This window comes from Anguilla anguilla, chromosome 18 (assembly GCF_013347855.1).
Source record: "Anguilla anguilla isolate fAngAng1 chromosome 18, fAngAng1.pri, whole genome shotgun sequence".
Taxonomy (NCBI): Eukaryota; Metazoa; Chordata; class Actinopteri; order Anguilliformes; family Anguillidae; genus Anguilla; species Anguilla anguilla.
In genome coordinates, this window is record NC_049218.1 from 22,735,018 (window position 1) to 22,879,196 (window position 144,179).

General features: G+C 42.3%; 1 protein-coding gene and 1 long non-coding RNA gene across 3 annotated transcripts; one reads left to right on the forward strand and one right to left on the reverse strand.

Moving 5' to 3' along the window:
- Positions 1–35,075: 35,075 nt before the first annotated feature.
- LOC118218112 lies at positions 35,076–46,645 on the reverse strand. The gene is made up of 4 exons (XR_004763361.1): positions 46,255–46,645; positions 36,215–36,248; positions 35,856–36,088; positions 35,076–35,643 (listed from the first exon to the last, which is right to left on the reverse strand). It is a non-coding gene; the product is annotated as an uncharacterized LOC118218112 (long non-coding RNA).
- Positions 46,646–48,425: 1,780 nt separating this feature from the next.
- On the forward strand, positions 48,426–117,099 carry LOC118218110 (homeobox protein Meis1). 2 transcript variants are annotated; one of them, XM_035400527.1, is made up of 13 exons: positions 48,426–49,059; positions 50,607–50,824; positions 52,087–52,228; positions 52,542–52,592; positions 53,173–53,223; positions 54,204–54,350; positions 63,138–63,249; positions 82,093–82,238; positions 99,457–99,533; positions 109,833–109,891; positions 110,629–110,718; positions 111,138–111,234; positions 115,454–115,592. In XM_035400527.1, the coding sequence occupies exons 1-12, from the start codon at positions 49,048–49,050 to the stop codon at positions 111,194–111,196; spliced, it is 1,164 nt and encodes a 387-aa protein (XP_035256418.1). In that variant the 5' UTR covers positions 48,426–49,047; the 3' UTR covers positions 111,197–111,234; positions 115,454–115,592. The 2 variants fall into 2 exon arrangements, with proteins under 2 accessions (XP_035256418.1, XP_035256417.1); XM_035400526.1 differs by lacking the exon at positions 111,138–111,234 and having other exon boundaries at positions 115,454–117,099.
- Positions 117,100–144,179: the final 27,080 nt, after the last annotated feature.

A 144,179-nucleotide genomic window follows, 5' to 3' on the forward strand; every position in this document is an offset into this window, starting at 1 on the left:
TAAGAAGTAGTTAAATAGAATAGTGCTGAAATAAAAAAAGTCAGTGCTGAAAGGTTAAGAAGTGCATTACAATTTAATGTTGCCATAGGTTAAAAAAAAAAAAAAAAAAACAGAATGGATGGAATTTCTTTTTAAACAATTGTTTGAATACACAAAGCCAAAATCCATGGTCATGGTCAAACAATACCATTACATATTGGTAATATACACTAACATTACATCTAATCTTTGTTCACTAAAAATGACTTTTATAGCCATGTAAAAAAGAGGCCTAGCTTGTATCTTACTATAATAGTGTTAATATAAGAACTGATCAATTATGTAGAGGAACCTGGGATCAACAGACATTTTTATTGTTGTTTGTATCCTCAGGTGTTTGGACAAGGCTAATGCTAAATATTTTGTCCAGGGCACAAAGGTGTTTCGGGGGTCTTTTATGAACTTGAAGTGCTATAAGAGACTAGATATCACCAACTTTATAATAGGGAGACAATTCAATATATTGAATCACTGAGTAATTTATGCATTCTAACTGTTAAACAAGAACTACTTGCATTCAATTGCACAATGGAAAACAGCTTGACAATCAAATGAAATATGATAAGTACAGTAGATGTGTGGTTATGTTTGGGTTACCATTGGAGCAATGTTCAGCAACAAATATGCAAGACTGTGGACAGTGATTGAGGCAAGAGATATTTTTATTAAAATATTGTGCTCAAACCAACGTCATGTTCCACATCAGCAGACAAAAATTCCAAAATTGTCAAATGTAAACGATCTCTACTTAAAGGTGCAGTATGCACGTTTATTGTAGAAAACCTTGTCACGGTTGTTCCTCCTCTGTGCCTCCTTGGTTCCTGCATTTTTTGTCCTGTCTCGCGTCCCTTAGTCCCTTGGCCTGCCTGCGTATGTCTGGTTATTGTTAATTGTTGTGGTATGGGATAATTGTGGGATCACATTCCACCCATGTCTGTCTCGTTATTCAATTATTGGTGTCTTGTTATTCTGTTGATTGTGTGTTATGTTCTCCTGTGTCTTGTTAGCCCCGGTGTATATAAGTTCTTCGTTTTCCTGAGTTGAGGACTGGATCCTACTGTTTCTGCCCTCATCGTTTTTTACCCTGTTTGAGTTTTTTGGAAGTAAAGTCTTTGTTTGAATCCAACCTTTTGAGCCTCCTGTGTTCTCACTCTGCGCCTGGGTCCTAACCCACCAAACCCTGACAAACCTTTATTCATATTTGGTTAAATTTCCTAAATTTACAAAATCAGCCACTCCAAATTTTGCTGCGTCTGAATTTTAACAACCAATCAGGACTGCTGTATGCCCTGATCCTTTTATCACAGTGCTGCCCAAGCAAGCATGTAAACAAGTACGACTATGCACACGTCCACACCAACACACACTCAGCCCAAAACTGATTATGATTTATTCCATTTACTCACGGTTTTGTTATTTAATTAATTCTTCTCCTTACACTATCCCCTGTCTTCCTATCAACCTGTGTCTTATCTTTGTCTGCCCATGTACAAGACTGTCCATCACCAATACCAATCTGCTGTATTTTTTATTAATTACCATTTTTTTCTGTTTTGTTTCATCAGTTTGTTTGCTTGGTTTGGTTTTTTTTTTTTGCTATACCCTTCCCTCCCCTCTTAGAGGCTTCTGCACGTCATTTTTGCTAATTAAAATTGTCCCAGGTGCTTAATTTGTGGCTTGAGGACAGTAGAGGCTTTCTTTTAGTGAGCCTTCCAAATAGCTTGTTGGCATTGAAGTGCCATCTAACTGTAGTTTGGGAGACTTGACACTAAGAATCAACCAACTTCTGCAATTCTCCAACTTCTTCAGGGGCTCTGAGATGGGGAGGGGGGAATTGAGGGGAGGGGGAGGCGGTGGGGGTAGCGAGGTGTAGGCTTCCTAGCATACAAAAGCTAAGACAAAAACATGTTTGTGTAACACTTCAGTTTTGGTTGCAGAAGTTGCTCGCCTTTTATGTTAATTGCAGACTTTAAGCAGTAACTGTACATGTCATATATTTATACATTTTGATTGACTAAACATTCTAATCCTCTTAGTATCTCCTGCAGCGGTTGCCCATTGAAGTTTGTAAGCCCTGTCTCAGATATGGCACACTGCCTGGGCTCGCTGTCCTCCTGATTGCATCTGTGGTTATCTCCGAAAACTCCCCGCGTTTTGACCCAGAGCACGAGCGACAGTCCCTGCCCTTCATGTTGAGCATGTCCAGTCACGACGCCTGGATTAGCCCAATTATCCCCCCTAAGACTGCAAATATTTGGACGTGTCAGTGCGCCTATTTTCCCCTTTTATCTCCGAGGCATCGTTCCGCGGTGAGTTCACACTTTCCGGGGGCTTCCTCTTTTGTGTCGTTTAACATCTCCCAGCATGCTCCACATCCCCCCTAGCCGCGGTTGGAAAGCATTTGGTTTGTGAAAGTGTATCATGGTCATCTACTGATGTTAGACTTCTGGCATAAAGGCAATTAATTATAAGACCTTTCTGCCAGATTTGAAAAAATTGAAACATTTGTTATGAAATACAGACTTGAGTAAGAAAGGTAATTCAGATTGACTAATTATTCTGTTGGCAGAGGATCAGCGCAGGGTGAAAGCAAATAAGTGGAAACAACTATCAATAGGAAAAAAAAACCCATTGTGGTAGACAAAATAAAACAAAACAAACAAAGAAATTCCCCCCGCGAATTTCTGGTTGACACAAGTTCAACTGAATTATGTTTCTGCATGATTAGAAAACAAGTTAGGACTGAAGATGACCCCAGAAACATTTTGGATCTCCAGTTGTGTTTATATTCCTGAAAAACAAGTTGCCCTGCGATAGATTGGCGGCCTGTCCAAGGGGTATTCCTGCCTCTCGCCCAATGCACGCTGGGATAGGCTCCAGCACCCCCCTGCGACCCTGCTCAGGATAAGCGGGTATAGATAATGGATGGGTGGATGGGATGAAAAACAATTATTGCATATCTTTGATGACACTGGTATTTGTGTGGCTATTTGTGTGCAACAGATTTAAGCAGCATGCAGTGCATTGTTCTTGTATCATTAATCCATTTGTTATTTCAATTCTGTTTTGCCAGTAAAAACAAAAAAAGGGCTATTTTTTCATTTTTCCGTTTCTCACTGGGAATTGAAGAGAAAGAGGAACCAGGTTTAAAAACTTAAAAACGTTTTTAAACTTTTTTTTGTTTTGCAGTGGGTAATCTGGTAACCAGAAAACCAAAACCAGAAAACAATGAAAGTGTTCAATTTTCGTTTTGGGTTTACTCTGTTGGGAACTTGTGGGTGGGCAGTCAGGGTAGGCTACTTGAAGGTGCATGTCCCCTTTTGGGGGAAAACAAAGAGGAATACATACTTTCAACCCAATGGGAGTACGTTGACATACAATAAAAAAACTGTGTATAAATAAGTTAGCTATCTGCCTAGCTATTTCTCTAGCTATGTGTAACGAGGGCAGGTTAAGTGCAATAATTGGGCAATGACCTGGTCTGGACAGTGTGCTGTCGAGTTTCGGGCCACCATTACTGTTCAAAATGATTCATATTGGGTATGAAGATTTTGCAGTTAATAAGCGCTTTCTGCAGACATACAGTAAGTGTGTGGAGATACAGCATCCCATAGCTTTCCGTCCTACTCATCTCTCGTAATAGCCAGTAGCCGTGGGGCTTTCGGGACATTTAATCAGACATGGCAAACGTACAAAGCGCAAATCAGGGTTTTTCAATACGTAGGCTGTGCAGTTCACAACACAATAACTCTTTCAGTGTTGTTTTCAGCAGGAGCAAGTACAGTGTTTTCCCCCAAAACAAGGTGGGGGCATTCTCAATGACGTATGCCATGTTCAGTGATGTATGCCCTCGGTGGTCTGTACTGTTGCATTATCCAAAACCACACTTTGTTTGTCCTGCCCACAAGTTCCCAAGACTGTAAACCCAAAACCGAAACGAACACTTTCCTTGTTTTCTGGTTTTGGGGTTCTGCTTACTAGATTACTATTGTGGCTGCTTTTTTAATTCAAAACTTTTGGATTGCCTCCCTCTACCCATTTTTGTGAACTGTTTTTTTATGGGTGGAAATCTGTCTCTGAACAATGCGTCCTGACACGGTGTCAATGGAGGTGTGAATCAGGGAAGCCTCCGTATTGTTTGGAGGATAATTTAATTGGAAAAGCAAGACAGTGTGCCCCCCCACCATCTTTGACATTCAGTTGCGAGGACATCAACCGTCCCCTCCCGGTCTCTGCTTCTTCATGGGAGATTTATTTTAACATAGCTATTTTTCTCCCCCCCCCCCCCCCCCCCCCCCCCTCCCGGGCCCCTTAAAGGCTCCATTGTGGCTGGGGCCAGCGGGGCAGCATGAGCTCTCCCCCCCCCCCCCCCAACCCCCGCCCGTTTTCACAAGCTGCTGAGCAAAGGGGAGATCTGCACTCCCATTACCTGGGAGACATCCAGGAGAACCGGTGCAATTAGTCATCAGATAATGAAGCTGTAGGTAATTGCGGGGGTGCAGGTGAATCACCTGCAGTCACAGGAGCCTCTCAGGCATGCCGAGCATTCCTTTTGAAGGGCTGCCGACCGTCAAGGAGGGCACTGTCGGACCCAGACTGAAGCCTTGTTCTGGCGGCTTGAAAGATGTACGTATGAGGAGGGCTATGCGCCGTGCACATTCTTTCATGAGCTAATGATCACTGCTGAAGTTAACTGGGCTACAGGAAGACTCATGAAAAGATGACTAGATATAGCACGCATACTGGGAGAAGAAAGGGGCAGGTACCTGCTTCCTGAAGATAAACTTTTATAGCGATGAACATAGTTTTGCATTGTAACGGTTTTCATTTTATTTTGCAGTGACTTATTTCAGGTGAGTGTAAAGCTTGATCAGATTGAATTGCACAGTGTGCAACACAATATTAAATACAAGTACAAATGACAAATATGAGAGACTATGGGAAGGTGAACATCATGAAAGAATTAAGAGTTAATAGTGTGACTTTCAAATACAATAAACAAATAGTTTACTGCATAATTGGCTAATATATTGTAAAAAAAAAAAAAGAAAGAAGAAAAAACGGTTTAAAAGCTCTACTAGCTTCAGACAAAATGAGCGCATATGAATGCATTCTACCTCATGGAATTGTTTTGATGCATATGAACCCTTCCCATGTCTCAGTGTCAGATGAGTGGGGAGCGGCCAAGGACAGGAATGCAGGTGGCACAGCATTGACCGCATCACCCCCAGTGCCAGGACAGCGCTGCAGGACAGGGGTTGTCAGGACAACCCGCCAGCCCGGCTCATGGACAGCCTCCAAAGGCCTGACAAAGCGGGCGTGGAGTGAGACCGGGTCTGCGTGCCCATTGGGGAGGGGGAACCTGCTGGGACCCACAAAAAGCGCAAAAAAGCCCCCACGTCCCGTGGCTCCTTTCAGGATGTCTGGGCACCTTTTTGTGCAGAGCTCCAAGAGCAGGAAGTGTGTTTCATCTCCATTTTAGAGTATTTTCCTCCTTTGTTATGCACCCTGACCTAACAACCCCCCCCCCCCACCTCCCCAGCCAATGCACCCACATCCATCCATTCACATGATGATATTCTGAAACTGTATTTGGTATCTGCCAGAGTGTCTCCATGCCACCTGTATTTGGCAATGCATTCCAGAATGTGGGACCAGTGAATGAGAACATGACCTGTCTCATCTGCTAGTCAACCTCACAGAACTCCTGCATTACAACAATCCTCTGCTGCTGCCGTGAGCCATTCTGTGCAGGAAACGTTCTCCTGACAAACCCACGGAAACAGACTAAGCACCCGGCCTGAAAGAGCATGTTTTTATCCTTTATCATGGCTGTTGTATGCTAAACATGATGGTGAAATGTGGCCCTTCCTTCTGTTCTCATTCACTGGGCTGTGGTTATTGAGCCACACTCAAACCCAACAAGCATAGGGGGAAAAGCAGAAACTCACCCTGGATGGGATCCGAACCCTTCACCTTCTACACATGTACAATACTGAGGCAGTTTGGAGGGCTTGGTTAATGGTCAGTTTGGAGGCCATGATCTTTGGACTGTGTGAAGATTTGAGGACACAAGGAAACCCCACATGTACTCAGGTGGAAGGCACAAGGTTCAGAGTGACAGTGAGTTCAGGTTCAAACCTGAAAGTCATGACTCCAAATATGACACGTATGCTTCAGACTCAAAACCCTTGTCTTAGGCTTTGAACCTAGCTGTTTGGGCAGTAGGTGTTAAGAATGGAATCAAGTGGGAAAAAAACACTATAAAAACCCCCATAAATCATTATATTTCCAAATGACAGTTAGAGTAGAGAGGACAGGGAGGATAAACCTGAGGGAAAAGAGAAAGGCGTATGGTTTCAGGAAGTACAATGTCGCCTGGTGCTCATTTCTCCGCCATTATCCCTCCCTCAAATACATACAGTATTTAATGATTCCAAGAGCTCCAGCGTGTTCCAACTTTAATCAATGAGCTCTACCAACAGGGAGTCTAATCTGCAGGCTCTGTTGCCAAGACCGTCCGCTACAGCTACTCAAGATCACCATGGTGAGGACTACCGTTAGAATAGCTGTTTTCTCAATGTCCAATGTTTGGCTTCAGATGCGTACTGCCATTATATAAATCTCCTTTGAGAATGTCTGTCTTTTTCAGCCAAGGCCTCTAAAAAAAAAAAGAAAAAGAGAGAGCCAGTGCAGAAGTGCTTGGTCCTATGATGGCATCTGCTAAAGTATTAAAATAAGGGAAGAAAAAAAGAGATGTTTTTTTGGGGAAATGGAGATATTTTACTGTCTGTGTGGTTACTATATTTTTGTAATTTCATGTGTGCTTCTGGAAAATGTTGACATTGGCCTTTGGTAATCCCACCAATCATCCATGCATGCTCATCTACTGATGGAAGCTATTGCCTGTTGTCTACTGTTAATAAATAGATTCTTATGGAAATTGAAAATGTGACATGTTTTTAAACGATCATTTTAAATATGGCATTGTGCAAAAAAATGCCTTTTAGCCCACTTTCTGATGCTTTTATTTTTCATCTGTTTGATAATGTATGATCCACTTTTTCAGGATTTGTTTTGATGAAAAGATATTTGACAAAATAATTAGTACAAAGTATGAATAACTCAAGAATTAATTTTAATAATAACTGCACAGTCAGTACTAACCTCTAATTGAATAAGAATCATCTGTTATTACAGGCTGTAGAAGCATTATATCTCTTGCTACTTACTGAAATCTGACCGAAGTGTTCCTGCATATTTTGACACTTGGTCACTCTTTGCAATATTCTACTTATCTACAGTACATCGGTTTCCATCGTGGCATTTTCTGGGACTGAGAAACACGTCTAATTCTCTCCAACTCATTAACCCTAATTAGTGATGACTGCACTTTCAAGCTCTATTATGCCACTGAATCACAGGTCACAGAGGTCAGATATTTCTCCTTCCACAGTATCTTAAAGCTGAACCATAATTCTTTCAGACACAGCACTTAAGGTATGGACTCTCAGTTATAAATCTTCTGTCAGGGCCTGAGACTGATGAAGGGCGGACAGCACTCTTTCTCTTGGTCCTCTGTGGTAAGTGCAGCCTTGCACTGCACTTGTACAGGACACACAGGCTGATGTGACTGTCATGGTTCTCATTTTCAGCCAAATCTTATATTTTCTCTCTCTCAAAGTACTTACAGTACTATCATGGTTTTCATAAAACTGGGCAGTGTTTAAATGTGCTACATAAAGGAACAGCTATGTAATACCTGTTATCTGTGTATCAACCAATATCACTGGAATTGTGCTTTTCAGGTGAACAGGTACACACAACTGGCCTTTTTGTCCTTGTTATTAACCTACTTGTCTAATATCTATTTACACCAAAAACAATAGATATGGGTTAAATAAAATATTAAATTTCAGGGACAGAATAATTTCAGACAGTTTTAACTCTAAAAGTTTAGTTTCCTTCGCAGGAGGGCAAGTGTGATTTCTGTATCAAAAGACACACAAAAGGTGCTGCAAACTGATTTGCATTGAGCGAGTTAGAGTGAATGTGTGTGTGGGTGTGAGTGAGAAACAGAGAGATTGAGAGACGGAGAGACAAAGAGAGGGAGAGAGAGAGAGAGAGAGAGAGATGGAGTACTGAAATGGTTTGCTTGTTCCAAAAATGAAGAGTGCTTATCCTCAAAAGAAGCAAAGAATGGAAGCAATCTTTTCCACTCTTCTACTCATTGGTAAAATGTTTCTTCTTCTTGTTAAATTATTGAAATAATTTTCATTGGAGAACTCCCAGTGGCACCCGGTGAGATTTGCATCCTGATTTACTTGTCATATATCCTTTATGTCCTTAAATTCTTTATGCATTTCCAGTGGCGTCATATATCATTTATGACATCCTCAGCTGTGTTCACTGATGGATCCAAACACATTTCACACATCTTAGTGCCATCTCTACCTTGCTTACCACACACTGAGTGTAAGGGACACATGAAAAGAGAGTCCCACATGATTCTAAAGTGTGAGGGACTCTTTAGAATACCATCCCATCACAGCACATTTTCTTTTTTCAACATGGACCACACAAAAAATGTTTATTGGATGTAATGTGCATTAGTATAAACTATTATTAAAAATGCAATTGTGATAATGATGATTAAATGCACTCCAGACAATCCTAGACAATAATCGATTCTGTGAATATGAAAATGGCAAGCCTAGGCTAAGTTTGAAAAAAAATAAAAATCATTAAAAACAGAATGGAAAAATCTGCCAACACACTCAGTGGTGTTAGGCATCAGGCATTTTTGGAAGATATTATCCTCAGTTTAATTTAGGCAAAGTGACAGACAATGGAAAACATCTTTTGGGATAATACCCTCATCTATTCTTATATGGAGAGAGCTGCAGTGCTGTGGCTGGCATCACTGGGATTTAACCCATAAGTGTTCAGGGAGGGGGGAATCGAGATAAACATGTTGGTCATGGCGCATTTTCCCATCTTCCAGCTTTGGTCAGGAGTTTTATTTCAACGCGCGTGGACACAGAAAGCCTTCCCGTTTGATGTATGATTATTACAATTTCCTTCATTTTTCTGCCTCCATAGATATGTTGTCCTTAAAATAACTGTCCCAGTGATTTTAATTCACTGAAACGGGCACAAGCTAAAGCACCGCATATGCGTAGCAGCGTGTAGGAGAGACGGGCTTTCCTGGGATTTGTTCGTCAGCTCCCGGAGACAGATTGCACTGCCGGAATCTGCTATTGAGCCTTACAGCCCCCATCTGTTCGGGCGACCCGGCGGACTGGGGGGCAGGACGTAGGATGATGGAGTGCATTTTTAAAACCCCGCATACTGTGCGTCACGGCTCGGCGGGCTGTTGTTGCGGGATCGAAGGTTGCACGCGTGCAAGTGACAGCATCGGTGCTGCCTTGTGGTGTTTAGCAGCTCTGGTCCTGCTCAGTGTTAACACTTAACACTTCACTTTGATAAAAAATCCCATAAAAAGAGCAAATGGATTGCTCTTACATGTCTTGCGTGAAGATACATTTGCTTATTGCACAGTGAGCATTATAACGGAGCATTCAGTACTTACAGTCAGTACTTGCCATAGTCAACCCTGTGGATTTAATTTTAGTTTCAATGTGGCTATCTGAGTTTCGCGTTTCATCGCATTTCTTATTGGGGGAGCAAAGAAAGCCTTCTGTCATGAAATGCTGCAGGGAGAACATGGTGTGACTGGAACGCCATGTACCGTTATCTTTAATTCATGTGCTACCACCAGGTTAATGGAGTTTCTGGATGAACCTGGTCTGCCTGTCCAAAACGCAGCTTAAATGATGCGAAGCCTGCGGAGCTCGTTCGGGCAGACGACTCGCAAATCGCTATACGCTCACGATTGCTTACGCCCGCAATTGCTTACGCCGTAATGGGAAGGCTATTTAAATCATCAGCCTTGCTTGCCCACGCCACTGTTCATTCTGCCCTGCTATCTGTGCTGCTGCTGCTAGCCTAGCTTGACTTACCCTGCTTACTCCTGTATTTTATGCCTTTCAGAAAGATTTTGGGCTCCGACCCCCACACCAGCATCCACCTGTGGGCTCTGCTTCTCATCTTTTGGAGGGGGGTGTGTAGTGGTCATTCCCTGTCAGTTTGGCTGGCTTATTAACAGGGAGTCATACGAGGCAGAATCTTCACACCGAAGTTGCATTGATATTAAACATCAGTAAATATTGTTTAACCGGTGTTTACATTTCCTTTTAAGCGTTATTCCATTCATTCATGTGGGCTGAACACAGGAACAGAACTCTTATTATACCGTTTTTGTTCAGAAATAAACTAAATTAAAAATAATTAGTTACTAATCACTGGTGTCTTGTATTCATATCTGTGCAGAAGGCAGCTTGAGAATATAGTTAAGTACAAATTTGCAGTATCTTATGTGCAAAATGCAAAGAGATAAATATGTACAAATCTACAGATAGAAATGCTGGTGGGGTCATAGGGACAGTGTAAATGCTCATAATACAACATCATCCTGATGACTGTGATTACATGAAGACGAGAAAACAAACAGTGGCTGAAAAACAGATAATCTGTAAACTGAAAGAACGGAAGAATTACTAAGAAGGACAGCTCAGAAACTGGGTATACCAAGTACAGCAGTTTGGAACGTCTTGAAAAAGGAACCACTGTAATAAACACCGTACAGGTCAGCCAAGACAACTGCAGTTGATGACAGACTAATCCTACGAGCTGTGAAGAAAAACCCTAAAACAATGGTCAGTGACATCACCAGCAGTCTCTAGAGGGCAAGCCACCATATGCATAAGACTTTGACAGCATAATTATAGAGACTACACTGTATCATACAAACCTCTCATCAGCAGCAAAAATCGAATGGCCAGACTAGAATTCACAAAATAATAGCTAGAAGATTTCCAGAACAAAGTTGTATGGGTAGATGAGACCAAAATAACCAAAGTGGTGAAAAAGCAAAGTGGAGTGTGGAGAAAGGAAGGAACAGCCCAAAGCACCCCCCCCCCCCCCCCGCCCATCTGTGAAATATAAAAGAGGTAGTGCCATGGCTTGGGTATGTACGGCTGCTTCTGGAACAGGTTCACTCATCTTGATTGATAATGCAATGGAGGATGCTGCAGTATGTAGGATGAATTTGGAAGTGTACAGACAGATGTACTAATCCTGCAGCAAGACAGTGACCCCAAACACCCTGCCTATGCAACCAAAACATTCATCAATGGGAAATAAATTGAAAGTTTTGGACTCACAACTAAATGTGTTAGTTTTCACTTGCAGGCCAAAATTAAGACTTAAGTTAACATTTTGACTGTATTTGGGTCAGACAATTGGAAGACATTGAGAAGTGGTCCCATAGACTTCCCCTGGTCCACACCACCATATAATATCAAAAATGTCCTTGGAAGATCAGATAGAATGCAACAGTAGCTGACAGGGAGGGATGCAGCAGACTTCTGCTCTTATGGTGAGTGCCACGAACTTAGTGACAAAACACTGGCCATCAATATGGACCTGTCCAGCTCCAGTTAACTGGAAGGAGAAATATTTCATCTCCAGACAGAGGTTTTTTTTTGAAGGTAAACAATTTTTTTGAAGATAAATGAAAGCAGAGTAATGGGTTCAGTGGGGAGTGGTGATGCTCCGTAGAGTTACAGGAAACATATCTTGTGCTCATTACTCTTTCAGCAGCACAATGAGCTGGACTAATGGTGTTGTTCTACACAAAGCTAAGATAGATTCCATGTATAAGAATGCACACAAATAGTTTTATATTGTTTTCCCAGGAATTATTCATTTATTTGCTTGTGAAAGTTGAAAATAGCAGTCCCCATATTCTTTGAGATTTATGATTATCCAGCCACATTGTTTGACGAGCTGGAAAATCCTAATCCAGGACCAGAGGTTGTGATCTGTTTAAATGTCATGACTTAAAGGGGAATTTTACCCATATTCAAGTTATATTATTAATTTTCAGTTATGTGAATATTTTTTTATATTTAAGACAAAACCACTGATTTATTTATTTTGATTTCCTATTTGGGAATTTCATGAGCAAATCCCAAAGTCATGAGCATAACACGATTCTTAGCAAATTGTCAGGCTTGCAGAGAACAGAGAGCCACAGCGTTGGCAGGGTGATGACACTGCCAGACCAGCCGACTCAGCTGTTTGCTTTCATATGTTATTTAAAGATCAATGCTGTGCTTTCCTGGAAAACTTTCTTCCTTCTTCTGCAGTGTTTGGCTCCAGGGGATGTTTCTTTTCTTATTGGATGTTAAGTGGAAACTGATTACTCACACTGCTGTCATCAAAGCCTTAATAAATCTTAATAAACCTCCTTAATTTTATGAAATAGCAATTTGCACTCCATATCTATATATCTTGAATGTCTACCAGCAAAATAGATTTCTTAGATAAAAGGATGCTGAAACTTCCCGCATCTGTGATGATTCATCTCAATGTAGTGGACTCACTTTGATCCCTATCACATGTGGAACGTGTAATCTACCATTAATGCTGAAGAGAGAGTCCCATAAATACATAGTGATTTTCTTTGGGCCAAATTAATCTTGGTTGAAATATTTTTGTCATTTATTTTTTTAGAGATGGTGATTGAAATGTACACCTGGCTACAAAACAAAATACAAGAAAGTGAAATACAGAAGCTGTGTCTACATAGTATATCTGAAATTAATGATTTGTGAACAGTGGTTTGATGAAAATTAAATTGACTAACGTATTGTTGCTTTATTCTAATGTATCCAATACATTCACATTGTTTATATTATTATATATGCAACTGTATGCCATTGCTGGCAATTATATTTTCATTTCAAAAACCCAGAAACAGGTTAGGCACTGCAGAGTAGCATGGAATTAATTTACCAACACTGATGTTAGAAAATAACTAATTATTATTATTATTATTATTATTATTGTCAGTAAATATGGTATAAATCTGAGGTGTCCAATCTTATCTGAAAATGGCCAGCGTGGGTGAAAGGATTTGTTTTAGCCCAGTATTGAGACACTTGATTCTACTTATTGAGGTCTTGTTTGAAGACCATTATTAGATAATTAGCTGAATCAGGTTTGGGGGTGCTGGGCTAAAACAAAGACAAAACACATCGGTCCTTTTCGGATTGGACACCCCTGGTCTAAACGAATCAGTAGTTTTAATTGTAGGCCCATGAGGGAGTGCTGTCCTTTATTCGTTGAATAACTTTCTCATCTTTAAATAATGTATTGTATTTTACAATCATTTATTTGCTTGATTGCATTGGCACATTATGCTGTTTCCCTAAATAAAGATAATCTGATGGATGTATGTCATTAACAGCACATTCACAGTGTATTGCCATGAACTGCATCAAGCACCTTCTCATGGCTTTCTGTTTGAATCAAAAACATATGTGGACTTCAAAAAAATGTCTCCTCTCCAACAGTAATAAGCCCATTGTTGAAAACAGGAAAACTGGTTAGAAACAGACAAAACAAAAATAATGAAGATGTATCACTGTAGAGCCGAAACAAAAGCTCAGCTCTGTCTCTTTGTATTAGCATAAACAAAAGAAGCATTTATTGCCTGGCACTGAATGGCAGTGGTTTGATTGTGTTGGACAGACCGTGAGTTTCCCATTGTTCGTCCTACAGCCCATACCTTCAGTGTGAGGCTCGGACAAAGACCTATTATCTGCAAACACCTTGCTCTGTCTCTTTGCGATTCAGGATACAACAATGGTTATGCAGTCTGAGCACCATTCTCAAGCACATCATCTAAAGAACAAGAAACACCCCATGAAGAAAGTATCTGCACACACTAGACATGCACAGCACAGAGAGGAACCAAGGTCCTCAGGAAAAGGCAATTTTGGCCTTGTGCTATTGCATGAGTGTTTGCGCTTGTGTGTTTATTTTTTAATCGGGAGGAGAGCTGTCATGGTTTTCAAGAGGCCAGCCATTTTTAGGGCTGTTTTTCTGTCTGTATTTTGGATGCAAGAGCTGAGCCTCACTCCCCAGCCCCAGGGCCTGCTGGTGGAACACACTGCGGCGGAGAGAGGCTCCTCCCTCCCCACCTCCGTCCCGTCAGCTCCACAGATGCAGGAACATCTGGGATGTGCGGCTCCAGCATGGCCTGCTCCATCTGATTTGGCGTCAGGATTCTGACAGGCATGAATAAAGCAAAGAACAATCTGGAGGTTCTGTTGTATCAATTGCCATGGGGACCGGGGAGTTATCAATTATATATCTACAGAAATTATAGCTTTTTTCCTATATGAAAGAAGATGCCCAATGGACTTTAACCCAGTTAAATAAAAGAGGACTGGATAGGTACTCAACAGCCAGGACGGTCAAACTGGAGTAAAAACTCTACCTTACTGTACTATATCTTTTCTCCCTTCTTATTTTTCAGTCTTCAGACACTTGATATTTGAATGTTTCTGAGTCAGTTATTTCTTCCCTGTGGAGCATCACAATGTACTTACTATGACTCTGTGTTCTTTTGTTCCCAGTGCCAGCATCCAAACTGTATTTGTGTTCCTTTCTATATCCCCGTGACCTTTGCTCCAGCTAATACCCATGGTCTGAATGACCTTGGCCAGTAGCTGTCCTGTAAAAGTCACAACCTGTCCCGCATTCTTAGAGTAAGAGTCCAGGTGAGTGAGCAAAACCTGGCTCAGTCTAATGCACACTGAGGCAGAGGAACTGGGAGGAACCTGAGACGCTAATAATGTGTGAAGCTGATAATGATTTCATAATACGTTCATTAGAGAAAAGTGCTTTGTCTGTGGTTTCCCCCCCTGTGGTGTATTACCGTGGAGCTGCGAACGCAGAGAAAGCCTCACTGCTGCTATAGTACCACACCGGGTAATACTGCCATACTGTTATATGTGAGACTCTGTTTCAACATTCTGGAAGGCCACCACATCCTCACTTCATGGTTCTAGACCTGAATAGGTTCAGTGTTAAATTAGCATGGGGCCTTCAGAATTGTTTATGAAAGTTGTTGCCTTTATTATTATAAAACAATTGTCTTGGAAATAGTATCTCGAATAGCAGTAATTGATTACTGATTACTGTATTGGTTTTAAAACCCAATTTTACATCAATGATGTTCTTCTAGGATGTACCTTTGAATGTATGGGACCTACGATTTATCATAGCTAAAAAAAATGAGCACAGAACTGTCTTGCTTTAAACAACCCTGTATCTCAACAAAAACATGCTTACATTTGTATAGTTTAGCTGTGTCTTTTAGAGTTTTTTTAGTCTCTGGTCTTAGGTACAAAAAATTGAAACAACTGATTAGGATCATACCTAAATAACACACTATTCCACCAGCCAATCAGCTGCTCTGAAACATGCAAGGGCCTCAGTTGTGAAGAGTCATTCATTGTAGGTACTGAACCTCAAACTTTTCATTGGGCCTGAAAATTACATGATCTGCAAGAACCATCAAAAGGCTGAGGTTCAGTTCATCACGTTCGTGTAGGAGAAGTGATTAGGCCTTATTTTATTGGTTGTTAAAGGGACAGTTCACCTTTAGTTTTTTATTTATTTACATCCCTTATATTTTATTCTATGTTTTCATTTGGCCCAGAAAGTTTATGTGTGCTATATATTTTAGATATTTATATGACCAGCAGCTTTTACAATGGCGGATAAAGGGACATTCAGGAGTTTATGGTCTAAAGCAAGAAACTATGCTCTAGTAACTCCAAAGCAACTTGTACAGCAATATTATACATCTGGGGATTGCACCAGGAACCTCCAAATGCTCTATGCCTGTCATGGTGAAACTGGCAGGTTGTCAGAACCCTCCTTAAATATCTAAAATACCCTTCACTGTACACAAAAACTGTCCGTTTCGAAAGCTGAAATTGACACTTAAATAAAAGATTTAATTTTCCTCTACTAGAAGTTGAGTACAAAATTTCATGTCCTGGTTGCTTTTCGAGGGCCCTATATTTTGAATTCTACCTACGAAACAGCGCTCTAGTCTTTTTTGCTTTAAAAGATGATTTTAAATCCTGTGGAAAATTACTCTGAAGCTAACGAGTTCTCCTCGACCAGCTCCAGACATCATTAAGGCCTGCCTTTAGCCCGAGGCTGCGCACGAACCTTTTCTTCAAACTGTACACTTTATCTATAATTTAACTATCTTCCTTAAATTATTCAAGCAAATAGTGGTGAAAATAATGGAGTTCACTGAATCTTACTCACACATAAAACAATTTTAATGTTGATTTGAATTTTCGAAGCTTTTTGATTTCTGAAAGGGATAAGAAGCACAGCACTCTCCTCTGACCCGAACATGCCTGACTGCCAGTGCTCATAAACACAATGCCATTGAATGAGCTCTAAATAAATGATCACAGGAAAACAGAACCAACACCATAGACCTTATTAATCTAAAGGACACAATGTCTTTAAAAGAAGCAGAATTATCCTGCTGATTAAATAAAATATTTACAATACAATGCAACCTGATTGTAACGGAATAGCACTTGACCCAAAAGATTGTATTCTTTCATGCAGTATACTCATAGAAGCATTAAAATGAGTGAATTACAATGAGGAGTTAAATTTGTGTAAAGGAAATATGTTTTTAAATTACAAGTATTCTTTATTTGCACTATATCAAAGTCATGCTTGTTTTTAACACAGCTTTTCAGAAAATATAGTAGTTTTTGTAATTAAATATATTTCACACATGGGGGCATGGTCCACTCAACTAAAATAAAAATAATTTTTTACCTTAATAATTTATTCCAACCTCAATTGTTTTGGGAATGAAGGTTATGTTGCTGAATTGCAAACTTATTCTAAATGTTTGTCTAAAAATGCTGCAATAGTCAATATTTTGAATTTTGGAGTAATGTGATTTACTTGCATTTCACATTACATGAGCACTTGTGGGCCAGACAGGACGGGTAGAATAGCAAGGATGGGCAGCAGAAAAATCGATTCTCAAAGGAACAGAGGAGCAATGGACTGGACCTTGCACACTCTGCTTGTCTCCCTCTTCCTTTGCAGCGTGCAGTGCACCACATCAACACATATGTTCTAGAAAGGCTACTAAATTGTGCATCTCAGATTTCAGGGAAGTACAGAGAATCTCTCTGTCTACATTAGAATAATGTTAAAGACATGCTGGTGACAAGTTCTGCACAAAATCAATCTGTATAATGAAAGTTATGCTTCCAAGAGGAGTTAACCATAAAAAAAACTAGTTTTTGAGTGAAGGGGTCTTTAGTATTGTTTTTTTATGATTTTATCAAACCACCCTTGAATTTGTTTTATCTGTCATGCAGATCCGGCCCTAGGGTTCTGGTGGCCCTAAGCAAGAATATTGTTGCGGCCCCGAATTGTTCCAAAAAAAAAACCAAAAAACTGGAATTGTGTGGCCCAGGATGGTTATAGCTCTCCTTCCTCCCCAAAATGAATAGGAATGATTCTGATTTAGTCTGTTCACCCAGGTTATTCTTATATTTAATAAGCTTCCAAGCCAATTTTGTCTCAATTATTACACTACACATTACTGCACTATTGTAAACTGACAACACACTTAGGCGTAGCAGCATATTGCTCCTACTGTATACGTTTGTTTTATCCATGAGATTAATCAAGGACAAGGTCCTGGCAACACTATAAAATTAAAATGGTTTGTAAACATCATGCTTCTTAAAATTCTTTCCAATATACCATTAAAATAACTTGGGGGGAAAAGAAAACAGAAAATAAATAATTGTTTCCCAAACAGCAAATTTGACTTCCTGTGTTCCTAGTTCACAAATTCTAGCTCCGTGAACGTTCTACTTGGTCCTTTTTTGGCAAGCGAGGGGTGTTCAGAGCCATACTGCTAATCAGTTTCCATCATGTCCACTCTGAGCCTCTCTGTGAATAATAAACATGGAGCGGAAGTGGGGAGGCAATTAGGATCCACTCGCAGTATGGATCATTAAAAAAGACCTCCTGGGATGCTTTATACACAGAGATGCACACGTACACATGCGTATGTATAGCCAGACAGAATGAGAAGCACAGAGGCAGATACTCTACTAGATCTCTCTCTCTCTCTCTCTCTCTCTCTCTCTTTAATGCAGTGCTTTGATGATGCCCAGGCCATCGGAGGGGGAAAGGGGGGATGAATAAAGTGATGAAATGAAAGAAGAGCAGGCTGTTATTAAAGGAGGCAGTATCAACATTAATTGCTTACTTTTCCAGAGCCTTCTGTTAAGTCAGTCGATCCCCCGAACAGAGCAGCCATGCTGATGTTAAACAGGATGCTAATCAAAACTCCTGGGTGCGCGGAGAGTTGAAGAAGCACAGGCCGCTTGATTCCTGTGTGTGAAGCGAAGCCACCACTAAGCGGATCTTTCGATGAGAGCAAGCAAACAAGACAAGCCTTTCCTTCTCATCAGAGCTCTCTGACATTGAGAAAGTCACACTGAGCGGGCCTTTTGCTTTTGCGACAGACTTCTAGATGGGACTTGAACCCACATCCTCCAGACCCGACCCCTCCCCCGCTGAGCTGACAGAAGCCGCCCATGCCCGATTGGAGTTAAATCCATCACCTAGCCGCCGCCATCTGTGTGCGCCGCTAATGAAAATCTCACTCATGTATGGCGGTGTGGGCTCATTAGTGGTGCCACCCGGAAATAACAGATGATAGTCTCAAATTAAAGACAGCGAAACTGCTAATTTATTCCTGAAGGACGAAACTCTGCTCCGTCCACACGCTCGCTCCTGGCTATACCTCGTGCATTTTGGTTTGTTTAGAGCAGAAAACACCCAGACCTCCCTCCCCTTGTCATCTTTTTTTAGCAACCACGCAGTTCAACACAGTAGCTTTGCACTGCTTTTAATTCAACAGTGGTCCTGGTAGTGTCACAGTCCCCATTTATACCATAGCTCTCTTGAATCTCCACCATCATGAGGGATGTCAATGTGTACTCTTTCAGGTGTTCCTCCCTTCCCAGTCCTCCTGTATCTTAGGGCAGTGTACTGTAATTGCTGGGAAGTGCCGCCGTCTTATTTTTCAATTTCTTTCAATCTCACCATCACCACGGTTGTGCTCCGCTTTCGTCTTTTTAAGAGATGGAATGGGAAAGCTCTCACCCCAGTGATCCCAGGAAGTGGAAAGGGTGCGGAGGTGGGCCGAGACATAGGCTCGAAGCCCCAAATGCAATGACTTAATTTGACACTTATCTCCAAACCCTTCGCACAGTCTGCCACCATCAACACTTCACTCCTCGCTACCTAGAGATGGGAATAATCCCTCTGAGGTCTAACATACTTCTAACTATCCACGGTGGCTTTTTTTTTCTAATCATAGTGGAGACCTTAAGCTGTCTTCCATTGTTTCACTTTACTGTGGCAGAGGCTGAATTTAGGATACAGTTATTATTTTTTGGGACAGTTTGTCATGTGCTTGGAGAAACTAAAGGCATATGAGAGCCTTGGTCATGACTGAAGATGTCAGGAAGTCCCGCCCTCGTGTACCTGAGCCCCAATTGGCTGACTAGATAAAGGGACTTTGAAATACAGATATCAGAAAATCACGGACTGAAAAACAAAGATGTGATGAGTGAGTTTCCCCATCCCTGGAACACCCTCCTGAAAATGAAATAATATGGCCTTCTCCTCAGCTCATGAGTCCCCTTTATCATTCTCGCCATTAGTTGTGTTTCGAAAGAATGCAACATGGTTTAAACTAACAGAATACATTCTGATAGATTATATTTAGCATTTTATCTTCCTAGGGAGGACACATTCACATGACTTCGTATGTCACAAGACCTTGGATTCTGTCCATACATTTTTTAATGCAAAATGAAGTCTCCCATGGATTGCCTACATTTCTGGAAAATTTCTTTTTAGTGGGTGTAAAAATCTTGTGTGCAGGCAAGCAGGAAAATGAACATGCATCTTATTTCCTAATTATATAGTGTGATAGATGAGATGCAGTATATAGTCTGCAGAACATACAGAACATTTTTTTTGCTAACTTAGAAAATTGGTCGACACTTGACTATGATGAACCTGACCACGATGCTCTCCATGGCAGGTGGCTGCAGGATACGCAGTTCTCCTGCCTCGTGTAATGCGATAAGCGCTGTGAAATGTGAATTACACGCGATGAGCAGAGCTCGCGTTGCTTCCTGAAGCGGCCTCATTTTTCCCCCCCTTTTAATAACAATTACTCAAAGGAGAAAGAGAGCCACAGGAAAATGAGGCTGAGCAGAAACACAACTAAGACAAAGACACACCTGAGACCCAAGGTCCCAGACGCACGGCGCTCAATCGAGTTTCAGCAGCCACAACACTAACTACTAATTTTACAATGCTGTATGTATATACACACAGGCTCACACACATACACACGCACGTACACACACACACACACACACACACACACAGGCAGGCATATACACACACACACACACATGCACACAGACACACACCCACACAAACAGACAGGCATGCACATACACACACACACACACACACACAGACACACACACACGCAGACGTCATGCATTGAAGAGAAGCAACAGTAGACAAATAAATGGTCATTTGCGAATGCGGTGCTGTGCGGGTGTGCAGACTGACAGGTGATTAAGGCCATTTCTACAGTTTGGATGTGTATAAACACGGAGTTATCCAGTCAATCTGGCCCTTGTGCGTTATGAATAACCGTAATTGTCCAGCCTAGCCTCTGCCTTTGTGCTTTTGCCAGCTGGCACCTGCTTGCTCGGTGTCACATGACACTACAGCTGTGTCCACATGTTCTGCTGGTCACCCCATCAGCTCGGATAATGCCCGCTTTTGATCAGGCCTTCCAGCTTTTCCAAATGACCTCATCATATTACCCAAGATTGCTACCTATTACGGCGGATACTTATTTAGCAATTTAGCAAAGAAAAGTGCCCAGCAGCTCAAAGGCTAATTTCAGCGGTGACATTCTACCACACTGCCTCTGGACAGGCAAAGAATGGGCTGGTAGTTAGGCCTAAATGGACCCCAGACCTGTTCCACCAGACAGAACGTGAGAGAGGAGGCTCCTTGTCGGGACTTTCTCTTGCTTTGATCTCCGTTGAGCGGAGTCAAGCTGCTCGCAGGACGTGAAGCTGAGACTTCCGGAAGATTCTGCATCTGTCACTGAGGTAACAACAGGGCAGTGCAAACTAGGCTGGAGTAACTGATATGTGTTACAATATGTGTCACATGTCATGCTTTTATAAACAAAGGCTGTGCTTGCAGTGCGGCAGAAGGCTGTGGATTTGGGGTGTACTTGGGGTGCAGTTTACGAAGTTTGACGCAGTTCTTCCAGGTTTACACAGAGTATTACTGCGATCAAACTCACTCAAGAAAAAAATCATCAACACATGAATTTGGAGAATAATAAGTCTGAGAGACAGTTATCCACAGTGCATTCTGGTAATTTCATTGCTTCTGACTGTAAAATAAATACATACTGTAATTAAGCAAACCAATGAATCACCTTCAAAAATCAGATTTTGTTCAGAATTTTCTCATTGTCAACTAAGACCTTTATTTTGTCAAAGACCTTTTCTTTTCAAATTCAATTATGCTATCAAGGAAAGAAAGCAGGAAAGAAATAGGCAAATGAAATTAGGCGTTTTCTTCCTATTCTTGAATATAACACAACCCCCCTAAAAATGGACAATGAAGCAGTTTTCATGAAAAAAGAATCCTTCAAACATCTGCTATTTCGTCTGTTCGAGATGGCTTTGTAATTAAAGTTTTCAGAAACAAATTAGCAAATAGTTTAAAAATATATATTTCAGATTTAGAAGCCAATCTTGATTTGGACTAGTTGATTTGGGATTTATTGGAAATGAAATCTGGTATTAACAATAGAATTATTACATATAAATATGCAGCCTATTACACATTGAAAAACATGGAACAGAAAATTCAAAAAATAACTTCTCAGCTGTCCAGTGCTCAAATACGATGCTTCGATCGACCTAATGGACACACCTGCATATAATTTTCGGGACGAGGGTAATTGCAATGCCCCGTATGAGAGATAATCCTCTAATATGTCATACGTCCATACGTGTAACTGGATTAAACGAGGTGGTGAAAAGGCTCGCATTTTCCGGCGAATGACGATCAAAAGGGGTACTGGGGCTCTTCACATTCCGCGCACAGGTAAGGGGACTCGGGGCAGAGGTCCCCTGATTAGATATAAGTTCACATTAGTAAATCGAAAACAGATGAATTACTGCCTAATGATGACCAATTTGGAGGCTCTAAAAGGACACAGCTGTGGCCCGGGCTAAGCGTATTCTTCTTTCATGAAGTAAGGCCGGCCCGTTTAAAGGAGGGGGCCACCGCCGCGGAGGCCAGCGGCCCAACAAATATATGCATAATGGAAAAATAATACTATTTATAATAATTTGTTTAGCCTGAGAAAGAAACAGAGGGAATTAGAGGAGCCCATGGCTGCAGCCTCCTCGCTACATGCCCCTGGTCGCCTGCCCCGTAACAAGATTAGGATTGAAGCCGCGGGACGCGAGAGCCTTTTTCTCGGAGCTGTGATGAAATATTAAAATGGGCTGCGGCTCGCCCCGCGCTGAGAGCTTTCTCAGGTGCGCGTGACATTTTCTGCCGCTGACACGTGGCTGCCAATCAAAGTGACTGACAAGAAATTAGGGACAAGCAGGACCAGGCATCGCGCGGGCTTATTTTTTGTTTGGCGTGCCGTTCGCTCTTTGTGGAGAGCTAAAAATAGCACAGGGCCTCTTTTTTATTATTTTTTTTTATAATGAATTATTGTCATTTTCCCTTTCGGTTGCACAGGACACTAGACAGCAGAGGCACCTGATCGGTCTGTCTATGGTGCTCAACTATGTTACCTGTTTCTATGGATCCTGCATGCTCCCTTGAACAATGTACTGTACTTGTGCTTCAAAACTGTTGAAAAAATTAATTGGAAAAAAAAAATAGAAAAAAGGAATTTTTCTTACAGCACTTATGTGCTGTAAAAATTGTGGCAAACGTTGCAAATAAATTCTAATCAAAACTATTATCACTTTCATGCCATTTTATGAGGATACCATAACATTTATTGAAAACATGAAAAATACAATAAACATTTACATACATGTTCAAAATATACCTTTGCACTCATGTATGTGTGTAAGTGTGTACACATGTCTGAGGCACCTGTACTAGGGCATTCTGGGAATGTGGAATGCATTTGTTAAAGACATATGGCACTGTGGTGTGCTACACCTGTCAGTGTGCAGAAAAAATGTAATTAAATCTCAGCATGCAGAGCACCAAATGACCTGCACTGCTGATACTGATTGAGACTATTTTTTTTTTACAATGAGGACTGTAACAAAGTCACAATAATACCAGAGTTATTAAACCCAATGATGTGGCTGCAAATTCAGAATAACAGATAATTGCTGTTGTGGAGTGACCTTTATTGAGCTACAATTAACGATTACCGTATCTATTGTGAACCGGACAGGGTCGTTCCATTGATGAGGTGACAATTGTAGTAAAACAGGATTGGCACAGCAAAGTTGAAGTCCCCAGACCAAGGCACTGGGTGTTTATTATGAGCTGGGGCACATGGTTAACAGAATAGACAAAGAAACTAAACAAACCTAGCTCCTTTGAGCCTTTGAGTCTTCCCAGCGCCCTTGCTATATAGCCAACCAGGCTGTTCAAACCAAACTCTTCCCCACTGTCTACACTTAAACCTGATAGAGGCTCCTTTTATCCTCCTGTGATGATGCAGGAAGAGCCTTCAAGTGAGCTTAAGCAGGGGTGTGGCTGTCAGTTGGGAAGGGGTGGAGCCAACAATGCGGAAAATACAGTACATGGCCACAAGCAAGAGGACACCTTATCCAAAATTATGGGCATTAATATAGAGCTGGCCCATAATTTGCTGCTATAACAACCCCCACTCTTCTGGGAAGGCTTTATACTAGAAGTTGGTGCATTGCTGCAGGGATTTGTTTCCATTCAGCTAGAAGAGCATTAGTGAGGTCAGGTACTGATTGGGCAATTAGGCCTGGCTCACAGTTGGCATTCCAATTGACCCCAAAGGTGTTGGATGGGGTTGAGGTCAGGGCTCTGTGCAGGCCAGTCAAGTTCATCCACACCACTCTCAAAATCATTTCTATATGGACCTTGCTGTGTTCCCGGGGGCATTGTCATGTTGAAACAGGAAAGGGCCTTCCCCAAACTAATGGGGAAGTACAGAATTGTCTAGAATGTGATTTCATGCTGTAGCAATAAGATTTGCCTTCACTGGAACGAAGGGGCACAGCACAAACCATGAAAAACAGCCTCAGACCAAATGAGAACTGGGATTGTGTTCTTGAACAAATCAAGGCACGGTTGGGAAAATGGAAATGGCTCTTAACAAAACTGTCCTTTTGAGGGCGTGCACTAATCACAAACAACTCTGCTGTCAATGCTGTTTCACAGATTCATGTGTGTAGACCCACCACCAATACTAATTAAGCAGATACAACAAGCACTGCTGGAGTTTTTTCATGCAGTGCACTGGGTGACGCAGAGTGTGATATTTCTACTAGTGGGAAAGAGAGAACAGCACCTGAGTGAGGTTGGCAGTAGAATGGCTGCTTTTAAGACCAGTCACGTCAGACAGTTCTCTTTTCCCAAGATCCTTTGGTATGGATGAATTTTGCTTTTAGTCTTCTGTACCAGGTGAGCAGTTTTGGCTTTGATAGACAGCTGTTTTAATACAAACAAGTCAAATAGTCTGGTTTACCACCCTTTTATAGGGGAAGGTTGTTAACTTGGCATGCTGTTGCCCAGAGGGAAAAATATGAAACAAGTGAGCTTAAACAGACTCTTGGAAGAGCTGTTAGTGTGCAGCATTGCTCTGCAGTGCCCAGTGATGCAGATCTTTTCCATTTGCTCATTATTAATAAAAAATGGGTTATCAAACTTTAGCAACTAATTTAAATTAACAACAGGAGATAGAAACGTGCAGAAGCTCTGGGTGCTACACTGGAGGTTTGGTCAGTATGGGGAACGGGCACTCTGTCAGAGCAGCTACAAGCAGCACCGGGGGAAAAGGGAGCAGATTGACAGTTTCTTTCATCTGAAAAGGGATTTGAAAACACAACTATCTGTAATGTGATGTCACAGAAGTGTTCACACGTGTATTGAGTAATGTGATGTCACATGAAGTCAGGGTACAATGTTGGTGCCCAGCTTCATATAAAAAGGGCTTTTCTTTTCTTTTGCTTGAAAAGATTTCTGCATTAGCATGAGCATTCTATCTATCTATCTATCTATCTATCTATCTATCTATCTATCTATCTATCTATCTATCTATCTATCTATCTATCTATCTATCTATCTATCTATCTATCTATCTATCTATCTATCTATCTATCTATCTATCTATCTATCTATCTATCTATCTATCTATCTATCTATTCATCACTTATTAACAGAAAGAAAGAAAGAAAATAAAATGCAAACAGTAAAAATGAAATATTTAATGACAAAAATTTTTTGCCTCATACTTTGTCTCTTGTTAGCAGTAAGGTGTGCACAGAACTTTAGCTTTTTACATAATACTTTTATTTATGCAGAATAAAACTGGCTTGTTTTCCTTGTGGGTACTGTTAGAGTACCAGGGATGTGCTTTCCATTATGGAAAACAACATGTCATGAAATATAAGCATCACTAAGATATATCTCTCATTGGATGGGCTAAACTCATGGTTGCAGAAAAGCAGAAAAGGAGAACATGGAGAAGGACTGCAGATGATCAGATGACAGGATGCTGGTAGTTGAAAGAGATGTTCTGATGTTGACAGACAGCAGTGCTGATTGGGCCAGGACTTCACTCACCTGTCCAGACGGACTCATCATGCTAATCTCACACTGACAGCTCAGCTTCAGACACTGAAGGTCCCTTTTGCAAGATGATTGATAAAAAGATGATGACCAGGCTCCTGGACAATGACCATGCTATTCATATTTGGACAGTTCAGGTCTGCTATGTATAGATTAGATATGCTTTACTGCTGTGACATCTATCTCTGCATGTGCCGATATGAGGTCTGATGATCAACTTAAACCTGTGAATCTTCCATTGTTTCAGGCGTGTGGATCTTTCCTTGTGTTGTCTTTACAAAGTGAGGTACTCCTTTTTGAGATTTACAGACAAAATAGGAAGAACTGATTTCATTTTTTCACCAGCTGCCCCCAGTAAAAACTCATGTCATTTGAATCAATCAGACAAAAAAGGAGGCAAGGCCGCAGTTTAAATGTGGGATAGGAGAGGACCTTTGGAGCAGAGACCAGACACATACAGCCCAGCATACTGTCACTTTTACCCTGCTAGGGCCTAGGGACATCAGCACAATTTCACTGAGTCACTGTCTCACAGATACGCGAATACAGAAAGCCCTCAGAAAATTCATCAAATGTTTTGCATTCAGTGCCAGCAAAAGTTGTACTTATCAACACAATAGAAATGATTCATTTTGTTCCATGAAAGGGCGAGATGACAGGTGGAGAAAACATTCACTGTGCTCTTACTTTGGTTGTGTTGCCACAAGAGGGGGCTACCATGGTAGCACCTGGTGCTGTGGGTAAAGGGAGACGGAGATCAAACTTTTTTACTTTCCTTTTTTTTGGGATTCACCTGGAGACAGAGACAAATCCCTAAGTATGAAGTTTCAACACCTGAAATATGATGGACAGCAGGGGTCCAAAAGAAATTCATAACATATATGGCAGTTTATTTAAGTGTCAAATATGGTTTCATTTTATGTCACAGTTATTCTGTTGAGCAGAATCTACAGAAGGTGATGTCACGCCAGTATAGCTTTGATAGGAGTGAGCTTGCTACTCGGGGGTTTATTCGATCTTTAGGGAAGTGAAATAATTGTTGCTCTTACTGCACAGTGTGGCTGGTGCAGACCAGCAGACCCGCCCTGTTTCCATGGACAAATTAGACATTTGTTGCACCTTATTGATGTACAATTCAATCAATGACAACAGCGCAAAGAACTAATAATAATGAGAGCTGTTTTAGCTGATGGAGCAAAGACTGGGCATTGGGATCAGGCTAGTCTCAACCAGCATGGCAATGACTTAAAATGACCTTAATATATTTAGATCATTAGAACTACTGAACTTTCTGAAAAATGGAAAGGCCATTCATTGTCTGAGATTAAGAACAGCTTAATAGGCCATTGGTCTAGAGGTCTTACAGTTTTTTTCCCACCAGACTTACAGTTTTTCATTGTTTTAACATATTTTGTTGAAACATTGTCAACATTCTCAAAACTGTTTGTGTAACCCCCACATCAGATTATACCGTGCCCACAAAAGGCTCACACTCAGTCGAAATTTAATATTATTATTTTTTAAATATATTTATTTACAGGTTTCTCATTACAGTATGTATCTTTACAGGTTTAGAAAAAACATATAATCAATACAACAAAATTACATAAATTATGAATTACTGTAAAAGAAAGTAATGTAAATTCACTCTCCCACACCTTTATACAGCAAGATAGCTAGGTAGCTAAGTAATGAGAGGGGTATAATAGAGATTGCTAGCTAGCTAGCTAGGTAGCTAGTGAGAGATACACAGAGATCACTAGCTAGCTTGTGAGAAGTAGAGAGATCACTAGGTTGCTAGCTGACTTCCGAGATATATTGCAAGCTAGCTAGCAAGCTAGCAGTAACAAATAATAATTATCAGTGAAATAGCATAGTTATAGAAACTATAGTGTTGGCTATGTGGCAAATATATGTCTTATATGTCTTTGATACACTGTGTAACGACGTTATGTCTTGCACGCACAGATGCACACACCCACACATGCACACATACACATGCGTGCATGCACAGATACACACACACACACATACACACATACATGCACAGACACACATGCACAGGCACACTCACGCACAAGCACACATACACATGCGCGCATGCACAGATGCACACACACAGACACACACACACGGACACACGCACACAGGCACATGGTAGTTCTGCTGCTTTCCTCTGACGATGGCTGCTCCACAGCGGGGTCCCAGGGAGGTGGGAGATGCTAGCCCGGGTCTCCCCAGGGCAGGAGTCAGCTGTCTCACAATGGTTCTCAGCTCATTAAATCAAATCCCATAGACCACGCAAAAGAATTTAAATTATGCCTTGTGTTTGATGTGTGGGTGGACCCCCCCTCCTCCGCTTTGCTCCCTGTGTCTGAGGAACAGCGAGGCTGAGTGGCAGATGGGTTGTTTAAGGCAGCTACGGGCACACGGTCTCGGAAGGCGACCTTGAGGAACTTGGCTGAAACCGTATATGTGTAAATCCAGTGCAAATCCCCCTGGAAACCGGATCACAGGGCTGTTTACAGGACCTCATGATTCATTTCGGATAAAGGGGGCTTGACAGGGCTGCGACCAGGACCTCTGTGTAAAAAGTTGGTAACCTAATCCAGCGCAAATATGCTCAAAGCCACTTAATGGTGTCACGTGAGATAACTGGCATGCAACAATTGACTTTGATCTCTCCTATTTACAATAGAGGATGGACAAAGAAAGTGGTATGTTGCTGCTTTCTATTCTCTGTGAACAAGTAACTTTTAGTGATGTGTATTTATTGCACCAACAACAACAACAACAAAAATGACACCCACAGCATTAAATTAGAACTGTACTATTGCAGTATTGCAAGGTAGTGGCTGTATACTTCTGAGAGAGGTTCTAGTTCGGTTGCAATGATTGTTAAGTGCAAATTCAGCTGCCTGTGGCATGTAGATTAACTGTAGCTTCTTCAGCGCAGACCATCCAATGGTGGACCCTACATATTGTCCAGGTTCCTCAGCCCTTACAGTGGAATAATCAGGAATGAACACACTTACAGTTAAACTATGTGTGATGAAGATGTATCTCTTTCTCATTCATTGGGCTTTATAATAAATGTGGTCTCAGGTCTCCAGAAAGGCGCTGTATGGATGTATTTCATTCACCTTGTTTTCACCCTGTTTTCTGAATCAGCCCCAATGGTTGCTTGACTGTTATTGATGATGCTAAATGATGTGTGCTTACAGTAACTATGTAAATTAAGTCAGAAGTTTTTGGCTACCTGCAGTACAAAACATTTACTACATGTATGAAACATTCAGCTACATATGTGTTAAATGTCTCAGACATTTAGCAAATATTTCATACATTTTTTTTTACACATTTAATTAAGTATTTAGATAAATGTTTCATGCATTTACAATTTCTGAATTTCTGAATATGAAAGAGCAAATAATGAATAGCCTAAATCAGTATGTCAGCGAGGAGCATTCATCAGGGAGAATGTAGATTTAAATCCTTGGCTTGGTACTGTGCCCATGAGCTCGGTACTTAAACAGATAAATATCCAAACAGTATATAATATCTGTATATGAGTGGGGAAATGGCCTTGGATAAGCAGGTAATGATGGCACACAGGTCACAGGGGTGCTGACTGAGAGAAATTACAGTATCTGAATGTGAGTCTGAGCCCAGTGAAGGGGGATGCGTTCCCCAGGCACTGAATGTAAATCTCAGCTTAGTGGAGGGGTAACAGTTCCCCAGGTACAACCTATAGAGGTGAATCCCAGGCAGGTGGATGGTTGTGAGTAACTTTTGATGGGGGCCCCCCCCGCCATTTTAAATGCAGCCAGGATAGAGACAGAGAAAGAACAAAAATGCAGAAAGAACACTCAGACTGACTGACACACAGCCAGACAGATAAACAAGCTAAAAGAAAGAGAGACAGATAGGCAGTCAGACAGACAGGCGGAACCATGTGAAAAAATAGTATACTTAAGCATATTTGTGGCATAATTATATAAACTTTGATTATATGCTCACACATGCTTAAGTACACTATTTTTTTCACATGGGGAGAGCTGCACCGACAGACAAACATAAACACAAGCTGATGTAATGATAAACAGGCAGACACACGTACTGACAGGAAAACAAAGTCAAGTGGACGTGTTTTCTGCTCAGACTGGGTAGCTTCTCTTCTTTTTCTCAACCGGTTGGTTATAGCTGTTCTACGCTTGTTCGTAATACACCCCTGCCAAGTGCTATGTGAAAGTTCCTTTGAGACCATATGAAGTAAAATCTGAAGGACTAATTGGACCTGAATGGCGTTTTTTTCCCATCTGTTGAAGTCCATGTGCCTGCGTTTGCGCTTTTGCTTGCTTGAAATGAGGGCAGCTTGGATTCAAACATGGAAGAAACAGCTGAGTGAAGAACATTGCAGAGTATCTACACAATCTCAATCTCAACAAATTCCCAACAAAAACATTTTCAACATATACAAAAATTGCAAGTTACCCATACAAAATACTGTTTATAAGTCATTCATTAAAGCTTACCAAATCTAAGTCAGCCAGTAAAAGTATTGATATCAAAATGAGACAAAGTTGCAACAAACAGTATTGGTGAGTATCGTATCTCACAGAAATTAAACAGTCTCTATTATTATAAGCAATGCTACTCAGTGTTTCCTAAATTAACTTGGCCCTGTGTTTTTTTTTATATGTCAGAATAAAGTGTGCAATGCCAATCGTTTATAGTGAAAATATGAGATTATTTGATTGACACTCGGTGAAACTGTGAACCTGCCCTTGAATTGGTAAAAGTGGCATTGACAATTTTGACTTTAACCAAACCTGCATGTCTTTGGACTGTGGGAGGAAACCGGAGTACCCAGAGGAAACCCACGTAGACATGGGGAGAACTCCACACAGAAAGGCCAAGGCTGGGATTTGAACCCATGACCTTCTTGGTGTGAGACAACAGTGCACCACCGTCCTACCCCCATTTTATTAGATGAAATACTTAATTTGATTGCATTTTATTCGATTCACCATTTAATTTAATTTGAATTTAATCAAGTGTTTATTTAATAGTTTTTGCTACTTCCACCCCTCATATTATTCAGCTTCCTTCTGCTCACTTGGTCAGGAGGTAATGCACATGCTTTGGTGATATAATAGGTCTGGCCCTCAATAGCAAACATGGGGATGTGTTACTTTTCTGTCCCCCGCACAACCTGTTTTAACATAATTAACAGATCGAATCAAAATAGTGAACATATGGCATATTCTAATTTATATATTCTGCATAATTAAATTATCTTAAAACATCATATTTTCAGCAGAAGTTGACATTCCCTCCTGTAATCCTGGCAGTTTTAGTCCTGAGGGATTAGCCCATTGATGGAAAGGTCTGCAGTTATATGGAATGCTTTACCATAAACAGCTATTATGCTGTTTGTTTCAGCTTTTATTTTTCCCTTTTAATCCCCCCTCACTGAAAAAAAAAACACTGGTGTGAATACAAATGCAAGAGGGCTTTGAGTCACGATACCAAAGCCATTTTATGTTCACAGCAAGGCACTGATATAAAACAAGCCGAACAGGGGATTTTCACACAAGACAAACTTGTGCTCTGTCTGTGGAGCACAGAGACAATGACGGAGAAGTTGATTACCCTCCAGTGCTGCCCAGCCATCTCTCGCCCAAACGTTGCGCTCATATTTCCAGCAGTTTTGTCAACCATGTCCCCAGTCACACATTTCAGAGCTCTTCGTGTCTGAATGGTTTCTGCTTTCGGCCATGCGGTTTTAAACTCTGTTCAGCGAGGGGGCACGAGGATTATCACAGAAGTGATTTCTGTCCCAGCGAATCTCAAACGGTCTCGCTGCAATGCCCCTTACAGTCGTTCTCAAGATGCTAAGAGTCACACAGCTTTTAAACATGAGATGGAATCACTGATGCCGCATGTTACACTATCATCAGAACCTCAGCACTTTACAGCCTTGTGTCAAATCTTACAGATGGCAGGGGCAATATTTTTGCGATTGCCTTCCCTTTTAAAATTGTGCGCCAAGCCCTATCGTGTTTAGAAATGAAAACAGTTTATTTTTTCTCCCTCCTCTGGACATGTTTGAATGCTGATACATTACGCAGATCAGCCACAAACAAAGTTCATCTTCTCCTGGGCAGGTGAATGATGGTGAGCTGCAAGTGACTGTTAGGAGGAGAACTATGGGCCTTATGTAGTGTAATTATGGGCCTACAAATAGCAAAATCCCCTTGCAGTAAACAGGAAGTGCAAATGTGGGCTACCAAGCAGGAGAGGAAGTCCTTAGGAATGGCTGATGTCCTGTGTGAAACCCCCCCCCCCCCCCCCATTTGTTACCCTTTGGTCAAAGAGGACAGGTGAATGCCTCATGCTCTAAAGCCACTGAGGTCTCTGCCAACCTGAAAGCACAGAGAAAGTTGAGCTTCTGTAACCTGTACCGTCACATGTTCAAATAAGAAGCCAGAGCCTCACAAGTTAAATTATGCCATAATTTCAGCATTTTCTCAACCTTTCCCGACAACGCCTGGCAAATTCATTTGTACAGGTGTTACTTTTGAGTTTCAGAATTTCCAACCAAAGTTTGATAGTGCTATCTGCTCAGAAACGATGAGCTCGCCAGGCTTGGTTTCCATGGCAAAAGAAAGTATTCACGGTTTCCTAATTCAGCTTGCACGATTCCACGGTTCGCCACATTTTTCTGCCAAAAGCAAAACCATCTGTCATCCAAGTGCTCTAGAACTGGAAATTATTGCTGCCATTCCACCCATTTTTGCTATCTCATGTGTTATTATTCACATTGGAACTAATGACATTTCATTTCAACAATCTGAAGTACTAAAAGATTTTAAGGGCTCCACCTTGCACCCGGTGCTAAGCGGCAGTAAACCAAATGCAAGTGTCTTGACCAGTTTCAGACCTACACTGCTGTCATTTTCCTATCCATTGCCCATGTTAAATATAAATAGCGGATGAACTTGCACCAATGTGGGGTTTGTCTTAAGATGAGGTGTGGTCAGGTGCATTGTTGCCATATTGCAATTTTGTTTCAGCCGAAACCTGTCACAGTTGTTTCATTGTTATTTCAAGGGTGCAATATTAAGATAGTAATGAGCCTACATAGGCAGGTGCACAACGTGCAGAGGGGGTGTGCACAAACATGCATAAAACTATCAAGATTACAATTAAAATTTTGCTATTTTATCACAATTTTAACCCTATTCTTTTTTCTCCACATTTTTTTAATTACTGTGACGGGGTTTCCATACTTACAGTGATTAAAACCCTGCTGATTTCACCTGCTACTCCATAACTGAACAAAATGATTTTAAAGAGAACGAAAAGCCTAATTAAGAAAAAAAAAAACTTTTTCAAAAAGCCAAAACAGATTTGCACCTCATTACACAATAAGAGAATTTTTATTGACTAGCCCATGAGAAGTTCTGTTTTCAGTTGTCTACGATCATGAAAATGCACTTCTTGTACGTCGCTTTGGATAAAAGCGTCTGCCAAATGAATGTAATGTAATGTAATGTAATGTTAAAGGTAAATCTGCCTTTTCAAAGTCTTACTGAATCCATTATATTAGCAATCTGCCAAGGTGCAAATGCAGGTGGCTTTTAAAGGCAATGGGAGATGACACTGATTAGTTTATTGCATGCTAGACCCACACATATTAATTAAATAAGCCACTAGGTTCAGCCCTTTTGAACCTCTAACCCAAATATTTAAAATCTGAAACCTTCAGCACTGAGGCAGAATTATGGCTGAATTTTAGATTTATTTACCAAGAGATTTATTTCAGTTTTCACACACTGAATTTGTATCCTATTGACTACATCTAATGGCAGCAAATTCTTCCATTTGAAGTTGAATATGGTGCTGTGTGCTTACTGTCTAATATTTAGCATGCTGAAAAGTTAATGGGTTTGCACACACAAACTGCTTATAATAACAATCCTCAAATGAAAAAAAAGAAGCTTTGTTCATTTTTGTTGAATATTTCACACCCAAATGAAGTAAAAATGACTTGGTTAAGTAGTTAATAATTTAAGCTGCTGGCTCAAAATTCATGACAACCAACATGTACAAAGATGCTGTAAAAGGGGATAAACTCTGACATGTGCTTCAGCACTGTTTTATCTCACTGTTGTATCTCTGCCACCGTAAGCGAATACCACAATCACACTCTCACAAAAATCTATTTACCCTCATTATCAACATTTCCTCGAATAAAAACAATAATTAACCGCAAAGCTCAGTTTGTAAGGTGATAAGAGGCGACACAGAAAGCAGAGCTGTTGAAAACAAAGCACGCCATTATGTCCGAGGTATGTCAGAGTACAGGTAGACTCCTCCTGCAGGTGTGCTCTGCCAGGATTTTTTTGCTTAAGCTTCTGTCATATTGTCCAAGTTTCTTCCCAGCTCCCTCTGCCTGCTGTGTGATGTTCCTATTAAACGCTGTCGTTTCCACTGGATACGTTTGCTTATAAAAAAGACAGCTCAGCCGTACGCCTCTCTAAATCAGAATGCACGGTGATTTCTACGTTAAGCACCAGGGAGTGTGTTGCCCTGTCTGTTTAAGTATTTTACACTTTGCTAAATTCACAAGAGGCTCCCAGAATCCTCTTCCACTAAAGCCTTGAGCGTCATCTACCCTTCTCCCAGACGCTTCACGCTTCACACCTTGTTAACAAAATAGAGAAAGAGAGAGAGAGAGAGACCCTAAAATACAACACAAGCAATTCAAGTAAACCAAATTATAACTACACCAAACAGAACGGCAGCACCCTTCGGGATACGTAAATAATAGACTTGAGCATCAAAAAACTATTATATTCTGAAAAGGCTGTGAAACAGAAAGACTTTGATAAAATGCAGAATCGGCCTGTCCATTGACACTGGCTACCCTGACTTCAGCCAACCGAGGAATAACTTCTCACGTTGTCTGACAAATGTAATCACATAAGGGAACATTGCCTCCCACAAATCACTACTTTCATCACAAATTTCAGAAATTTGACTGTCATATGCCATGACAACAAACCCCTTGGAAGACAGCAAAACGCAGGGAAACAAAGTTTGTTCAATTGGTCTTTCAACCTTTTATTACAGTACAGTCCTCCAGGTAGGGGCGGGGAGAATAGAGAGAGCATAGGCATACACCTCCAGAAATAAATGAAATGTATTTTTTCTTTTGCCCTCATGGGTTCCGGTACTGAAACTGAAAACAAAAACAGTTAACTAAAATAACAATGAAAAACAATGCCTTTCGGCAACTTAAGCTTTTCAGCTTCTCTCAGCCTATTTGCTTTATTCCTCTTCGTGTGTCTCCATGTTCCAGGCACCTACTAAGAAATCAGAGCAGTTTATATGATAAATAACTAACGGGACTACTCACCTGTGTGCACTTGTTGTTCAGATACTAGGTGTTAAATAACTAACGAGATTCACCTGTGTGCACTTGCTGCTCAGATGCTAGGTGTGGATTTAATTAGTTGCTAGACAACCGTTTTCCAATGGCTTTTAAGTAACAACAACAGAGTAGTTTCATCACCTGTGATATCAGGTATCAGGAATGACTCTGCTAGAGCGGGGCTCCACACTGCCAGCATTCCTTCCATGGTGTTTCTGATGGGCCTGGGTGACCTGGAACAGGGAGAAAATAAATTTGGATGAAAGGTGGGTTCTAATGGAAAAGGGGTTTGGGACGTGGGATAGGAGAGGTGGGGCCTGTGGTTGAGGTTAAGATGTGGGTTGGGAAGGGATGGGGTTCTAAGGGTAAGGGTGACACAAACACCTCTGGGTCATTGTCCAGTCCCATGTCAGATGGGACTGGTAGGGGAGTGGGGGGAAGGTACCTTTGCCTTCAACAGCTCCACGAGGATGGCTCTGTCTGCTGCTTGCACTTCGAAGACGGAATGCACCATCTGTTGCAGGTGTTCTTGCAGACAAAGCAGAGCCTGATGTTGCACTTCCTGTATTTTGTGAGCTGGCTAACCAGCTGTCTGAAGGGGGAAGCCTCCATGGTGGTCAACTATTGGCTGTCTTCCTGGGTTCTATCCTACGCCATGACAATAAACCTCTGGGAAGCCTTGGGATGAGAGAGGGCCAGGGATGTTAGTAGAGTGGGAGAGGGAGGGAGTGGAGAAGGGTGTTGGTTTGCTGTGTATATGGTCGTATATTTTTTAAATATTCACTGCTTTTTTCCTCTACTTACCTTGTCAATCTTCTGTTGGTGATTTGGTGGCTAACTGTAAAAGAAACCAAAGAAAACCAGATTAATTGGGGTATAATTTGTTGGAATTTGCCACTGACATGAGCTTTTAAGAGAAATGTGCTGAAGGCTTAAAAAATTTATAAAGTCATTAATTAATTTATTTACATTTGAGGGTTCATACATAGTGTGCACCAAGTCATTAAAAGCCATTAACATAAAATTTGTAACCCCAGGTCTTTCTCATAACCTAGAAACAGAGTGAAATATTGGCTGGAGTCAATAATGGAGCTGTAATGACTGTGTTGTTGGGCTCTCACTTTGTATCAATCTACTAAAAACTAATGAGTAATAAAAATATTCAATGTAGTGATAAATAAAATAAACTGTGGAATGATAAACACTAACTGAGGCCAGAAGTGGCTCCTGGAGCTGAGTAGCCCTTCTCAGGAAAAACAGGTGGATTTTCTAATGGCTGCACATCAAGGGTCTTGTCAGAAAGGAATTTCTGGAAGCAGTAATTTTGCACGAAAATACATTCTGATGAAACTGAGAATAATATGTCAGCCATTTCCTCACTCTCTTTTGTTATCTACCCATGTCTCCCTGTCTGTCAGCTACAACTACAACCACATACAAGTCATTCTCAAAGACAATGGTGGCAAACAAAGGTGAACTGGATCTCATTGTGGATTTAATGTGTGTTCTGTTTCAAGACAAGATTATCAAGAGAAAAACTAATTGCATTCTGTAAACGCAGGTATTCTGAGTAATAAACTCAGGCAATCTTTTTTTAAGATCACAAGGCACGGTGACCGAGATTTGAACCACAACAAAATAATTACTCCTGTTTGTTTTGAGCTAATAATCATTCAGTGTCTGACATTTGTGTTGTTTAGCCTATTGATCATATTTACACAGCCACTGCTAGCATTCAAAGAGATTCAAAGAGAAAGTGCTTAATTTGAATAAAAAGTCTAAAATTATTTGTCATGCTCTAGCTAACTTGCTCAACATGAGTAAATTAATGTAGAAATTGCTCATAGGGTTTTTTAATATTATTAGTCTGAGTGGAAAAAAATTTGTTTTGATCAGAATGGCAGAATATTATTTGTGGTTTATTTCATCCTGCTAATACTGCTACTAAATTCCACTTCGGTAATAATAAGAGTCATAATAAAATTATGAATGACATACATTTATTGTGTTTTCATTATGAGCTGGGAAATTATGACAAAATATATATTTTTTTATCAGAACCCAAGGGAATTAGAGATTCTGAAAGTCGTTCCAAAGACACAGCATTCCATGGGCTAGCATGACCGCTGTAATGCTTTGACAAGCCATAAGAATAAACGTTGCTGTACTGAGATCTGCCTTGCTAGCTCACTGTGCAACATGTGTATGTATATGCTACAGCGATTGAGCTCGGTTGTGTGTGTGCGTGGGTGGGGGTGGGGGGTTCTTAATGTGTTGTTGAAGGCCCTGTCTCTGACCTCACGGTCCACTACGGTTGATGTCATGTTATTCAACAATGTCAGGAAGCAAGAATAGGAGAGAGAGAGTGAGAGAGAGAAGAGAGAGAGATGGAAAGAGAAAGAGAAAAGAGAAGTAAAAAAACAGAGTGGAGAGAGCAAGAGAGAAATAGAAGAAAGGGAGGGGGGCATGGCATGGCGGTGCTAATTCTTCCATATCTAAGCCGCTTTACAGAAACTCTCTGTCTTCAAACTCCAAGTCATTAAAGGCTAATCCTATCACTATACCTAATCTGTACCCATGGAGCCACAGCCTGTCCAGCCTTCTTGAGAGGGTCTTTTGTGAGTGTCCGAATGGACATGGCCAGGTTTTGGTCAAGAGAACTAGTGGCCCGCTAGGTAACCCTGACACTCCCCCCCCATTCCTTACAGGTTACTAATGAAGAAAAAAAATGAATTTTTTTTTTTCCAAATTCAGGATTTGTTGGCTCCACTTGGCATAGTGCAGTCCATAACAAAGAACAGTTTCTGTACATTCATTAAAACACTCTCAGGTTTTAATTACAAGGGGCTTTCCTTGACACGATGCAAAATATATATAATAAATGAATAATAAAAAATAGAAGGGATTGCAAGGGATTTTCTTTTTCCAAGAAAGAGAAGAAATTTTGGTGGTGTGGAATGGAAGCATTAGAGTGCCTTGTTAAATAACCCTTGGTATTTTAATTCAGAGACAGGGAGGCAGGCTGCAATTTACTCGCCAAAAATCCGTTTTATCTGCAAAAGTGAAGAGACGACTCCGAGATGCTGGTCTTATAGGCAAAGTTTCAAAGAAAAAGCCACTTCTGAAACTGGCAAACAAGAAGAAAAGTTTAAAACGAACAAAAGAACACAAAGATTGGACGATAGATGATTAAAATATAGAATTATGGACGACATCCCGGAGTTGTATTTAGACTGTTGCAGATGAAAATGATGTTTGGCAAGTAATCAATGAAGTTGCCTGTGAGGCGTCTGCTTCTCAAACTTGAGACTCTGATGTAGTTGTTGATTGAAAAGTTTTCTCTAGAAACTTGCCAATCAGCACATTAACATGAATACTTATGGATGAAGTAGCACAGTGTTATTTTAAAAAGTAATAGTAATTTGTGGCATTATCAATGCCTTGGATGTATCAAATAAGTGTACTAAATTGCATGAAATTATAGTGGCATTCTTGCGTACTTATTACATTTAAAATTACACTTTAATTGAATCCCTGGAAAGGATACTAGTATACTTTCACAAAGTCTACTTAAACTTCACTTACCTAACTTGTAGTACACTTATGAAAAGTGCACTTTATTTTAATCCTGGCTAATTATAATATATATAGTATATTTACTGAAAGCAATTGTAAGTGCACTTTTGTACACTTTTAAAAGTATACTTAAAATATGAAAGTATACTTTCAAAAAGGATACTAAAGTACACTTACAGTTAATGAAATGAAAGTATACTTTCAGTACGTATACTATTAGCACTTTGCTTCCATGAAAATGTACTACCATTACTCTTTTCTAACCTCCATTCAGGCTAAAGGCTATCCACTGTAGAGCCCTGTTGCCGTGTTTGATTGATTTGTTCTTTTTGTTTTAATACTTGTATTGCTATTTTGTCTGTAATAATCAATCATGGTTTTATGTATTTCGTTTTAAGTATATGTCTATAAGTATATAAGTGATAGAAATTATCTGCAGAGTGGTGATAGTTAGTTAGTCCAGGTATAGTCTTCAGACCACGGCGGAAGATGGGCAATGAGGGAGTGGTTCATACAAGGCATGTTTATGACATGTAGGGACACATTGTGTCGTGACACAGAGGCTCAGATGAAATTAAACTGCCGTGCGATTTGTCCTAAACTCAGTGGAAATGTACTTTTGTGTTCATTACAGTGGCTTTGATTCATTTGTGACTGAAATGTAAACATTAATATTATGTGACATTTAAAGGAAACACCCGCTCTAATACGATACTGTAAAGACACAGCTTGCTGTGTTGAGATTGAATCCAGGCCAGAGCCACAAACATGGAATTATACAGAGTGGTCATCCGTTTGTCCTCATGTGGCACTGTTATGAAAAATAAATCAGTTCAAAATGGCTTGTTGGACCCATGCATTGCTCGGCTGAGCATGTGGCACTCTTCACAACGATGCCACTGGTACCCATAACAATAAGTGAAATGGAGGGAGTGAAGAAGCCCTTAGAGAAACAGCAGTGATTTATAGGATCGCTTTGAGCCAGGGCTGGACACCACTTATTCAATAAATCACCCTAAAGAAATGATGCTCTCGCTTGCATAGTTTACAGTTCAATTAGGACAGTGAACAGCTTAACCACCCAAGCAAGTGTAGTCGTGTGAAATTGATGTGTATCATCTTCCAACAACTGCACTAAATGAAATTCTTGCAAATATAATACATTAATACTTTATTATTAATAATAACAATAATAATAATAATAATAATAATAATAATAACAATAATAATAATAACAATAGCGTCACGCAGCGATCAGCAGGGTCTAAAGAGCATTGGGTAAATGCGCACAACTGCACTGACCTCTTTGGATTACAGAAATTCTTCAATAACTTTTCATGAGCATACTCCAAAGGCTCAGAATCCTGTGTTTAGTGAACACTGGTCCACTGGCCCCAAAGGAGTTCATTTCGGCTGTGGAATGCAATATTTTACATTATGGAAAACAACATATGAAAGAAATTAAACAACTATGAAAATCTTATTAAGCCCTCTTTACTGAATGTACAGACACTGCATTTGTTTTCTATGCCAGAGAATTCCAGAGTTATGACAAAGTCAAAAATGCACAAAATGTGCCTGACCTGAAGGTGGCACTATACAGCGTAAACAGATTGTGGTCAGAATGCCTCATGGCCACGAGCCAAACACATTTGTGACAGTTTCATCCCATTCGCATACAGCGTTCAGAATTTGCGACTCACTTCCTGTTCATGTGGATTAGCCACAAACTCCGTGAGAGCAGTTTGGCGAAACACTTCGGAGAAGATAAATATTGTGTGCTAAAAGTTTGTAAAAAATCACTAAATTGTGAAAGACCTGATCTGGCCAAAATTCTAAACAGTGCATTCATTGGATTCTGCATCACTCACGGAATCTGCGATAAGAAGATCAGCAGCGATACACAGGGTCCAAGCACACAGCCAATATTACACCACTTAACAAGTGGCCCTTCAGTGCCAAAATCACGCAGTAGACTAAGGGAGTTACCCTGTACCACTGTGCCGTGTTTCATAGGTCTCACTAATGTGATTAGGTCAAAACTGGGGACTACGGATGGTGCGGAATACAAATACCATATTCGGCAACACTCGGATAATGCGTTCTCTCCAAAAGTTTTCTCCTCCCGAATTTGGCCAATATTATTCGGATTCAGATCTTTTTTTCCCACCTCTTTGATGCGATTTGCTCAGGAGTCAGCACCAAGTTTCTCAATTAGACACACACAAACCTACAGAGACACAGCAGGTCAGAGGTTCCCTTAACACTAGACAGGCCAGAGCGACACCATCGGGCTTTGGAGACATTAAATTAAAGCTAAAATTTTAATTACTCAAATGCTGTAAATACCATATCCTCCTCCGTCCACAACTTTTCTAAATATTTTGGCTTAAAATAACTATCTCTTCACCTGCCTCCAACCCCGCATTTGCAAAATGATTGGATAGACTTATTTGTTTTACTGTAATTAAAGCCAAAGGAGGCTATTTGGAGGAAAGTCGTATCTAAGATTATTTTTAAGCAAAACTCATGTTTTTATGTTATAGCAGGTGTATTTGTTTATTTGTGTCTATTTAATAATCTTTTCAAATGAATGTAAGAGTATTTATATGAAAATCTTTTTTTGGTGCTGAATTTTTCTGTTTGAGAAAGTGGAACACAGGGACCCCCATAAATACAGTACCTAAACATTAGCATGGGCACTGCACAAGGTTCTTCATAAATTGTGTGTGTAAAGAACTGACATGGTTTCAGAACTGACTTCGTATGGAGATATTGTAGTTTGCTAATGGAGTGGGGGACAGGGTTCCTCTGGGGACAGGGCAGTATTTACAGAATCAGATACTATTCTTGTACGGTAGGTCTGTAATCAAAGTGGAAACGGTCTGGGTCAGGAGAACTCTGATTCACTCATGCCCGGGGGAATCAGCCTACATTTCACACCAATGCGCGCACTTTAGCCACGGTCCCTTCTGCTGTTCGTTCAGCACAGCATTGATTAGGGTTAGCATGTCTTTCCAACACCCAAATTAATTATCTGTTGTAAAGCTCTGAACCTTAATATGTGTAAAATAGCAAACTGTATCAATTCAGCGCTGTTTTGTTAATATCACACAATTTGTTTAAGAAAACCCTCTCTGGAAACATGGAGGAATCTTTGGCGAGGACTAAATTCTTATTTCAGCGATCGAACTTGAAAAAGATTCTTTGGCTGCGATAGACAGAGACATTGGAACCTGTGAATCTGTATTAAATCAGTCATCACACCTTCATTCCAGAGCGATGAGGACTTCAGTTAAATCTCTGCCCAGGAAATTCTTGCCCTGGTCTTGGCTAGCTCTTCTGAATCATTGAAACTCAGCTTTATTTAACACACACACTGCCCCCCCCCCTCCCATTCTATGTTGAAGAATACATTTAAAACCTGCTGCAGAAAAACATTTTTCTAACCTTACCGGTCTACCTTCAAACTTGTATTTGATTGAATGAAGAAGAGCATGGGAGAACCCTCTGGTGATAAGGATTCCAGATTTACCTCTGGTCAGGTTGTTTGTTGTCAGAGCAGGTGTAGGGATTACTGTATGCTTGTTCTAGAACCAGCCCACTAATTTGAGAATGCATGACCATGTTCTCCCGCTGAGTGCACAGGTGGAATGTGGAAATGGATGCAGATCCCAGGGGACTGACTCCATGACACCTCCCTGGCGTACCCCGGTGCTTGTAGACAGAATGCCAGAATGCCGCAGAGAAGGGGCTCATTAGGGGATGGCCGCGCTTCTCTGCGGCAGACCGGACCCTTCCTGCCTCCTAGCAGAAAATACGGATCTTCACACCTCCATTCTAGCCCCCTCTTTCACTCCCTCGCTCCTTCTCTCAGGTGCTGATCGATTCACAGTCTCAGAGGGAGGTGTGAGACTCGTCCCAGCACTTCATGATTGGCCCACACGCGGTATCACCCCCATACCCCCCACCCCCCCCCCCCCCCCCCCCCCCCCCCCGCCCCCCTGCTCCCTTGGTGCGGATGGGGCAGTTGCCTTCACTTTTCACCTCTGGGCCTCGCCTGCGCTATGCGGTCGAAATGTGCAGGCAAGGCCCGGGAGATGGGATCACACTAATCCCGGGATTTCTTCGCGCTCCTCTGATCCCATTAGCACACCTGAAATAATAGCCCGAGTGACAAATACTGTCGTGAGGCTTTGTGGTTCTATAAAGAGCGGGAGCGGTTTCTCCACCTAGCGCCTTCCCGTGGATTGAACACAAGCAAAAACAACGTATGCTTCCCATATCCTGATCAAATAACTCACACAACACGGAAATTAAGTTATATCTCTTATCGGAGCGGAATACTAACGACTCTAATTTCAAACGGCTGATTAATTCATCCCCCGTTGAGATTTAGCGTTTAAAGCTCAGGGGAATAATAGTTTTTATAAAAGTACGACGCTGTCCGTTGGTGAAAATAAGCAGCACGATACAACAGTATTAATCTTTGAAAAAGGTAAGGCATATTTTTCTCACTAAAATGTAGGCCTACCATTTATCTATCTAAGACAAACTAAATTGCCTACGTAGCTATGTTTTCATTTATATACATGACTTTCTCCTTGAAATCCACTTTCACGAGATTATAGTCTATTATCCAGTGCCGTTCATACATGGAATCTGCGTTCCCAAGTGATTTAGAAATAACATTATAACATTACCCTCCACTTCAGGGCCAACTACAATAATAATAATAATAATAATAATAATCATAATAATAAATAATAATAATAGTGGACATGCTACACATCATCAAAGCTGTAAACTCCTGTAATACAATTCCCATATGCTAGTTACATCTATTACAAACCAACAATTAGCATTCCTCCGTGGAACAGAAAAAAGAAGTCAGTCTGATCAATTCTGTAAAATCATCAAAAGTTGTGTGTATACTGCATGTAGAACAATAAATGTGCAAAGAAGGCATCTATGAACCGACAGTAGTGTACAAAAATGACAAATAATTCAGCTGATAGACCTATAAAACGACATTCGCTTTTATAGACAGTTATACAAGCTAATTATAAATCGTGGGTTTGGCTAAAAAAAAGAAAAGAAAGAAAAACATGTGGCAGTCTAAGCAAGCCTATGCAAATGTACCCATGCTGTTAATAATGACACTATACTGTCTAAATTTTATCTGAAATCTTTCTCGACATTTTTAGGAAAACTTATACGTAAGTAGGCTGCAACTGAAAGTTTGAGGTATGAAACTGGAGCCCATTCTAGCGCTCCAGATAACTGTAGTTTCTCACATTACCAGTAGACGGCGCAAATGATTAAGCAAAAAAAAAAGTGTTTTCAATGGGAGAACTTTCGATCAGCACTTTTGTCAAATTTATATTTACACACGTGGATAGATAATTTCATAGATTACGAATCCGCTTTGTTGCAAACTATCTAAATCCTAACTATCTGACGCGTTTCAGAAAGTAAATTGACGATAATTTATAATTTATTAAATTGTTGCCTACAGTAGCCTATATATTGGACCATGAAAAAACACAATCTTGGATCCTGCAATGAGCTATTAAGAACTTGAAGTTGTGGGAATAAGAAATACTACTGTTGAAGATAATACGAAGATATACCCTGTATGACGTATAATGTATAATCCCTATTCTGTAGACATTATCTTTATATCGTAATATAATGATATTTAGATAATGAAATGAGAACCTCTAAATTCACCCACGTTATAGTAAATTTTAATGCTTGTAAGTAATTTGAAACTGAAAACAAATGATGTAACACCATTTAATCATGTAATAATGTCACAGTCATCTTGTTGATCTATATGTAAATATCGGAGTTCAGAAAGCGTTTTTCTAAGCATGTATTCGATCGACGAATATTTGGAAAGTTACAAACGTATTTGTGACATTAAACGTCTCAAATAACACATCTGAAGATCACGTACATATTTAACTATCATGACCTTTCAATTTAAATATTAAATTTATTTGCGCAAGAATTACATTTTAGTCAAAAAAGTCATGATGGGTAATGCAATACACTGTGTTACTGTAGGCTAAATTCCGCGTATTTCAACAAGTTTAGTCGCAGATCGCTGCAGGGGCTGTAAAATGCGACCCCGGTTTGACTTCTCTGCCGCACTGCCTGTGGTTTTCAATGGGAGCTAACAAAATGGTGCGAGGATAAGAACGGGTTTGAAAAGCAAACATTTTTAAAAAGTTATTTTGACCGAACAATTAATTGAGCGTTCTTACTAGCAACTAGAATTGTTTATTTCTACTGTAGGCTACAACGTAGTTCTGAAGAAGACACCGGGGGCCCAAGTATTACTGCCTCATATATTTAGGCTACTTATGTTGATGTTGTGCTTTGAAAGTGTTAACGACGTTTTACGTCGTTAGGAAACAACTAGGGTTAAAGCCAAGTAATTGAGTAGGCTATATTTGAATAGGCCTTAACAATAATGAACAATATACGAATACAGATATGACACCACTTAGGAAACTAAATAAAAAATAACTCTTTACATGAAGCAAAATGTCTGTTTATTTATTCAACAATTCTAAAATAATAGGAAAAATTAAAGGTTTTGTTTTATACGTCATGCTGCCTGAATTATACTTCAGATCAACACATATCCAATCTATTTACCGTCATACAATGGATATAATTGCATTGCCAATTGAAGTGATGTCAGCTGAGATTTGATTGTCAGAAAGCATTAGTTACTGATTCAATTACGTGACCTATTACAGGGATGATAAAAGTGAAGTGGGAATATGCGTTATGCCGAAATTATTGAATTTATCATCTCTCGTCGCAAGATAAATTTGCTGAACTCCGTATGAAAGCAACACATTAACTGAAGGAGTCAGCGACAGTCTCTGGTCGTTTTGTGGGGCATTATAAAGTCTTTCTATAAATGCTAATAGAAGAATCTTATTTTATCATTCTGCTCTCGTACAGCGTGTCTTAAACCAGGACTTCGGTGCAATCTCGCATTCCTCACGTTACAAGCAGAGCCTACACAAATAAGAAAACGATAGCAGGCTACCCAAGCTGTGTATGTGGAAATATAAATTATTTAAACACCTAGTCTGTACATTTCAGTGCGACACACAAAACAACACATCTTACTTTTTACATATTCTTTTCAAAATATTACATAACAAATATGTCAAATTAGCTAAAAAAGTTACACAGAATATAGCATAGATTAACTGCAAAAACAGACAATGAATGCCACTTACCCCTCAAATCTTCAAATTAAATGCAACGAGTTATGCCATTTATGTGGAACTGTTACAAATTTAGCACAAGCCTCTCTCTCTCGTTATTTCTCCTGGCTTTGCCGTATGCTCCAGACCAATACGCTGGACATGGTTGCGCGATCCCTCAAGCGCATCGCCTGGCGGTTTGGGGGTTTCATATAGTAATTTCATGCCTGTAAATTTAGACGAAAGATCTCACGGAAACTCCACCACGGGGACCGCCGAACGTGTGAACCTTGCATTATCTGATAGGACACTTTGTGGGACAAAACCGTTCTGATCGATGACAGATGCTCAGCAGATAAGCTTCATAGCCTACACCAAGTCACTGAGTGATTTTAGTAAGCTACATATAAAATGACCTGAACTATATGGACCCCGAAGTCAGACCATTTATTGTTGAGGGTCGAATTAATTCAATCCAACAGTCACAAATGAAACGTTTTGCAAATTTGAAACCATGAGAGAAGTTATACTGACTAAACATGCCAGTGTGCTGCTCGATCTTGCACAACCGTTGCGACATTACCGCTTCAATTAAAAACATTTCAACACTCTTTGGTGATATTTAATACTTTTGCACTATGTTGTTTTGGTGTGTATGTTGTGATCGTTAAATTTAAGAGAGTAGTTTACACTGAATAGGCTAAATGAGAGCCGAACAACGCGTACATTATTCCGTCATAATTACCTGTTATGGTTCATGTATCACGCAAAAAATAGCTTTGCCCCAATCTGTTTGATACAAATATTCTATCAATTGCAGCTACTATGAAAAGAATGTTTCGTTGTATGATTAAATAGAATCTTATTGTCGTGATACACAGGGCAAGTCAGAAATAATAACCCGATAAGTACACGGGTTCAATGCATTCACATAAATATATGGGGGATTTATAATTATAATTATTATATTTGCTCTGTTAGAACATTTTACATTTTGTAAATCATTGTCTGTCTGGGTCTTTGACTAGCAGGTTTTTTTTTCCCATTTAGCCTACTTTTTATTTATTCATTTTTACTATACTCCCACTTAGGGCGCAGGTTAATCGATTACCTGATAATTGATAATATTTGCAACCAATTAAAGTTTTGCCACGATGGAAAGCACTTTTATTAGTCACCGCCTCCATACTCCCGTTGTCTTCGGCGACTTGGGCTATCCCATTTCGCGCTAGTACAGGGGGGTTTCAATTGGTGCACTCAGAAAATTGATAGACTACGCTTTTGTGGGCTCAGCTGACTTCGCGTTTTCGATACAGTACTTCCATGCTCTTAGGCTACATAAGAATAGTGAAATAAAAGGTCCACGATCATCCCCACAAAAACGCGTCCAAGACCAATTTAAAGTGGAAATAAAAAAAAATTAATTGTAGAAAATGTATACAAATGTAGTTTCATGTTCTATGAAAGATTATGACGATGCAATAGGGTAATATACCAGTTATCTTGAAATATGAGGACTAAGACATTCCAGTGTAGCCTGTGTCTTTTAAGATGTAGCCTAAATCACTAAAATCAATTCACATGGTTATTTTGACGCCTCCCTTTATTGGCAGACCTTATACAAATAAATACAATACGTGTCAAGGGCTTCAATAAACGATTCCACTGAAATAACACCTCACATACTGTATTTTTGCATTTTCTGAATTAAAGGTACGGGATTGGATAGGCCTACTAAATTGGAAATTCGGTTGGCTACATATTACATATTGAACAAACAGAAAAATTAGCCCTTACAGCCATTCTCGTTGATAAACTTGAAACAAGATAAATGAGAATGATGTGATTAGAATAAAAATCCCATATGCAGAATCCCTATAAAGAGTACCCCGATAGGGCACTGAAGGAGAATCTCTTTCGAATAGTAGCCTACCTCTTAAACGTAAGCGTGCGGACTGTGCAACTAAAGTCGTATTGCAGAACGCAACTGTATATGATATATAGTCCAACAAAGAGACTTAGAGATAAAACAGACGGTTAAATTAATACAGAATACACTCTCATGTTCAGACTAAACGCTGTCCTTGCTTTCCAAGGTTCTCTCACACAGCCAACCCCCCTCCTATGTGAGCAACTTGATGTAGTCCATTGTATTGTGTAAGACACGACCTGTTATGGCCACCACTACTTCCGGGTTTCCGCATTCTGGTCCAGATCAACTCTTCAGCTCCGTTCCACACACACATACACACACATTGTATACACTCGGGCGAGAAGCTTGTAGCATCGATCGTGGCTCCTTTAAGAAAAAAACTAAGACAGAAATATCACTCCACCTCCTCTTGATCTCATTTAGAGGCTAATGCATAAAAAAAATCGCCCAGGAGCCGAGACTGATCAAAGAAACAAGAGCTTGATTTTTTTTGTGTGCATTTGACTATTAACATTTTAAGGCGCCCCGACCAGTGGAAGCGCACGGCGGATCATCATTCATTCAGTAGCCTACTTTGACAACCTCGCTTTTGATTGACAGCTGGAGTGGCAAAAAGCCATGAGACCTACTAGTTTTGTTTGAGGGTCATTTTCATACTGGTTTGGAAAAGAAGATTCTCCTCTCCCAGTCGCTGTCCAGGGGAAAGCGAGGGAGCTATTTGCTGCGCTGTAGCCGAACTTGAGCCGAAGAGGTCTGGCTTGATCCTCCTCTTGAAGGAAACCTAAGGATTTTTAAAATCTCGCATTTGGAATTTGACTCTTTATTTCGCTTCACCCTGGCCTCATAGGGGATATATTTTAGGTTCAAGGAAGACGAGGGAGTAAGTCAGGCCGATGGCGCAAAGGGTACGTATTAAGAAAAGTTTCAGCAACTCAAATGTAGCTGGCTACAACATTGAAACGTGGCTGATGACAGACGCTCACAACTAAAACTTTTCCCTCATTTGAATGGCATGTGAGCCAGCTTCGTAGTACTTGGGTTTTACACTTCTGTCATGACGGCACACACGCTTGTGTATTTGACAACCTAACGCTAGTGAACTTAAACTTCAAATTGTATGATGTGTTTTCTAAATTAATTAAGCTTTTAAATTGGAACACGGTCCGATAAAACCAATGGATTTACATTGCTTACGCTGAACATTTGACGTCTAACTCGTACTTTTTTGATCTGAACTATTCATAATAACATTTGTTATTCTATATTTTTTGTGTTTACGCAATGAATTAATATTTTTTACACTAAAGGGTAATAATAAATCTCAGCACGTTTCAATATTTAATTATTTGTTGTCAGAATGGTAGCTTGAGCTTTTTTGAAATATTTCAGGCTGTTTTCATAAATAACCGACATTAATATCGTTTTGCTGTTGTAATTAGATTTTTTGTGGGTCTAATATTGGTTTATTATTGTTTGAATTATTTGTTTAAATGAACCTTATGCAAAAGAGAAGTACCCGTTGACTTACTAAAGCTTAACTGAGCCATTTGTTTATGAGGGTAGGGTGACCATTACGGGGTAAGGGCATAGATGTGTTAAGTCCCCTTTTCTCACTTTCACTATAATTGCATTGCCACTCAAATATCATTATGAATAATGAATTGCATACGTCGCATAGAATTTTAAAAGATAGGCCAACAAAATACAATTTTCACTTGATGACAAATTACTGTTTATTTTGAATACTGTATTATAACTAATTTGCCTTTGCAGAGTAAGCCCTCATATAGACTTTCTGTGCAAATATAGATAGCCGTATCAATATATTTTTATTTGCAAATTATTATTTATTAATGGTATGATTAAAATTGTTTAGATAAGACGTTCAGCTATTTAACCACTCGAAGTGGTCAACGACAGCCATAGTTCAAGACTTCAAATATATTCATTATAATAAAAAAACGACCTATAATTACCCTAAATTATTTACAATAACAAAGAATAGAAAACATTTTGTTCAGTTGAATGTTTTGCGTACGCATGAGTATCCACAAGAGTTGAGAGTCTTTAAGATTAAGATTAGATGAGATGGAAAAGTGTTATTGCAAGCTATTCGCTGCCTAGTTTGAAAAACAAAACACGTGATCGGTTATTTCAGAACTTGGACGGGATTTTATCAAATCACTCACTAGTGACGATGAGGACCATCTGACAGAAAAAAATCAAAGAATGGGCCTACAAAAAGTATAATGGCAAAAATATTAAATAGTAATATTTATAATAAAATATAATATTCCATCAAAACATATGCATTAATTTAGCAAATACTTTGGTTAACAACTGGTGCGCACGTCGCCACGATAATTCTCTGCTTTTGTGTTGTCATTAAAAAAACAAATTGTCATAGATAATTATTGTAACTGGGACTATGTCCTCTGTTTGTTGTGTGCAGTACGAAGATATACCCCATTATGGCATGGAAGGAGTAGGAATCCCAACAACGATGTATGGGGACCCTCACGCGGCCAGATCCATGCAGGCAGTGCACCTGAATCACGGTCCCCTTCACTCGCACCAGTACCCGCACACAGCTCATACCAACACCATGCCACCTAGCATGGGCTCCTCCGTCAACGATGCTCTTAAAAGAGATAAAGATTCCATTTACGGGTAGGTTTAGGTGCCCAGAGAAAAATTCTTTGTCCTTTGGGTGCAGATACAATACCAAGGCACTCTTAGCGCTGAGGCGCTTTGTGTGTCACATATTCCGGAGGGAGATCCGGGAGAGAGAAAAGTTATTCAGGAGCCGATGCACTTAAAAGCCGTTAGGCGAAAACAGTACTACTCCAGTTGTCGGTTACTTTTTGATCATCAATTAATTTCGATTCATTATCGGACACCTTTTTCCTCATCGTTATTCATTTATATATTTGTTGGGATGTTTTGAGAATATTGTTGTTTATTGTGTAAAAATGGATTAGGTATAACTGGCTACTGATTGTGGCCTGGGAAGTTTGTACATCTTAGGCCATGTTTCTTTGCTAAACTCTAGAACTGTTCAATTTATGAATGCAACCTATTAACATAGCCTACATTAATGTGTACATGATCGTGCAGAAATAACTTAATATATTGCTTAAACGTGCTTATTTACACATTTAACAAGAAGCCAGTTTACTATTTATATATATTATTTTTCATTATTTAAATCCACGAACGCCAGTCCAGTCAGTTATCTGCCCTACTTAATGTGGTAAATCATATTCCAGCCAACAAGTAAAACACAGTAATTCCAAAGGTTTCCAATTAGTGTGTAAAATGTATTATTTTGAAATTATATCATTTGAAACACAATGTTTGTGCTTTAACCAACGCATTTGGTACAGTTGCAGAAATGTTTGTAATGATGTGCATTGTCCCTGTTATATAAACAAATAATAAATCAAGGCTATATCTGAGAGATTTGAACTGGCTTTTGGATGTGAATCATAAAATCCAAGTCTGGCCGTCATGCGAAGCTAATAGCTGTGACTGCTTAGAGTCGCTCTTCTGGAATTCTATATGCGTGTGTCGACAGTCCTAAACATGACATCTTTTGACGGTTTAGCTTTCTGATTTATTAGCAGGTCTTTCTATGAAGTGCACTAGTTTTTCATGGTATACAATGTCGACGCTTTTCGAATACGAAATGAGAGGGGGTGTGCGGAGGAGAGGAATTGCTGCTAAGTAAAGGCCTCTGACGAAGCAAGTCAACTATTTGTTACAAGGTTCTTCAGCGCTGTGAAAGACCAGTAATGAGCCTTGACCGTGGATTGAACTAGCACCGTAACACAGGACCAAAGACTTATTGATCACAGTGTGCCTCTTCTTTGTGACTTTCAGACTCTTTATCTTGAGCACTCAGTGACGGTTACAATTGTATTTTATTCCAGGCACCCCCTCTTCCCTCTTCTAGCTCTGATTTTTGAGAAATGTGAATTAGCAACTTGCACACCCAGAGAACCCGGGGTTGCGGGAGGCGATGTGTGTTCCTCTGAGTCTTTCAACGAAGATATAGCAGTGTTTGCCAAACAGGTCAGAGAATGTTCTGTTACACATAACAGTCTAGCCATTTGTGCTAATTAAGAATTCTTATTAATATTTATTCATAGTGTATAATTGTTTATATTATAACTGTAATTCACACAGGACGAGTATTACATTCCTTACCGCAAGTTCTTTTGAATGTCTAAACAACAGCAAGAGCTACAACAACAACGCAATAATAACAACAACAGTAAAACAATACAGAGTAGATATACTTTTGAATTAGATGACAGGGATTGTAATAATGGGATTATATTTTTGAGACGTTATTTAACTTCGTGATGATCATTTTCTCCTTCAGATTCGGGCAGAAAAACCTTTATTTTCTTCAAATCCAGAGCTCGATAATCTGGTAAGCGTATGCATTGTTTAAATATACATAAGAATACTGGATTGTGAATGAGTCTATATATAAACCGGACTATATGTATTGCAAGCGTGGCAGATCCAAAAACTGCATGCGGTCTGTCCAAAAGTTTATGCCCGATAAATATTCACGAAGTCGGCTTGAAATAAGATTGTTTACTGTAATGATAGCGCATGTTGTCATCACAGATAACCGTCTATAGTGCTACAATTGGAAAGCTGTCATATGGCTTTTAATACTGCTTTTCCACTCAGTGACATGCCTATATGCAAATCATTGCCATCTTGGTTTGCAAGGCCTCCTCTCTCAGTACAGTGTTGAGCTGGTTTTTCAAACCAGTGGTGGAAGACAGACCCCCTCCCAGGCTGTGTGTAATTAAGCTCACACGGTTATTATATCTCATTTAGGTATTTGAAAAAAAAAGTTAGATAACTGTTACATTTTAGAACCATTTCGTGCAAATTTATGGATGCTGCATGTATAATCATTTGGCTGTAATCAGAATGTGCAGTTTAATATTAATTAATACGTTTCATGCTAATAAATTTAACTTTTAATTTTCCAGATGATACAAGCAATTCAAGTATTAAGATTTCATCTGCTGGAGCTGGAGAAGGTAATTTTTCCTCAGTAATAGTGGCCGGTGTTATAGTTCAGACCTGTAGGGTACATTTGCATAAATGTCTTTTTTTCTGGTCTGTTGTAATTAGTGTCAAAATCAATCTTGGCGCCTATTTCTCTTCCGAGTTTAATTACAATTCAAGCTGCTAAAAACAGGATCAGATACCCCATTACCCAGTAATAATCTCACTTTTAATCCCACAATGTGATTTATTGCGGAGAATTTGCGTTTATTGGAAATAACATGTTCTGTATTGAATAACGTGTGAAATTGATTACTTTTAGTATCTGAATAACTGAATTTATAATTGAGTGACATAATGACTCTCGTCGTATTACATCATTTTATTTAAAATCATTTTATATAGTGATGTTTGAAAATTGAAGTTGGGCAAAGAACGAATCACCTCATCGGTATATAGGCTAACTCTGCAGTTTTGGAAACGGAATGAAAATACTTAAAAGGAAAATAAAACTTAAATTGGTGGTATACTTAAACACCCACACGAATACAGTGACAGTAGCCATTATATATAGCCTATATGTTCATAATTATTAGCAGTTCTGGACATTAAGCGTAGGCTAGGGTGTGGGTAATGTCCAGTTTTCTGAATGGACTCCCCGGAAAGGAAAGTGGTAGTGAAATAACTAGACGAAATTAAACAGTTTACCTTAAATGTCACTCAAGCAGGTCGTCCCTCTAACGGTCACACCCGGGGAGCAGATGCATTTAGCATGGGTGTTGAATATGTTGTAGCCCGTGAGTCGTCTTGTCACTGTCAATTTTCTGCGATATCTCTATTTTGCAAGAAAATGAAGTTATCCCAAATTCCGGATAAGATATAGCTATATCTGGCTTTCGAATTGCATTGCAACGAGAATTCAAATATTTGGAAAACGTTCCATGTCAAAGAGAGATCTTGTAGTGACCTTTTTTCATTTTTGTATGTTTTTCATTTCCCTTCGTCTCTCAAGGTACACGAACTTTGTGACAATTTCTGTCATCGGTACATCAGCTGTTTAAAGGGGAAAATGCCCATCGACTTGGTTATTGATGACAGAGAAGGCGGATCAAAATCAGACAGCGAAGAAATCACAAGATCGTCGGGGAATCTTGATCAGGTGTGTGAAATTTCTCTTTTTTGTATAAAATATCTAGGTTATTGAGATTGTCTTCTGGGTCAGTACTCTACCTCCCTGCTATCTGCATGCGATTAAGGCGGTTTTAAATTCCAGCGGAATGAAACATTTGGAATAATGTGTCCATTATTGCTTCATTAAGGTTTGATCCCGGAACCGACCTGGGAAGATTAGCTTGTGAAAGCATCGCCGTAAACTTGACCTGTTTCTTGTCCATTTTAATTTAGTCTTTTCGTTTTTCGCTTCGCTTTTAATAGAAGCTAAATGTTATCTTGTGACATCATTTTAGATCGCTAAATACTCAGAAGGGAAATTTATCTGTGAGCAAATCTCAGAGATGATCTGAGGGACTTGGGAGGGAGAAAGACCGATGTGGATAAGTGCCTGCCTTCTCTGCTGTTGTTCACGGTTCATTTGCTGTCTTGTCAGTACTTTTCTTTAAACATGAGCGCGCACCAGTGCTTATCCGTGGGTTGTTTTGTTTAAAACAGACCCTTTGATTTTAATTCCTGTTTCATTTTTACGGACGGGATGCATGACGCATTTGAGACACTATGGACGAAATTAGATCTGCTAACCCACAGCACATGCCAGTTATTTTGTCTAAGGATTACAGGGGAAATACTGGTCTCTGTATTTCTTATAATCGGCTTCGCATATGCCGAATAAAATGTACAGGAGTAGGCCTACTCCGCCTTCGTGTAAACATGTTTTCCTTAGGTGTCCTCTGGATATAACGTAGGTTTTGCAAGGGATATTGGACATAACGAGAGGAATTTGCTTCACCTGCACATAAAAGTAATGAAGCGATCAGGGTAAATAATTAAAATTTAAATATGAAGTTCCATATGGTTGAGTGATCAACTGGAGGAGGCGAGACCAACTGTGGGCTAGTGCGCTTTCTCTTTGCGTCGATCGACAGCCTTTAGATGAGTGAAAAGCTTACAGCCCGCGCAGCCCAATTCATTATTGAAATGGGAATAAAGTGCAGCGACCTCACACTGCCAACTGTCTCCGTTGCAGTTTTAGCGACCATTGTGATATTTAGCGAATCAGAAATTAAACAATTCAGTTCAATTCAGAAACATATTAATGGAAATAACAACACATCGGGCATTTTAGTACTTTCTTCATACTTAATTCCCAAGGGCGCAGTTGTCCCGCCTCGCAGCATTTTCAAAATGTTAAACTTGAGATAGCGAACAAGTTAACAGACAGAAATAGAATTTCAGTGGACCCAAGGGTTCTAAGGTATATGGAGCTTTCTGAGCAAATTATGATTTGCTTGGGGGCATGGACTCAGATCTTTAATTGACTTTAAGATGAAGACATGCCCTAATTTTTCCTAATGATAGGACTGCACATAGCCGAAATATTGAGGCCAATATCTAATAGGCTATGTTTACTGGATTAGGCTACCTAAACGAAGCACTTATAGATACGTAAAACATTTGCGGACCTTCTGTTGTCAAGTAGCCTAGATCAGCCTATTCTGACACGTTGTAATGACGATCTTCTACACTGGACAATAGGCCTACTTGGGATTAATTGGTGTATTTTGTGTTCGCTTTATCGATGGATAGCCTACCAGTTAAACTATTTTTTGTATTTTATATTTCTTTTGTGACTTGTGTCTGCTGTTATGTGTCGGTGACATCCCTAACGAATTTGTGTCGTGTGTGCATTATCTCGTTCCATATGTATTTTTAATATGTGCCCTCGGGCATAAAGTTGAATTGGGCTGGAAAAAATGTTCTTTGTGCAAATTCTCAACAATGTTAACAAGAGGGAGAGGGAAGGCTCATTTATTCATAAACCAATTTATTCAAGCAAGGGGACTGTAGCATAAAAATTGCGGGGAAAATATAGTGAATTTATTAAACTCTTAGGCCCGTGTTTCTGCTGTTTTCACCGCCTGCGCACCCGGGCGTCGGAGCAATAATATTTTGGCTCCTTTATCTTATAGTTTTGTTTCCCGAACGTTTTAATAAAAGTCTGTGAGGCTGGGAGTAACGTGCTGGCGAAAGACCCAGGGCGCCTCCCAAAGAAAAGAGCGGAGCAGAGCTGAAAGGTGAAAAAGTCACAGCCTCTCCACTCCGTTGTGAATGCGGCCGAGCCAGTTCTAAATCACGTTGTGTACTTTGGGCCGCTCTGATAAATGCAGAGCCCCCTCAGGTGCTATGTGAGCCGGAGTGACTGGTTAGCTGCTTAACCCTTTCACACCAGTGTCTTCAGTAGGCTACAGGGCCTGCATAATTTTCACTTGAACTAGCCTATCATAGCATTGGTCACTTGCGCGGAAATGGCAAAACGATTGATTTATAAAAGCGTGGCATCGCTCTGCATGCATTTTAGGTAGTTCGCTAACAGTATTAACGATTGAAAATGTTGATCAGACTGTATCATTTACTGTCAAGTCATTCGAGTGACAGCCATTTTAACACTGTCTTTTAAGGCGTTTTGCTTGTATGCAAGCTCATTTTTGACGGTAAAGGCATTATAAGCCACGCTTTGCAAAGTTGTCTTTATGCGCGAGGAGTACAGGGAAGTAATTAGGTCTTAGCCAAAGAAGCAAATGTCTCAATGTCTCACCATTTCAGGTAGCAGTAATGAGTATGATGGGTTGCTACCTGTCTTAAGAGCCGTGCTGATTGTTGCTTACCGTGGTTGCGGAAGTGGGTTTTAAAGTAATTAAATGCTCAGCGGTTGTTTGCTTCTGTCACTGCTGCAGTGCTGCAGTGTGGTAAAACAGGGACGCTGGCTGTTGTTGCCGCTATAAGTCATTTTGTGTTTGCGCGTGCTTTGTTGCGATAGAATTTGAGTTTACTCAAAATGTTTTACAGACACACTGTAAGACATTTCTGTCCTGACAGATGCGACGCGTTCGTCGTCATGTTTTTAACGGGGCCTCATCTTGTTCTCTTCATGGGTTGTTGTCAAATATTACATAAATATAATTTCGTGCTTTTACATACTAAAAGTGCCATCAGGAAGAAAAAAAAAAAATCTATGCCATTATTGGTAACTGCCCTTATTCTCATACATGCTTTGCGTGCGGCTATATTAAACTGTCTTTCGGTTAAATTTCTATATCACACGATGTTCTTAATGCACTCATTATCAATAATTACTCTTTTAAACCGTTACTGTGACATTGTAGCCATGGCCCCCATCTCCAGCGTGGGCAGTTGTGGCTGGCTGCTGCCAAGGGTTCAACAAGTGGCACAAAGGGCTGACCACGTGACAACTCCCTTTTTCTATTCATGACCACAGCAGCGCAAGAAATGTGGTGGCTCTGACGAGTCAAATAAAAGTAGGCCTTTTTCAGAATTTCATTAAAATAATATATGTGACACACCCACCCGTGAAGATAACTTGACCCTAAACATTTGTAATCTGTACAATTTAGAGTGAATAATTTTCTGGGGAAAAAAAATCAGACCAGAAAATAAAATTTGAATTTATAAAGGCCCATACCGTACACATTTGTAATTGCTTGCAATGAATTCACACTTGTCTGTATTTGAAGAGAAGACTTGCCATATGGGCAGACTCAGGCTTTTTTCCATGTGATGCATATTACTGATATATCGTGTGGTGGTTAGAAGGAACTGCACATGGAAATAGTAAAACGTTGAAAATTGTGGAGTTTGTGCAGAGGCTTACTTGGTTTCGATGTTTGAATCGGCAACAGATTACATTACTCAAGTTTGTAGGGTCTACACATGGTAGATTAATTTCTCCTTCTGCAGATGAGCTTATGGACAATAGAAATCAATTACTGCATAAGGAAGCTATATCCCTGTCTCAGTTTTTTAAAGTAATCAGTGAGTTTGTCTATTAGGAACATTTCAAGTAAATCTTATATCAACAGGCCTTTTGTGTGGCTGAAAGGTGTAAGCGTTCATTTCTTTACTTTATTTCGTCAATATGAAAATTTACTTTGTGTTGTAGCTTTCATTTAAGTTTGTGTTTTATTTTATGAAAGACTAGCATAATTTGTTTCTTATATTTCAGAAGAATTTTCAAGTAAGTACCTAAATAGGTAGTGGTTTTAAAACTAAGAACAGCAAGTAAAATGCGCAATTAGCTTTTGATGCCTTTAAATGTGCACTTACAAGTTTCCAAAAAAAAAAAAAAAACCCCCAAAGGGCCTTTCAGACAGTATTTGACTCACTCAAGAGATCTAATCCAGCTGGATCTCTTTTTTCTGTGATCAACAACTATTACATTATTGCTGCATGACTGTTGTGAGATTTGGGAAAGGAAGGCAAACTTGGGAACGGGGTTCTTGGACATACCCTTCTTTTTGAGTAAGGCATGCTATTATCACATCATTACAGCTCTACACTGCTAGTATTCAGTCCTGATATTACAGCCAGCAGTGAAAAGGCAGCCATTTGCCTTCTTATCAGTATGTCTGACTCACATCTTGTCTTCATGTTTGAGAAAAGAATTACACCTAACAGTCACAATGCTAAGGTTTTTCTCTTTATTAATTACATATAATATAGAATTTGGGTGTATGATGGTAGTTGGTGGTTAGAAAATGTGTTTAATTCTTTTTGATCCAAATTCACTGAGGTACATTTTAAAATACTGCCCATTTTTACACATTGATATAAAACATCTTACAAAAACAAAATGATGGGTTTTTATATTTCTGTATCCACACGTGCGCACACACACATGCATACACACACATTTTCTTTTGAATTTTGTCATTAAAAACACACTTGTGTATAATAAGACTCATTTCTATAAGAGACATTTTAAGCAATCCATAACAGAATATACTATTATTATTCTTATTCTTATTATTATTATTATGCATGAATTGGCAAACCAGCATTCTTGCTTGAGTGCTGGTGTACTATGAGGAAGACTGTGAGAAGCAGAGGCTGGTGCATAAGACCCAACACAATGAGCTAGCGGTGAATTGGAATGCCTCACCGATCATAGCGGAATCAGAATTTCCAGCAAGGAAAATCTTTTCACGGCGAATTAAGTGGCGAGGGAGAAAATGGTAATGAAAAAAAGGTAGGCACAAATCACAGACGCTGCTTCCCCCCCCCACCCCCCCCCCCCCCGCTCGCTGCCGCAGATTTAAGAACTTTAGCTTAAGATACACAGAACGGAAGGTGGAAAATTTAATTTACTATACAATTAAGCATTGAATTAATCTGCCTCCTGCACTGTGGAGAGAGAGAGAGAGAGAGAGAGAGAGAGAGAGAGACAGAGTGTGGGGTAAAGAGGGAGAGAGGGAAAGAGAGAGAATGTGATGGGGGAGGGGCAGAAGAGAGGGAGAGAGGCAGAATAAATCTGAGGCAGCTCATTAGAGGGACAGTGAATATATCAAATGTGTTGTTGTCTGCTGCTGGACCCTCTCCCTCCACCAACACTTCCACTGCCTCCCGCAGCTGAACACACTCATCACGCCTGTTTACCTCTCCGCCTGCACCCACTTGTGTTTTCATCTCTCTCTCTCTCTCTCTCTCTTTCTGCCTGTCCTTCTGTCTATATCTCTCTCTTTCACTCTGTCTTTATCTCCCTCTCTCTCTCTTTCACTCTGTCTCTATCACCCTCTCTCTCACTGTTTCTGTCTCTGTCTCTCTTTGTCTTTGTGGGTGTCCCATCCTGTTGGAATCCTCTCCCTGCATTTAGCTTTGCGTGTCGCTGGTGTGTTTTCTATTAATTACCAGTTAGATCAGTGATCGACAGGAGTGTCGGGGGCTTTATAAATAGACTAAGTGTACCCAGGAGATCTCGCTCTCTGGTTCTGAAGGCTCCCTCTCCCACGGGTCCCCGCTCTAGCCTCCCACATGACTCGCTGGTCTTTTGTTAAATTACAGTTAATGCAATAGTTTGCCATTTTCTCCTTCTAATTATATTCTCTAAGTGGGATTTGTTGTGCGTGGAAATAACTTCCCTTTGCGTGCTGAGGTGTTGGGGCTTTGTGCAATGTGGGCCCAGTCCCTGGGGTGCTGTACCATTCTTTTTCACAGAGCTATGAATAAACAAGTTCCCTTCTTTTTCTTCAATAGCTTGAGTTGTAGAAACTGGAAATTGGTGCTTTAACCATTTGCATTCTGAGCATATGTTCTAGATTACCCCTTACAACATTCTTTTGGTATGCTGCTACATAATACACTATTTTTTCTTCCTTTTTTATAAAGCAGACCTTTAGTGGATTTATTTTTAGATGCTGACATGAAAATCTGAATATGCACACATGAGGTGACCATATATATTCCCTCAGAGTTTGAAGTTTGTATTTCAGGAAGTGGAGAGCCACAGGTTGAACTGCAATCATTTATAAAGTCACAAGCTTCATTTACATTCCAGTGTCTGTTGCATTGCTCCATGGGAATTGTAGGAATATGGGCATATGTTGCAAAAAAGCAAACCCAAATTCAACAGTCTTTTAGGGTTTCTTAACTAGTGTGATAAAAATTCATCTAAATAGAAGAAAAAATAATACTGAATAATCCTAGTAACCTTATGAGAATTTTGCAATTACAGGCTGTGTATGCGAATAAACATTTAAGGCACATAGTTAAGCATTTAAGTACAATACAAAATGATTTTATCTTAGTTTGAATAGTTTAATATACAAAATAGTGCTTTGCTGTTGTGTTGTGATTGTAGCAGGGCTGGTTTCAGATTTAGATGATGATACATTCACACACATGCAACACTCATGCTAATGTCTGGTTGTGTTTGTAAGTGAGGGCAGTATGTGGGTGTGTATATTTGTGTGAATGTGTGTTATTGTTTGTGTAAGTGTATGTGTATACAGTATGTGTGTATGAGTGTATATGTATGGCTGTTTGTAAGTGTATGTGTGTGAGTTGTCAGCCTGCATTTGAGAAAATGTGAGTGATTGAGTGTTTCTGTGTGTGTTTGTGTACAAGTCAATGTGTGTCTGTGTAAAGGAGTGTGTGTATGTGTGTGCGTGTATGTGTGCATGTGCGTGTGTGAGTGAGAGAAAGCGAGTGTGTGTGTTAGTGACTGTGTATGTGTGTATCACTGTGTGAATGAGTGTGTATGTGTTAGAGTGTGTGAGTGTGTGTGTGTGTGTGTGTGTGTGTATGTTTGCCTGTGTGTTTCTGCATATGTTTCTGTGTGTGTTTGAGTGAGTGTTTGTGAGTATATCTGTGTATGTGTTTGAGGGAGTGTTTGTAGTATGTATGTATATGTGTTTGAGCGAGCGAGTGTGGGTATATCTGTGTACGTGTACTAATTTCCTAAAAGTAGATGCTGTTTCCCCATTTCCAGACATTCCCCTCCTACACAAATGTTGCTCTTCAGAGGCACGCAGTGATAAGAGGCGACATCTGTTTTGTGTTGCGCAGAACAAGCGGGCCCTGCATGGGACTGAGTGTGCGCACACAAGGCCGGCCCATTGTGCTGTCCACCTCTCATTATTCCCGTGTCTGCTCCATTTGCCACACACCATCCGCCAAACAGCTGACACTTTCCAGCCTTTATGAACCTAAGCTCCATTATCAATAGGATTTCCCCCCCCCCTTTTAAAGCTCCCTCTTATTTGATTTCCATTACAATTTAGGAGGTCTACATATATATATATGTGGGCTCCCCCTCTCAGGCTGTAGCCTCCGAATCCTCTTCTTACCACCTCCAGTCCTCTCTTGTAGGTCATGCTGAGGAGCTGCGAGATTTAACTTCCTAATCCCTAAATACTCCAGTTAGCGTCCAGCCCTTTTACTTATTTTACTTAGACTGGTAGACTTTTTTGAGCTGTGGATGATGGCTTGCTTCTCTCTGGTAATGGTGTTAGTTTTTTACTTGTGTGTGTTTGTGTGTTTGTGTGTGTGTGTGTGTGTGTGTGTGTGCGTGTGTTTGTGTGTGTAGGTGTGAGTGTGTGTGCATGTGTCTGTGTGTGTTTGTGTCCGTGTGTGTGTGCGTGCGTGTGTGCATCCATGTGTCTTCCTGATGTAAGCAACTTGAATGACCGGCATTATGTTTAGTTTTGAGATGTTGTGTTTTTCATACTGACGAATATTAAGGGCCCAGATGACACTCCTTCAGCAGACCTTCGGTGTCTTTGAGAAAGCGCTGTGGCCATACATGCTTTTTCAGACTTGCATTAATGACTGTGGAGTAGTGTAGAGTGTTTGGCAGTCCCTCAGTGGGATGGACAGATTAGAGGGGAGAGAATGTGGAAGGATAGAGGGTTCTTCCTGAAGCATTTATATGGTGAACATGTGATCATCAGTCTCTCTGTGTTTGTGTGTGGGAGCTCTCTGCATTCTTGTGTGTCTATATGTGTGTGTGTGTGTGTGTGTGTGTGTCCTAGTGTTTGTGGGAGCTCTGTGTGTGTGTTTTTGTGTGTGTGACCTCTGTGTGTGTGTGTGTGTGTGTGTGTGTGTCTTTGTGTGTGTGGGACCTCTGTGTGTGTGTGTGTGTGTGTGTGGGAGCTCTGCCTATGTGTGTTTTTGTGTGTGGGACCTCTGTGTGTGTGTGTGTGTATGTGTGTCTTTGTGTGTGTGGGACCTCTGTGTGTGTGTGTGTGTGGGGGGGAGCTCTGTGTGTGTATGTGTGACTGTGTGTGTGTGTGTGGTGGGGGGGAGCTCTGTGTGTGTGTGTATGAGTGACTGTGTGTGTGTGTGTCTTTGTGTGTGTGGGAGCTCTGTATGTGTATGTGTGACTGTGTGTGTGTGTGTATGTGTGAGTGGTGTGTGTGTGTGTGTGTGTGTGGTGGGCCTGCATCCCTCAGTCGCGTGACAGCTGATCTCATCCCTGCAGACCTCGTGGAACAGAGATCACGACGACACGGCCTCCACGCGCTCCGGGGGAACGCCGGGGCCCTCCAGCGGGGGCCACACGTCACACAGCGGGGACAACAGCAGCGAGCAAGGTGAGGACCCGCAGTCCGCGTGGCCAGGCTGACACCCGCCATTTACCTGCTGTCTTTATCGGCCGTATAGGGTGAGGAGCTCTGCTGCTGGAGGAATTTCCTCTTTCTGAAGTGTGTCAGCCCGTTTGGCTTTTGAGAGGAACGTCTGGGTAGGGGAAAGACGTTGTTGTGAAAAACAGGAGGACATTTTGGTTGAGGTCAGTTTGAAGTCTGTGGAATGGCTGTGATAAGTCGCTGTTAGCTGGGGCCCCTCCTCTGAATCCAGGCCTTTTGAGCACCTTCTGTTTCACTGGTTGTGACCGCAGTCTCCATAGTGACAGTGGACAATAAAGTTTCATTTATCAGTTCAGTGCCATTTTTAATACAGGATTTTTTATTGTGAACATTTAACACAGAATGTGTACGTTTACGTAACATGGCATTAGCAGAAAAAAGAAAAATAAATCATTTTGCATATTTGCACTTTTCTGTGTTTTTTGAGTTGGGGATTCAGATTCATTTTGGGTCTGGTCAGGGTTAATTCAGCTGGTCCCTGCTGCAGTCAGAGGTGGCGGATTCCACATCACCTGCGCTCTCGCGCACACGAACGGTGTCAGAATCGGACCGCAGAGATTCGGGCTGTAGTCAGCCGCTGACAGGAGGGACGCGATCGCTCTCAGAGCAACGGCCTCGGTGTTTTCGGTCTGTCGGCTTGAGGGTGCGGGGGGTGGGTTGGGGGGTGGGGGGAGCTTCAAACAAACTGTGGGCAAAAAGCAACTTCATTTATTATTGAAAGGGATGCGAGGGCAGCAGTGTGCCAGCAGAGCCGGCAGACCCGCGTTACGCCTCAGATGACTGAGCAGCCATTTATACACCAGCGCACCGTCTCTGAGGCAGAGCCGTAATGGTGCGGAGTCTGGCCTTCGGGAGGCGGTCAGATGTCTGCTGGCTAACGGGCATGCAGGCAGGCCCCCGCTCTGATTGGCTGCCTTAATGAGCACATTTTCTGCAGTTTGGGCTCCTGCTCACTCTGACCTTTGCTCTTTATTGACCAAACTGACACTTCATTTTTCACATACTTCCAATTATAGGCTTTTAATGTGCTCTCCCCCCCCCCCGCCCCCGCCCCCCGCCCCACTCCCCCCCCCCCCACACCGACCCTGTATGGTGGATTTTGTTTGTTGTTTAAGTTAAGAGGATAAGTCAAAGAGTTGCAGAAAATGGGTTACTGTAGGATGTCATTTTGTGTTTTGTTTTTGTGTGTATTGAGTGTCTGAGTACGTTTGAACATTCAGTCTGATTCAAAATTTTGTCTGTTTGTTTGTGTGTGTGTGTGTATGTGTGTGTATTAAAATAGAAAATGGCATGCTTTTGAATATGAAAGGGAATTTCTTGTATATCTCTGTATTAAAATAGTTATTCTTCACACTTTACGCTCAGCGAATGAGCGTAATGAAAAAACTGTAAAACATATACATGTCATTTCACTCTAGGCCATGTGTGATACATGAAATTAATGTGGGCTAATTGGTGACTGACAGACAGTGTGAAAGGTCTCAAAAAGTGATGTGTTGATATTAGCCTATCATTTCTGATATGCTTATTGTCGTTGCATAGCAAATACACCCTAGCCCTTGTCTGTCACGTGGTTGTTAGCCTCCCATTTTTGGAAAAAAAAACATTTTTACTGATCATACTAACATTTGGACTTCATTACTAATTTTATTTATGTTCGTGATAGGGTTCAATGCATCATTACACTGCCTTATCTTTCTTTTTACATTTTACTATAAGGCTATTAGGCTATGCTATTAGATGATTATCTCATAAGTTGTCAGTTGATGTCAGTACTTTGCATGAGCATTACTTTACACCTCTTCACATGAACATTGCTGTACATACAAGAAGGATGTGAATATGTTGAATATTTGCCCAGAGTGGGAATACCTCAGGCATAATGCTGTATGGAATGTAAACAATGCCATATGAAGTCGCAAAAAGCTGTATGAGAAGGCCAATTTGACCCGGGTTTAAGAGTAAATGTATGCAAACCTAGGAGTTATTGAGTTTGGATCCCCGGTAAGGAAGTTTTGTGGCACTCTTGAGATGGATTACTGGATCTGCTGGAGTAAATATGCATAAATACAAGTTAAATAGAATTGAAGCCATATATGGCATTGGTAATTTCTCAGATTTTTCCCAGTTTGCTGTGCTATGTCTCTCTTTACCAAGCTATTCATTGTTGTTTGCTTTATTGCTTCATTGCTGGAATAAGATTGCATACCCACTGACCTTTATTTTTTTGCCTGGTCTTCCACTTGCAGTCGTTGCATCCACTGGAGCAAGTTCATTTCCTACACCTGACTGTTTGCACCTAATGAACTTTGCTGTCTTCCTCCTCATGTGTGTGCGTGTGTGTGTGTGTGTGTGGGGGGGGGGGGGGGGGGGGGCGGTGTCAAAATTGAAATACCCACAAAGCCTTTCCTGCCCTACAGAGTTGTGTTAAACACAGCACAGTTAATCTCTGCATGGCAAACAGGGTTTCCTAATAGCTGTATGGTTCCAAGCTGTTTGCCCCAGGGCATTGTGGGAGCCAGGAGAGGATTGGGATGTTTATTTTATTCCCCTAAAATGACAAGTGGAGGAATTCTCCCCAGCACTGTAGCTTTGCCTAGCTGTTTTGCTCTCTCATCAAGACACTACGAATTGTGCTCTGCTCAGTTCTCCTCAGCCTAAACAGGCTGTAATCATTATTAGTGATTTGCTGGGTGTTCTTGGAAATGTCTTTCTGTTGAGTTAATTCTATACAATAAAGCGGACATGCAAGCTACAGATGGCAATATTAAGTTTTTGTGTGGACACCCTGCTTCCATTAGAATGGGCGATTGGGATGGTCGCATTTTCTTCGCGAATGTCATTATGTTTTGACTGTGTGCCCCCCCCCTTAAAGATGAAAGAATGCTCGTTCCTCTGCCCAAAAATAACTTCTTCTTTGCTCCACCGCACTGAGTCTTTTACTAGGGGTTTAGCCCGAAAAACAGAACAGTCCCTCTCCCCCCCCGCCCAAGTCTATTAGACGGTCTATTTTGAATGGTTGGTATATACCCTGTGCTGGCTCGCGCCGGGACGTCCCGCGGGACTCCTTGCGGTATTGTGTCTTGGGTCGTACTTTTTTTGCGAGCGGCGCGCCTGAGAGGGCAAAAGAAAACAAATCATTATTATGACCGCGGCATGCTGAGTCCCTGACCGTAGAGGCTCCAGCTCGCCAGCCTCTGTTCCCCCTGGCAAGGGCCCGACCGGCGCAGATTACAGGGCCCGTCCCCGGCCCGAACCGGGAGCCAGGGCAGCGGTCCCGAAAAAAGCGGCGCAAAAAAGAACAAATGTTTTCGGGAAAAGCCTCTGGTCTCTCCTCAGATAAAAAAAACTAAAAAATGAAGCAAACGAAAAAAAAGAGAAGCAAACGAAAGCAGGTGGTGACCAAAGGGCGCGGATATGTGTGTCCAATCGCTGTGACCGTTGGCGAATCGCCGTCTGCATGCCAAGTAAAATAGCCGTTTGGTGTTTTGTGTTACCGTCCGAGTAAGTGTACGGTTTTCGCGCGGTGCTCCCGTTGCCGCGGTGGCGGCGGGGACCAGGGGGAGGGAACTCCGTTCGCCGTATTCTGCGCACCTCCCGAGTCCCGCGTTTTAAAAACAAACCAGCGCGCAAAAAAAAACCGTAATTGCTGCGTGCGAAAATTCCGCAGTGCTGCTCCGTGCTTCCTGCAGGAAAGATAATCCTTTAATGTTTTCTTTGCTCTGCGCAGACATAAGCTTTCTAATTTGGCTGTTAGAAATTGGGTTGAGAGGCATGCAAACCATAATTTAGAAAAAAAAAAAAAAACAAATCCCAAAGCCAAAATATGGGAAAAGCCGTAGAGGAGTCCACTGTTTGTGAATTTTGTTTGTGGCATTTGTGGCCTTGCTCAGAGACTATCTGTAATGGCATGAGTTAAGAGGGTTGAGGCTAACTTGTGAGTGTCTTATGTGATTGTGTTTTACTAACCTGGCCTGGTTGAGTGTGGCTGTCATTGGTCCACGCGGTCATCGGCCCCTTAGAAGAGCTTTTTCAGCCCTGCTCTTTTGCGGGACCTGTGCTGCAGCTGCCGGCTTGCGATTGGCTGACTGTCCGAGAGCACAGACGCGGACCGTAGCGCAGAGCCAAAAAGGCCGGGGCGCGGTCAGCGACGTGGACCGTTCTTCCAGCGCTCCCCGCGTTCGTTCTCCGAAGTGACGGTTTCCCGGGAGCCGTCGCCCGGCCTCTTTCCCACAATGCCGCTCAGCTGGGAAACTTCATATCCACTCTCTCTCTCTCCTTTCAGATTCACGATCGTGAAACGCTCGTTGGCTCTTTCTTTTGATAGCGGCGTAACGCGCTAGCGCTCCCGCGGCTTCTGGCGGGCGCTCTGCCTGCTTTGTGCGCTTAATTGCCGCCGCTACCTGTGTGTAGCGCTTCAAATGGGCTCCTTTCTTCTGAAGTGACACTTGACTGTCGTTTGAATTAAATCGTTTCGTCGGTGCGTCTCTCTCTCTCTCTCTCTCTCCCTGCGCTACCCCGGCTCTCCCCTCTTTGTGTTGACTGCATCAGGCGCGGGCGTGACACCACCTTTGTGTTTTTGCGCCGTTCCTCTCCCGCGGTCTCGGCAATCTGGGTAAATCGAAAACACAATCGCGTAAAATGAGAGGTGCGTGTGCTTTTTATGCGTTGGCATTATGGGTGGAGGCTGTCATTAGCGGCCTAGCGCTAGCTGCCGCTATGTATTGTCTTCCCCATTCACAGTGCGTTTGCATGAAAGCGTGAAGCTTGCATCACATTACCTTAAAAGCAACCTCTATCTAACAAAGGCCGCGAACGCTACAAAACAACCCCACAGCCAATCAGTTTCAAAGCTGGAGTGGTAGAATATTATCATGGAAGTAGTGCCACTTGTCAAGCTCATAATGTTACTATGAACCTGACCAGGTGATGTCTAATGGGAGATAAATCCACAAGTACTTTTCTAATGTACAGTAACTTATGGCAAATCCTGGTCTCATGTAGTTGGGACTCCAGTTAGGACAAATCACTGACTTATAACAACACTGAAATTGAAGTTGCAGGAAACATATTTCACAAACTACAACTTACAGGCATTCTCTTGATTTGGGACAGCCACTGAAGTGATATTGCTGACAGTTGTGTTGGGCATATAACCCCCCCCCCCCTCACACACACTCACTCCTCGTTGTTCGGGATTCCACTGTGGAGTGCTATCCACATACAAACACGAATGACGTCTTGGGAAAGGCCGTAGGTGCAGATGTCAGTGTTTGGAAACGGGGTGGAGGCTGCCCCTGACCTTAACGAGGGCGGGCAGTGTACACACCTGTCATCCATGACATGTCCACGGTGACGTGGATGACTGACACGTGAATGAACTCACTGCCTGTGGAGCTTTAGCTAGAAGAACCTGACAACCCACCTAAAGTGGGTCCATTCATTCCTGCAGCAGTAACTCAGTAGAATAACCACCAGAGAACACAATTCCTGGATTCAGTTGAGCTGTGCATCCACTGCACCTGAGGACTAGCTGGTGCAGGCAGACTGCAGGTGTCTGCTCAGGTGCAGGAGCTGCTATTGAGCATTGAGGTGGGCAGTGCCCTGCTTTCTGGAACTCTCCCCCGCTGGTTCATAAATATTGCCATCGCTTGTGGCTTTTCAGAACTCCCAGCTAACGTTGGCATTGACATGGTCTGAAGTTTTATTGCAGGCTGTGGGGTTTGTCTCTGTAGACTAGGCATTACATTACATTACATTACATTACAGGCATTTAGCAGACACTCTTATCCAGAGCGACGTACAGCAAGGCCTTAACGTTATGCACTTATCCAGAGCGACGTACAACAAGGCCTTAACGTTATGCACCACCTGAAGGGCTCTAGCTTTGATTGTTGATCCAGTCTGCATTTTAGTGCGACTGTAATGTGCTGTAATGGCAAAATGCAGTTAGCTAAAAGAAAAATGTCTTTATCGAGATTCCAATGGACATACCGTTATCTGATATTACAGTTGTTCTGAAATGGCTCTCTTGTTGCATGCGGAATTCCTCTCACCTCTGCTCCCATCTCAGCTGTGTAACTATCCTCATTTATGTAACCAGGTTGAATATCAGTAGCAATGCATCGGGAGGTAATATAACATGTGCATACTTGTTGAACACCGCTTGTTTGGAAAGTCATGGCTGGTGATGGCCCTTATTGCTTCGTTACCGATAAAGGCTTAAGTGTGAGCAGAGGTTTTCCCTTTAAAAAGAGGAAGTGGGGCATATTCCCACACCAGGGGGAAACACTCATTTGTCACCACTCTCAGTTGTGTGGGTAATCAAAAAAGCCAAAGAGGAGAAGGAAAGTGAATGAGTATAAAGTCCAATAAGCCACTGTCTCATATATCAAAACCTGTTCTGCTTTCTCTGTCGGCCTTTTAACTAGGGTTTATAGTTGTGCTCCGGCCCCTTGTCTCTCGGCTGATGAAACAATGATGATAGAGTTTCCCTGTTTGTGTTGGGCTTAATCTGCTGTGAGAGGGCCTTCTGCTTACCTCGCTGATACAATGAAAGGAGGTGTGTGTGTGTGTATGTGTTTATGTGTCAGTCTGTGTGTGCGTGTATGTACGTATGTATGTGTCTGTGTGTGTTTGTGTGTGTGTGTGTGTGGCACATAGAGAGAGAGAGAGAGAGAGAGACAGACAGAGTGACAGAGCGACAGAGAGAGAGGGAAGCTGCAGTACCTCCTCCAAGGCAAGGCTTAAGAAGGTGGGAGTAGTGAGCTGTCCTTCAAGGCATAGTGCTCTCTGCCTCTCTTGTTTCAGCCAGATCCTCTACCTTCTCCAGCTAGACCACTTGACTCTCCTTCAGTGACCTTTAGTTCTTCTGTGAAGAATTTTAATTTGAATGCATGTGTGCTCACGCAAGCTTGTTAGCGTATGCACATGCTTCTCGATGTGTGTATGTGCGTATTTGACTTTGTGTTTTGTTTTTGTGTGTGTGCATGTGCGCATGCATGGCCTTGCCTGTGTGTTTAGGCAAGCATGTATGAGTTCATGCATTTGTATGTGCTTGAGTGTGCATGTGTGTCCATGTCTGTGTTAGAAATGGTTTCCCCTTGCTATCACTTGTAAGATTGGCATGGCACAAGGTGCCAAAAACAGGCTAATCCAGGGTGCTCTTGCTCTTGAATAGCAAGAGCAGTGAGGAGGAGAAAGGGCTTTCCACAGAGTAGTGATCTTCAAAGGTTATAGTGATCTGCTTCTGATCTTCAGAGGCCAAAACTGTATTTACATCAAATGCACATATTTGTGGTGTGCTGGTGATGTAGCAAAGCTCTATCTTTAGGTTCCTATCTAGATATTTGTAGGAAGGCTTTTTCATAAATGTAGTGCCTGTCTATGGAACTGCAAAACTTACTGGTGCTGCCTAATTACTTTCTTCAAAAACGCAGACAAACTCATTTGTGGTAAAATATGGTGAAATACTTTTTTGAAATCAGGTTATTCTGAGACGGCTTGCAACTGCTGGAAGTTTGAATTCAATCACACACACGTTTTTCATTGATAAAAGCTGTTGGTGTCATTTTTTAACATAAATATAAATGTAAGGTGGCAGCGTTCTGTACAAGTAAGAGTTTGAATTTGTCTTATCAAATTCTATCCTTCTGTGACATTCTGTGACTGGTAAGAACAGAGGCTTGCCAGAATGACTGTTTGTGCTTATTGAGGTGTTGATGCTTTGCTACCCTTATCATCAGCAATAGCATAGTGTGGCTGAAACCTACAGGTGCGCTGTGTTCTGAATGGCTTAAGAATAAATGCTTAAATGTTCGGAAGTAATACTAACGCCATGGTAACAGAATATGGAACTGGGACATTTTTGTACACCAGATTCAACAGTGCCCCTTTTGGATCATTTCAAATCGCCAAGGAACTTCTGTCCCAACACTGTGAATACACTGCCTCACCAGCCCCCAATGGTGTACCCCAGCTTATGATGTGAGGAGCAAGAGTTTATGTGGATTTGACAGAAATCAGAGCAACTCAACACTGACATGTCACAGCGGATTACATCTGCCCCTGAAGAACTGAGTGAACATTACTCAACATCCCCCAAGAGACACAGGGACCCACGAGGGCCCCATCAGATACATGCAAACCGACTTTTCTGGAAAAGCCTGAAAGCGCGCTCACAGAGATACGCTATCAGGGGCCTGGCGACTGATAGAGAGGACAGGCATGCCAGGGAAGGAAGGAAGGGCGAGAGAGAAGGACAGAGAGAAGGAGGCAGAGAGAGGTGGAAGGACGTAGAGAGTGCAGGAAGGTAGTTTGCAGCATTGAATACTGTGAGTGACAGGAAATAGGCACGACTTTAACACTTTGCTCATTACCCTTGTGGTCTTATTGGGCTCTGTGTCCCACAGACAGTGTTGGTTTATTTAATTTCAAAATCAGCAAAGGCCAGAGGTCACCCAAGTCCTGGGGCAGTTGTTTGATGTGGATGTCCCCTGCCAGTGGAAAGCTAATAGTCACCAAAACAGGTGAAATAAAAACTGCTTTTAAAAACTTGGAGATTTGAGATCAGGTAGTTTATGGTCGGACACTTGTTGGTTTGAAATATGCAAATGATTTGGCAATATTTTCTCTCACACAATGTTGAGGAAAGACAAATTAAAATGTGCTGGAATTAATTGTATTTACATTGATATCACGCTACACCATTCAACAACAGACACAATCTTTTGATCTCAAGCTGTTTCTATCTCGGGTTGTGAAAAGTACAGTCTGTGAGCGCGTCGCGGGTGCAGCGATCTGTACTGCGTCTCTGAGCTGCGGGTTAGCCTTTATTTTATTAGGAGTATCGCGGTGTGTTTGACTCCCGGCTTAGAGCCGCAAACAGCATCGCGCTATTTTTATCCCTCAAAGCGGATGAGGATAAGGATGCTACCCGACGGTTGGCCATATGGTCTGCCCACTGATGCTATTCAGAGTTAGGAATACTTCCCTCCGCAGATAATAATAATTTCAGCGCAGGACGCAGAATACCACAGCCTTGGTTAAAGATGTCGGAGCAGCTAATGAGAGAAGCCAGGGTGTGGAGGACTTGCGCGCACACTGTAAAACCGTTTCTGAAGAACACCCTGTGCCTTCCAGCTCTCCCCTTCTCTTCTTCCTCTGATCGTGGGTTTATTGACTTTCTCTGGAGCCTCTTAAGCACGGGCACGCAGATAATCTCATTCATTTTCTGTCCGGTGTTTTTTTTTTTTTCAACATGTAAATCTGCCAGGCTGAATTTGAATGAAGCCCCCCCCCCACTCCTGAATTGAAATAATTCAATTTAGATGCGTTAGAACCTCTTTTTCAAAGGCCATTATGCACGGGGGCCCTAACAAAGAGCCGAAGAATTCACCGACCCCGTTTCAAAATGGCATTCCTGAAAGCCTGTTTCATGCAGGCAAATACCAGCCAAGCTCCATATTTGGGGAATGTAGCCTCCTCTACAGTTTCTGCTAAAAGGCGTTTGACCTCTTTGTTTGTGGTCAGGAGCACTTCATAGGGAAGGGATTATTTGTCAGGGCGGAGCTGGGTTGAGGCTCATGTAGACAGTTGTCATTGAAGATGGTGGCTGCGGGCTGCTTTGGGAGGGGTGGGGTGTGTGTGTGTGTGTGTGGGGTGGTGGTGGTGCAGGAGGGGGCAAGTTTTGTGTTAACAACTGGCCAAATGCTTGACCTGTGGCTGACCCCGACCAAACAATCCCCCTCAAGCACAGCCAGTGTCTTTTGACATGGAGACCCTGTTTAGGGGATTTGGGTGGGACAGATAAAGGCCACTTCAAGATTTTTCAGGGAGTTTAGGTTTTCAGGTTTAGTGTGACAGAAAGAAACAAAACAAATAACAAAAAACTTTGGGGGGGGTGGTGGTGTTTGTTGAGGCATTGGATGTGTATGTATACTTTGGGCGTGTGAATGTGTGTTCGAAAGAGAGGAGAGACCTATACATTTTCAGTGGTAACCCGATAACTCTTGCGGTCTGAGCTACAAGACAGTGAAAAGAAGAAATGGAGTGAGACCGCAGATTAAAATGGCTGATAACCTGGAAATAAAGGGCTGCGGCCTGGTGGAGCTGGTGGCCCTATCCCCTTGGGCTTTCACAGAGCCTGGTCTCGGGAGCTTCCGCACGAGCGAAGACGGCCCGGCCGGCGTCAGCGCCGGAGCGCCGTTGGGTCGAATCGCGCGGGCCCACGCGGCCCGGTGCCGCTGCGGGCAGGAAGCGGGGAGGCCGCTCCGATCTATTTCCGTCGCTTCCAGCCCTGCTGTTATCTCCCCCGTGCAACCCGGAGGCCGTAGAACTACAAATCCCCACATCCCCACCACCCCCACTTCCTGTGGTCTACACAGATGTACCACAGCACGCCACGAGATACTGTCCTCCCTGTCCCTGAGTTATTGCAGGATGCCACAGCCAACAGATGCTCGAACACTGCTATTAATCAAGAGAAACGAACATGGTAAAAGAAAACACCGAAAATTTACCCATTGACATATTTGGGAAATTCAGCTCTGGATGTATTGGATGTGTGCTGAACTCAGATGAACCCTCCCTGTTGTAATCGGTTTGGAACCCTTCCATCCCAGCCCTCCTCCCTGTCACACTCACCACTCACCCCGCTGGGCCATGGTAGAATCCTCCCTGGTGTCACCCTCAATTAAACAAAAGCTGGTCCAATGAAGACGTATTATTAGCAGCCAAATGTTCTCATACAATCGACTGTACTTCAGGCCAGCTGCACTGATATCCAGCTATAGGGGGAAATCCCTGCATATGAACCCTGCTTATCTCTCGCCTGTGTCATTTAGAAAACTATCGTGTGGAAAATTATCAGCCAGAGGCTGACAATAAAAGGTGGTTCACTGAGACACCCAATCTAAGGACAGTATTTTCCTCTTCTTTCATTATCAGAATGCAACAAAAAGTAGTGCCATGATACGAGCAGGTAAAGAGAAATTGTTGTGCACAAATTACAGTTGACTGATTGATAGGTTGAATGATTGAATGACTGATTCACAGTTTATTTGATAAATTACAAAACACAGATGCATATGGTATTTAATCTGTCAGGATATCATGATAAGGTCCATGACCTATTTCCATTGTTATTCCCTTGTGGCAAGCTCTGCTGGTGTAATAGTGGCAACAGTTGCCTGTCCTCTGATATAAAATTAAATTTTGTCATCTTTTGTCAACTCTGAAATACGTGGTGTGGACAGTTTTAATGTTCTTTTTATTTTAATTTATTGCTTGATATAGTGCATTGATTGCAACCACTGGCAAAACTCATGATAATGTTTAAGAAACTAAACAAAATAGGCTGCACTGTTTCAGTCAAAAGTTAAGGCGATGAGCTTTGTGGTTAGATTAAGTCCGGACAGTGTCTTCATCTGGGCCAAAATTTCATTCCTTTAAGCTTAAAAATGTTCTTTTCTGGCCTTATGATGCATAGTCCAATCGTGCATTTGTCTATATTCTGCACCCCTGCTGTTTGAGTCATAGGTTCAGATTAAAGTCCCTCTTTTTTGCTCTTTAGCTGAATTTTGGGACCTTTTGGGCTCTGAGTGGCAAAGAGGGCCTCACAGTGCTCTCAGCTTTTGTGGTGGGTATTGGTCCGTTCTTGGCCCGGACCCCTACCCTCAGAACCATCTGTTTCAGATTGATTTCAAGCAAACATGGTCCAAAACTGGGAGCTGGGAACTGGAACTGACGTGGTGTGTGGGTTCCCTGAGCTAAAACGGAACCAGGTTTGTTTGAACCATTGCAGACATTTTCTTTTCTCTTCGCAGCCATGACTTCTTCACATTTAAAAGTGTGGAAAGGGAGTGAAAAATCGATAGCTGCAGTGTGAAACTGCTCAACCGGACAATGCTAGATTCTGGCCCCACAGTTTATTTTAACATTGTTCCCTGCGTCACAGAGACTGCTACAGTGAAGGGAACAGGAAGTGATGTCATGTTGTGCTCTGTCTTTGGCTTCTGTGAGTGTGTCCCATTACTTTTCATTCCTCGCCTCCTTTCCTCGGGCTCAATCCCCTTGGTCCTTGACAGACCCAGGAATTGACTGTCCGCCATCTTTAAGGGCATTCCAACCCATTAAATGCTCCTTGATCCAGCTAGGAGCAAGTAACAAGGAGCTAGGAGGCTCCCGAAGGATGCTTGAGCAAGGAAAGGACTACATCCTTTGTGGAAGTATTTTTGTCCGAACACGTGACATATAAATGATCAACCTATGGATCCACCGCTCCCCATCTGCCATATCTGTTATTGACGTGGCTTCAAACTGTTGCTTGAAAAAGGACGTTCCATTTGCCTAATACACGTTTCCTTTATTCCTTTGTCCTCGTATCCTTTCCTTGTTTTCCTCCATTGGGTGGAGCTAAAGAGTTGTGAAGGAGTTAGAAATGGATGCGAAGAAAGGATGCAAAGTAAAAATAAGCCCCTCCACTCCCCAACTCTCACTCATCTCCTACCTGTGAGTATCTGGAGTGAAGGAGAGAACAAGGAAGAAAAGTGGGACTGCTTATCTGCTTCTCTCTCATCTAAGCTGATGTTGACCATTGATGAAATAGCCCTATCATAAGTGTTATTTTTTTGCCATGCCCTCAAATGGCCTCATAGCCAATCACAGGTTTTACATGTGGTCAGCCCATATGCAGCTGCAAAATAGCTTGTAAGTTTCGAGTACAAGTAGCTGCATGTACTGTAGCCAGTCCAGACATGGTCCTGGCATGATGGTTCATGTCGAGACGCTAGTATATACGTAATTAGCAACATTAGATCAAAGTAAACATCTCACAGTACACGCAAACATTAAAATTTACCGTTATTCCAGAATCCCAATTCACTTCATATTCTGTAGTTATACTGTGACACCCGACATTATATTGCCAGTTCATTGCATCTCACATAGGCTAATTCAGAAACATTTCCGTAGATTAGAAGCAAATATGTTGCTTCATATTATGAGTTACCAATGTGTTCCCATTGAAAAAAGAAGTATTTCCCACTGTAATATCTGAAATCAAATTTGTTGGTAATAAATACGTCCTTTGGAAACAGTTGTATTAATTAATTTGTGCATGCTACTCACATACTGAAATAATGGTAGCTGCCTTACTTATTTATGCTTCGTCATGTTCATTTAAGCAGCATGCATACAAGCGAATAAAAAACCCTGCTTCGCCTATTAAATTGCTGAATTTGTCTGTTGGATTAGACCCACAAAAGCGAAACTGTCTGACATTTTGTTATCCGTTGTTGACAATCTAGCCTTCGGGTAGGATTCTATATGTAATTCAAGTTCTCCGCCATCTCCGCTTTCTAAATTTTGGTTGGTGTCAAATTCTGTGGGATGGTTTTTCAGTCCCCATGATGTCACATAGAAATGTGAACGGACTTCCGTGGTAGCAAACATCGATGTGTCCTTCACCGTGAGGACACGAGGAGCCGAGTCTGAAGCTGCTTCGCTCGTCTCCTCATGCACTGGTGGGAGGGAGGACACAGCGCTCGGATTCTGGGGCATGGAGGAGGCGAGGTGGTAGTGGAGCAAAGGAGGATACATGGGTACTGGGACACACAGGGTCAGACAGATGAGCAGCACCATATCTTTCTATTCACCTGTGGGTGAGTGAGTGGGAATATTTGGCATTCAATAACTATCAATATTCAATCAGGCCCTGACATATCAAGTCATTGTTTTGTTAATGTGAGATATAAGGACAGCAAATGCAGGTAACAGCATTTAAATGGATGTAAAAATATGCAATTTAAGGGACCCCCCCAAATAAGCAAATAATCATACATTTGTAAACAGTAATTATTACAAGCTCATTTGTTTCTGTCCGTATGTATACGAAATACAGACCCTTCAATGTCTGCTTGTTAATGAGCGAGTATTATTTAGAGTGAATTCTCTAAAATTGCAGCATGTAAGTATATACTACACTCAGGATTAGTTATTACAATATGTTATTTTCTGTCATGATGATTATTTACAACCACTATCAAAGAAAAACACCACTTATAGACACATAAAAATATTGTGAGATAAATAAAATGAGTGTTGCTCTTGTATGGGCTTTAATGAAAAAATGAACATGATTTGGAGCACAGAGTTTTCATTGAGAGTCCAGAATCGCAGAACTGCTGCAGTAGGGTTGTGTGTTGAAGGTGCTTGTCATCAGTTTTAGAATGCAACAGTAAGACTGTGGTAATGGGGAGCCCAGATGGGTGTTTGTTCAAAGGCGGTCAGACCATAATGCCTTCGCTCTGGAGGAAGGACACCAGCGTCGGAGGGATCCCTGGAAAGTTCCCGTCCGTCTGTTGTTTCCGCCAGAAGAAGACACTTTTGAAAACCCGCGCACGTGGGGCATTTCTGTTATTGTTGGGAGTTCTGCTGCAGGAATTCCTGCATGGGCCGAATAGCCGGGGCTGGTGGGAGGAGCTCCTGACCCAGCTAAAGGGAACCCCCGCTGCCTCTGCTATTCTGGCCATGTGAAAGGCTTCAATACAATAAATGCTGCTTTATCTCCCAGCCCCCCCCCCCCCCCCCCCCCCCCAAAACCCCCTTCCCCCTCCCCCCGTGCGCCCTCTGAAAGGAACAAGATAGCGGGGGCCCTGAATGCCTGGGTCTGCTTAAAGGGGCGCGGGGCCGACATGTGATCCGCGCGCGTTTGAAACATGAGGAGAGCCGGCCGATCGCACGCACGGTTCCGGGGTCTCGCAAGAAATCGTCCGTGGACGGAGCGCGGCGCGCGCGTGCCCGCTCCCCGGCCCCCCGCGCCACCGGAGCATGGCCTATAAAATTTTGTGAAAACAACTTCTTAAAATGATTTAAAGGGCCAAACAGCTGTGCTCGCTGCTTTGACAGCTTTGACTTATCACCCGTGGCTCCAAAATTGAAACTGGGGACCCGGGGTTCCTCTTTCTCTCCGCTTGTTAGGAGTCACCCCTCGCCTGAGTGACATGAGACAGACAAACTTCATATTGGAGTCAGATTAGTGTGGGAGGAAACGGTGACAAAGAAATAAATGAAAGCTGTTTTTCCCCTCGGCTTTTATCGCTGACTGACAGCTAGTGAGTCTGCATGACTCATATCAAATCCTGCTTTGCTAATTCGCCAGAGAGCAGAACAATAGCTGGCACCTTTCACTTCCATGTGCGAAAACAAAGGAACAGGTAGCGCCTCTTCTGAGTGATCAGATCATAAAGGATTACCCTAAATTCCTCTGATAATGTCAGGGGATGCCCGATGAGGGAGGGAGGGAGAGAGAGAGTGAGAGAGATGGTGAGCTAGATAGAGAGAGAAAGAGAGAGAGAGAGAGAGAGACATTGAGCTAGAGAGAGAAGCACAGTAAGAGAGACTGAAAGGAGGCAGCTGAGAAAGGAGAGCAATAGAGATTTAGAAATGCAGAGAAATCGAAACAGAGACAGTGCAGCACACTGAAAGGGAAGAGTGAAAAGACTGAGTGTGTGTGTGTGTGTGTGAGAGAGAGAGGTAGAGAGAGAGAGAGAGAGAAAGAGAGTGTGTGTGTGTGTGTGTGTGTGTGTCAGGGTCAGAGGAGCGCAGCCCTCTTGCTGACAAAGGAGTGGGGGAGTGTGTTAACCTGGTTTCTGCAGAGGGGGCGTTGAGGCAGCATGCGAGGGGCGGGGGGGGGGAGTTATAAAAAATTCCTCTGTGTTCGCTCTCCTCCCCAGATAGCCGCAGGGTGTCTCCCACTGCCCCCCGGCCGGCCCAAGCCACTGGCCTGCTCTTTAATTGCCACATAGGCTTTGCCACACATGGGCAAATGATGTGACATTCTTGATTTTTGTCAGTAGCGAGTGCCACTGCATCCCTCGCACTAGTTGCTAAGAAGCTGTCACAAACCATTAGCAGCTGGCCAAAGTTTCCCTGTGGCATTTCCTCATAGCATCAGCAAAAAGAGTGTGAGTCAGCCAGTGGGGCCTGCAGCTGGACTAATGAGGCTGTAAGCTTGTTTATGGACCAGCATCATTTTTCTGATTATTTCCACCCTTTCAGCCTGCCTTAATAATTTGCCTTTATTTGGCAGCAGGAGAACCCCCCCCCCCCCCCAAAAAAAAAACTCAGTTGCCCCTGACAGCCCACCGCCTCCCAGCTCGGTTCACTGATGTTAAAAAGGGAGAAATTAGCCCCAGACCTCGCCGAGGTGATCGGCGTCAAATTGCAGCGAAAATGGAAATGCTGATAAAATTGACAGATTTGCTGTTTTTTTTTCCCCTCCTCTGCTCCCCTCCAAGCTCCAGACCTGCCGAGGTGGGGTTTAAGGAGTGCTGCTGGGGGGGGGAGGTTAAAGATTTTCTAATAAAGAGGAGAGCGGTTAAAGGCAGACGTCAGGCGGTCTCCCCAGTATCTCCTCTCCGGTGTTTGCTTCTGTTTCTCCAGCTCGCGTGGGACCGGCCCTGGGTTTGTTGTTATAGGCTTTCCGGAACATGAACTGGTCTTTACACTGGATTGAGAGCATTTGCTTCCAATGAAAATCTTGTCTTAGATTACACATCAAGCAGTGCAATTTCCCTCCCATATGGGAGCGGACTAGCTCTATTTGCCTAAAAACAGTAGGAGGAACAAACTGAGCATTAGCCAGGGCTGTTTTTGGCTTGTGAATATATTGGCTTGTGATCATGTGCATGCATATATATGTGTGTGTGTGTGTGTGCATATACAGTGAGCTCCATAATGTTTGGGACAGATACTTTTTTCTTTCTTTCTTGATTTGGCTCTGACCACAATTTTGTAATCAAACATTTTAAATGTAGTTGAACACCTACAAGCAACACAATGATCCCAAACATACAGCTAAAGCAACGAAAGAGTTTTACAGAGCCAAAAACTGGAAAATCCTTGACTGGCAAAATCAGTCACCTGATCTGAATCCAATTGAACTTGCATTTCATATGCTGAAGGGACAACTTAAGGCAAATAGTCCCCAAAACAAGCAGGAGCTGAAGATGGCTGCAGTACAGGCTTGGCAGAGCATCACCGGAGAAGATACTCAGCGCCTGGTGATGTCTAGGATATGCGACAAAGTACTAAACATGGCTGTTTTCATAGTATGTCCCAAATATTATGGTGCCCTGAAATGGGGGTGGGGGACTATGTATTCAAAGTTCAAAGTTGAAACCAAAGTGTATAAAATCTAGCTTTTAAATAAATGCTGAGAATGTGAACTATGTCTGAATTGTTTTATTACAAATATAAAATTGTGGAGTACAGACCCAAATAAAGAAAAAAATATGTCTTTGTCCAAAATGTTATGTAGCTCACTGTATATGTGTTTGTGTGTGCGTGTGTATGTGCGTGAGTGTGCGTGCATGTATCTGTGTCTGTGTGTCTGTGCGTGTGCATGAGCACATTGTGGGGGGATAGGGGGTGGGGGTCGGTCACTTCTCCAGTAAGTGAGTAGGCAAGCCAGGCCTTGCTTAAAAGCTTTCTCTATTGTATCTACATAAGTCTTCACTTTAAAAAAAAAAAATCTGTTTCTGGGGCTGCTTCTCTCTTACTGCAGGAGCAGACAGGACAGGCTTGGCTGAGTGTTTTATATGGAATGGAGAAAGCCTTTCCCCTCCTAATGGCGTATATAATTCAGGTGCCCTAAAGGCATGCTTTCAGGAATTCTTTTGCCCGAGGTAATGGGGAAGAGAAGGCTGTTTTAGGACCTTGATTATTCTATTGATGCACAAAGCTGGAAAAAAGTAATCTCCACCGGATTACCGCGAATATTTCCATTAATTATCAATGAGTCTGGCTTAGACAGGTGCTGGGTGTCAGTGAATGGGACCCGAAGACGAAGCAGAGTTAAAATTTGGTTATCTTAGCGGGTGTGCACACAGCGGCAGCCGTCTTTAGGAGCTCTTTATGTTTAATCAATAAATAAGCGCATCCAGGGCTGTGCACGCTGGGGGGCTGTCCCATTGAAATATCCCCTATCGCGGAGTTGTTTACCTCCCCCGTGTTTCTTTTATGATTTATTATTTTATGCGGTGAAATTTCTCACCTCGCAATAATAATAACAATTATGGAAGAGCTTTTCAGTGCCGGAGACTGGGAAATTTTTCTCTGTTGCATAGAATGCCTATAATAATAATTGTGGTTATAAATAAAATGTGGTGCGCGGTTCAGAATAGCCCCAAAGTGCGGTTTATTCGCAAACACGCTAAGCTCTCTATCCTCTCTCCCCGGTTTTTGTTTAACTGCCCCTTAATGAAACCTTATCGAGCGCTGACAGGTTGCTGTAAGCACCTATGTGGCATTGTTATTAAAATGCCCGATCTCCGAAGCAGCGCGGAGCGCCTTTAACTTTATATTTCGTCTTCTTTTGTGATTGCGTGCGGCTCCCCCACCTGCGGTAAAAATGCATCCGCGCGATCTTCCGTGAATATCTGTGGCGGGATAATAAAGACTAAAACCCCGCTGTCATTTCCAATTCTTTGGTGGCGCTCCGTGTCAGACGGGAAAGAGCGGGAAAAAACGGAACGGGGGAGGCCCCTTTGTGCTCCCCGTGATCCGCGCGACGGGCTGGGGCTGAGCCTTGGGAACCGAAGGAAATAAAAAAAGGGGCTTGTTTGCGAAAGCGCTGAAATCGAATGCGTTTGTCGGAGCAGCGGGCTCAAGCGGTGCCCGGGTTCTGCTGCAGAACTGTCGCCCGCGGCCCCCTTTTCGAACCCGCGTCCGGAAGCGCCGCCTTCTCAGGGGTGTCCCCTCACAGGTGTGTGCTTTTGTTCCTGGCAGGGGACGGTCTGGACAACAGCGTGGCCTCTCCGAGCACGGGGGACGACGACGACCCCGACAAGGAGAAGAAGCGCAACAAGAAGCGCGGCATCTTCCCCAAAGTGGCCACCAATATCATGCGGGCGTGGCTCTTCCAGCACCTCACGGTGAGTACGGTGCCGCTTCTGTGACGTCCCTCCGAGAGACCCTGTGCCCGAATGCCCCCCTGTGGGTAACGCCGGACACCCCCCCTCAAAGTCCCATGCCCCCTGGTGCGGCTCTTCAAAGTGGCCTGGGTGCGTAGCCTCCTCAGACCGCGGTGCCTGTTGATCGGGAGAAACCGGATAGGTTTGAAGCCGAGAGGCGCTCCCGTGGGGGCGGAGGAGAGTTAAGATGAGCCCTTCCAAGAAAAGGTCCATTGTGCTCGCGGCCCCGGCTTTGTCGGCCGGCGAGATCGGCGGGCTGCCCTGCCGTCCCTGGGGGCTGCTGGAAGAGGCCGAGCGCGCAGGCGAACGCGCGGCTCTGTGAGACGGACGCGCGCGGTGGCGGCCATGACGCTGCAGCCGCGTCATGTGACCTCGGCTGACTATGGGAATTGTACAAAGGCAGGTGCAGGTACAGTGAGCATCTATGCCGCAATTACACTGCACTGTATGGTCAGTTCCCATAGCCGTGAACACACAGCATTGCACAGTCAGTGACCATACGCCCAGCACTGTGGCAGTGCACACCTTGTCATGGCCAGGTTAGAAAAACCCCTCTTCCTCACTTCCTCACTCCAAAGCAGATTGCAAAATTTGCACATTTTTACATAGAGCCCTCAGCAGTCCACAGATGAGGCGGAGGAAGGGACGAGGCTGGAGAGAATGGAAATTGGGAATTTGGGAAATTGCTACATGCTAATACAGGGATGATTTAGAATTTGTATTCGCTCCTGGCAGGCTGAATGGAAGGCCGAGCAGTTCACCCTTTGGCAAAACGTAGCAGGGTGCACTGTTGGTGTAACGTTGGTGTAGAGGGAAAAGTAATGATCCTACCCTGGAATTTGCCATGAGGACACCCCCCCCCCCCCAAACAGTGTTTCTGAAGTGGGAGGGTGAGTGGGGGTGAGGCTCGGTGAGGGGGTGTAGATGGCTTGCTGCCCTTGCTTAGGTGGGAGAAATAGAAAGAGCAAGGAAGAGATGGATAAGCGGTCTTGGAGGCAATCATTAATGGACTCCATATCCAATTTAGAATTATTATTAGAACCCGGCGCGTTATCCATTTTTAGCTTTTGGCCGCAAGGTTTTAGTGCTGGAAATATAAACATATTTTCAGTAAAAAGGCAAAAAAAGCTGTCAAATAGAAAAGGCGGGTGTGTGTTCAGAGTAACGTGCCAGTGTGAACATGCTGCTATAAAGCTGTGGCTAAGGGAGGAAGCCCGGAGCCAAACCTCCAGCAGCGTCGCCTTTTTCCCTGCGCCTCCGCTCGTTTTGTTCTGTTTATCACAACAAAAATAGAGCGATTGTGGCAGACTTCCTGGTGGAAGCGCTCGGTGCCCTGCTCTGTTTTTCGCTTCCTCCCGCGGTAGGACGCCGTTTGTTTTCTCTCCCTCCCACGCCGCGCTCGATTAACGCTCTCCTCGTTTGATTTCGCGAGAAACGAGCGCCAAACGGAGGCCGGCGTGCGAAGGTCCCACCGCGTCCCCGTTCCGCAGCCCGGCCCCCACGACGAAAAGGCAATTAGTGAAATTACGCGATAGAGTAATTAGACGAAGCCCGGACTCTAGATGGTTGCCGTGCAGACGTTCAAGGCCTCGCTCGGAGCAGCGGATTACTGGTCTGGCTCTCGGCTCCTTCCTCTGTTTGTACACAAGAGTCTGGGAGAAGGGAGCCGCAATCACAGTTCATAAAAGTAAACCGCAGAATGTGCTTTTTTTTGTTGGAACGCTTAATCCATGTTAATACAATTAGGGGCTGGTTTAGCCCCGATGTACAAACCTAGCAATGCCATTGCCGGGGCAGACATTTTTTTCCCGGAAAGCACAGTTAGCAAACCTCCAGTCTGCTGCATTTTGAACAGAAACAGGTGTGAAAAGCTCTATAATTCATCTCGGCACTCACAGAAACATACCCGTGCAGAGGACCCAGGGCCTTTAAAGGACCGCGTCCCCCTCCCAACAAAACAAAAAGAAATCATGTGGATACAAAAAAATGGCGGTAAAAAGGCAGGACCTCTTTTTTGGCTTGACGGATTTGTAAAATGTAAGCAGCCAAAATGAGAGCGGAGAGGAAGAAGTGGTGGTTTTGCTCTGGCCTGGCGGTGCTTAGGAGGTTGCGGGGCAGAATGGCAGATGTTCTGCATGTGACCTCGCTCTGCGAATTAATACTCAGAAAACGCAGTGGGGTTTCTGAAGGGGTGGACTTTTCAGTTTTGTCTTAAAATAACACATGCAGCGGGTTGTATGCTAGTCCCTGAATGGAAGCTTGTCTTGCAGATTTAGTTATTTTTAATACACTCGCAGGCATTTCTGTGGGGTTTTATCCAATATGTTTTGGCCGAAGTTGAAAAGTTATTTTCTGTGTTACTCTAAAGAAAAGGACTTTCAATCCCTTTAGCCATTGTTTTGTCTGCTCTTTTTGGGACTTTATAATGAGAGAAGTAAACAAAAAAGGACAAAAACATCACTAGTACTTTTCTGAATACTTTTCTCTAAAGCTTTAAAAAAAAGAAATTCTCAGAAAAACGTTGGCTGTTGTTGAAGGTTAAGGCACTTTCATAGCGAAACAAATTTTCTGCCGTGAAAACAGTAGGGGTATGTCTCGGGGCGTACCTCATTTTGGGCATGTGACTCCACCGAGGATGATGAAATTGTGTCTGAAAGCTGGCAGTCTGAAGCTGTGTAGTGGGGTTCTAGAAGCTGGCAGTCTGAAGCTGTGTTGTGGGGTTCTGGAAGCTGGCAGTCTGAAGCTGTGTTGTGGAGTGTTGAAAACTGCCACTGAAGCTGTGTTGTGGAGTGTTGAATGCTGGCAGTCTGAAGCTGTGTTGTGGGGTTCTGGAAGCTGGCAGACTGAAGCTGTGTTGTGGAGTGTTTAAAGCTGGCAGACTGAAGCTGTGTTGTGGAGTGTTGAAAGCTGGCACTCTGAAGCTGTATTGCGGGGTGCTGAGTGTCAGCAGCCCTGTCAGTTAGATCCCATCCAGTCTCATCACAATGGCGACAGCATGTGATGAACATTATTATTAAGGTTTGGGCCGGGTGCTGGGCTGCTGGTGCTGCTGCCAGACTCTGGGTTATACCATGTTAGACTCAAAGCCCTTTGTGTTATGAGGGACCCAAACACCTACTAACAGGGACACAGTTGTTCTGGATTTTCATGTTCTTAGTCCTGCGGCTTCTGCTGCCACAGGAGTCTCCTGCAGGGTTTACTTGTATGTCTTGGAAGCTGCTGCAAATGTGGCTAGATTTACATTGTGCGGTCAGTTAAAGTCATGTGAAGGGATGTCCTGCTTTTCTTTACGCAGCACCTTCTCCTTGATTTTTAGCATAGCCATGAGTGTCACCAAGAGAGTGCCTTCTCCATTGCTTCTGTAGAGCCAGGAAAAAACGCCCGCCCTCGTAAACTGAGCTCAGACTTGGTAGCAGTTGGAAGTGGGAAGTGCCCTCATCAAAAAGCTACCCAGGCTGTTAGAGGTCAAAGGTCAGGTGGGATCCAGATACCATTAGCCACCAGCTGTTTATTGCTGGAGCACAGGGGTGTAGAAGCACCACTCGACCATGACAACCTGGGTGTGCCACACTATCACAGGGCTTTCACATCTATAAAATAAGTCAGGTTTGCCTGTGTACTAAAGAAGATAAAAAACTGATACCATTTTTGTGAGGGAAAAACTCACCCAACTTGGCTCTTGGCACTCAATGTGTCTAATCTTCTGTGAATTCATGTTCAACATGGAAAAGTCCATTCATATTAATATTTGTAAATTCAATTTTGTAGCCTGCAGCCTCTGATTATTTCTTAATCTGGTCTAAGTAGATGACAGAATTATAGGCACCACAAAATGTAAAGATATACAGCATTTCAGACTGTGTGCACCAAAATGTTTCCTTGATAACCCCAACTTGGGTGAGTGGCCAAACATTTTTTTTTCCTTTGCTCCATCTTAATTTTATTGTTCATTTTTGTTTGTCGGCACTGGTTTTTCTCTTCTCATTCTTCCTTGTATTTATATTTTCTGGGCACTAGTATACTTTGAGATTGACGTTATAGTGTTCTGCCATTGACTTTATTGTGGCACCCATCTGTAAGAAAGAACATGTAATAGAAGTGCGTTATGTAATGGAACTTTGGTTTGATTGTGTCACAGTCAGTGTAGGTAACTATACGATCATCTTGCCTTCTTGCACATGTTATCTCTGAAGTCACATATTCATAAATGAATAAATGGGAAATTAATGTTATTTTCCTTGGAGTGACTGCTGGATGTTTTGTCTGGGACGTATCATTGAGTGGAGATCCTCACCCTCCACCTTACCACCCTCCCCCAAGCCTCCCTACCCCACACCTTGAAATGAAAACATCATCAATTACCTGCTTGACAGCTCATAGGGAACTGGAGGGGGCAGCTCTTCCAGGCTCATCTTGGTGGACAAAAACAGAAAAAGAAGAAGAAACACTAAAAACAGATGTATTAGATGTTATTTGATGTACCATCAGTATTAGCAGTCCTCTCATAGTGATTGGTTAAACAGCATTGGGGTTGGCTCTTTGATAAGGGACTGCATCAGCAGAATTCTGATTGCAGTGGGAAAGGTGGAGAGTTACTTTAAAACCCTGTAGAAGGAAAGATTATTGGTTTTGGGTTGTGTCTACGTTCTGTCCTCCGTTCCCCACTGTATCACAGAATCCAGACACTGATCTCACTTAACACCATCTGAACACCGGTGATGAGTTTTGACTCTTCCTCTCTCCCTTTCTCCCTCTTTTTCCCCTCTCTCCTTCTCATTTTCTCTCCCCCTTCTCCTGCTCTTAGCTATGTTCCCTCTTTAAAGTCCCTGAAGGGCATTTAAATTTTAGATCCCGTAACCTCTGAACCGTTGAAAATGGCTGGCGTAGAACAAAGGGGTGCATTCCCGGGCCTGTCTCAAAGGCGTGTGTGTGTGTGTGTGTGTGTGTGTGTGTGAGTGAGTGAGTGAGTGTGTGTGCGTGTGTGTGTGAGTGTGTGTGCGAGTGCGCGGGGCCAGGGGGCAGCCTGGCCCATCTGTGAGAATGTGAGAACTTTACAAACCACCAAGGTCAGCATGGGCGGAAACCCAGGCTCCGACGCCACTGAGATTCAAACTTTTGCCGCTTCTGTCGGTGACTGATTATGGTGTTTAGCAGGAGGAGTGGGTCTAGCCACACTGTGCTGTATGCAGTGTGGTAGGTGGAGTGGGTCTAGCCACACTGTGCTGTATGCAGTGTGGTAGGTGGAGTGGGTCTAGCCACACTGTGCTGTATGCAGTGTGGTAGGTGGAGTGGGTCTAGCCGCACTGTGCTGTCATGTCATCCTGACTACAAGAGAAGTCAGAGTCTGGATTATGGCCCCAGACACAATGGCATCTTGTCTATTTCATTAGCAGTTGTATGAAAAGTGTGTAGTGCACTTAGGTGTAGCTGATGACCTTTGTGTGCTAGCTCAGTTCTATGTGATTGGGTTGATATTTGTAGAGGAATGCTTCCACGCTGTCTCAAAGCGAAGCTGCAATATAGGACTTACTGTTACTCACTCCCAGTTAATCTGCAAATCCAAACAAACTCCCTTCCCTAAGTGTCATTGGGGTGAGCTATATGCCAGGGTGAAGGCTGTGATTTAGCCGCCATGCCTGTTTGTTGAAATGACAGTCATTTGGAGCCATCGTCCCAAAATCTGCCTGTTTCTGTATGCACACAACTCCTGCCTGCAATAAAGAGAATAGGATACTTTTACAGGATGGTTGGGCGTAGCGTGTCTGTGTTATGTCAGTAAGTCTGTGTTATCTTAGTAAGTCTGTCTGTCACTCCAGGGTGTTGGAGTTTGCTGTGAATGAATTTGCTGTAGTCAGAAGCTTGATCCCTCTTATGTACGGTGACTGTAGTTGATTCTCCAGCTGTGAATGGCTCAGGCCCTGTGCTCTAGTTTCCCTGTGCTCTCCTTCCACATACCCACCTGATGGGTTGTATAGGAACAGCCAGCTGGAAATCTGTTTGCCTGTTATAAGATTCATCAGATGAGCAAGATCTGCCTGTCATCTTGGCTATGACACATAGCTTTGAACCTTGTTTGCTTTTCTTGTGGGACCAAACACGCTGTGGGAGATGATTACTTTTATTTTGAGGTTTATCAGTGGGAGCAGATGAATGCCATGCTGGTTTTACAAGGCATCCAAACCACATGCCTTTTGTCCCGCCTGGAGCCTGGCTCAGACTAGATAGCCTCTGTCCCATCACTTTTTGCTTTAAAATGCAGTGTGGAATCTTACACAAGCAGTCACTAACTCAGATTTCATAGGTGAGACATAAATGAAACGATGAAATTCTATCGACTGTTAAGTGCATGAATTGTTTAATGGACACGGGCCTAGGATTCTGGAGCCTTTTATAATAGCTGTCTATTTTCCTCACATTGATCTCACCCCTACCAGAAGGGGTGACCTGGAGTTTAACTTCAGCATCTTCCAGAACAATACTTCTATAGACGAATATAATTAAGACATTTCCCTAAAATAATAGATGCTGAATTTTGGCAGAATTAGGCCTCTGCAGAGTCTCTCTCTGGCATAGTAAGCTGTAATTGGAACTGTATTTCAACCAAAAGAAGACAGACCTCTGAATTGTGTACAAATTTGGAAAATTGGGAGATGAGCCACATCTTTTCTTAAAAAAAAAAGAGGATTAGAGGAACCGAATCACAGTAAGACAAAGAACAACAGAAAGGATGAGGCAAAGACCAGAAAGACAACCAGGCCCTGAGAGCTCAGCTTGCCAAATTGAAGGAAGACCCACTCCAGAGGGAGAGGGCCTTCTCCAGAGAGCACTGTTGGTTGTACCCTGTTACTGCTACAGGGTACCACCAACAGGGTAGGAAGAGAAAACCGATCACTTAGGTTATTCTCAAAATGACTAAATAGATAAATACAAATAATAATATGAAGAATAAGAAGATTAGCATTAAATACATTTATATTCTACTTCAGATTATAAATCATTGTTCATTGTCAATTCAAAATGAGAAGTTTTAGTTTTAGTTCATTGAATCTGCTAGGTTGGTACTCTACAGCTCTTGGAATAAAAAGTACAGATTCTGAATTATTGAAAAGCATTAGCAATATTGATATTCTAATTTTGTTAGAGCCTTGCTGCTGTAATGATGTGCTTGCTCAGTGCCCCTCAGGTTACAAGTCATAGAAAACTCCTGGAAACTGAGCCCTATACAGCAAGGCAGAGACTAAGGGGGAACAGTAGTGTGGTACAGAGGGGATTTTGCCCAGCAAGGAACATCACACATATGGTTAGAATAAGTCAAACCATTGGCATCTGCGACAAAAACATACAGTGTATTTGTGTGCAGAATACATTCCTCCATCTCCCTACTTCAACAAGGAGTTCTTCAACACCCTCTGCACAGAAATTGTCCATTTCCAGGCCCGGGGAAATGTGATGGTCTGTGGAGACTTTAATGCCCGCACAGGCACGGAAAATGACTGCATAGATTCAAAAGGAAATACCCATGTGTTCAGACAGGCCCCTCTGCACCTCACACCCACACTAATGAAAAGAAACAACTTTGACAAAATAATAAACAAAAATGGAAAGGAATAGTGCATCTCTGTCAAACCTGAGGTCTGTATATCCTTAATGGCAGGATCAGGGGGGAGTCCTTTTGGGCAATTCACATATTCTTCAGCTCTTGGGAGTAGTGTAGTTGATTATGCAATCACTGACATGGACCCCCTCCTCTATCAGGGCATTTACAGTCAGGCAGCCAAGTCCCCTCTCAGACCACAATCAAATAAATGTGTTCCTGAAAAAAACTGAAAAACAGCCCAGTAAGCCGTACCAGCTCAACCAACCATACACATGGGCTCCAGACAGCAAAGAGAAATATATCAAAGCAATCCATTCAAATGAGTTAACAAATGCTATTAACATTTTTCATAATGCACATCACCATAATTTATTGGGGGGGTTACAATCCCCCCAATATTTCAAAACAATAATTATAGCATGATGATGAGATGGATTCTGTGACTTCCCCAATTTCCCTATGTTGTGTAAAATTAAAGACAAAAAAAGCTCTTTCTTTCCATGAGGGGCTGATGGACATGGTTTATGCACCAGGCTATCTATGTATTTTTCTAGTAGGCTGTTCCTAGTGGACGACAACTGGCCGTTGCTTTTTTTAAAGCTTCAAACACTTACTGTTGCTACAGTTGCTCATGTTATTTCAGTCATTTCCCAATGCTGTGCTTGAAATCTGTTAATTAATCTAATTAATTAATGTAGTTTTTTCAGTTGTCCATGATTATCAACAACTTTGCCGTGACTACTCCACGAATTCTGCCAATATTTTTTGTGACAAACACCCAGCTTTACTGATCAGTAATCTGTAGTATTTTCCCCTTAGAATTCTTTAACTTCAGTTCCTTATGAAATGATGAAAGATGTGCAGTCCTGTTAGGAGAAGGACCGGGAGCCCCAATTACGGCACAGTGTATTTGGGCTGCCGTAGCCTGAGGGAGACCGAGCGACCAACCTCCCATGCGCGGGAGATTCTTTTTTAAATGGTTGTGTTGATTTGACATTAACATGGCTATTGCTGTTGTGTTGTTTTTCTTTTGAGAATGTGCACCGTCATTATTTCACTGTACATATGTATTTTAATTGATTTCTGATGCTTTGGCAATACTTACATACATATTTCCTGCCAATAAAGCAACTTGAATTTGAAATTGCGAGAGAAAGAGAGAGAGAGAGAGAGCGAGATTATTCCCCTTGTTGTTTGGTGTGTCCCTTGTGTATTTCCTCTTAACATCTTCAGTGTGTCGAGGGCATAAGGGAGCAATTGAAAGATGCCTTCACCTGCTTTAGACTCTTGTCCTTGACCAGGTTTGATGTCCTTATGGACCTTAATTAAAATGGCCAGGGTGAAAGGGTAGCTACGGTAATAACATAATAATATTGTGCAGGCTATTAGAATTTTCTCTGGCTCTGAAATTGCTTCCTTTTGAATGTCGCATTTCATTGCCATTAAACTAAGTTCCTTGAAAATGAACCAATGAAAAAGGTTTCACCGAGGTGCTGTGTCGTAACGTTAGCCTATGAACAGTTTTAATGCACTGTCAGATTTTATTTTTGTGTACGTGCTAATGATCGAAGCCAAAGCCAGGCTGAGGGGCTGGAGGGGACATACAGGAGGGTACTAGCAGGGTGTGTGCTCAGGCATGACCTCATAGAGCTCTTCTCTGCTTTGCATTTTGGTCTTGCTGTACAGCAGAAAGGCAGAGCGGTAATTAGTTCTGCTGTAGCCGAGCATCGGCGAGCACAGGTCTCGTGAGTGTGGAGCTGTTTTCAAGGAAGTGAAGGGGTTGGAAGGGGCAGTAGTACTACATTACCCATATGGCCCTGCCACGGCCTCATCCCCTGCCGTAGTACTACAGTACCCACATAGCCCTACCATGGCCTCATCCCCTGAAGTAGTACTACAGTACCCACATAGCCCTACCATGGCCTCATCCCCTGCAGTAGTACTACAGCACCCACATTTCCCTGCCACGGTCTCATTCCCTGCAGTAGCACTACAGTACCCACAAGCCCCTGCCATGGCCTCATCCCCTGCAGTAGAACTACAGTACCCACATGCCCCTGCCACGGCCTCGTCCCCTGGAGATATTAATGTCCCCTGTAGGCTGCCGGCAGCTCACCTCCAGCTGTGGCTGCCTTGGCGCGCTGAATTGCTTTTGAATGTTCTTTGCTCAAATAGGCGGTAATTACAAGCTTACAGAGGTTTAGTGGTCCAGTAAACTACATAATCACCCCTGAATTAGCCGAGGCTCATCAGCTGCAGTACAGCGGACCCCCGCCTCTGTCTGCATGAGCGGCCCTTATTGCACAGTGACTGACGCAGCAGGTGTGGAGCAACACGGATCGCTCTTAAACGCAGCCTGTCCTCCGCCCCGCACGCCGTTCCCTAATGACACGCCTTCACACCCCCGTGCCCACCCCCTCCTCTCTCCCCGTGGGCCTTCAGTGGACCAGGGCGCGCTGATACCTCATTTGTGGCCGCTTACATCACAGGACTTTGGGGCCTCTGTTCCCACCCCCAGTCCTCTATCACTTGTGTTCTAGAATTTCTAATTAGGAAATGCACGTGCACACAAGCTACCAGTGTACATTTTTGGAGCCAGGCACTGGCTGGCTGAATTATTTTGCTACCCTCGTATGAAAAATAATTTAATCAGGTCATTTTCTTATTAATTTGGAATGAAGTATAGTTTTGTAGTAAAGACTAGCGATCAGTTTTGGTTTGATCGTGATGCTACATCTGAGTTGCGGGTTACCGGTTGTGAAGTGCAGTTCACGCTGTGTGTAGCCTCGACATTTTCACTCATTGTTGTCACTTGACACCGTAGTTATTTCTCTTCCTCCATACTTAACACAGCTTTCAACAGGGTTGAAAAAACACCATTCCCTTACCGAGCCCCTAAACATTATCATTTCGTCCTTCTGGTGTTTCCATGCTGTGACTCCTTACCCCTCATTACAATACTGAATTATCTCCTCCAGGTAGTCTGCCTTAACAAAGCGAGAAGATTTATTTGTGCATGGACCACATCTGCAGCTTAATCTGTCCCACACTTAAGTTTTAATTACATGCTTATGTTGCAGCCTGTACCCAAACCATCTAGATGTATTATGTACCCATGGGCTGAGCTCCACACCCTTTCCCTAAACCAATAAAATATGTTTTTTAATGAGAAAGACTAATTAGAGCATTGGATATGAGATTGAATATATCTCCTTTTTTATCTCAAGGATAAATTAAATTACAGGAAAAGTCTCAAAGGGTGAACTTTTCCAGTTTTTTTTCTCTCTTTTGTGAGGAACAAGGCTTCCTAAAAGGAGCAAACGTAAATTATTCATGTGCTTTGCTTTCTGTTGATTTTGCATCTTGTGAAGTTCGCAGAGCCTTCGGTGCGAGAGGCGGTTTGGTGGTGTGGGGATGGAGGAGGGAGCCGGTCTGTGTTCCTGATTGTACATCTTAAACTGTGGCCTACAGTTGTTATTATCTTGCATGCAAGATCTTTTATATTTGTTGTTTTTTTCATATGAGAAACGGTATTGGGAAAAGTCACAGGAATACCACTGCTTTAAAAAAAACAATTGCCAAAGCAGGATTCCTTGTTGCACAACCAAGGACAATACGACCTATGCAGCAAGGAATTTCACATGGTTAAGGCCTTGTACAATTCACACTTAAAAGGACATCCAAGTGCACAATATCAATGCTGTCCTGTTTAGGGTAGGAGCCCATTTTTCATTCTAACAGCAACATCCTCTTTGTGTTATACAGTGAATGGTACGGTGTGACACTGTCTTTTTGACTAAAGACAACAGCTGCTGTTGTAGTGGAATGGTGCGTTCTTATCCAAATATTTAAGGAAACCTCCCCCACCCCTGGCTATAGTTGAGATGGCTCTGGACAAGTATGAGCACATCTGGAGAAGAGGCAGGGAGAGCTTGCGGTTAGCACAGTGTTAACTCCAGCGGGGTAGGAGTGGGAGGCACACAAAACTTCATTTTTAAATCCTGTTTATTGAGGAGAACCAATAAAAAACCCCGTCCATGATGCCCTTGATTCTGACCTACTGAATGCCTGCTGAACCAAACCGAGGGGTATCTGGGTTTCTTTGGGGATTGGGTTCATGGTGGTGCATGGAGGTGAGGTGGCAGTGGGTTAGTGTTTGGGTTAGGGTTAGGGTTTGGAGGACCGCATCAGACTGACCACAAACACATTTTTTAAGGGACAGATAATGTACAAAAGAAGTGTGGGAGCAGCAGATGTGGGAAAGGATGGTTGGAAGCCATTTTCTCCATCCTGTCCCTTCACTAACTGGGGAAAGACGTCTCTTGGTGTCTCCCTGGATTATCAGACATGTCATATTTTGGATCGCACAGGAAGCTTTGTTCAAAGGCAGAAGGCTGTTTGTGGCCAGTTTGAGGTTGAAGCGTCCCCAAATCTGTGATGTGGCTTTGGGTAGTTCTGCAATTGCTCCTTTAATTTTGTGCCTTCTCTCTGCAACTCATCTCCAGGGTAAAGGAAGTCAGCAGTGTCTCCGACACACCCTCATTTCATTAAGTCAATCGTGTGCAGAAAGACTCTGAATCACACATGATAGAGAAAATAGAATTTTCTTGAATAGAAAAAGAAATTCCTTAAATAGAAAAACTGTAATAACATTAAAGTAGATAATTAAGATGATAGAGATGGGTGGTTGGGGAGATTGTAATTAAGTGCTTAAGTGGAACACGAAAAGAGATGTCCGCATTGTTTTTAGGGGGTAACATTTTCATCCCAGGGACAAAAATACCTTGGAGTTGGCACGTGTAGAAAAGCTCTAGCCGCCTCCGTGTGGAGGAAGAGAGAAGGAAAGAAAGACAAGATAAAAGGAACTTCCAAAATGGGTCTCCTTCTGAGACGAGGCGGGGCACACTAGTTCCAGTACCATGAGAAACAGATTAGTGTGTGGGTGTAGGAGAACACGTCCAGTTCCTGGGTGGTGCTGGGTCTAAGTTGGGGTGTAGGAGCACGGGTAGCAGGGGTCAGGGGACTGTAGCCCGGCGAGCCGCATCACCCCTGACCCGCGTTAGCTCTGGGTCAGGTGTGGCTGAAGAGTTTCCACCGCTAATTCATTAGAGCTGACAGTAATGCTGACCAACCACCAGGATCAAAATTCACCATCTGTGTGATTTGGTTGCCATGCACACAGTTGTTTCACATTGTAGCCGTGTGTAAAGTGGGGTTGGCGGAAAAGGGGGCTCCGTTTTTTTTGTCAGTGCCGGAGTTCACAAGTGTACGGCTGTGCCAGTGTGGGATGGAGGGAGTAGGCGGGTCTGCTCAGCCCTTATCTTGGTGATAGGCCCTGGATTTGCTGTTCTGGCTCACCATGCACTGTCTGAGGGGGTAGGGGAGGAGAGCTGGTCTGGAGAGAATGTTATTGATGCTCCGTTACACACACACACACACACACTCCGATAAGATAGAAAAACAAGGATATCACTGTCTTGGCGTCCATAAATGCAGACGAGGGTGGAAATTCTGATGAAAGACATAGTACATTTGGACAAGACATATCATTAAGAATGGGGGCCGGGGGTGGGTGGGCGTGAGGGGGAGCGGAGAAATTTTCCATCTGCTCTTTTAAGTTGTTTTCACTTTCTTGCAAAGCATCATGGGATCCTGAGAAAACACTTTTCACCCAGTGGAACCGGCTTGGGGATTCAGAACACAGAACCTCTCTCAGACCGCATTACCTCTACTTATTTCCCTATTAAAATAAAAAAAGCATGAATCACAGTATTTTGACGGCTATTCATAAAAAAATAAGAAAATAAGCCCAAGATGCATGCAGAATGTTGAGTTTGATCCTTCTGATTGGTCAGAAGTGCGCTTACAGGGTGTTGTGAATGGGTCTTTGGTCGCAGGGTGCAAGAAAGTGTCTGTAGCGCACGCTGAGCGTGTCTTGGGTCCGCCATTGTGAGAAGGAGTGAAACAATAATTTGAGAGGGAAATCTAATAGAGCGGGGGCTCAATGGGGAAGCCTGTTTCACAGTCTGCGCTCACACACAGCGGGGCCCGCGCGTAATCACTGCTAAATGAGACTTGTTATTGGATTGCGTACCCTCCTGAACCAGTGCAGGGAGGCAGCTCCCCGCCGCACTCTGGGGCCTCCTGGGATTTGCGAGTCAGCCGCTGCCGGTTGCCCTCCCCCTCCCCGGCCCCCGCCCAGGTGTGGTTACCTAGGAGTTGTTGTGGAAAGAAAGGTGAGGCACAGTCACTGGGGAGGGGGAGGCGTAGAAGTCTGACTGAACGGGGACTCGTGCCTGTTGAGCTCAGGTAGAGACGCAGGTTTGAGAAAACCCCCTTAATCGTAGGTTGGAAATCCTGTGCTGATGTGGGGTTTCCTCTGAGGTTTGACCAGGAACCCTTCACCAGCATGCTGCCCTCACTACCGGGTTTATGATGTGTAAGAAACGGGTGGCAACCCCAACCCTGAATTCACCATAGGGTTTCAGTCTTCATTTAAAAAAAAAATTTTTTTTTGTTTATTATTTAATTATTTTGTCTGGTGATCTGATGTCACAGGTTCAGTCCTCTTTGGCTGAAAATCTTTCTGTGTCTCTGTGTGATACTGACCAGACGGGACGCCATTTCTAACCCCTCCCCATTACTACGTCCGCCGCTCCCTCGCGAGCGTGTCTGTCTCCTTGAGACAGTCGTCTGCTTGCCAGCAGGGATTACCTCATTCTAACCCCTCCCCACCCCAGCAGCCACATTGATTGTTTGCCAATAATTAAACTTAAGGGAGATAATGGCTGGAGGCTGGTCTGAACAGCATGTGAGAGCACAGAAACATCCATTACTGGAGAGGGCTGGGGCATTTTACAGCGGCCCTCTGCCATGGGGGGTGGGCGAAATGGCTCTGATAATGTGTGCCCGATAAGTGAAATTCTCGTTAAATATTTAAGCAGCATCCAGCTCGTTAGCACAGATTTGCCAGGGAGAAGCAGGGGGGGTGTGCAAACTTGACCTGGGGAAAGTGGTTGGACACACACAAACAAACACGCGCATGCACGCACTCCCACACACACACATATACACACACGTACAGGCACACACACACACATACAAGTGCATGCGCACAAACACACACAAACACACACACAGTTTCACATGCACGCACACACACACACACACACCCAATGCCTATAACAAATAATTCAACTGAAAGCGGGTAGGGAAGGGTGGTGAGACAAAGGGAGAGTCCTGGTGACTTAATTTGGGAAGACAGAGGAAGGGGTGGGTCTCTGTGGTAACATCAGGCAGTGTGTGTGTACCGCAGGGCTCTCTGGGCTACACACAGAGCAGCCCATGTCTGTACAGTCACACCACCCTGGCCTCTCAGTCACAGGTCCTCCCTCTCTCAGGTCTCCCGTTATGTGTGTGTTTGCCTACTCCTGTGCTTGCAGACAGGGGTCTTCTCCTCTCTCCTCTTTCCTCTCTCCTTTCTCGTGCGGCAGTTACATTTCTCTCTGACCCGGAGAGTGAGAGGGAGCTGCATGTTTCCCTTTTCTGCCAGATAAAAGCAGAATGGAAGCCGTGGTTGCGTGAAGTCACGGCGTTCATGTGATTACAACAATTATATTTGTTTCAGAAGCAGCCTCGAAATGCCCCGAGCCAGCTGTCAGAGCATTAAAGGATCAGATGACTCCAAATAAACCGTGCCCCCGGAATGTTGTTTTCTGCATTTTTAGGCAGCCGTTTTCCTTGTACACAGGCTCCATTATTGTACAGTTTTGTAAAATTAGCCCCGCGCACAGTGCAGAGAAAATCTTCAGCCCCCTGGAAGTGACTGCGTGGAGGCCAAACATTTCTGCTGGAGGCCACACTGCAATTAGAACTTTCTGCATGAAATTAGACACAGTTTGTTCCAATTACCTACATCAGATCACATGAAAATGACAGGGAATGGTAGAGAAAACACTTCCCCCCCCCCTACCCCGCCCTGCTGGAACTGCCAGTGAGTACACTTGGAGTGGAAAACACTAAAGGCATTCCACTCTTAATATCCCGGCGAAGAAGAAGAATGGTACCACACATCTATTTATTTATTCATTCATTCTTTCATTCATTCATTCTGCTTTCTTGAATTTCTGAGCGTTGGTCTGGCATATTTTGAGAGGTTCATTGTGACGGTGCTCATTCTGCTAATTTCAGTTGTATGCAACAACATGTCATCATGCTGTTTGAAATTGAATGATGCTTCTCTGTGTGGGTATACGAAGCGGGCACAGTGCTGGAGATCATTTCCACACTGTGCTCTGCTGTGCTCTGAAATACTGGGGACACTGGGCCAGTACCTCCTCAGATCTCTGGTCCCCAGTTTAATTTCCCTGCTTCTCATCCTTGGCTGCTGTTATACAGAGTTGTTTTTACAACAGGGAGGATCTTAGGCTTCCTCTGCCAGCACAGCTCCAAGCCGACCAGTGACCCATTTTGCTAGGGGCAGCCTGGCTGCTCCTTTGTGTTGGTGTAGAGCGATGTGAAAACAGACATGCACATAACTGGGCTGGGGCCACCGTGTGACCCGTCTCTGTTTCTGGGGTGGGCAGCGGGAAGCCCCCCCGCCCCCTTGCTCCCAGCAGAGCTCAGGTATAAATGCATCCTCTTCCAGTTCCATGCCCCCTGCCCTGGTTCACTCACGCTTTTTACAGTCTGTCCAGGAATCCCGTCACTGTCACTTCCGGGAATCCCGTCAGTCGCTCCTGGGAATCCCGTCACTGTCACTTCCGGGAATCCCGTCAGTCGCTCCTGGGAATCGCGTCACTGTCACTTCCGGGAATCCTGTCACAGTTGATCCCAGGAATCCTGGCACAGTGCTGTCCTGTCTTAAGTTCTGCCCCACCCCATGTGCCTAATGCAAATATGGAAATATTTATCCACGGGATTGATATTTTTGTTCTGTATTGACTTCAGCATGGAATCTCCAGCTTGTGAAGTAATTGAGACATCAACCACCCCCCCCCCCCCCCCCCCCCAAAAAAAAAAAAAAAATTTTTTTTATAAATAAATAAATAAATAAATAAATAAATAAATAAATAAATAAATAAATAAAAACCAAGCAAAGGAAAAAACATCCAGAAACCAAGAGCCGTGTATTAAAGGTGCAGGTCCTCCAGCCGACTGCTGCGTCAGTCCGAATCCGCTGTCTTATTCCATGCAATGCGGCCCAGAATATCACCTCTTCCTCTCGCTTCCTAGCGGTCCTGCTAACAGAGCCCTTCCAGAATAAACTGGAGCGAGGCAGCGTGGCACCGCTCCCTAATTACCGTGCCTTTCTCTACACTTCACTTAACTTTATAATTGGCTTGCCTTTTCGCTAACGTTAATTACATGACTTCATATTGCATTAATGACTCTCAGAGAGAGACACACCTTGTCTTTTACACTAATTAATAGCTGCTTTCTGACGTCCACAGCAAAGTGTTGGCAATGTTTTTGTATTTTGTGTCACACAGTATGTCAGGTTTTTTTGTTTTTTTTTTTAACAAAAAAACTACATTTTTAATGTATGTATTTACATTTTCCCCTCCTCTTGTTTCTTCGCAGCATCCTTACCCATCAGAAGAACAGAAGAAGCAGCTTGCTCAAGATACCGGACTTACTATACTACAAGTGAATAACTGGTAGGTCGTTTGTGCATGTGTGTTTACATGGAATCAATACCTTTGCCTCAAGCAAATTGTGTGTAATGATTTGAATTAATACACCCCCTCCCCCCCCCCCCCCCCCCCCACCACCACACTGACTGCACCAATCCCCTCTCACCCATTTCTGTCTTACTCAGTGCCTGTTCTCCCCTCATGTCAATTCAACCAAAAGCAATATTGCCTGTGGAATATTTCCAAGTTTTATTTATACAAAAATTAATTTCCATTTAATTAACCACCACCCCCCCATCCCCCAATAAACAAGTACATCTCCAGCTCCAGCCAGCACCACAACACATTGATGGCACGATGCCTGGTTATGAATCTACGCCTGATTAGTTTTCTTTTTTAGTCACATTTCACTGCAGAGGTGTTGTACGTTTTAGTTTAGAAACATGTGAAGGTGTCAAAAAAACGTGCAAATCATTGGTTGAGAAACGTGCAGAAATCCCGTTAAAATGATCAGTTAAAAAAACAGATTCAGAACCTTTAGGCTCCATTTGCTTGGTGCTCTGGCACTTGAGTTATCAGAGATGGCTATCATGTCACACACACTGTTAATGGGCGTGACTAATTAAGGGCCCAAACACTGCAGAAGGGGTCTGGAGCCCGATAAAGCCTGGCTCTTTTCATGTTCCATGTTGTAAAAGTACTCAGAAACCTCTGAAAGGTTGCCTACATACACATGAAAGTTTCTCTCCCCCCTCCCAACCCCCACCCCACTCCCTGTTCTCATTCAATAAGTGCCAGAGATTAATATTGCTAAGGCTCTGATTACATGCCCTAATCCATTTTGCTGAATAAATTGTGCCTTGATGTAGGCATCACCTGCATTAACAAACCCCGGTCCAGCTATGGAGACCAGCAGCCAAAAGGGAGAGATCTCAGATATATTAAAGCCCATTACAGAAAATGTAATTTCTGTCAACATAATCCCGGGCTTTGTTCAATTTGGTACCTCGGAGACGACTGGCTGCTTACAATACATTTGCCTTTAGAGGATTAATTTACAAAAGTGTCCTATCGGCTTGCTACAGCCGGAGCTACACCAGGGGATCTTGTTGGGGTTATCAATTTCTCTGACCTCACAGCTACCCATGGGAGATGAATTATTTCAACTGTGAAGACAGGACACAGACAATCACATTACCCCCTCCCACACACACACACATACACGGTTTATCTATTTATATATTTATTTTTATTTGTGTTAATGGAAGCACGTTTGTGCTTCGCCGAAAGGAGTGAGAGCCAGAGAGCCAGCGTGTGATTTTACTGAGGATGAGCCAGGTCTGCTAATCTAAGGAGTATTAGCTGTTAAACCTTGCATGCTGGGATTGCTCTGCCTCTTTGTAGTAGTGTGTGTGTGTGTGTGTGAGTGCGAACCTGTGTATGCATGTAAGAGGGAAAGAGGGAGCGACTGTAGGAAAGAGAGAGACGGGGAGACACAACACATATCAGGGGCTAGGGGAAGGGGATCTACAATTTCATTTGCCTGTTGTTGCGCTTGGTCAGAAGACCGTGATTGGGTGTTTCCATGGTAACCCTTGGTGATGTTTGGGGGTGGGGCGGGGGGTTGGGGAGTAGGTACAGGCTGAGTGGGGGGAGGGGGAAAGGCAGGAGGAGGCTTTTGGTAGCTGGGCATTAGGCCTGGGAAGAGAAGGGGGAAGATCTTTGGACTACTCTGGCTGTAGACCATTTCACCTGGTGAGGGAGCGAGAGAGAGAGTGAAAGAGAGAGAGAGAGACAGAGAGAGAGAGTGAGAGTGTGAGAAAGAGAGAGACTGAGAGAGAGAGAGAGAGAGAGAGATTCTTCCTTCTGGTGTTCAGAAAGAAACTGCCTTGATCACCTTCTCTTTGTCATCGAAGAGGGTAACTTGTACCTTGTTATTTTAACCAGTCTTGTGTCTAAGAACATGTGGGTTTCAGGACATGGGGCATAACTAAGCACCATGCAGCATGAATGACCTGTTCTGCAGGCTGGTAGTTTGTTTTGTGGATTGCTTTCAGCAGTTGTTCTGTGGAGCTGTACAACATAATTGTTTTTCTTATTTTCTTTTCTCCTAGGCTACATATAGCATCACTATTTATGCTCTAAAAGTAAATATTCTATGAATTGAGTTTTCAGTTTAGTTTTAACACAGTGCATTTCTTCTGTGTTTGTGGGTCATAACCAGCAGCATCTCATGGTCAGAAAAGGTTTCTAATGGATCACAACAGGCAACATTGGGGGGGTGTCCTCATAAATCTGTGGATGCGGAAGGCCAGTGAATCGCCGCCTGGTTAAGATGTTTCAGAGGACGGAGAGCAGTCATTCCCTCTCTGGGAGACATCAGGGGCAAAACAGTGGAGGAAAAAGTGTGGACTGAGAGAAAAAGGGGTTTGGGGTTCAGCAATAAGAGGGGATTCTGGGAGAGCTCCGTGAGGCTCAGTGATTGAAAATCAATGAGGAGGGGTCATTGGGTTTCCCGTGCTGTCCATTCCCGCCTTCCTGATGGAATTTAATAATACCCTTAAAGGCAGTGTTTAAACCTCTGCGATGGATTGTTTTGTCAATAAGGCAGCTTTTATGAAAGTCTTAAAAGCGGGAAGAGTGCGGTGTGTGACAAGCGGCGTGGCTTCAGAAAATGACGTTTCTCTGCTTTCTTGGTCATGGAGAGTGAAGAAAATTTAAGGATGAGAGGAAAGAGTTGATTGGCTGGCATATGCCAACTGGAATGACTGACAGACGGTTGCGTGGAGAGAGCAGTTTAAACCCTTGTGAATAGCTGTGGATTTTTACATCAGCAATGGTCTGACAAGATTTGTGAACTGAAAGCTTTACTGTACTTGATGGATCATAATCTGTGCCTGTTCCATTTGTCGAATTTATGTGACAATGCCTCGTTTCTACTCTGACCCACCTTATGTTCACAAATCACAACCACAAAGCTTACGCCATTGCTTGAGTGTGTGAAGGACTTCCTGTTTCTTAAGATGATGCTGCAGGCTTAAGGCTGGTCTACTCATGCATGGATGGGCCTGGAATCAAGTCTTCAATTGGAATGAGTTATAAGTAAGATGGATCTGGTAAGAATACCATCCATCCTGTTGTTGGGCATCACCCATACCCACAATGCTTTGCCAGTTTGTGGAATGCAAGCATTGAGGCTGCATCACTGAGCAGCCTTTGCCTGGTCTCTGTGGCTGTGTACTTTCTGTGAGTCTCTCTGACCTTTTTAACTGAATAGGTTTCTTCTCTCTGAGGTTATAGACCTAAAGAAGAACATTTCTGACCGCACAGTGGCTAGGCAAGGGCAGAGGGGGTTGGGTTGCCTTCAGGGGCTTGGGCATTGCTGTTCTTTTGCTTCCCTTTCAGAGAAAAGATGTGTCATTGAGGCTGAAACAGATGACGTTAGCTGTGTACACATTAGTCCAGTGCATGCCCAGCTGCAGCCTGTTCTTCTCGAAGGCTTTCCGCCGTGTTTGCCGACGATTTTGCCTTTCTGGAATTTCATTGCAGGCACAGACCTGATCTCCACCTACGGTGCGACAGCAGCTGACGTTGCTGTGTGTGTGTGTGTGTATGCATGTGTGTGTGTGTGTGTGTGTGTGTATGTGTGTGTGTGTGTGCGTGCGTGTGTGTGCGTGTGTTTGTGTGTGGAAGCAATTGTGTGGTTAAGAGCTTGTCAGTGAAATGTTTGTCTTCATGCGGGTGAGCATGTGAGTGTGTGTGTCTCAGTGAATGTGTGAATCTTAAATGTGTTTGCGAAAAAGGGTGTGTATGGAGCCTGCGAAACGTTGAAGGGTGTCCTTAAACCTCTGCCTCTCTCTCTCTTTCCAAAGAGCCCCAGGCTCAGACTGCATATTTCTCCCCTTCTCCCTCTTTCTCTCTCTCGCTCTCTTTTCCCCCTCCTTTCTGGAAGAATCTAAAACACGGAAGACCTGGGGTCCATTCGCAGCTGAACATTTCATTATAATGACTGAAATTATACCGCTAACAGTAACACCACTATGTCGAGGTACACAGAACTGTGGACTCATCACAACCAAAATGTTCAGGGTTTAAACATGTCTGCAGAGGTGAGCGGGCCACAGTGGAATGGTTCTACCCTTGATTAGCAATCATTCGGCTGCCCTGTTAAATTGGCCTTCTTTCGCAGTGTGGGGTTAAATGTTAATGACACAGCTTTATGACAGATCTTTGTGAATTAGCTGGTGACACAAGACCGCTTTACATTTATGTACTGTTGTGCATATGGAGAAAGAGGAGAGAAGTCCTTTTATCTGGTCAGCTGATGTGAAGACAGGATGTCTGTGGGAGGTAGATGGTTGTTTCCAGTCTGTTTTATTCATGTGCTGTGAAAAAAAAAAATTGGATGCCTGTCAGAAAATAGAAGTCGATCGTGATTTTTAGGGGTAGTTTAAAATGGAGTGACCGTGTTATTGTCTCCATTCACATCTGTGAAGCAGGCAGGCCATGCCAGATATGCTAACCTCAGGGTGGGTCAGAGACTTGCATGTGAAATCACTGAGTTGGGGCTTTCCACTGAGAAAACCGGGAAGTTAAAAAGAATGAAAAAGGATAAGCAGGAAGAGTCACATCATCACAGTGATGGTGCTTTTATTTGCCAGTTGAGCAGCATGTGATCCAGCCTCGCTTTGAAGACTGTCCCAGGAACAGGGTGTTGTGTGCATGCACAGTGGAGTGGGCATGCACAGTACAGTAGCTACTGCACAGTTACCTTGCAGCTGCACATGCTGGTGACCCTGTGACTGCTATTCAGCTTGTGGTGGGCCAGGCTCTTGCCTCACTGCACCTCCTTGAGAGTGTTCCAATGTTGTGTTTGTGAAGTGGGCGGGTTGGGGTGGAGGGGGGGGCATCTGCCAATGGTGCGGTGCTGCCAGGACCCGCACGAAGGCCAAGGAAACGGCTGCCAAATATGACCTCATACCCTGCCTGTGCAGGAGAGTGCAGATCCTCACCCTCACTGCTCCATCCCTCCCTCTGTCCCTTCCACCTTCCCCCTTTACCCTCTCCTTCCATTGCTCTCTCTATCCATCCCATGTGTTTTAACCAGTGGGGATGGCTGGACTAACCCAAACAAACACAAGCATGACATACCAAACATCAAACATCAGAAGGACAGGTCAGCGCCCAGCACACGCATCCCATTGGTCACTGTGGCTGGGAGGAGCCACAGGCTGATATGATTGGACGGTTGCTTTTTGGGTGAAGAGGCCTGTTTGTGGACAGGACAGGTCTCTGCCTGTAGGGAATCCCTGTCCCAGGCCTTAGCCACGGGGGAGTGCTTTCCCCTGTTGCTAAGCGCGCCTGTTTTTATAAAGCGTGGCCTCGAACCCCAGATGGCTACCTCTGTAAAGACAACATTGGGGGGAACTGAGCTCACTGCTCAGTTAGTGGAACCTCACACCTCCTTTTGGTCAGGAGCTATAAGGGGGTGGTGAAGTAACGGTGGCCTAGTGATTGCAGCTGCCAGGATCAGGATGACCCCTTGTGGCTCTTGCCCAAGGCCCCCTTTGATTTCACTATTTTCTTTAGGTCTCTAAGTCTGCAGACCTTTAATGACCAACTCTACTCTGTTACAGCTTAGTGCACACTTAGTATTACTGCATGCTGGATATACTGTATACCCAAAGTAGTATTCCTACACTCCTCAGTACATGTGACACTGCTTGAATGAATAGGTTTGTGTGTCTATATGTGTATGTGCATGTGTTTGTGGGTGTGTGTGCATGTGTGGGTGTGTGTGTGTGTGTTTGTAAGAGAAAGGGTGTATAAGTCTCGGATTCATAGAACAATACCCTTTATTCTTATGTTGTCTCTCATCTCCCAGAGTACCGAGGGAGTGGTGTTGTATGGTTCTGGAGAGTTATTGGAATTCAATTTTTAAAGTGAAAAGGGCTCTACCTGTGTTAGTGTAGGAGTGTGAGCAGTTTGGACTGAGTGAATTCACTCCCCTGCACCATGACATTGGGTAGCAGTATTTTGGAATAAAGCTAGTTTAATTAATGGGAGCTAATATAGCCAATATTGTTTGTTGTAACTTGGCCTCATTTTGATAGCAATATTTTTAATGGCAGGCATAGATTTTGCAAGTTTTAATTAGTGATGTATAGACAGTGCTTTGCATGCATAACTTGGCATTTTTATGTTGAAAACATGTTTTTGTTGAGATATCAGTTATTTTTGTACTGTGTTTGTAATGAGTAACTGCTGGTAATAATGCATATAAATTGCATATAAATGTATGAACCATAAGATAATTATATCTAGAGCGAGACATGCATACACACGTACATGAGAACACACATACATTCTAGCTCAAAGAATGTATTGTCATATTTATAAATGGATTACAGTAAGTGTTTTAATGGGTTATTATTGTATACACGACAGGCCTACTAATTGTCTGTATGTCTGTAGATGATCTATTGGCCTAGCTAAGAGGTCAGAAGGTACAGAAGTTAATGTTTTTAAGGGCTGGAGAGTCTGTGGTGGTTGTGGTTACTTCTGTAGGAAACCCTGCAGTGCTGAACTCTCTGTGCTGTGTAGGTATGTGGCATGCCTCGCCAAGCCATAACTTGGCAGATGGCATACCTGCCAACCCAATAAATGCAGATAGGTGCAGGGGCAAACCCAGCACGCGCTCTGGGGTGAGGCCATCCCCTGATTAGGGAGGGGAGGGGTATCGGCTGTTGTGTAAGTGGGATTCTAGCTGTCACAGTTTATTTAAACGCATCCAGCGCTGTGGGCATGACGTGCGGGTGTGAGTGAGTGAGTGAGTGTGTGAGTGAGAGATTGAGAGTGAGAAGGAGGAGTGAGAGAGAGTATGTGTGTGTGTGTGTGTGTGTGAGAGAGAGAGGGAGTGAGAGAGTGTGTGTGAGAGAGAGAGATGGAGAGAGTGTGTGAGAGAGGGAGGGAGAGAGTGTGTGTGAGAGAGAGGAGGAGTGAGAGAGAGGCAGTGGGAGTGAGAGAGAGAGGAGGAGGAGGAGTGAGAGAGAGAGAGAGAGAGAGAGAGAGAAAATTTTATGACTTGGAGGCCCAGACAAAAATGAGGCGTGCCTTTATGAATTTGTCCTGAAGGCACGCCAACATGTGATTGAATGGGATACCTAATTACTGCAGTAAAACGCATCTCCAGTTGGCGGAAGGATAGTGTTCTTCTTTGGGAAGCGGATGCTGGGACGGGGATGTTATAGGGGTGGGAGTGGATAGATTGGGGGGGGGGGGGAGTGGTCTTGGTGAATAATTGTGCCTTTGTATGAACAGTCGGTGATGATCAATCAATGATAGCCTTATGATTGCTGATCATGTTATGGTTCTGCATTGATTGCTCTGGTTCAGTTAAGGTTTAAAATTTGTCCTGTGAATGACAACTGACAAGTAGCTTCGAACATGAGATGAAAATAAAAACATTAAACATGCCCAATATAAAAACATAAACAGTAGTTATGACATACAGTGGGAAGCAAGTGTATTATCCAGAAATACATTTTATTATAAGAGTTAGCAACAACCCCCTCATAAGTGATACTGTATGGGCGTATGGGCTTTTAAACGAGTGTGTGTGCATTCGCTTGTGTGTGTGTGTGTGTGTGTAAGGCGGCACAAGTGTACATCATATTTATTTATGCATATCTTGGCCCTTCTGCGGCGCTTTAGAGATAGCAGGGAGACTGTGCCAAGGAGAAGGCTGATTCATATGCATATAGATAGACATGCTGAAGGTTATCCTCGTGTATCACCAGCCTGTGTCGTCCCAGCGATAGTTATTAAATTATACCCTAATTGGTCATGCAACAAAGGCGGCTGATGAAAAAGCTGATTTCTTGGTTTTAATTGGCCATTTCACATGCTGTTTGTGCTACACCTGTGTGCGTAATAAGACTGGGGCATTAGCGCAACGCTGGCAAGTCCAACTGCGATCGGTTCCGCACTTTGAAAGGAAGCGCTTCTCCATACATCAGAAAGGGTGGGCCTGCTCGAAGTGCTAGAAAACTTTCAGAAAGAAGTGCGGAGGGGGGGGGGGGGGGGGGGGCTTTTGGCTCTTTTCTATTTGCTTTAACTCTTAAGTGCCTTAAGCATAAACATTTTTAAGAATGGTTTTTTATTATAAGTTTTATGTCTTTAGCCTGACCTTTCTCGAGAGTCAGTGGTACAGTGGTATTTTGTTCAAAAATAGCAGCTTGTTGTCAAAGGCCAGCAGAATGTCTCTGTCCATTGTGCGGCGGTGGGAAATAGAAACTGAAGAGGCCATAAATGCTATGTAACGGCACACAGAGGTCGCTAAAAGGTGCACATTTACTCCTAATGGAGGATTTAGCTCACCACATGGGTCTCTGTTGCCTTTGACCAGCTTCTCTAAACTGCCTGCGCCGGGTTGTGCAGCAGACTCACAGAACAGAGCACAGCCATTCTTTCCCTTTCCTCACACTCCTATAAGCGCCCCCCACCCCCCGTCCACCCGCCCCACCCCACCCCACCCCTGACTGCCCCTCCATCCCCCAACCCCGGCATTGTGTACTACTTGTTCTTTGTTCGGGCCAAGAGCATCTGGTCTTAGATACGGGGAAGACTAGGAGAGGAAGCTTGCCATACTGTTTTGTGGAGCCCCAACCGTTTTCCAAGATTTAAAAAAAAGGGGAAAAATCCAAATGGGAGAGGTCACCAGTGAGACAGCACTGACCCTCCGCTGACCCCAGCCTCAGATGGAGTCAAGAAACCAGAGAGCAATAAAAGGAATGCCTAGCCCGAGACTCCCCCAGCAGCATGAGCTAGTGGTGATAAAACTCCAGACATTCCCTCATTTGATGGTGAACTGCCATGTCAGTACATTCTTTTCCTGTTCAAAAAGGAAATATGTATAATATATGTGTGTGTACATATATATATATATATATATATATACACATACATATATGGTGGCATTGCAACATAAGCTTGGAGATTGACATTGGGAAAACCAGGAGAAGCACAGAAAAGTTGATTTCTGTCTTTCATTTCATTCCCTTTTTTCTCCTTCTTTGCTGCCACCCTTCCATCCAATGCAGCCTCCACCAACCATACATCCCTGCAAAAAAAGACTAGTGTGGCCATTGTGTGTGAAGAGTATACTAATTCCTCCCCCTTCGAAACGTGAAATGGAAATATCCGAGCGTGGTAAAAGCAGGAGGACATAAATCACACTGGAACCCCTGAGGTTGCACTCCCGGGGGTCAGCAGAGGTCAGGGCGTTGTTTCCGAATGTTTTGGGGAGAGTCAGCCTAGAGTAGCTTTCTGCTAGGGGGGGTTGGGGTTGGGGGGTCAGACGCTATAGATGCTAAATACATAGATACAAGGGTACGTGCAGATTCAGAGATGCACTTTCCCAGTTTTTACTGAACATCTGTCACATTTTCCTCTCCCTGACTTGTCAGAAGTGTTTATGTTAAATGGCCGACTTGTCGAGGTTCCTGTTTAAAAAAGGCAAAACACGCCGAGCACAGAGCAGCCTCATTGGGGGATGGCTGCCCCTCACAGAAATGGCCGCCGTTACAAAATGCAGAAAGATCTGGTGTCTGCCGAGGTTCTCTGGGGCTCCCGTGTTTGTTTTACTATGAAGGCGAACGTTGAGTACGCGCAAGCTGGTACAGGCTGAAGTCCTCAGTCAGGCTGGTGTTAGCATTTCAGGTGCTTGTTATACGATTTGTGATACTTCCCAGCCATTTCTTGTAAACCAAAGAGAGCTGAGGCCTTCTGCTGTGTTGGGGTGGGGGTAGGGGTGGGGTGGGGGGGGGAGTAGGGGTGGGGGGGTGTAGGTGGGGGGGGGGGGGGGCGCTGGACTGAGCAAGGAGGCGTGACAGCTGGTTTGTGCTGCGCTAGGAGAAAGCCCTAATGCTGAAATGTGGACCCCTTCCATTTTTTTCGACCCACAAATCTTACTCTTCAGTACAATGGCCTTGATCCAATCAACATATGGTGTTAACTTTGACTCACAATGTGAGTATACAAGTATATATAAGACTGTTCTTATGTTCTCTTATCCACAGTTTGCAAGTTCAGCCATGACTAAAATTATCTCATCAAACTGTGTTTGTGATAAATAAAAATTAAATTTATTTGTAAGTCAAAGTTAAGGACAATTGTTGGTTGTATCTATAACAAGTTGAGGACAAATGATTGGTTGATTCCTGGTTAAGGAAAAAATATTGAATTCATTCAGGTTAATGTTTTGTTTTTTTCATTCAGTAACAGTTCTAACACGATGTTTGTTGCTATCTCCTTCTGTCTCAGGTTCATTAACGCAAGACGGAGAATAGTACAGCCCATGATAGACCAGTCCAATCGAGCAGGCAAGTAATTCTGTTGAAGCCCTGGAGGCAAATCCCCCTCAGGCCATGCACTGGGATGTCTCCTGTTTGCTAACTGGACTGCCATACTGTGCCAAGAGTGGCTTAATACAAAAATCCACCCAAATAGCCAACACAGGAATCACCTTGATGTGACATCTTCAGCCCAACAGTTTTTAATTAAATTAAGTGTTTAATTTGCATGTGGATGAAAACAGAATCAAACAAAGTTAGCTGGATGTCGTGGTACTAATGTGGCCATTTGTAAATTGTTTTTCTTGGTGCATAGCTTGTGGTGAAGTGCTGTAATCTCCTGTAATAAGAGTTCAGGTTTTGGGCTGCATTGGTGAAAGTTCAAAGATGTTCACAGTGGTGAAACTGTTGTTGTCTGAATAGCACACAAAAAGTCTGCATGTACCCATTCAGCTTCATTCATAAGATGAAGATGTACTTTTTAGCCTTAACTGCTGTAATTCTGATGTGAGGTTATTTTGTTGCCATAATTCTGTGGAAGCAGAAATTCCATTAAAAAGTGTGATAATAATCCTAGCTGCTCTGTTTAAAATGTAAAGGTTGTTTGGATTTTATGTTGGAAGTTGTGTCCATCTTTTTTTAAGGAAATACGGACTAAAGCAATGACCTTTTGTGAACTAAACAGATGATCCTTGCCCCAAAGAAATCTCTGAAACTTAATTAAAATACTAATTAACCACTGTCCTGTGCCCATTGCCCTTTTCCAGTAAGTCAAGGCACACCCTACAACCCAGATGGCCAGCCAATGGGAGGGTTTGTCATGGACGGCCAACAGCACATGGGAATTAGACCACCTGGTAAGATCTTGGCTTGTTCCCCTTTCCCACCCCCCTCAGCACTGCTATCCTCCTGTGGTTGCCTGGGGGGGGATAGCTCTCACACAGTTTCACAGGTGTAGTCCATCACATTACAGCCCCGATTTAGCTCTGGCTCTCTCTCTCGCACTGCGCTCTCCTTTGTGTGTGTGTGTGTGTGTCTGTTTCACTGTCCCTGCTGTTCTTTTGCATCCATCCTGTCAAGAGCTAACCATGCCTCTCATCAGTTCACTGGGTCTTCTGGGAGCCTAATCTTCTTTTCCCTCCACTCCGCTCCTCTTTTATTATTTATTTGGGAAATATCCCCTTCCACCTCCTTCTGTGTTTTGGCTTTCGGTCCTGCTCTCCCTGTTGGTCTTCTCATCTCCTGGCGTTCTTCTCGCTTTTTTATCTCCTTTTAGGGCCTATGAGTGGAATGGGAATGAATATGGGCATGGAGGGGCAGTGGCACTACATGTAACCTTCTTCTAGTTAACCAATCGCAAAGCAGAGGGGGAAGTAAGTACAAATTAAACACCTTCTTCTAGTTAACCAATCACAAAGCAGAGAGAGAAGTACAACTTAAGTACTTCTATTTAACCAATCACTTTGTGTCACCACCAACTGGATGCATTGCCTCCCTTTATTTAGCTACATATAAAGTGCTGGTCATCAAGAGACTGCCACAGTGCATTGAGATGTGGGCGATAAAAAAATGAAATGTGTGACAAAAAATAAAATATTGCAACAATTTAAATATTTATTGAAGGGTTACATTTTTTAAGTGCCAGAATTGGGGGGCACTTACAACATTAAAGACTTCTCAGAATTTTACTTCTTAGCTCAATCTGCACAGGTAAAAGTGTATGTTAATACAGTGGAGCTTAATGGCTACTTAATTGCATAATGGATTATAGCATAGTTTGGGTATTTACATAGAATTGCCAAATCCCAAACCATTTCCCATTCATTCCATTGGAAAGAGATTGCATATTTTTAGAAACCAATAATGCATATTTCAGATATTTCCCAGGGATTATTTCCAATTACATCCCATAATGATTTATAAATATATGTTAAAGTCAGAAGATATGGCATAAATAAATGGACAGTTGCCTTATAAAGACACTAAACCACAAAAATGTGTGAACATGGGCATTATGGGCATTTCTATCGTAAATCACGTCCTTAGCGGGTGCCTGAGTGGGCACTATGTTTCATACTTTTACAGTATGCAATTAAGCGGATTCCACGGTAGTTAATATAGCGTGTCTAGAGTTGGACGTAAACTTGAAAGCAGTCAAACTTTGAAAATAACGGGATTGTACCGGTAAATTCACAGACAATTTCTAAACGTTTTAGAAATTTTATTTTTTCGCAAATTGTTCTATAGGCAACTTGAAAAAACACTTAGGTGGCCTGTCTAAGACATTTAAATGCAGGAAAAACCCCGTACTCATTAATCACTTTCTGCTAGTTCACTAATTGCAAAGCCAAGGCTGAAGGTAGTACAAAAAAGGCTACATGCATTTTTATGATCAGCATTTTGCAGCACAAAAGCAGGCACACTTGTGGATGTGTGTGGTTGTTGTGCTTTCCAGTGTGCAGTTTCCTTTAGTCCTCCTGAATGCTCCTGCTGTCAGTTTCTCATGCCCATTCACTTCTCACTTTTATGGTTTTTCACTTTTTAACGCAAGAAAATGCTACTGCTGCTAAAAAAAAGACATCTTCAGGTGATAAATCTGTCACACTATCAACATCAAACATAAGAAAACAGCTCACGTGTCTGAGAAAAAGGTTGGGGTGAGAGGGAAAGAGAGAGAGTGAGAGAGAGTACTTGGAAAAAAGGCAAAGGAGGAGGCAGAGGTTGGGGTGTCAGGACAAGGGGGGTTGGTGGGATGTTACCATAGCAACAGCCTGATTGGCAAAATGTAAGCAGTGTGCTGCAGTGCAGGGAGACTGGAAAGAGCATGTCCCTAAAGTGACATAAATCTGTCTCAGTGCAGTTGATGCATGAGTTACATTAATAAACTAACCTGCATGACAGCGCAAGAAAAAGCTAATGGACTGAGCCTAAGAAAAATACACACCTGCGTGAACTTTCATCTGACCAGTGCCCTATGGAATCTTTGGGCAAAACGGGCCCCTACCATCGACTTAGTTTGCCCATCGCTTTCCATCCCAGCATAATAGGATTACTTATGATGAAAGGAAGAGAAACAAACCAGAGTAGAATGCACAGGTTTGCACAGCAGGACGCGAGACTTAGCTCGAAGCTAATTGACTATATCCAAATTAAATATGCCATCACTAACAGTGTGACAAATGGATTTGACTTGTTCGGTATACAAAAATAGAGATCATTAACATAGTCTCCCGCAGAATAGTCTGCAAACTCTGCTCTGCCGGAGCGTCCGCCATTCTGCTCTCTCCGGCGCTGAAAATGCGGGTTCTCGTTTCTCTCTATCCCGTGATTTTAAAACGGCATTAGCATTTGTGAGCCCGTGGACGTGTTTTGTATAAATATGTGTGTGTGCGCATGTGGCTGGCGTGTCCCCCTGTCCGATACTCCGAATGCCCTCGCTCCAGCGGCTGTACCCGTTCCCGCAAGACTGTGGAAGAAGCTCCCTTAAACCCTCTCAATTTGCTTTCCCGAATTCTGTAATTGGGCCAGGCGTGGAATCGGAGATGAGATGGGGAGAAGAGACGGAGAAAGAGGTGGAGAGAGGAAAGGGAACGAGTGTGCGAGAGAGTGAGAAATTTGGCACCGCTGTTGAAAATGCATGCGCTTCATGGCTTCGTCATTGAAATTTCCTATCTTGGCAAATTTAACTATTGTTCCTTTAGTTTCTAGGTCAATTAAATGTAAGTGATGTGTTATACCCTTCATGACCAATTAAATTAATAGGTTATTTGAAAAAAAACATTATCGTATTTGATTAAGGACTGAGGGTACATAATATTTTATAAGCAATTTTCATTAGTTGGGAAATTTTCCTTAAGGCAAAATTAAGACTGTAGTCCCTGAGACCTGAAATGGAAGTGTTCCAAGCAGTCACACTGTAACATTACTTAAACCAAAACCAATTTAACCTACTTAACAGGAGTGTTATGCTTTCAGTACTTGACAATTATGAAGCTTATAGCTCTTGGAAACAATACAGGAGTATTGTTGACATACATGACTACATGAAAGAAATCATAAGCCCAGAACATACTATTTTTTAAAAATCTACTAGTGCTCCTCTCATACTTTTCAATGTTCCTTACTGTAGGATTGTTGTAGGCAGTGCTGGCCTTCCCATCAAGTCTTGAAATCAGAGAGATGTCATACTGTCCTTGTGAAACCTGATGCAATTCTTTTATAAAAACTGTAAACAGTCTGTGATTTCAGTGCACACATTCCAAGTTTCACTGCTAGTTGTAATTACTGGAAAGTCAAATTGTGAGTGTGAATCTTAGGTCTGAAGGAGAGCGGAGATTATACTGTGTGTTCTGAGCTGGCAGCTAACGTTTCCGGTCTCGGTCACTGGATTAATCGGTATTGTTTACATTAGACATTACTTCACACGCGGAGACGAATCGTGCGTACGAGCACAAATAAGGCCGACGGGCTTGCGGTGAAGTTGGCGGCGGTTAGCCTGTTTGAGGAGCGACCGTCACGCGGGCCCCTTTTGTCACGGAGTTGGTGGCCGTCTCGTCCATTGTGTCGGCGGCGCACGTGCGGGGAGAGGAGTGGGCTCTCAGGTGACAGTGTGTGGGTGTGTGTGGGTGCATCCAGCCCTTCCACTTTGATTGAACACAATGGCTTGGCCTCTCGGCCGGGGCCCGGAGAAAGAGCCACTCACCTCCCGCATTGTGTCAAAAAGAAAAACCACTCCGCAAGATAAGTGCTCCGAACACAAGGTTGAAAAGATAGGATTCATTTACCTCATTTTTCACAGGTTGTATGGTCTCTCCCAGTGCACAAATTGTGCTGCATTTGTGAGTGGGTGTCACTGCAACAGATGAATGTGTTTTACTTGTGGTGGCCTTAGGTAACACAAGCTATAACCCAATGTCTCCCCTTGAAATATAGCAGAAGAAATTGTATAAACTGGATGATTTCTTCAAATTTTACCACTCTTTTTGCTTTATGTAGCAATTCTTTAACATGTAAAACAACAATTTGAAAAAAATGCATTATAAAAAATTGCCCTGAAACTAGGTCAGGGCAGTGATTACATCACTAAGTGAATGCTTTAACTTTACGGATTTCTCCATTGTATAAAGTAACAAAAAGAATCCAAAAGTATTACTTGAGCTGACCTTGAACTCTCTGACTTCCTTTAATATCATTCTAGCCGACATGTATGACTGAGCAAATAATAAAATTAAATAAATCAAGCCAGGAGCAACGCATAAAAGGAATGCAGGCCAGGATGATGCGAATGTGACCATTTGTTTAACCAATGGTCTCTTCATGGAACGTCATACAATCTCCGGCATGTTTTTAAAAAGCTTCTGCTTTTTTCCATCTGCAGGGCATTGCTTTCTTTGTCAGGCATTATGGAGTGATGAATGTCATTCAAAAGTGAGAGGGTTTCAAAGTTATGCTATAACTTTAACAACAAAGGCTTTACCATGGAAACGTATATTTTTTGCTACAGTGATAAATGGTATTGATGCACACACTGCCTTGTCGTGGTTCTGTGATTGTGAAGCTCTCTGCTGACCGGTGTGCCTTGTTCCCACGCAGGACTGCAGGGCATGCCAGGGGACTACCTGTCTCACGGTGGCCCGATGGCCATGGCTATGGGGCAGCCCGGCTACGGCCCGGCTCCGATGCACCCCCACCCGGCCCAGCTGCGGCACGGGCCCCCCATGCGCGCCTACATCCCCGGGCACCCTCACCACCCAGCGATGCTGATGCACGGAGGACCGGCCCACCCTGCCATGCCCATCTCAGCCTCCAGCCCCCCTGTGCTGAGCCCAGGAGACCCCTCCGCGGGCGGACAGGCCGTGGACGTCCACGCCCAGTAGTTTTTTTAAAAAAGGATTCATTTGTGTATTATCAATCAGAGACGCTGTAGACGAGAAACATGTCGGTCTTTCCTCCGGTGCTGTCGGACATGTACCCACTTCACCCAGAGACCCAGGAGCTTGATTCTGGGGGACGGATTTGGACCAAGGCAATGCCCTGGGACACTTTAACAAAGCAAGTGCCCTGTAATCAACATTGAAATGAGAGAGAGAGAGAGTGTGTGTGTGTGTTTGTGTGAGAAAGAGAGACAGAGAGAAAGAAAGAGAGACTATATCAACTCCTGGGGGTGGGGGAAGAGTGAGAGAGAAAGAGGAAGATATGCTGTATACTGTTGTAAAATTAAGTTGGACTTAATTCTTGTAAATGCTATCGTATTGTTCTGCATATTATGTTGTTTCTAATAGATTTTTTTTTTAAAAAGGATGTGAATTTTTTTCTTTCCACACTATGTGTGTGCCATTTATGTAGACTTTGACCTCCTTCCCGGACCATCTTACTTAAACAAAAATGAAAAGATTGAACTAACCAGTCATTCGTCCATCCAGTTGATAAGCCTTACTTTTCCTCTGTATAAAAATACATTCAAAAAGTTAAAAAAAAAACAACAAAAACAAAACAAAGGGAAAAAAATAAAAGGGCTTGTGTGCGATTTTAGGGCATTAGACAATTGTGTCTGGTGAAAAAACCAAGCTGCCCCAGGATTTCGTTGGGTAGTTGGTCTCCGTACCCTGAGACTTGCTTCTTGTATCCCTCATTTATTTCCTGTCCATATCTCGATTGGCCTTGCCTGATGAGCAGTGGGAGGGTTGGAAAAGGCTGCAGCCACCCACGCTGATTGCGCAGCTGCTCCTATAGGAAGCAATTTAGGAACCCAAAGGTGTGTGTGTACTTCCAAGTATCATGTCAGTGCATCTGTCTTGCACAAAAATGACAACGTTGCAATGTGGGCTGTTAGCCCTCGAAAATAACCAAGACCTAGATTCAATCTAACAGGCAGTGTGATTTGTCCTTATCTTCAACCCATTTAAGCAACAACCTGCAGTTGTTTCATTTCTTGCACATTTTAAAGAAGTGAAACAGCCACTGTAGCCATAAGGCTGTACAGGAAGCAATACAGCAAAGGTTTTACAGAATACAGAATTTATTACTGAAGTTTGAGGATAACGCAGTCACAGTGCGGTGCACGTTAAGCCTGGGCCTAAATTAACAGACTCCTATTTTTGTTGTACACCAGTCAAGAGTCAACAGTCTTTTCCATGGTAACATCTTGGGAGAGTTTATGTATACATTGTAAATAAATAAATTTTGTGGAAAGAAAGGACTGAAAAAAAAACACAATCTGTAATTTTGTTTTTAAACTATCTGTCTGAGTTTGATTTATTTATTTATTTGCATGAATCTATCTCTATTGTGAGATAAACTTGAAGCGTTGCTCTGGTTAAAGAAATACCTGTGGATTTTATTTTTCTTTTTATCATACCAACTTTGACGCACTAATAAGGAACATAAATAAGCATCACTTGGAATTACATTAACTTTTAATATCAGCACAACGTGACGTTGATTTAATAAAATAAAAAATAAAACAAAATCCTGAATTATATCATGCTATGTGTTTAGCACATAAGCTGCTTCGACCTACCACTGGTTTCTAAACAGTTATCTGCAAACACAACACTCTCCGTGCTCTTGGTGATGCAACTGTATATTTGCCTTTTTCGAAGTTGTATACTTTAACGGCAGTTTCGCACCAAAAAGTTATAGGCCTACCACAGACCTTTACCCCTACAATCAAACATCCGAACACGCTCACATTACATTGAGGCTTGTAGCAAAAAAAAAAGCATTGCGTATATATCATGTCTCCTGCAGCCATAGCCTACTGTTGTTTGTGTTTTTACTGAATTAGCCTACTTATTTTATTTGCGAGTCCGGCCATTTTTAACAGAACTTACGGGGAAGGAAATTGGTTTCTTCCGGGAGTAGGCTACTCCAGCTCTACAGGCCTTCTGTTATATAGGCAATGGACTTAAAAGTCAGTTTTTTGAAATTGCCCAAATTAAGCTTCGTACTGTCTGAAATGCCAGCTGCCACACGGCTCGACACATGTAAACTTTAATCTTTTTTTCTGTTTCTGGAAAACGCCGGCCGAGAGACGAAGACAGGTAAGCCGAAAGTAAGGATATCCTTTCTGGGCCATGAGGACAAGCGAGCTGTGGCACTAGGCCTATAGGCAAAACGGACCTAAAATCAATGAACATTAACGCTAATAATAAACGCTACAGACCAGTCTGCTCTTCTAATGTAGCCTAGATATACCTTATTTGTCGCGAAATAATGGTTTAAACTTCAAACCTAATATGTTTGAATTTAAATAAGCAGTAGAATAGGTTTCATCTGCCGTATTTTAGTAAACGCACCAGCTGTTATGTTGTTTTGTGTTCTGAGACGTCTTAAAATCAGTATTTTAACCAGCACGCCATTGCTTTCTGGGCTGGGGCTAATGCGCAACAAATGTGTATATAATGCTGGAATTCTCTTGGACGGACGACGGGAGCAGAGTAGAGGGGTACCGCCCGGATACAAATAGGGAATTAGCCTATCCGTCTTTTAGAATTAAAATTAATTTAGATAAAATTGCCTCAAACATTTAAAAGGAAAGATTAGTTCCCCATCACGGCTTATTGAACCCAGTCAATGGCCCAGTTGAGAATGTTTTCGATTCTGAACTCTCCAGTTGCTTGTTGTCGCCCAGAAACATAACATTTCAAAGTCAGGAGGTGAAAGGGGGGAAGACATACAGCAAAACCGAAGTTTTATTTTCAGAAAACTAATTTATATAATTTAGGGGGTAAGTATAATTTTATATTTTGCTTTTTATGCCGATTGAGCAAAAACATAAATCAACGTGCCCTCCTTTCCCGGAGCCAAGCGACCACCCCCACCAACTATAGTTTTTTCTTCCCTCCCCTTTTTACTGCCCTACCCAAGTGAACACGATTTAAACTCTAGAATCCAGATAGTTAAACCCGGACGACGTTTTAATTGCACTGCCCCCTTCCCCAACTCTGAGCTAGGAGCTCTTCGGCGTTGAATTCCAAAGCATTGCTCCATTCGGAGCTCTGGAGACATGCACGGATAAATCCCATGTTTGACTGCCATCTTTAGGGGATGTGGAAAACTGTCTCTTTACGGATACGTTTTTATTTTATTTGCGCGTGAGTAAAGCGTAGATTGTGACTACACGAATGAAACAGTCATCGAGCCCCTAACTAATTCCTGACACTATTTTAAATGTAATTCTCTTGGGTTCAGATTTGCAAGCCCAAAGCAATTTGTAACTCTATCTAATGTCGGCACGGAATAGGAAACATTTTCCCTACGCGACTAATTCCGTCAGTCCGCCACACATAATAACACCCACAACGTCTGTTTAACAAACTAACATATCTGGGGTAGGCGGTACTCTAAGTTAGACAGTAGTGCCACCTAACCTTGAGTGATGTCTACTTTGGTTTTTTTATTATTACTTGCCCTTTGAAATGTTGGTAGTCTTGGAGTTTTTTGTGTTGTTTTAAACCCTCGAGATCTTGAAACATGTGACTGCATCACTCTGAATACACAATCTCAGCAAGTCCGCCCAAGCAGACTGATACATGCTAAATGTAAGCGGAGGTCACGGTAGAAATCGTTATGCACACGAGAAATGTCACGAATTTTGTGGGATATCAGTTTATAGAGAAATAATCTGGTTTTTTTTTCCATCGTTGAAAAAAAAAACAATTTTGAAAATCTATTACAACTGTTGACAAAATATTACGACGGTAAATGTAACACAAAAGGGCACACGTTGGACTGTAGTGGGGCTAACTAATATCTAAACTCTCTGCAGATGCCAGCAGGTATCAGAATGAATAGAAAAATCTTTTCTGTAAGTAAAGTGGTGCCCCAGACATGGCTTTGGCAATTGGTCTGTACTGCTGCATGTTGCCTTCAATTTCACCCTCTAATAGAAGCTACATAAATCACTGCAAAAGAATGAACATTTGTGCATTAATTTTTTTTGCAAGGCTAGCTTACGACTCCCTTTCAGGTGTGTATGCAACAGATGCACAAGTCATACACTCACTGAATGTCATGAGGTGCCTGTCACAATAAAATGCTCAAAAATATCCATCATTCTTGAATTATATAAGCCTGATTTTCGTGTGCATGTATGTGCATGCACGTGTGTGCACACATTCGGGTGTGCGCACAACATTCCTTTGCGGCTCTGAAAAAAAGTGGGATTTTTCTTAGTCACAAAGGAATGTTCAAAATCATGTCTGCCTGGAGAAAGTGTCTACAATGTGGCAAGTTTAAACAGATGAGGTTATGTGCGGTTCAATCAGTTACTGAGTGATTTGGTTTTCCAGCCCCCACCTCATCATATGGGCAGTATGAATACAGTGGGGCATAACAGTGGGTGAGCACTAGTGGTTTATATGTTTATATATGCGTGCGGCAAATGTATGCATATTTATGTACATATTTACTGTGTATGCGTGTCTGTGTGCGTGTGTGAGAAAGCGAGAGAATATTGTTCAGTGATGACCACACTGGACTCACACAAACTCAAACACTAGATATGTTTAAAGAGAAATAGGAGGTCACCTGTCCTAGACTGTGACCCACCTTTTAATTGACAAAACAAAAGAAACTTCAGAGTTTAGTTAAAGAGTTGCTGAATCCCATCAATATATTATTGTGTGTAATACGCCATTCTCCAGGAGTATAGGTTTGGTGTTGCATTGATGTGAAAGTTGCTTATTTTGACTTCAAACAAAGAAAGACTCAAATGAAGTGCTTTTCTAATAAAGCATGATACTATGAAATAGGATTAAAAATGCCCCATATGTGTATTCGCAGTGGCTTGTGAATGCTTGGACCATTTTTGCACTCACTTCTTGGACTGAAAATGGTGGAAAATGTGCAAAATCTTTCAAGACAAAGAGGAAGCCCAAGTAAAACATTATCTTTTAAATTAAAAGAAAGAAAAGTAGGCAAATTAACTTGTGAGATATGATTCTTGCACTCCAAACATTAATTATATGGCTATGTTTCATCTTTGGGCAATTTCTATAACCTGATTATGCATATGAGAGCAGGGTTGGGTGCATTTAACATCACACTACGATGAATCAAAGTGAATCTACATAGTTTGACATGCTTGGATGCTCATTGGACTGTATTCATAAAACCCTGACATGATTGATGGCTTGGGGAAAATTCCCATTGGTATGACAGAAGATATTGATACAGATTGCTTCATATCAGCTGTGTGGATGTGCTGGAAGCACAGAATGGATATTACAGCTCTCCTCCAACAGATATCTGCATCATCATGTATGGACATTTATGAGCAATTTTTTTCACCGAATTAAAGTTATTTAGCCAAAGGGTACACATGAATATGACTTCACGTACAGGGTCTTTATTATACTGGTATTGTAATTACTGTAACATATTATGTGAGGATAGTCTCAACGCAGAATGTTAATTATCAAATATCCTTTAATGAAAATAAGCAAATTAAAAGACTATAGAAATAATAAACACAAATTTTACAAAAAGTGTAATATGTAAACATTTGTAAGTATAACAGTATGAGGATAACAAAATTGGACAAAACATGTCCTTTGACATCTCTGAATGTCTGTTACATATAAATATGTATAAGTAAAATAACAAGGACACCAAGCCTGGGAATTGAGTCTGCAATGTTCTTTACCATTAACATAAAGAAACGCCTTTAATTTATTTCTGATATCAGAACAAACTACAAAACAAAACTCAGATTGAATTTTATGCCAAGTAACTGTGTATTATACTAATAAACGACTTTCATATCGCCTACAAAAGGTGTGGTGAAAGTCTTTTTTGTTCAGATCTTTAATCGTTCTTTTCGAATAATTCAATGCTGATATCTTACGGGCCCATTTAATTATAGATGAGAAAAGAACGAAATCGTTTTTACATTGGAATTAATAATTTATTGCAGAACAGTTCTTGTATTTCTTTCTAATTTTCTAATTTAAAAACGTTTTCTATAGAATAAAATCACTTCCTTGATGTGAAATAACGTATAGTTAGTGCATCAGGTTAATAAAATAAAAAATATATGGTCCAGTATCAATGTGCTGGTGACGACGTAAATGGAACTAAATTGACAAAATATAAAACTGAGGTTCTCTCTAAAGGGGTAATTATTTTTTAATGAATTCCAAAACTATTGGGAAGTGGTAAGGTTCAACAGAATTATCCAACATTACAAAATGACGAATGGTGGTACCACCCCGGAAGAGTTCAAATTAATGAACATTTTAACTCTCTCAGAGTTGAATTGACCGCTCTAGTTTTGCTATACCTGCTTGCGTTTTCTTGGAAGCTTTGAATTCTATTTCAGCTTCAAACGTCAAGGTGTTTATTCCACACATATCAGTTGTTCACTCATTTCAATTAACAAAACTTCTCAATAACCCATAGGCCACTGCATAATCTCACAGTGATACATAGCCTATGCTAAAATGGAAGGTTAAATTATTTAATTGCTCAGTGAAAATATTAATTACCCTCATCCCGAAAATGACTACAGCTTAATTATTGTTTTGAAAAAATATTTCAAATAGCTCGAAGGCAAACTTGCGATCACGATGTCTTTAATATTTTTACTAAAATAAAAATAAACGCTTTATCAACACTCGAAAATAAATACCGAATCAAATCATTAAGGTAGAAAAACGTGAAGGCTAAAATAATAGTGCCGTGTGACTGCTGTGTTGTGGTTTGAGCGCAGAAATGTAGACTTTTAAAAGGTCATGTGTGACAGCTGGTAGGCCTACTGAAACAAAGGAGGAGAGAAAAGTCTGCAGAAAAAGAGAAGAGGAGTGAAAAGGGAAAAAGAGCAGGACTGTTCAGTACTGCATTAGTGCCATTTTGGATGGCATCTGTTTCCTTGGTGACTAAGCTCAGCCCCCAAAGCCCCTGGGCTCGAGGATTGTTAGAGAAAACCAGGCTATTTTCTGCACCATCATTTATCACTGTCACCACATAATGATCCCCCTCGCAGCTTCTTATTGATGTTTGTAATTGCATTATCTCATAAGGGGGGATGATCAATGGAACCTAGCCGTGCATTCCGGGGTCAGGAGATGCCCGGGCGCTGTTTGTTCATTTAATACAACAAGCGCTCATTATCTTTTGCACTGTACTACAGGAAGATTGGATCTGGTCCCGATTGACAGAGAGGCGAATACATTCAATTTGGATAACCTCTTGCCATAATAAATGACACAAATAAGGGGAGAGGACATTCGGAAAGAAAATGAAATAGTTTGCGTCAAATAAATCATTATCTTTAATTCTGAAAAATAATAAACCGAACAGCTTTGCGCAGTGACATTTCTGCTTTTCAATAGGTGTTGCAGCTTGTTGTTGCACTGAATTTTGTTTAATAAATGACTATTTAGAAAAGCAATGCTCATTTATTTTGTATTATCCTGTGCACGTATAGCCTACATGAAAAACATGGTTTGACTCCAGCCGCATATAGTATCCTGTCAGGCATATTAGAAGGCAGAAAAGGTATGCTTCCGCTTGAAAATCCTCCACAAAAATGCGAAATGGCCATGTAGTCAGTCTGAAAAATAGTGAACGCTGCATACGTTTGAGCGGGTAGCTGTGATTCATGGAAATTAAGTCACAATATAGTATTTCACATTTTTATCCACCCTGAACTGGTATATAACGGCCACATCAAACTCTGAGCTTACGATGCGTTCACAGTAAAATATTTAGTGTTAACTCAACTCGACTGGACTTTGCTCCACGATAGAGTACATGTGATGTCTTTTGGACTCGAATATGCTGAGTTACCGTGTTACGTAGCTGCCAAAATTAAAATCAGCAAGTTGTTACTTGAGTAGAACCAATTTCTACGGCGCGCATTATTGATTACATGGCCTTATTTAGGATAGACACACGCAAACACACACGTGCGCTAAGTAGTAGATTTGAAGAGGAAGGTATTTTAGTGCTTGAGAGCAGAAATAGTCAGCAGCCTATTAATAGTAAATTCGTGGTCACGTGAAAAAGACTGATTGAAATCTTAACTACATCTTTTTGATTATGGTGAGGACAAGGATACGCGTGTTCTCCGCGGTGCTGTTAATTTAAAGTATTGTAATATGTGTAGCCTACTAATCACGTCAAGCAGCCTAGATTGATCGTGTAGCCTATTTAAGGATAATATTATTGGTTATAATATTCCTAAAAAAATCCAGTTGAATTATTACATATGAATTTTGTACAAAATGTTCTATAACTATTTTTTTAAATATAATGTCTCAAAACAAATCACAGAACTACGAAATTTTTGACCCCCATCTATAGAAATACATAGAAATGATTCAAATTGAATTAAAAAAAGGACTGCAATTGAACTATATTGTGTATGTCACTCGGTATGGTAGGTATTAGCCCGTTTTGTTTTATTAAAACACATTGTTGTATGAATTATATAAAACTTTAATAGGCGTTGCAAGGTGAAATATCTGCTCTTACGTCACGACATTACTTCAAATAACTTAAAGGAAAATAAAACTGAGAGGAAGAACGAGAAAATTCGAACGCAATATGTAATATTTAAACTTCATATGAATATTCTTGTCAATATTGTTTTTTTCCCCATTTTTGCTGAAGTTGTATTATGAATTTGAACACAAAAACGCAAGTCTAAACTAGTAAAATGCTATTTCATAGTGCTGAGTCTATATCGCTGAATTTAAACAAAACAATGACGTAAAATGGTCCATTGAACAAATACATGAAGTCTTCGGCAAGGCAGGTCGAGAAGTCTATGGTTCCATCTCTGTAACTTGCAGCTACACTGTGGTGCCGTTGGGCTTCTGTCAACAATTATTGATGCATAGTGGCCAGGTTGGGGAAATATGCATGCTGGCTGGTTAGCGATGGCTGGCCGGTTAGGACATGGAATTTCGTTCACCCGCGAAATATGACACACATTTAACCTCTGGAGGGAAAATGGACTGCGATTTTAAATATGTAAACTTCTTTGCCTAGCTGATCCCTGATTCCTGCCCCATTTTTAAAAATAAAATAATCATCAGCAAGATGACTGTGTGTCTGTGTCTGTCGTCTGTTTGATATATAGATATATATCACAAAAATTTACAGTACAGGTAATTTTATTTCCAAGAAGCCAACAATGCGCACAATCCACGGGTTGTGACGCAATACTGTTCAGTGATGTTTCCCTCTCAACATAAGATTTTTCTGTCAGCACCTGGTTTGCTTTTGCTTGTACCTGTCGTCATGCCCCCCTCTCTGTTTTTCTCTCTCCCACTCTATCTGTCTGATACCACCTCTCTTTGAAAAAATTTTTATGTCTCTATGTCCTCCTATATTGCATGGCTGGACAACGCGGATGAATTGAAGGCCACCTTTGCTGGGGATTGCCAAGGTCAGAGTTAGCTGGGTTGCCTCAGGTGTCAGCAGAGAGTACGGCAACTCTGCTCCTCTGCTCACCTGATGAGATCCGATCCAATAATAGCCATCGTGTTAGGCTTTAATGAGACGCCCTGTGCGCGCACACCGACCCCCACCTGCTCTCTGCGGTAATACCAGCAGTCCTGGAAATTGCCAAAACGCAGTCAGCGTCGTCTCCCGTCTTTCCGTCTCTTGTTATGAAGTATTACGTTTCAGCCGTACAATAACCACTTATGTTCTTACGAGCTTCTTTGATCGTGGAGCGCCACGTGACAGCACCTGACAGTGAACTGTGATGCAACTGAAAACAATACTGCAGCACAACATGCCCGTATTCTCGTCTATTGTGGGAAACTGAGACACGAGCCCTAGGATTACCGCAGTCTCATCAGCAAAATTATAGCTTGCATGCCTTTTATGGTGATGTGTGTACTCGCGCTTGCGTATGTGCCATTGATGTAGACTACATGTTATTGCTGAAAAGTAAAATCAGATATCAATCTTTTTGAATATTTTGTCACATCGTGTCCAAATGCAGTATATTGTTGAGATTCCTTGCTCGTAAGATATTACTAATAGGGCATGTAGATTAGCCTAGGCTATAAATAAGTATATTGCATGTTTATTTATATTTAAGACTGATGCTTTTAAAGGACAATACGAAATTATATGACAAACCAAACGAAGCTAAGCTGATCGGATGTAGTCATTCGAATGGCAAGAATGATGGGATGTTTTGTTTTCGCCTTCCAATTTGTACGTGTCTTGTTTTTATAACGCTATTTTATTACATTGTGTTTTTATGTATCCTCATATGCTGCAAATTCACATATGCATCACATATTTATTTCGGAATTTGTTTTGAGCACTTTAAGTAATTAAAAGTTCAGATATGACACAGGCAATTGTCTAAAATCGCAAGTCAATCCAACGTTTTATAACGTTTTTATTAGTTTCTTCATAGTTCTGTTCATATCAAATGTATTATAAACAGATCGGTTTATTCGTCGTTTTTTCTCTACTACAAGATTCGTGTGAACATTCGTGTTTAGGTAGTCTACCTCTTGCAGTGGCAGTATATACTATTAGCTTCTTTGTTTATAATGCATGTATGAAAAGGATATACAGTCACTTCGAGTAACGCCGACTTCAGGTATGTAACAATCACACCTGCGCACGCGGGGATAACGACGCACCCCGTTGGTTTATAATTCACTTCACGTGACTGAATATAATTTTCAGGGCAACATGCGCACACAAACATGCAATGTGGTTGTTGAGTTTTTTGTTGTGGTGGAGACACCCGTTGAGAATTTGTTTAAGAACTGTTTTTCATTTAGGGATGAGTCCCACATAGGAATGAAATAATAATTTGCACAGTATGTTCGGCTTGAAATTATATAGGCCTAGTAGAATGTTGATATTCTTTGCAAAAGATCCTATGCTCATTTATGTATATAAAAGAACAATATAATGTTCAAGGGTTTGATTTCTTCATAAAGTGTTAAATAAATATATGTAAATACAAATAAAAATAAGTAAATATGAATAAAACAAAAGGTTTTTTTGCCATCTCACAAGGAGAAAACGGAGTCAACCCCACATAAATAGGCTACATTGTGTGACTAATGCATGTCGTTACGTTTTAACCTAACTATTGCATAAGTATGATGAAGCTTAGGCTATAATTTATATATCTATGCAAGAAATGTATATCCAAAAATGCAGTGATAGCTTGTTTTTATGCGTTTTTGTTTTATAGAATTGTATTGGCACGTGAATTACACGATCAGCAAAATGCTGGTATTTTGCCTAAGGTAAACACGCAAACCGTAGGCTACTGCAAGCTGAGACAAGACACAGAATCACAAATTCCAAGGTCACGCAGCAGAATAGCAATAAACTCCAACTTTAAGTCACTTGTATTCATTTATTTATTTTGAGGTAACTGTAGACCTGTGTGATTGCTTCTCACGTGCCTTTACTCATTTCAACATCGGCTATTTCGCTCCTACAATCATTGATCACTTCATTAGCTACGCCTATAGTTCCGAGTTGGAGCCCATTTTGCTTCCAGAAGAGCCCGAATTCAAGGTGCTGAAAATTCCTATGGGATTTTGGCCCGTGCTGAGTCGATACGATAGCATCAAGCAGTTCCTGCAGATTTTTCGGCCAGACGTTGGTTAGCCTACAGTCATGTTGCGAACCTCCCGTCCATCTCGTCCGAAAGACGCTCTATCGGATAGAACAGGAAATCCGTTGCAGGAAAGTGGAATCACTGTTATGTTCGTGGAACCAGCTTGAGATGATGTGTGCTTTGTGACCTGGCGCATTATCCTTCTGGAAGTATCAATTTGAAAATGGGTAGACTGTGGCCATAAAGTAATGCACATGGTCAGCAACAACGATTAGGTGTGCTGTGCCATTCAAATGATGTTCAGTTCATATTAAGAGGCCTAATGTGTGCCAAGAGAACATTCCCCACACCATTACACCACTAGCAGCAGCCTGCACTGTTGACACAAGGCGGGATGGATCAATGGATGGACCAAATTCTAACCCTACCGTCTGCATGTAGCAGCTGAAGCTTGGTCAGACCAGGCGACGTTTTCCCAATCTCCAGCCGTCCAGTTTTGGTGAGCACGACCACTGTAGGCTCATCTTCAAGATCTTAGCTCATAGGAGTGGAACCCGACATAACCTTCTGCTGTCGTCGCCCATCTGCTTGAATGTTCTACGCGTTGTATGTTCAGTGATGCCCTTGTGCACACCACTGTTGTACTGTAAACAGCCGCTATTTGAGCATTTGTGGCCTTTTGTTGGATTGAACGAGTCTGCTCATTCTCATCTGAACTCTCCAATTAACACGGCGTTTTCACCTACAGAACTGCCGCTTACCGGATGTTTTGGTTTATCGCACCATTCTCTATAAACTCTAGTAGCCTAACTGCATTGCGTGAAAATCCCATAGGCAGCTGTTTCTTAGATGCTGTACTAGCTACCACATCTCCAACAATCGTACCATGGTCAACGTCGCTTAGATCACGCGTCCTGCCCATTCTAATATTTGGTCTAATAACTAAACCTCTTCACCATGTTTGTATACTTTATATATTGAGTAACAGTCGCATGATTTACTGTTTGAAGGAGCAGACTGTTTGCCTTAATGCACAGCTCTGCCTAATAAAGTGACCACTAAGTGTAGCTACATGGACACCTAAACACGAAGCGAGATACATTCGAACTCTTAGGCGAAATAATTGTTTCACGAGCAGTAAAACAAGCACAAACAGAACGAATCTTTTCTTTTTTTTAAATTCCGATTTTACATGCACTGTAAATTAGTAGATTTTGTACGTTAGGCCAGGCTACTGCCATCTCAGTCATTAAATCGAAGAAATCAATTTCAACATCACGTAGCCTACATCGAGGATGATTTTTTCCTTAAATAGCCTAATTATAGTTAATGAAGTGTAATGTTAATTTGTGCTTATTATGGGAAAGTGCTTAAATAAAATGAGGTTGATACATGTATGTGCCAGGAGTAAGAAAATCGTTAAAGGTAGGAGCATAGGTAATAGCATCCTAACTGGCAATTTTATTCAAATTGTATGTATAAAGTAGTGCGTTTTGCAGGTAGCCTACTTTAACGGCATGTAGCTCTTGGACAAACTAAAAAAATGTGGGCTTGGAAAGATCAACAGGAGGCTTCCCTGTCGCCCCTCCGCTTATTCAGAATTCACAGGCGAATCACACATTTTTATAATGTTTTAGGTCCAAAGAGAGCAGACAAATTGAGAAAATATCAAATCCGTCACGATTTCTCGTTTCATAATTTGTCACAATCCAAAGAAAAGCTTAGAATTCTCTCGAGGGTGTTTACTGTATTTCTTCCCCTCAACCTTATTTTAGATGGGTAACATTCTCGCAACGGATAGTCTGTGTTTATATAGAAATCTTTAACGAAATAACTTAGTTTAATTACACGAACAGCACGCTCAGTACAATTAAATATTTCAGTGCCCATAACACAGATTCAGAGCTGTAGTCAGATCCCGCACACGCAGCGCATATTTATTAGGTTTCAAATTAATGTTCTTCTACCGCACAACACTGACTGGTGAAAAAATGTCAGCAAGATGCGGTCTCACCTTGTCAATTTTAGCAGTTTTTTTAAACCTCCATGCTGCTGCTAGCAGCTTATTAAGCATACAGCGACTTTCCTGTGCATTGTTAGGAATGCGGTTCTGTTTTGTCAACGCAAGTGGAAGGTTTCAGCGGTAGGCTTGTGGGACTGGGAATTGTCTAAACGTAATCAGAGAGGCTACATTTTCCAGATACTTTAAACTATTACTCAGTGCATGTTTTTTTCCCTCGTATGTTTCGTTTCTCTAATCTTCTATAAGACTGTACATCCATACGAATGGAAGAAAAACCTGTTGAAATACCCTGTTCACTTTTTTATGTCCACACAAAAGAATTGGTTCTGCGAAATGGAAATCTCTCTCTCTCTCTCTCTCTCTCTCTCTCTCTCTCTCTCTCTCTCTCTCTCTCTCTCTCTCTCTCTCTCTCTGCACAAGTGATGGAAACACAGTGGTGTGCAAGATTAAAATAACTGCAACTCATTACTGAAAATAAAATTAATTTTTTTACAAATAATTGTATAACATGTAATGAACCAATACATATACTGAAAATAATATTCCCGGAGTACGTGGCAAGTTACCTGAGACTAGGCCACCAGTACAGTACTCCTCTTCCTCTCAAAGGAGGATGGGAAATATTTCTACATCAGGGAATTATGAATACATTTTTGTCAGTTGTTGGGAATCACTTTATATCAGAGTTTCCTGTATTTTATCTTCTGAAGAAGTTCAGCATTGTCCTGCCTTGTAGACTTCGAGGTAAGGTTAGCTGCTCTACCCACAGCAACCAGATATTCCTGTAATTTCCCCCCTTTTGGCTCTTCAGTTTGCTACTGGAATAGCTGCTATACCAACGCACCCACAGAAAGAGCACTGGCACACTCCTCTATTTCTCTCGCCTTCAAGCCTGTGACCGTTTCCACACTTCTACCCAGCTCTGTAGGAAGGTTAGTGCTGATCGAAAGAGAGATGACAACTGGTAGCTTGTGGCCAAATACTGCATGATTGCTTGTGTGGCTTATCTGGCAGTAACCCAGGAAATTGAATATCTTTATGTCACATTGCTGGAGAATCCCAGTCATAGCCAGCTAGTGACAGCTGAGACTCAAACATGCAGGTTCTCAGATATCAGGCGTAACCTGCAGTTGTGAGGAACAGCTTTGCTGTTCATTTTTACAGTTTAAAAAAGCTCTTTATACTTGGACGTTCAACTTATTTTCAGTCCCAGCTAGGTATATGCTAATATACTGGCTGTATGTGTGTATGTTTTATTTCCTTGTGAAAATCTTGGGTTTGCCCCTTGAGATGCGTTTTGTATTTAAAGTATGCTTTTTTTAAAACTTTGTTTCATATTCACCAGGGCCAGAATATAGCAGTATTCCTCCAGCAGAGCCAGGCTCTGTACTATCTCTTCCTCTGCAGTCCTCCCCTCTGTTTCTCTCAGATAAACTTTGGGTGGCTTGAGAATACTCTGTTCTCTGAAAAGCCAGCAGGAGCATTTAACCTCTCTCCAGGGTTCTCCTGTATTTGTGAAATTCCTGCCAGCCTGTCAGCTCCGGTCCATGTCACAGGCTAACATGGGTTTATATGAGCGGAACTGTTTATTCAAGCCAAACACGTTGTGAATACTTAGGCGTGGCTCGACGGGGCAGAACTGGGGCCGGCTCTTGACAGGATGACCGAAAGTCAAACACAAGGCTGTCCACCGCGAGACAGACGCTTCGGACGGACAGGGTCGTGCTCTTGCACATTTTAATATTCTGAAAGATGCAGCAATCAGACTGCACACGCAAAACAACGTAAGAGACAATGAGGAAAATCCCTATTTTGGGAATTAGGAGAGCATGCGGTCAGTTATTTGTGTTTATTTGGGAACAGCAGCAGTGAGTTCATGCTGTTTGTAATTCTAAGGCTAAGGTGTAGGGTTCAGTGGAATTTACTGGGGAAAAATGTGGGCTGTGGAGAGGAAAAGGAGCTGAACAGTCTGGATTCTCTGCAGGCTCGTGTTGTTCAGCAGGAAGCCTTCTGCTTTGGAATTTATGGTCCATAGACAGTTTATAAGAAGCAATGTAGTCCATGGGTCTGAGCAGGCTGATTGAGCACATGGGAGCATTCTGTTCAGGAAGCCTAGTTTTTGGAATAATACTTACCCTGATGAAGACGTTTCCCTCGTGAAGTAAAACAGTAGGGAGCCTGATGGCCACTTGCTATTTTAAACCAAACATGAAGGAGAGTCACTTGGCTCTCCTGTTTTATGTCTGCGGACAACTGTTTTGGAGTAGATTTTGGGATAAATATTTCTGAGCTTGCCACAAGTGCAGCTTCCTCTCTTGCCAGAGTTCTCCAGACTGATGGCTATAGTTACATGCTGTTAACTTAATTTAAACCATCCCACATGATTATCACAATATTATGGCAGCTAATCATGCTGGTGAAAGCCAAGTAATATCCAGACACTACCAGGACAAAAGAAGTGTTCCTGTATTTTACATTTCCTGTTCAACTAGGCCTGAAGCACCTTTATTTATATAGGAAATATAATCTGCACATACAACTATTTTTATTTTTGGTCAAAAAACAGTATATACAAAAATAAAAGGAACATGATTTTTTTCTGCTTTTAAATAATTTTAGAATATTTCTATTGCTGGGACACCAAAATGTATATAGCAGAAATGTATTTTAGGGTAATGGGTATGTGCAGTATTTCAGAAAACAAACTTATTTATTTATTGATTGAACCATTCTGTAACTAGGTAAGTTAATTGAGAACAAGGTCTAATGAACAATAACAGCAAAGCACAACTGTCTCATACAAGTAGAGACAACATTAATGATGCCGGCCTATGTCCATGGTGAAGCAGAGAAAGCTTTATGCAGAAATGACAGGGGTGGAAGGCAAACGGGGTTAGGCTTTGGAAGACCGATTGACAGACAGACAGTCAGTCGGCCTTCGATGATTCAGTATGTCCTGTTACCTGCGAGTCTTCTCCCGAGGTCTCACCACATTAACTGTGAGAGGAGAAAAAAATAAATGTGTACATGGTGTTACAATGTCCCACTGCTACAGTATATTAATGTTCTTAGTAATGCAGATGAGGAATAAATCTGTCAGAAAGAAAATGCTGCAGCGAGGAAGAGCTCAAAAGGCAATGCCCCCTACATTTTTTTCTCCACTTTTGCTATTTCAATGATGCTAGATCATCATCAGGGTGGCACATGGTAATTGTTTATGAAGAATAAATCCTGACCCGCTTACATGTAAAGGAAACAGATCCATCTGGTAAAGCAGTGAACTCCAGTTATAAAGAGCCCACATTTAACATGAAATGCTTTTAGCAGTTTGAGAAGAACAGCTGAGACAGGGCTATTGTTAGCACCTGGATGATGGATTAAGTTCAAGAGTGCTAGCGTTATCCACTAAAACACCTTTTAATTTATTAGTGATTGTATAAGCAAGGTCACCTGCACTAAATGGGATGTCAATGACAGAAACACCATTTCAGGGTAAATAATAACCACTAAAAGGAGTGAGTAACCTGAGTGGTCACCTGACTGGTGTAAAAAAAAAAAAAAAAAAGATCCTTTCCTCTGAGGATGCAGTAGGCTTCAGATGGAGTAGAGCAGCGCAGTATGTTCTGCATTAGAAGCAGCTATGACCTGCTGCAAATCCACCCACCCTCTCACAAAAGGGCGAATGCTATCTTTGTCCAATTTTTAATCTGCATTATCCAATATTCATGATTGATGATGGACATTATTTCACCTGGACAGTTCTGAATTAGCATTTGCCTGCAGTTTTCTAAAAACACAAAATTGCTTTTCTCAGTATTTCTAGGGATTTAATCTTATTACTTTAACATTTATTGAATGCAGTACAGCTTAATCGCCATTAGACATTGTCATTAATAAAGCCAAATCATTACTTTAAGGGACACCAAATCAAAAATCAGGTTTATTTAATTGTACTCTCAAAATGCTATGAGTACCAGATCCAAAATAAAATAAAAATTGTTATTTACATGTAAATATGGAAGATAAGTATGTGGGGCTGCATGTTAATGTACATTAACATGTAAATATCTAGGAAAGATATATATCATGCACTATATAATGACTGCTACTTGATGTTCATGTTCATGATGTGAAATAAATCAAAGTTAAAAATGCCTACATTTTGTATACTGAATTATGAAAACATTGTGAAATATGTTCTTTAATATACAATTTTACCTTGGCAATAATATATACATGTGCAAAAGAATGAACCTCAATTTATGCAAAAAATAATAATAACCATGTTTCAGTTCAGAAATAAACAGGTTTCCCATAATAATGCTTGTTGTTTGGACATGTGGATATTTTAGAGTTGTGAATTTCTGTTAGCAGCTTTGATGAGATAATTAGACAGCTTCAACAGTACTTCCTGTACTGTATGTTTGCTTTTAATAAATAGTACAGGAAGTGATTGGAACTGCCTGGGAGAGTTCAGACCAGGAAGTGGAATGAAGGGGGCAGACGCATCCCCCCCCACCCCCATTGCACACTTACTGCTGAGTTGCCCCTGTATCCCTGACTACTATCCAGTAGACCTTGATTTTTCACTTACAGCAACAAGGTTTGAAGATGAATTGTGGCTGGATGTTAAACTGAGCTATGCCGAGGGCAATGTTTATGTCTGCCAATCAACTGCCTTTTATTTATATAACATGCCGTTATGAATACTGTGCTGTGCCCATGACTGCAGTAGCAAAACAGTATTTAAGGACAAGTAAGAAATGATTCCTGATATTTCCAACAAAGAATGTGTATATATATATATATATATGTGTGTGTGTGTGTGTGTGTGTGTGTGTGTGTTTGTGAAGGGTTAGGACATTGGTGGACACAATTTCTCGGCATTTCTCATTTTTATAATTGGTAGTGTTAATGGTATTATTATTTATATTAGTAATAGTAGTATTCATGATTAAAATAAGTTTTTTTTTATTACTGGAGGAAACACACAGTATATGGCAAGTGTGCTGAGGAAGGTAAGCACACTTAATCCTGAAAACACTGATACATAAATGGCCAACTATTTTACTTTCGCTTACTCTGAGCACTGAAAGAATCCATTGTGAATGAAAATGTACATCCCTGTACTTCACATAGTCTGGCATGGTCTTGAGTGGTGGTAGAACCTGATGGTTCACAACGCTAAAACAAAACCAGACCAGAGAGAAAGGTCTGTTTCCATGCCAACTTCTTCCTGTTTACACTGTTCAGTCCTTCTGAGGAGTTAATCAGGCTTAAAGCTCTGGCTTCCTGCATCATCCATGGCAATTGTCAACACTCTAAAATCAGATGTTAATTCCATGGGACGGTACAGTTGTCTGGCTGCAGTGGACACTTGTACTGTTCTTCATGGTTTGGAATTCAAGTGACAGTGTGCTGATATCTGTGGAGAGTTTACTTACTGAAAAGAGTAGGGGAAGGAGGCATCCAAGATGAGAAAGCACCTGGATTTGCGTCATTGATAATGTCACCTTTTAGGATTAACAAGCCCCAAACCAAACATGAATTCAAACGGAATCCCAAGTGGAACAAAAAAGTGTACCCTTCGCTTTCTGCGTGATTGATGTTTTCAGATTAAGGGAAGAGATTAAAGTTCTTTTTAACACAGGGCAATTTGAGATGCTTTGTGAGGAAATGATAAGACCTGAGCTGTTTTGTCCATGAAAAACACATGTGAGCAGAACGCAAACGCACTCAGTCCTAACGGAGAGCTGTACTTGGTGTCATTTTCCCCTGGGGCAGACAAAGACTATAAGCATGTATCTTGGTGACATGTATCTTAAGTGTCTTTGTCCCCTCCCCCTATCTGTTCAGAAATGTAGAACAATGGATTGACTCCCACTCACTCGCTATACTGCTGCCCAACAGTCACAGAACAGGGGAACACACATACAGTACATCTTCCATGTTCAGTTTAAAATGTTTTATTTCAGTGTTTTGTAACAAGTATGTGTTTGCATGACAGTTATTAGAAAATTGTTGAGTATAAATGAATAATGGTTGAAAGGGCAGCGTAACAATGATACAATTATTCAAGCAATGAATACACACATACACACTACTCACACACACCCATACACACTACTCACACACATACACACTACTCACACACACCCATACACACTACTCACACACACACACACACGTGCGCACACACACACACACATACACACTACTCACACACACACACGCGCGCACACACACACACATACACACTACTCACACACACACATGCGCACACACACACACACAGACACCAACCACATGCACACACTGACACACACACACACACACACAGGCTCACTTACTCACACACACGCACACACACAGTACTGTGCTGCAGCACTGAGCTCTTTACTGTATCCTGCTGGGTACCTCCACATTGCCAAATCTCTTCGGTGGAGTGAGGAAGGGGGCTGAGTCACAGTCCTGTGGGAGCGCAGAGCAGGCTGGGGTGCAGGGCAGGGAGGGAGGAGGGGCAAACAGTCCCCTGCCACAGCTGTCCCAGGGAGAGGCCGGGCAGGGGGGTGACTGGTGGGAGTCATGCTTAAACCCACACAGTTTTTTTCCCCCCTCCTGCTTCTATGTGGTAGAAAAGCATAAAAAACCAGGGGTGAGTTGGAGGACACGGTCTTTTGTAAAACATATGTACTTAATATTAGGGTCATAAAACTTGTTAGATTAAAAGCTATTTTGGAAAATAGAAGGGGAAATATTTATGTGTCTGTCCAAAATGGAGCTCATTTTATCCTGGGGCTGTGGCCTCGTCAGGGCACAGGTAAGAACTGTCAACAAGTGAGCGGCCGAGCTGTATAAATGAAGTGCCAGATTCATACGGGCAACTCGGGCCTTTTAACTGTTAAACTTCAATTGCAGGAGGCAGTTAAAAAGGACGCACGTAATTAAAAAAAAAAGATTCATACCAGGGTAACTGGGGGTGGGGGGTCATGCCTACTTCATTTCTTCATTCAAGAAAAAAAAAAAAAATATATATATGTATATATATATATATATATATATATATATATATATATACACCACTGTGGTACAAGTAATCCCTTTGCAACAACCCAAGCCAGCGAAGGTTCCATGATGGAGAAGCTGTGAGGAGCAGTTGTACATGTGAGAATGTGCAGGCCGGTCGTTTCAGCCGCAGAAAACACCATAAATCCTGCTGCTGGCTCTGTTTACTCAGCTCCGAGCCTCTCTCCCTCGCCCCGGCTCAGCCTATCCTGCGCTTCGCACTTGCGATACGTGTATTGCCTTATGCCCCTTGCTTCGAAAGAGCTGGAAGCTAATATGTTACTGCTAAACGTCAAGAACAGTACAGGTAGTTGAGGTTAAGGCATTTGATTTCGGCGCAATTCAAGATGAGATATGAGCTATCAGTTCCTGAGGTACTAGCTGTCGTTTAGCGTTGTCATTGTTACAGCAGGTCATTATGAAATTTGTAGACATGCATTATATTTATGAAATTTATTGAACCCCTTTTTCTTTCCGACAGCATTGCTGGTTTGGGGATGAGGGGTGTGGAGTGTTATTTATGACTACCCTTGTAATGCACACCACCCCCAAAGTGTGTGTGTATGTGCGTGCCTGTGTGTGTGTGTGTGTGTGCACGCGTGTGTGTGAACTATCAAAATGCATCTCATGCATTTCAAGAGGTGAATTCTGCAGATTTACTCCTTAATGTAAACCAGCATGTACATGCAGGGAAATACTTGTTTTGCTGGAGATTTACTGTCGATGTGATCTCAGACACAGTACAGTAAGTGCTGTGTGGCTTTCCCATGTATAGGACTGGCATGTGTGCTGCAACACAGAATTACTACTGTGAATAATTACTAATTATGAATAACAACAAAAATAAATTATTAAAGAAACACACAGACACACATAAACATGGACACACATTTGTCAGCAGAAATGCACACACACACACACATGCACTCACACACATGCACTCAAAAGCCATTGCTACGAAAATTTATAACCTTCACATTCCTGCAGGGTCAAGCAATTTATCAAATCCTCCACTTTCTGGTTTCAATTACACAGCCATTGTGAAAAAGCAGCTATTTTAGCAGGTTCATTTGCCTCAGTAGGGGACGTCGAGCCTTTAGCTCTTACGCGCCGCCCTGCGTGGCCTTTACTAGCCTGGCGGAGGAGGAGGGGATCTCTTCTGGTGGCCTTCCCTAGCCTGGCGGAGGAGTGGGGATCTATTCTGGTGGCCTTCCCTAGCCTGGTGGAAGAGTGGGTATCTATTCTGGTGGCCTTCCCTAGCCTGGCAGAGGAGTGGGGGTCTATTCTGGGGGCCTTCCCTAGCCTGGCGGAGGAGTGGGGATCTATTCTGGTGGCCTTCCCTAGCCTGGTGGAAGAGTGGGTATCTATTCTGGTGGCCTTCCCTAGCCTGGCGGAGGAGTGGGGATCTGTTCTGGTGGCCTTCCCTAGCTTGGCAGAAGAGTGGGGGTCTATTCCGGTCTGCCAGAGTGCGCCGGACTGGGCCTGCGCGCGCGGCGATGGGGGCTTTTGTCAGGGCGCGGGCTCTCGGGGCCGTACGCTGTGGTAGAGGGGTTATAAATCCCCCCTTTTATTGCTGAAGAATTCCTACCTCTCCCCGGGCCTGACAGCTCCCCACGTTCACAGAGCCCTTTGGACAACTTCTACACCGTGTCCATCTGGTTCTTATAAGTCCAACCTGCTTTCCTCTCATCCAAAAGAAATGAGAAAGAGAGAGGGAGAGGGAGGGAGCAAAGGAGCAGGACAGTGAGAGGGAAAAAGGAGGGAGAGTGAGAGAAAGAGAGAGAGGAGGGAGAGCAGGTCGCAATGAGGGAGGGGAACAACGGTAAAGTGATGAATGGAACGGGAGGAAAGCAGGATGAAAAGACGGAGAGGGTGTTCGTGTGTGTATGTGGATGTTCATGAGATAGAGAGAGTGAGAGAAAGGGGAGAAGGAGTGAGTCTGAGAGCAGTCTGGCTGGGCTGCGGGGCTGACCATAGAGGGGGTGTCATTACTGTGAGCGAGGGGATCGGACATTGCCAGAAGAGATGATTTGGAGCGAAGTGGCAGCTTGTTCTGCGCGGGTCTGTTTATTAGCTCCTCTGCTGACACCTGCTCTGAGCGAGGGCTTGCCAGACACATTCAGCTCTTCCACTGTTTTACCCCCCCCCCCCCCCCCCCCCCCGACCTCACTTAAATGATGGCAATAATCTTTTTTTCCATTATATTTAAGAGCTGAAGAAAGGGATGCAGTTGGACTGGACTAGATTAGTCCCCAGCCTTCAGTGAGCCAGGGCTGGGTTAAATAATTACTTGTTGTAAGCAAGCACACTTGGCTGAAGCTCTGGCAATCATGCTGACACACACACACACACACACACGTGCACATAAACACACACTCTCAATCTTCAAACAAAAACACACGAGCACATAAATAGTCACGCGCGAGAGGCGTTTGCAGATGTGCAGGGCTTGTGCCTGTCGCAGGTGTTCTGCTGCCAGGGCCCTGTTCCTGTAAGCAGCACAGGAGTCAGGGACGCAGTGAAAGTGTATCAGCACGTGATGAAAGATGAAACCCTATGTTTCCATGCCGGCGAGCCACTCTAATTTCACCGCACCGCGCGCCAGTATTAATCAACCTTTAACGGCACACTCCGCTCAGCCTGCAGACCCCGCACGTTTACCCAGACACGCTCTCTATCAGCCCTAATAAAGAGGATTCACAAATAACATGAAGATAATATTCAGGGTAGCTATATTTTTTAACGAAAGTAATATAGTCATAATAAGACACTGATTGAAGCGCTTGCTTAAATTTACAAAAGGGTATGTCAACCCCTGCTGGTTTAATTCACTTTCATAAAAAAGAGCAACTCAAGACAGTTAATCAGAAGGGTGCAGAACAGTGCTTAAGTGTTCTGTTGGTGGGATATTTATTCTGTTAGGTGCTGTTTTTAATTCTGTGGGTGCTGTTCTGCAGCATAGTAGGAGCTCTACTTCCCAGATTGCAGGGAGCTCTATCAGGCTGCAGTGAGTTCTATCAGGCTGCAGTGAGCTCTATCAGGCTGCAGTGATCTCTATCAGACTGCAGTGATCTCTATCAGGCTACAGTGAGCTCTATACGGCTGCAGTGAGCTCTATCAGACTGCAGTGATCTCTATCAGGCTACTGTGAGCTCTATACGGCTGCAGTGATCTCTATCAGACTGCAGTGAGCTCTATCAGGCTGCAGTGAGCTCTATCAGGCTGCAGTGATCTCTATCAGGCTGCAGTGAGTTCTATCAGACTGCAGTGAGCTCTATCAGACTGCAGTGAGCTCTGTCAGACTGCAGTGAGCTCTATCAGACTGCAGTGAGCTCTATCAGACTGCAGTGAGCTCTATCAGACTGCAGTGAGCTCTGTCAGGCTGCAGTGAGCTCTATCAGACTGCAGTGAGCTCTATCAGACTGCAGTGAGCTCTGTCAGGCTGCAGTGAGCTCTGTCAGACTGCAGTGAGCTTAACATACCGGCCAGTATCTGTAGTCTCTTGAATAACCCATGGCAGGGCTTGCACCTTGTCCTGTGCTGAAGCTAACGACACGGTGGTGAACTGTGCCACTAATGAGAACCACATGTCCGCTCTGATTGCTGCCACAGACCTCTGACAACAAGCCTGTGAAACTGATACCGTCTCCAAGAAACCAAAGGGACAAATCTACCAGAATACATCAGAACTATCATTTTATATGTGCAATGTTAAGATTTCGAGTGAAGTGCCTCTACCCTTATTTACTGTACAGCTTATGTGTGGTGTTTGAGAAACCATTGTACACTTGACTCCCACCCAGACGGAGGGCTACTATAATATGCACATGCACAGAGTGTGTTTATTATAGAAGTGTAGATGTGGAAGGGATTTGTTTATGGCTATGTACTTCTTAATTAGTTTGCAATGAGCATAAGGAATTAACTGTGTTGGCATATCCAAGTCAGGCACTTCTTAGTTCTCATTCCAGCCATCTTGCTGCTAATAATCTCAAAGCTCTTTCAGTGACGAATTTCCAATAAGTATTTCTGCTTTTAGACTCCTGCAGTTCAAATGGTCTGCGGTTACTGTAGGTCACGAAAAAATACCGCGGATGACTTGAAAATGGTAGCAGTTGTTAAATTGTCAGTTAACAACAAAGCAAATTGCAGTTAGATTGAACATAGTGTTTGTTTTTCTCCCCAGCCATGCCTGCTTATTTCCTGTACATTGCTTGTTACTCACACATGCATGTGAAAGTTACAGTCAGTTATTCCAACTGCATGCGTGTGCATTAGCTGCCATGTATCATAACGGTTTTATCTTTTGTGATGACCATTTTCTTTCAAATGGAAAATAAGGACGTGTGTGTAATCCTGGGCACGCATGCGCAAATTATCAAATGAAAAATATTGTGGCTATAAAATTGTACAAATCGTCACGCTGCTGGATGATCAAACAATTTAAGAAAGTGTTTATTATCTGCACGGGGCTCGAGAGAATATGCTCGAGCCTGTGGAGTAATGATATCACGAGAACCAAGCTCTGCAGTATAAATCATTCATGCCATTAATGTCTGTTAACCCTTTTCAAACGGCTCTCTCAGTTCAGATCTCCACCCGTCTGTGTATGTCCAGGTTTCATGCAAATGGTTCAATTGACTTTGCTGTATATGGTAACTATAATTAATGGCATAGTTTATAACCAATTTTCCGTATTCTTGATAAACTCTCATAGTAATAATGGCATCATTTGAATAAAAAATGACAGCTATAAAGCATATATTGAAAACCATGTACTACAGGTGATATATTGAAAACCACGCATGTTTTGTATTGTTACAGATAAAGTGCATTTCCACCAAAAAGGTCTTATATAAAAAGTATAAAGTTAATTTAAAGCAATTTACCATAATTTACTGTAAAATTGTGATCATCTTCTACTTGGTAGAACAGAAACCATTTATGTTATGCATTTAAATGAATGATAAGGCTACAGAATCCTTTGTCTATAAGGTTGGCATTCAGTTGAACTTTTACTGACATACATCTGTGTATTTAATGTATAGGTTAATATTTATCAAGTATTGTACAATCTGTGTGATGCTCTAGGCTAGGGGCTAAGTACTGTAGTCACGGCTGTCTTTCAATATTTTGTGTAGGTATCATGTAGTATCACCCTAATGTGTATAAGCAGATGAAGAAAGATAGAGACCCCAGTCAGGTTCATAGTCTCAAAATGTCTACAGCTAATTTAATTTCTAACAACTGCAAGAGTCACAGGTATTTAAATATAGATAGTATCCGAGCAGGCTTTGTAACACGCTGAACAAGAATTCCTGCTGCACTGGCGGAGAAAATGAACAGTGAAACATTAAAAAATGTTCACCGTGAAACATAACTAAAGATGAGTTATTTTTCGAATGACTTTTTCCTTTGAAATCCAACATATAAGCGTTTAAAATTCAGATGCATTTAAGTTCTCTGTAGACTGAAAAGCCAAGCTGCTCAAAACACATAAATAAATAAAATGTATCATTATATGATTGTCCGTTGTATTCAATATACTGCCAACAGATTTATTTGGAGTTGGCAGATCCTTGGTCAATGTTTTTTGTGTGTAGTTAATACTGTACTTTTTCTATCATTACCACTTAATCAATATCAATGGGATGCTCTGTGGCTCACTTACATTCTGGAATATGCAAAGCGCAAGGACTGGATTTGTATTATTTCTTTGGTTTAAATCCACCAGCTTTTGTGTGGCTTGTACTGTGTGTGATGTAGTGACATCACATATTCAGATATCCTGATATCCTGATAAGATGTGGGAGCTCTTCCATAATCCATAAAGGCTAGTGCAAAACACACACACACACACACACAGTTTATACAGAAAAGCATTCTGTTAATGTACTGCATAGCCTGTTAATACACAGTTAATTTTATTTATAATTAACATACAGCTGTATTATTATTTTTTAGCTGAAATTATAACCAATCTGCTAATGTATCTATTTAGCACATAAAAAATGATGCGCACACAAAACCGCCCACCCATGCACTTGAACACACAGTGATGCACACGCTGAGATGGGACCTTGGGCATAATGCTATAAGACAGTGCAATTTATAGTGCTGTGATGGACATGGCTGAGTCTGGTGTGCTGACAATCTCCAGGCCAAACGGCAAAAAAAAAAAAGATACTAGTGGGGGGGGGGGGGGGGGGGGGTTGTGCATGTGTAAATGAATGGATTTACTTTGATAATTCTCTTTCTGCACCGATCGTTTTTTGCTGTCTTTGTCAAAATGAATGACAATAATTTGGCGGGGCCCCAGCAGCCATAGTGGGCATTGACAGGCGAATTATCAGGGGCCCAGAAGTCCTTATTATCAGTGCAGAAGCCATCAGAGAGATGCTCACAGGAACCCTCTCCCCTGTCACTATTTGTCAGTGGGACAAGGGCTGCTGCTTGGCCAACTGACAGGTAATTTCAACAATAACAATTACTCCCATTACTGGTGTCATAAACAATTCGCCCAAGGCAGTGCAATAACAAAGCTTTATAACTCACAGCCATATAAATAAATGCCAGCAGGTAACAAGTAATTTACCAGAGGAGCAGACCCACGCCAATGCCTCCCTTATTGTTGTACGCAAATAAACCAGGTATTTAAAATAACACATACACGCACACACAATAAAAACGGGGAAAAAATGTAACTCATTTGCAAAATGATTAGAATTTATAAAAGAAACATGCAGTTGTAAATGAATGGAAATGGACAGAACCGTGGGAGCTGCTTCTGCAAGCAAATGAAAGTGTGTTTGTGTTGAGGCCCCCGGGTGAATGATCTTTTTCATTTTAGCCATTGCTGCAGCAGCAAAACTTAAATGGCCGTCGTACGTCCGTTCTGAAAACATTTAAGCAAACGATAAATTATTATCGTAGAATGTCAAAGTGAAAGCCTGTATTCTACAACGCAAAGTTGACAACAATGAACCATTATTTTGACACTTTTGTCATTCAGTATTAAATTGTCAAAAAGGTGCATTCTTATTTAATATTGTTTTCAAAACATAAAAATATGTTTTAAGTATATAAAACGTGTTCTGTTTAATTAGCAGTGATCAAATGATCGAATTTCATTTTAGCTTTAATTAATCAGAATAGACCATTAATATTATCAGTCATGTATCTAAAACGAAAGCATATATATATATAAAGCAGAAATATGCATGCACTGGTTTTAATTATTAATTCTTATTATTCAAATTGCATGGTTTTTTCCGTTTTCACTAATACTGGAAAAGGACCAGCCTACATTACGACTACTCTTAATAACATTGTGTGTCACGTTCTACTGCGCCGAACGCTGGAGTCAATTCTATGAGCAGTAAAGCAAACAACACCACCATCAACACGGCAGCAATAAAATTATTTGAAAATCCCTAATTAGAGGAGCGGTGGAGCAATTAACGCGTGCCAAACTCGACATCATCAGGTGCCACTCTAATTTTTTTTTTTTTTTTTTCTAAAAATGAATTGACTTTTTTCCGCCTCCGTTATTTGTGCCCCCGAAGGCAACGCAGATTCGGATGCGTTCGCGCTCGATTGTTGCAAGTGTAAGCAGCTCTGTAATTATTGTCAGCCAACGCGATCGCAACTGTCCTCCTTATCACTTCCCA

Bases quoted from the DNA above. Each gene is read 5' to 3' on its own strand.
- LOC118218110 (XM_035400526.1), top strand. The intron at 52,593-53,172 runs GTAAGCGTATGC...TTAATTTTCCAG, and splicing joins ATCCAGAGCTCGATAATCTG to ATGATACAAGCAATTCAAGT. The intron at 53,224-54,203 runs GTAATTTTTCCT...TCGTCTCTCAAG, and splicing joins ATCTGCTGGAGCTGGAGAAG to GTACACGAACTTTGTGACAA.